Genomic DNA, 144179 nt, shown 5'->3' on the forward strand with positions numbered 1-144179 from the left:
CAGCTGTGACTTCCTGCAGCGTGTCTAAAACCAGCAAATTCAGACAGAGACCCCAGCAGTCCACACCTCCAACCTTCCACCTGCCCTGGGCTGCCCTCACAGCCACTGGGTCCTCTGCCAGGTCCACTTCTAGGCCCAGGGCAGCTACTCCCAGGAGACACTGGGCTCCCAGGAGACCAGAAAAGCACAGTGGGCACAGTGGCAGCCTCTGCAGAGCCCTGACCCCAGGACCACTACACCCTCCCAGCCACAAGAACCAATGCCTCTCTGGACCCTGGCACCATCAAAAGTGAAAGCTGCCCCAGCAGGGCAAGGAGTTCCCACCCTGTGGACCTTGCTCCCTTCTCTCAGCATAAACAGTAACATGGACAGCCATATAGCTGCCCGGGGAGTGGCAGCAGCACAGCCCTCACAGCTCCAGCACTCCTCAGCCCCTCCTCTCAGTAACCACCTGCACTGCCCATCAGGGGGTTGCCCAAAGCCTAGAGATGCTAAAGGAGCAGTTAAATTTTACTCAGTATGGATTAGCTGTCAGGATCTAAGCTACACACATTAGCTGCCTGCCACCTTCTTGTCACACCTGTAAGCAGACAGACTAGAACATGCTCCTGTCATGTCCAGATCCAGGAACTTCCCAGAGGAAACAGGAAGGTAGAGCTACAGGGAGACTGAACCCTCCAGTGTCCCCAGCTCTCCCTCCCAGCCCAGCCCCAGTTCCAAACATTCCAGCAACAAAAAGTGAGGAAGAGCTGCAAAAGGGACCCAGATTCCAAGGGCCTCCAGTTGATATACCACCTGGAAGCTTCTCTCACCCTGCAGCCCAGCCCAGACCTTTGCCCTGCTTATCAGAGGAAGGAGCATCCAGCACAGGGCAGTTTGTGTAAGACACACCCAGAGAGTCCTGTGAGCTGCAGAATGTAGGCAGTAAAAAACAATAACACCTCCCAGTTCCCCAGGACCCTGGCCCAGCAGCTCAAACATGACTACATGCACTAAGGCACCAATGATTTCCCTCTGAAATATAAATGATACTAATAGTGTTGAGTTTAATGTTTTACTTCCATGTTAAGTAAGCAGATCATACCTCTTAGTATTTCTAGTACTCTCAACTTAGATTTGAGTAAGAGTCTCAGCCATAAAATGACAGACAACACAAAGTATATTAAACATGTTACTATTTTAAAATGCAACAGATGGGGCTGTTGCTGTGACATACTGGATTAAGCTGCAGCCTGAGACACCTTCATCCGATAAGGATGGTTACTGAAGTCCCAACTGCTCCAATTCTGAGCTAGCTCCCAGGTAATGCACCTGAAAAAGCAGAAGATGATGTCCGCTGGAGACGTGGAGGAAGCGCCTGGCTCCTGGCTTTAGATCAGCTCAGCACTGGCCATTGCAACCATTGGTAGAGTCAGTCAGTTGATGGAAGATCTTTCTCCCTGTTTCTCTTCTCTGTAAATCCATCTTTCTAGTAAAATTAAATCAACATTAAAAAAACAAAACTATTTTGATGTTGCTCATTTTCTGAAAACAAACAAAAATAAAAGACACATGTTCACATGTGAGCACACACACACACACTGAGTGGTATTTCTTTTTCTACTTTATAAAGTTTTTCATTCCGTCTGACAAAAACCTGGCTGGTGAGCAGAGCTATGGCCTGACAACCTGCTGAGTAGAGCCCTAGGGTACTCTTCCTCCCTCTGGGCCTATCAGTCTGCACCTCATGGGGAAGAGCCCTCCCAGGCCAGGCTGTCACCCCTATAATGATAAAACTCCAGCTCTGAATCAGCCTTCGGCTCCCTCTCCCTCCCAAGGACCAGGGTCTGCCCAGCCCCACCCAGACGTCAGCCACAGAGTCCTCCTGGCCTAGGACCCCTGCTGCCCAACCTTGCTCTGAATGGACCCCCACCCACTGCCAAGCCTGAGTCCAGAGGAGGTGAGGAGGTCTCGCTCTCCTCCAGCCCCTGAGATGCACAAGGGGCATCAGAACATTTGTGGAAATAGAATCAGAAGATGAGTTGACTTCGGTGCAAAAATGTTGTAATCTAATTTCATAGAATGCATTTATCATAAGTTATAGTATTGTACTAATACACAGAAAAAATTAGTTCTGATTTAAAAAGTCATAGAGAAATTTTAATAAATTTAGCCTAGCAAATAGGTAAAAATAAAAAATTAGAAAGGAGAGAAAGCAGACAGAAGGAGGAAATAAGAAAATAGAGAATGTAAAGGAAGGTAAAAGAGGAAAGCAGGGAGGAGAAAGAGAAACATATTCCCGACATACCTGGAATGGAGAGCCCCAGGAGACACACACTCCCCAGGCACCACCTGCCAACGGCTGAGTCCCAGAGGGCCAGTGCATGTCCTGCCCACGTGGGCAGCCCAGGAGGTGACCACAGAGGAATCCACTGGAGCCACAGCCTGCTGCCAGTGACCACCACCACATCCTGGGCCTCTGTTCCTCTGAATGAGGCAGACATCCTTCCTGCTTCACTCCACTGCCAGGTGCTTCTGGCTGTTCTCACCTCAGGGCTGAGACAGGGTTAGCAACAGGAGAAACATGCCCAGGTCAAACACCAACAGGAGCCACGCCTGACCCAAAGTTCCCCTGAGTGCCCAGTGAGGCCGCCATGTTGGAGCAGCGGCCCTAGGGTGCTCCAAGGATCTGAGGAGCATGAGGGAGCAGCAAATACATGGGAGGGTTCTTCCAGAAGTTCCTGAAAACAATTTCATGGGTTTAAAAAAAAAAAGGTTGCACAACACAATACAATGTGCCTTTTTCATTCTGCTTTTGCATAAACGTTTTAACATTTAAATGATTGCGTGTAAAAGAGAATGCAGAGATATTTGCTCCAAACTTCAGCTCTAAAATTCTCCAAAGCTGCAGGTAGCAGCGAAGACCCAGGAGTGTCTACCAGAAGGCCACCCCAAGGCCGCTCAGGTTTACCTAGGGCTCTGCTGCCCTCTGGTGGCCAGCACAGGGCAGGCCAAACACTCCCCAGCGGAAGATGCTGAGGGAGGGGTCAGAGCACCCTCTGCCAGAAACCTTGGAAAAGTGGGCGGGAACACTGGAAACCAGACAGGAAAGGCCCCGCCCACATGCTTCCAAACTCAGGGAGTGGGAAAATACATAGACCACGCACTGATGGAGATTCGGAAGTCCTTTATTGCTAACGGTGAAGAGGGTGGCTCATGCCCTAAGACTTCTCAATTCCCAATATTGAACAGCGGGGTCTGTAAAGGGAAACTACCGACCAGGAGGGGCTCAGGTGGACTGAGCAAACACACTGAGCTAATGCAGATCCTAGAGATGAAAAATCACTAATCGCTAATTTCCACAACTGCCAGAGCTGAGCTGAGCTGAAGCCAGGAACTTCTTCCAGGTGTCCTTCGCAGGTTCAGGGTCAGATAGCTTTGGGCCATGACCTAATGGTTTCCCATGCCACAAGCAGAGAGCAGGAAGGGAAGTGGAGTAGCTGGGACGCATACCGGTGCCTATAGATGGAGGGCAATAGTTCTTACTCCAGAGTAAGCAAATCTTAAAAAAAAAAAAAACTTCCCTGACATCTCCCTAGTATTGCCCTTTGTAGATTCTCCTTCCCGGCACACTGGGATCTGCACAGCGGGACCTCAGAGCACCACAGTGGGTTTCCCAGCCCCAACTCCCCGCAGTCCAGGCTACTGACTTTGGATTGGCTCAGCTCCAGCCATTATGGCTATTTGGGGAGTGAACCAGATCTCTCTATCTCTATATGTCTGACTTTTGAGTAACCTTTTTTTTTAAAATATGCAAAAGTGAACTCTTTTAAGATATATAGCATCCCGTTGTGTGTTAACTAAAATTGAAATGTCAATGAAGTAGTCATAGGAGGTGGTTAAGAACTTGCATTTTCTAACATATTGGTCACTCAATACCATGTCAATTAACTCCATAATGCTGTAAATTGTTGTCAATGTTATGCTGTAGCCTTTCATTGGACGGGATATCTTCTGCCAGCTCTACTTTCAGACCAGGGATGGTCTCCCAAGGAAACTGTTGAATTTATCTGGAGAATGAGATGCTGGACTCTGCACAGAACATGCTCGCAATGAAAGAATCATGACTGAATATGAACTGTCATACTGCAACAAGGTGAAGGAATCCACCATGGGAGGAGGGCATGCGGAGGGGCTAAGGGATCCCAGAACCTATGAAACAGTGTCATAAGATGAAATACAAACATATATATATACATATATATATAAAGGCAGAAGTGTGACTTAATCAGATTTCTATTGTTGTGTGGATTTGTTTTGTTTTACCTTTTCCTTCATGGCACAAGATTTTTGTGTTTTTTTATTTTTATTTTTATTGCAAAGTCAGATATACTTGCAATTAAAAAATGTCAGGACAGAAAGAGACCAGTCACTCCCCAAGTGTCTGTATCAATCTGAAGCCAGGAACCAGGAACATTCTCTGGGTCTCCAACAGGGTCCGAACCATTTGGGCCACCCTTGACTGCTTTCCCAGGCCACAAGCAGAAAGCTGGATGGAAAGCAGGGCTGCCGGGATTAGAACCAATGCCCATATGGGATCCTGGCTCGTTCAAGGCAAGGACTTTAGCCACTAGGTCACTTAGCCAGGCTCTGTGCTTTTTGTATGAAAGTACTCATAACAATATTTTAAGCATTTGCAGAAATGGACAGAAGAGCACAATGAATGCATACACACATACCAGTATTCCAGCTCAACTGCCCATCCCACGGGAGGGAAGCCAGGCATCTGACTGTCTCCCCAAAACGTGCCTGTGACCACAGTTCACACCTCAAGAAACAGCAACAGTGCTGCCACTCCAGTGCCATGGGTCCATCCTTCTGAGGAGCTGACTCAGAAGGTCAGAGCAGGGAGACAAGCAGGAAGGCAATTAGAGACCCCGAGGAGACTGGAAAGGGCCAGAGCTCCTGACTCCTGTCTGAGCCCACTGCTCACACCTGCAGCTGGCGTGTTCCAGGTGGGAGCCAAACGAGCCACTGGGGGCTTATTCAGAAGCCAAGTTAATGCCTTGACAGTGATTGGCTGTTAAGAACAGGAGAAAGAGGAGTTCCCAGGTGTCTGTCCTGCCTAGCCCACTTTGTGCTGCTGTAACAGAGCATCACACAGAATGCATCATTGATACAGAACACATTTTTTCTTTTGTATTAGTTATTATTTTATTTTGACACTCTTTGCAGAGTTGATTAGAGCACAAAGGGTCAAGGGCTACAGGAAAGGGGTAAGACCATTGTTTACCCATCTTATTTTTTTTTCTGTATCTGGGGTAAAGGAAGAGATAAAGGGTGAAGCCCCACCCAGCCTCCCACCCATCCCAAGTACCTGCTATGAGGTGTGCTCTGAGGTCCTGCTCAAGTGCTTCTGTTCAACAGTTCAGTTCAGCTGACAATCTCTCCATTCCAAGCATGATGAAACCTATCCAGAATCCACTGGCTGGCATAGTTAACTTTAGAGTCTCTGCTTGCCCAGGTTTTCATTGCCAACACATGGCTGGGGTAGATGATCAATTCGTTCAGTCCTCCATCCTCTGTTGTACTAGGTGTCCTCTGCAGGTTCTGATTAACTGCCATATCCTCCATGTGCACCTGGATATGCTGTCCACTGCTCTCTCAGCCTCTGAAGAGGCTCAGCTGTTTTTCTTCTTTTTCTTTTTAATTATATTTACCAGTATATAGTATTCAAGCAAGATTTTACAGAACTGCAAGTACTTTAGGATAATCAAAACAGACTTATAACTCCAACAAGTCATATATGAACAATTGAAGAGTAGAACAGTCTTAGGCAGGTGCACAGAGAAATCTCCAATAACTTAGCTAGTGAGGAATAACTGAATTCTGCATCCTACCTAGTGAATTCTAGGAAAAGCCAAGTCAGGAGCCTGACCAAAAAGGCAAAGGCTGAGCAATTATAGGCCAGCTGACTTTTACATGTCTGTACAAAGCTTTCTATATTGGTTTCTCTCTGTCTATAGGTGCTAATTTGGGGGCTCCTGAGTGACCTTGACAGTCAGTGCAAGAGGGGATGGAGAGTCAAAGCTGGAACTAAGTAAGGACCGGTGAAAGCTGCTCTCCTGATTCCAGAAGGAAATTAACAGTTCTATCTCTGAGGACCACTTGGGGCTCCTGGCTATTGTTCTGATGTCACCACACCCTATGAGGAGGGTTCTGGGCTACTTCAATCCCATGTGGGAGATCCGATAGCAACTGGCTGACCTGAGAGTCTTGGCCTATAAGGGCACGCAAATTCCCTGTGATCTCCTTGAAAGTCAGGATTTAGTTATATTATCTACATGGGAGTTTGTAAGGTCCCCTCTTAGAATGCAGAAAAGTGTTTATCAGCAGGAGTATTAAAGTCTCCTTGAGGCCAATTTTAAAACTTAAGTGTTAATGGCAAATTTTTAACAGTGTTATCAGATGAAATCCATCTCTCATTGATTATTGATTCATTGGGTACATCACGATATCTTATTGCATGCAGTACGGACAGTTTGAAGGTATAACAATATCACAATTGACAGGTACTGTTATCACATTTGGCATCATTTTATCTTATATTAAGGCAAACATGCGATATCTGACCTTTTGGAATTGGCTCATTTCCCTTAGCATGATACTTTCCTTTGGGCACATTTGGCCACAAAGAAATGCATTTCATTTTTTTTTTTTAAATAGCTGAGTAGTATTCCATAGAGTAGATGAAACACAGTTGCCTTATCCAGTCTTCTTTTGATGGGCATTATGGTTGCTTCCAAGTTTTTGCAATTATTGATTGTGCCTCTATGAATGTAGAGGTGCATATTGGTTTCTTGTGTAACAGGTGTTTTGGATATATTGCTAGGAGTGCTATTGCTGGGTCATATGGTATGCAGATTTTCAGTTGTTTGAGTGTTCTCCATACTGATTTGCATAGCGGCTGCACCAGCCTGCATACACACCAGCCTGCATACACACCAGCAGTGGAGCAGGGTTCCCTTTTCCCCACATGCTCAACAGCAAATGTTGTTGGTGTTTATCCATCTGTGAGCCATTCTTACCGACATTAGGTGGGACCTCAGTGATGTTTTTATATGGTTTTCCCATATTACCAGAGAGCTTAAGCATTTTTTCATATGTTTGTTTGCCACTTTGTAAAGTGTCTGCCCACTTCCCGTGCCCATTTCTTGACTGGTTTATTTTGTTGTTTTGGTTGTTATCAGGGGTCCTCCCGTCCCGCGGAAGAAATCACCCGACACTTGAGAGAGTCTCCAAGGCGCTTTATTCTGATCTTCCGTTGTGTCCGTTAACTCCGTTGTGTCCATTATGCCCGTTACACTCCAGCCCCTCCCCCGCCAAGCCCCCCCGCTTATCTGTCAAACCTGACCAATCAACTTAAAGATAACCAAGGCACACCAATCAGGGCAAAGGCCCGATCACAGGGCAGGAAATGGTCAGTGCCCCCAACAGCTCCCCCTTCTTGTTTTATTAAGCAAGGGACCGTGCCTGTCTTAGGTGTTCCGAGTTTGGGCTCCCCTTACCTGTCATGGGCTAACCACGTGGCTAGGAATGTGGCACCTGTCTTAGGTTGGTGAAGCCATATCGGACTCTTACCCGTCTCTGGCTACCGGTCCAGCATGCCTAGCCGGACTTCTGGGGATTCTCTGTTGTGAAGGGCAAGCACAGCTTGCACTAGCAGCTGCTGTTACGCTGTGCTCAAGGATGAAGCATCCACAGACCCCAAAGAATGATAATTAATAAGATAAGGCCCAGGGCTATATACCGGCCCATTGGTGTGCAAAGGAAAGATCCTTTAGTATCCAATTTATCCATTGCTTTACTGTGGCAATCTCTACTTTTGTGCTATTTATGGCTATAATTCGGGATCTTAGTTCCTAAGTCAAATTATCAAATCGTATGGACCAGCTTCCACTAAGGGATAGCATAGCGGATAACTCTGCACAAATTCAATGCTCAGTAACCATTGGTGACAATAGAGTGAGCGACACACATTCCAGGTAGACTAAGCACACAGGAGGTCCCCATATGATGGAAATAAGTGTGGAATGTGTACCAGCACCGCAGTGCCAGAGCCATTCCAACACTGGGTAAGGGCTCACTTAACTACAGAGCAATTCAAAAGGGTAACATTAGCACTCATGGAAACAATAAACATAAATGGAGCTTGTACACATACATAAATAGCATTATAGATAACATCACAACTGCAATTAACTTTAACATTTTCTTCCCATATTCTAGAACTATTACTATTATAATTACAATTTCTTATCACTACCTTATCAATAAATGCAAAAGCTGATATATCTGTACCCCCACCCCTACTAGTGCAAAGTACCCAGACATTCCAAGACTGAGCAGAAACAGATTGAACAAGGTTACCATGTGTATAGTTATACCCCACAAAGGCAGAATTTGAGCAGGTAGGAAATAAATTGGTCACAGCAAGATCAGGTGCTACTCTTCTAGGAGTCACAGTACTTTGACAGCAGTCCATTCTGGGGGCCATTTCCAAGGCCCTAGACAGCGAGTCAATATTTGCTGCACCCCTTTTATGGTGCAGTTTTAGCTGGAGATTCTGGCTGTCTCTTCTCGGTATCTGAATGCACATCAGGCTGGTCAGCATCCACCACAACCACAGGTTCATCTTGCTCCGGCTTTCTTATCACTCGTGTCAAACGTTCTGACACCCACACCGGTCCATCAGAATCCTGCGGAAAAACACAAATCGCTCCTCGTGTCCATCGTAAGACAGGATGCGGGCCCATCCATTGTTTTGTTAAAATATCCTTCCACATCACCCAATCTTTGCAGGGGCCTGCGCCAACAGTGTGGCGTTCTGCAGCAGAATGGCCATCCAAATCCAGAATCAAAAAGTTTAAAAATAGAATCAAAAAGTTTAAAAAGCCAATTGATGTTTAGGACTTTTGGGATATAGGGTGGCTCCTACTCCCCCTTTTTGTTTTATTAATAATGCTTTGAGAGTTGCATGAGCACGCTCTACCACAGCCTGGCCCGTGGGATTATATGGGATGCCAGTGGAGTGCTTAATCGCAAATTCAGAACAAAATTTATCAAATGCTTTGGCTGTATAGGCAGGTCCATTATCAGTCTTATAACACCCGGGGACTCCCCAGGCTGCAAAAGCCTGAAGGCAATGAGATACACAAAAATATGGTCGGATCCAATTAATATACCCCAATACCTGTTGGAAATCATTAAGGGTCTTTAAACTATCCATTCTGATTTTTTTTTTTTTTTTTTTTGCGTTTCCATAAGACTTTCTCACCTTCCTGTATACGTCCTCTGAATTTATCAGTGCCATCTGTCAGGCAAGACTTAATCAATGTCCAGAACCTGACCATTCCTGGAGGGATGGGTTCCTGCTGTTCTGCCCTAGCTAAGTCTCTGCCTAAGTGTTCCCATTGTGGCAGGATCAAAAGACCCTTCTCCAGAAACCACAGCACAATCCTCTGCACAGTTTGCAAAAACAATAGCACTGTCAGCAGTTTCTGCAATAAAGGTTGCATGTGCACTGAAAAAGTTAAATTGCACATATTTTTAACGTCTCTGATCGCCACTAACCTGCAAACTTGACCGATTGTCAAATTGAGAAATTGATTGTTAACTGTGAACTTGAATGGGCGCTAGATCACAAACCTGAATGGGCGGTAAACCGCGATCCTGAATGGTGGTAAACCGCGACCCTGAATGGCGGCAAACCGCGATCGTGAATGGCGGTAAACTGTGACCCTGAATGGCGGCAAACCGCGATCGTGAATGGGCCGTAAACGCAATTGTAAATGGGCAGTAAATACAATCGTGAGTGAACCTGAATGAATCTGAATAGTCGCTAGACCCCAGCGTTAATGGTCGCTACCCCGTGTACTTGACTAACTTGACTCGTTGCTACTCCGCGAACTTGACTAACTTGACTCGTCGCTACCCTGTGAACTTGATGTGCACGTCCCCGCTGCTATCAGCAGCTCCCTGAGGTAACCTGAAACCTCAGCTTAAATGGGCCCCCCGCTGCTGCGGCTTCCTGAGCAAAAAGCTCAGTTGTAAACTAATTCCCCGCTCTAAGCGGCTCCCTGAGCAATCTGCTCAGCTTACCTTCCTGGCGTTCACCAGCTGACTTCTATCGATTCACAGCGCCAGTTATCTTCTATCCGAGTCACAGCACTAGATATCTTCTGTCCGAGTCACAGCACCAGATATATTCTATCCGAGTCATGGTACCAAATATCGGGGGTCCTCCCGTCCCGCGGAAGAAATCACCCGACACTTGAGAGAGTCTCCAAGGCGCTTTATTCTGATCTTCCATTGTGTCCGTTAACTCCGTTGTGTCCATTATGCCCGTTACACTCCAGCCCATCCCCCGCCAAGCCCCCCGCTTATCTGTCAAACCTGACCAATCAACTTAAAGATAACCAAGGCACACCAATCAGGGCAAAGGGCCAATCACAGGGCAGGAAATGGTCAGTGCCCCCAACAGGTTGTTTTGGAGATCTTTGTCTATTCTGGAGATTAACCTCTTCTCCTATTCTGTGGATTGTTTTTTAATTTTGTTGATTGTTTCTTTTGCTGTGCATAAGCTTCTTAGTTTAATGTAGTCCCATTTGTTTATTTTGCTCTTGGTTGCTATTGCTTTTGGTGATTTTTTTTAGGAAGTCATGGCCTACACCTAAATCTTGCAAAGTGTTTCCAAAATTTTCTTCCAAACGTTTGAAGGTTTCTGGATGTAGATTTAGATCTTATATCCATTTAGGTTTGATCTTTGTATGTTTCATCTTTGTATGATGAAAGGTGTTTGTCTAGTTTCTTATTTCTGCCAATTATTTCAACCAATTATTCCAGCAGCATTTATTGAAGAGACCTTCCTTTTTCCCTGAATTGTCATCAGTTTTCTTGTCAAAGGTTATCAGCCTGTACCTGTATGGGTTCCCTTCTGCAGCTTCTATTTTACTCCATTGATCTTCCTCTCTGTCTTTGTGCCAACACCAGGCTGTTCTAATAACCAACACCCCCTGTACTATGTCCAAAGCTCTGGGATTGTGATCCCGACCACTACATTCCTATTATTCAGAACGGTTCTGGTTATTCATACTTTTGTGTGTGTTTGTGTGTGTTTCCAGAAGAACCCTTGTATCATTTTTTCTAGCTCTATGAAGAATGTTCTTGGTAATTTGATTGGGATTGCATTGAATGTTTATATTGCTTTTGGTAGTGTGGACATTTTGATGATATTGATTTTTACCTATCCAAGACCAGGAACATGGTATATTTCTCCACTTTTTGAAGTCTTCTTCTATTTCTTTTTTTTTTTTTTTAAGCTTTTTGTAGTTTTCTACATAGAGGTATTCTACATTTCACTTAGGTTTATTCCCAGATATTTCATTTACTTCTCTGTTAATTTGAACGGTACCACACTGGTTAGTTCTTCTTCCATCTTGGGGCTGTTGGCACACACTATGGCTGTTGATTTTTATTCATTTATTTTGCACCCTGCCACTCTAACAAACTCTCATATACATTCTCCCACTCTCTTTATTGAATCTCTTGGTTCCTCTATGTATAAGATCATGTCATCCGTGAATAGTGAAAGCTTGACTTCTTCAATTCCCATTTGAATTCCTTTGATTTATATTTCTTCTCTCATAACTTTTGTGAGTACCTCCAGTGCTATGTTGAATGGCAGTGGTGGTAGCGGACATCCTTGACTTGTTCCAGATCTCAGTTGGAAGGCTTCCAGGTTTTCTCCATTCAGTATGATGCTGGCATTGGGATTTCATATATTGCTTTGATTATGTTCTGGATTTCCCTCAATGACTACCTTATTTACCATTTTTAGCATGAAGAGATGTAGGTTTTTGTTGAAAGCTTTTTCTGTGTCTATTGAAACTATCATTATTTTTTTCTTCAGTTTTTGGATATGGTGTATTGTATTTATGGCTGTACAAATGTTGAACCATCCCTGCATGCCTGGGATGAATCCTCCTTAATCCAGATGAATGATCTGTCTGATGTATTTTTTAATTCTATCATTGGCTAGGATTTTGTTGAGAATCTTAGCATGTATGTTCCTCAGGGAAATGGGCCTGCAATTTTCCTTCTGAGTTAATTCTCTATCCAATTTTGGAATTAAGGTGATGTTGGCTTTGTTGAATGTGTTTGGAAGGTTGCTTCCTTTTCTATTGTTTTGAAGAGTCTGTAGAGGATTGGGGTCAGCTCTGCTTGAAATGCTTTGTAGAACTCAGCAATGAAATCATCTGGGCCGGGGCTTTTCTTTGTTGGGACAGCTTAAATCACTGACTCAGTCTCTGCCTCAGTTATGGGTTTATTCAGGTGTTCTGTTGCCTCATGAATACATTTTGGTAGGTGACATGAGTCCAAGAACCTTTCCATTTCCTGGAGGTCTTCTGATTTATTGGAGTTCAGTTGTCTGTAGTAATTTCTAATTATTCTTTTTATGGCTGTGGTATCTGGTGTTATGTTGCCTTTTTCATCTTTGATGCTATTAAGTTTTGTTTTCTCCTACTTTTTCTTTATCAGTCGGGCCAGTGGGGTGTCTATTTTGCTTATCTTCTCAAAGAACCAGCAATTTGAATCCTTGAATTTGTGGGGTTTTTTTCATCTCTATTTGGTTTATGTCTTCCCTTATTTTGATGATTTCTTGTTTCCTATTGCTTTTAGGGTCATTTTGCTGCTGCTTTTCCAATTTCTGCAGTGTGTGCTTACTTCGTTTATTTGGTGTCTTTCTTGATCCTTCACATAAGCACCAATTACAATGAACTTATCAGGTAGCACTGCCTTGGCAGTGTCCCACAAGTTTTGGTATGATCTATTTGAGTTTCCCTTGGTTTCCAGAAAAATTTTTTATCTCATCTTTAATTTGCCATCTTTGATTATCATTTGCATCCTTTTCTTTCTAGCTTTAGCACTTTTCTAAGGAGAATTTAGAGCTGGTTTAGTCTTGGCACATTCTTCTAATTTGTCTTGATTATGGAAGTATTTAACTTCATTCTATAATACAGTTGAGATCTTCGCTGGATACCTTATGCTTGGTTGACATTTGTTTTGTTTCAGAGTCTGAAAGATTTCCTCCATTCTCTCCTTGCTTGGAGAGTCTCTTCTGAGAAGTCAGCAGTGATTCTGATTGCTTTTTCTCTAAATATAATCTTGACTTTTCTTCATGCTTGTCTCAGATTCTTTGCTTGTATTCATTAGAGCGGAGCTTGAGAACAAAGTGTCTGGGTGAAGTCCTCTTTGGTCATATGTGAGAACAGCCAGGCCTACTGAGGTCTTGGCCACACCTTTGGGTGGGTGGCACCAGCATTGTCCGCCCATTTCTTCACTGATTAAGAGACCACCAATGAAAAACCTCAACTGATTTTGAACTGTGGTAACATGGGGAGAGGGTTCAGGGAGTGGTGGGGGAAATCCCAGTGCCCATAACACTGTGTCACATAATGCAAGGTAATTAATATAAATAAATAAATAAATAAGAGACCACCAATGGTGAACTTCTTACCTATAGGTTCCCACACAACAAGGAGGGGTCAGGGAATGCTTAAAATCCCAAGACCCTTCCTCAAACCTTTGGTGTCTCTCTCTCCCTCCCCTTTCCAGAAGCACCCCATCTCCTGGCTTTCTCTCTGAGGTGCTTTCCCTTCCCTCTCCCTTCCCTGCTCACCTGGTGCCTTCGCAAATAAACTTTTCTGTCTGCAACAGATTCCCACCTTTTTATTTCTATACTAAACTGTGGAAAGAAGCCACAGGGCATTTCTGGTAACAATATCTGTTTGGGGTTCTCTGTCCATCCTGGATTTGGGTTGGTCTTATGATCCCAGTATTTTAGAAGTTCTCCTGTATAGTTTCATTGAGTGCCTCGTGCAATCCTCTCTTTCCACTCATTCCAGAAGGCCTATAATTCTGACAAAGCTTCCCGTAGGTGGGGTCCCACTTTCCTCCAGTTCAAATCCAAAATTAGCAGCTTGACTTTGTACTTCAGATTTCAAATCTCTAAAAGTCCTTCGTCTCATGGCCACAACAACAAACAACACATTTACTAACGAACAGTTCCTGTACTAGGAGCACTGCAAAAAAAAAAAAAAAAAAAAAAAAAAAAAGCAAATATCATCTAACATCCAGACCAAGCCAAAGAGTGAAAATCTCAGAGTACAGAGGCTGCCCACCACCCGGCAGAATCTAAGCCCACACACCGGGGCTTGGGCCTCACCCAAATTTTAACTGATGTCTTGAAGCACTGAAGTATTGAAATATTGAAATCTTGAAATCTTGATGTTCTGAAATCCTGAACTCCTGAAGTCTCTGTTCATGGAGCCAGCCCGGCCCTGAGGTCACAGAGGGTGAGGCAAATGGTATCCATCAGCCTCAGGAAGTACCAAGGACAAGCTGGTAAGGAATGTATGTTTATTCAGAACAAATTCCAGGATTGTAAAGTTTCAGGAAGGGGAGGGCAGGAGGGCATCTTCCAGCAGACCCCAGCCCACCAAAGACACCGTAATTGGCTAGCTGACACATCTATTTCCCTTGGTGCCAGCGGGGCTGGGCTAGGCTGTAACCCTCACCAGTGTGTGCCAGAATTGGGCTGGGCCATGCTGGGCCAGGCTATAGTACCCACTGGCAAAAGTCTAGGTGAGGGAGGCCATGCCAGACTGGGTTGCAGTGTCCAGCCACCACACATGAGAACCAGGGAGGAGGGGACAAAGCCAGTACACAGAATGTGGATGGCCCCCCTGCTGCACACCACTCCCACTGGAGAGCACGAATTGTGATGGGGGCAGACCAGACCGGGCTGGACTTATAACACCTGTGGGCCTCATGTGAGACAAATCAGAAAAAGTCAGGCTGGGCTAATTGTTCCTACTGGTACAAGAATAAATCAGAGGGCAAGGGTGGTGGGGCTTTACCACAGTATCAGCTGGCAGAGACTGGCACTGGGAGCTAATTCTGTCAAGTTAAACTGCAGAACCTCCTGGAGAGTACATGTTCAGGGAGTGGGAGTGGCCCAGTTGAGAAACAGTGGGCACCTCCCTCTTGGCTTACCACTCCCACTGGAGAACATGAAAGCCAGGACTGGGACGGGAGTGGTTAGACAGATCAGCACCTGCCAGCATGTGTGCTGGCTAGATATTAGAGCTGGTTGGGTTGAACTAAACTTCAAAGTGCAGTGACATATATAACAGCTAAATGGGATGTGGGACAGAATGAACAAGTCTGCTTTATACAGAAGCAAGCATGGGGACCAGGGCAGGCGTCAAGCCTGGTGGGGGTCATTAGAGTCACTCTGACTAGGCCACAGCTCCCACTGGTTTGCATGAGGGCTGAGTGTGAAGTGGGCAGAATCAGGCTTGACTGCAACACCCATTGGTTTGTGTGGAAGACAAGGCTAGAAACAGAACTGACCCAGCAATTGCAATCACCAGCATATGCATAAGCTGATTGGGGCAACGGACTGTGCTGGACCCGGTCCTGGAAAGCACACACAAGATCATGCCTGGGATTGCCGGAATCCAGCTCCTGCCAAGTTCAGAGCTTGAGAAGGGTGTGTGCAGTAGGTGTTGGGACAAAAGAAATGAATCATTACAATTATTACAATTTCATGATTGATCATAACGGACAATGCAAGAAAGCTGCCCCCTTTTTTTATACAGAAGCAGTCACAGCTCCGGCACAGACATTTACATCATGGTCAAGTGAGTGTTTCCAAGGATAATTCTGCCATTTGCTTCACTTTACACCAGGATGTTATCCATCCTAACCTTGTGGTCAGCAAATTATCAGTACACGGTGCATATCAATCAGTAACATTCCTACTACAATCCTCATTCTATGACTTAAACTTGAATCAGTTCAGAGAGGAAATGCATCACAGAAGGAGGGACCTAAAGATCAAGAAAAGAAGGAAAGAACCCTAAACATAGATTCCCACTACATCCAGGGACTTAACATTACTAGCATATCGTCAATGGGGACAGCCAGACAGCATGAATTGTAAAAGGTCCTTTTGCAAGGTGTTATCAGCAACATCAACTTCCATGCCCACGTTGATAGTAAAAACCAACTCCACAGAAGCAAACAATGCCTGAGGAGATTACAGAATTCTTAGTGAGGTGCTAATTCATGCACAGGGAGGTGGAACCGCCTTCAGGTGGTTACAGACATCCGCCCGGCCCTGCCAAAAAGCAAGAAATCCCTTGAGGCCTTGACTACAATGGAACAGTTCTCTTCCCACCTTCATGTCCTCCACACCCACTGCACAGACCCAGCATGGGATCATTCTAGATGAAGTTTCTTTGGGGATCCCGCCAACTGAACTACTGGTCTCAGAACCTCAACCATGAAAAGACTATGTCAGCCAGTGAAATCTGAAGAGATTTCATCGTGCTTGGAATGGCAAGACTGGCAGCAATTTAGAACTATTGAACTATCAAAACTGATTTAGCAGAACCTACAGAACATGCCTCACATTGGGGATCTGGGACGTGTAGGAGGCGGGGAGGGGCTTCTCCTTTTATCTCTCCCCTTGCCACCAGACACTGAAACAATCATAATATTAATGTGAAAACAATGGTCTTACTCGCTTTCCTGTAGACCTTAACCTCTATGTAAAGATTATTAAAATAAAAGAATTTTTTTGAAAAACAGTGAATCAGGGGATCCAAAACAGTAGTCTAGTGGCTAAAGTCCTCACCTTGCATGCACCAGGATTCCATACGGGCACTGGTTCTAATCACAGCTGCTCTACTTCCCATCCATCTCCCTGCTTGTGGTCTGGGAAAGCGATCGAAGACGGCCGAAACCTTTGGACCCTGCACCTGACTGGAAGACTTGAAAAAAGCCCCTAGCTCCTGGCCCCTGGTTTCAGACTGGCTCAGCTCCAGCCATTGTGGCTGCTTAGGGAGTGAACCAGCAGACGGCAGATCTTTCTCTCTGTATTTCCTTCTCTTTGTATATCTGCCTTTCCAATAAAAATAAATAAACCTTTAAAAAATAATAAGTGAATTGGGACATACTATGACAGAAGAACTTTCTCTCTCTATCTCTCTCTCTGAATCTCTGACTATCAGTTAAGTAAAATAATATATTAAAACAGCAACAAAAAGAATGGGCATGCTTTAAGATAATCTTGTGAAACCTGCCATGCAAGGTAAGTTTTTAAGAAGGAAAGGAAGACAGGAGAATAGTAAAATTCATTACCTTGAAAGGGTGATGCGAAAACTCTTGCTGGATGTTCACCCTTCAGGGAATCCCTGTGCACACTGAGCTCTCTCTCCTGTAGGCAGAACTCCCAGCTGTGCTCAACTCCTTTGGGTGTTGTCCTCCCCAGTCTCCCCAGTGCCTCTTCACTCTGCCTCCCTCAATGCTCCCCCACATCCGTGTCCCCTCAGTGCCTCCCTCTGTCCCTCTCTTGACACAGTATCGCCTGTTTCTATTCAACCTCCTATTCCTGTCATCCTGCCTCCATCATCATGCTCCTCACACTCTCATTTCCCTTTTCCTCATCTATGCATTTTATTTTGTTTTAAAACATTTATTTTTTTGAAGGCAGAGTTGCACAGAGAGAGAGAGAGAGAGATCTTCCATTCACTGTTTAAGTCCCTCTACAACTGCAACAGCAAGAGCTAGGCCAGTCCAAAGCAGGAGCCAGGAGCTTCCTCCAGGACTCCCACATGGGTACAAAGGCCGAAGCACTTGGGCCATCTTCCACTGCTTTCCCAGGTCATAAGCAGAGAGCTGGAGCAGCATCCAGCACTCAAACTGGCACCCAAACATGGTGACACAGGCAGCAACTTTACCTGCCACACCCAAACACTGGCTCATCACATATACTTCTTAAATGTAAGAAAATACGGTTCAATTTTCATAAAATCACAATTGACTCCCTCACAAAGAAAAACATACATCATCAGTCAGTGATGCTGTAGAACTGTCCCAGAGTACATTTGACAGTGTAAGATAGTCATTCTTCATCAGGACAGATAGTCAAAAATAAATACACTGAGTAAGAGGGGAAATGTGGTTAACATCTTATGGGGTGATAAAACGTTAGGCTTTGGAACACTCTAAAAACACTTGGCACATCAACCAATATAACTCCAAGAATAAACCCATTCAAAATGCAACTTACAACCATCTGACAAAGTACTGCAATAATGATGCTTTAATCCTTGTTTTAGGAGCTAATGAGGTAATTGGTACACTTAGATGTACGGATAACTTTGAGCAAAAAAAAATCATCTGCATGCCTTCCTTTACATTATATCCGGTGTCCATAAGTCATATAGTGTTATAAAGATACAGTGCTAAATACTAAAATGAAAATAGACATGAGACAGCTGAATAGTACCCTATAGCCATTTTAAGGCATATAGCAGCAAGATCTGTATATAAACTAAAATTCAAATGTCAATGAAGTAGTCACAGGATGTGGTTAAGAACTTGCATTTTTTTTAGCATATTGGCTACTCAATACCATGTCAATTAATTCCATAATGTTGTAAATTGTTGTTGATGTTATGTTGTGGCTTTCAATTGATCAGAATGATATTCTGCCAGCTCTGCCTTCAGACCAGAGACGGTCTCCCCAAGAAAATGCTGAAATATACTGGACAATAAGATGCTGGACTCTATGCTCAGTATACTCTTGCAATGAAAGAATCTTGACTGAATTTGAAATATGATACAACAACAAGGTGGAGGAATCCACCATGGGAGAAAGGTACAGACAGGGGTTGGAGAAATCCCACAGCCTATGAAACTGTGTCACATAATGCAATGTAATTAATATTTTAAAAAGAGAATGGGGGATAGTATGACAGCTAATACATAAACATGGAGAGAATACTTAAAACCCAAGCAAGGACCCTGAAGAGTATTGTGTAACATTATTGTTGGCTGAGACATTTTAGTAAATGTGTAAATGGCTTCTTTGTTCTTTCCCTCGCACTGTGGGCCATTCAAAGCCACCTCTTGGCTACACTATAGCTTAGAGGACTGCTCAGTCAGAGTCTAGTCCGAAGACAGAAGCCATTCCAGTCACTTCAGCAGGGAAAATTTTACAAGGAAAATGTGCTAGTTGTCACAAGAAGAAGAAGAAAAAACTCTAAATTATACAGAAGAGTTATATTATGTCTATCAGATTAAGCCACCACTAGGACAACACCAATCTTTACCAGTGTCTGGTTCAGTAACTGGCTACTCTGTTCTGAACCAGCTTCAAGTGGGAACAAATGATAGCACATGATAGCTCAAGTGCTCAGCTCCCTGCCATGCAATGGGAGGTCAAGATGGAGTGACTCACTGCTGGCTTCAGCTCTGACCTAGCCCCACACGTTGCAGTCACTGAGGAATGACCTAGCAGACAAAAATCTCTTTCTCTCTCTCTCTCTTGCTCTATTTCTCACTCCATTTTAAATTTAAAAAGGACAATGAGAACAAATAAATACATATATTTTAAAGGAGTATAATATAAACTCAATCTTTAACAACTTACGTGTAACACCACATAAGTAGGGAGACAGAAATAAAATGATTAACGCAGACATATGTAAAACAGGCAAAAGTAAAATACTCAAACCACGGTGTTAACCAGATGTTGAACCCAAGATGAAATGCATCCATTTGTCCTTGCCCAGATGGCGGCAGCAGGGCTGGATCTGGGCTGGGCCAGTCCGGGGGCATCTAGAAAGGTTATGCTCCACAGGAGCCACAGGCAGCCTCAGGGTCCAACTAAGGTTGTTTTTTTTTTTTTTTTGCCCCCACCCAGATGTCAGGAGCAGTGCTGGCTCTAGGCTGGGTGGCACAGCTAGCAACAGCCCTGGGTACAACCCTCAGGCTGCCCAGGAAGCATGCTCCAGGAACTTGTGCTGAAGCATTTGCAGGGAGATTGAGGAATCACACAGGTAAGGGAGAACAATGATCTGTACATTCATGCCCAGGTGAGAAACAACTTCTGAGAGACATCCCTGGAAGAAAAGCACTGTAATGAAAGTGAGGAATGACTCCTGAAGAACTCCAAACAACACTGTTCTTGCAAGATACTGGACTCTATGCAAGGCATATGCTTGCATTGAAAGATATAAGACTAGATTTGATCTGTAATACTGCAATAAGGTGGAGCAATCCACCATGGGGGGAGGGCAAGAGGAGGGGACGGGGAAACAACAGACCCTATGAAACATTGTTATAAAATTAACTGCAATGTAAAAAAAAAAAAAAAATACTGTTGTTGCAAGTACGAGAGGATTGAGACCTGATGGTTTGAAAGGGAGAGACCAGAAGACCTTTACGGGTCAGAACAATGCCTCAGCCCACAATGAGTTCTGAGCTGGACATGTTAGCATGGAACATTGAAGACCAACACACACCAGCCCACATGTAACCTAGGGCTGGGGGCCTGTCTGGCAGGGCTAGATCCCAGTACAAAAGAGTGAGTGTCAGAACAGTAGATGTGTCACATTGTGCTGGCCCATGACAACTAACAGCACACCGGAAAATCAGGTCCAGGGGCAGACTCTGTAGGGGATATGTGGGCCTAACCCTGTGGAAATACAAGTCCCAATGGGTAGCTTAAGAGCTGGGGAGCTTAAGAGTTGGGGAGCTGAACTAAATACAACCATGGAGTCTGCCAACACTCACGGGTGCTGGGGTTGGGAAAAGGCTTGCAGGTCGAGGCCACAGCACCCACAAGTGCATCCCTGCCGGGGTGTAGGACAGGCTGGATTGCATCATCTACCAGCTCATACATAGGCTGGGACAGAGGGGGCAGGCCATGCCAGGTGGGGGCCTGGCACTCACTGGCATGTATGAGATCTGGGTCTATGGCTTGGCTAAAACATACAACAGCAAGAACCAAATTGGGTTGAAGGCCAGTCAGGAAAAGCCACTGTTCCTGCTAGGACAGGAGGTGAACTGAGTAGGGCTGGCTCATGGACCCACTGGTAAGCATGAAACCTGGCATTGGGAGAGGTTCTGATGGAGGAGCCTGGGCAACTCCTCTGGCAGGACACAGACCCGGCAGGTAAGTGCAAGAAACATGATAGGAAAACAGCCCAGAACAGGCCATGGGAAGCTATCCACTGGCATACAATTGGCAGGGGTCAGGGGAAGACCAGGCTGAATCTGTCCACGTCATCCACTGGCAAATCCAAGCACCAGAACAGAGTGTGGGTCGAGCCAGGTTCGGTCACAACAAAGACTAGTGCACAATACGGAATGCCAAGGTGAGGTTGCCTGTACCGGAAGGGACAGCAGCGCCCAACCAGCCTGAGAACAAGGAAGGAACGGGGCAGAGCTGGCAGGGGAATAAGGGGTAGTTCCTTTGCTGGACAGCTACTCCCACAGAAGAGCATAGGTTAGGATGGGGGTAGACCAGACTAGGCAGAGCTATCACACCTGTGTGCCTCATGTGGACTAGATCAGGGAAAAGCCAGGCTGGGATGATTATTCCTAGCGGTGCAAACAAAATTAAAGCAGGCGAGGGTTGTTTGGGCTTAGCCACAGCATCAGTTGGAATCTGGGAGTGGGAGAGGCCTGGGAGAGAAACCGTGGGCTCATCTCTCTCTTAGGATACCGCTTCCATGGGAGGACATAAAAGTAAGACAGCTGGGGTGGAATGGGGTGTGGGACAAACTGGACTACTGCTACACATACTGGCAAACCAGGGTAGGGGGTTGGCCTGGTGGGGGTTATTGCGGGTCGCTCCAACTAGGCTGCAGCTCCCACTGGTTTATGTGAGAGCCAAGTATGTGCTGGGCAGAACCAGGCTGGACTGCAACACCCATTGGTTCCAGTGGAAGTGAGGGCTGAAAACAGAACCAACCCAGCAATTGCAACCACCAGCTCATCAGGGCGATGGATTATGCCAGGCCCAGTACTTGTTAGCACATACAAGAAGTTTCTTTGGAGATCTTCCTAATCTAAATGCTGGACTCAGAACCCTAACGAAGAAAAGAGAGAAGACAGAACAGGTCAACCAACCATCTCAGCTATGATGGACTATGTCAATCAGTGGATTTTTCAAAGCCCTCATAGTGCTTGGAGTGGCAAGATGGGCAGCGATTCATAACTGTTGCAATATCAAAACCACTTGAGCAAGAACCTCAGAGCATGCCCTACATCCGGGACCTGGGGAGGGTGGGAAATTGGGTGGGCCTTCTCCCTTAACACCCCCCTTTAAACATGAAGGAAACAATATGGAAAACATACTAGCATTATCCACTTTCCTGTAGCCTTTGAAACTTCTTACCCTAATTAACTATGTAAAGATTGTCAAAATAAAAAAAAAAAAAAGGAAAATCCTCCATTTATCAAGAAAAAAAAAAGAGAGAGAGAGATCTGGGTCTGAGAGTGAGCCAATTGGGGGAACCTTGGTAACTCCCCCATTAGGTCATAGCTTCTGCTTGGAGCACATGCTCCAGGAATATGAGTTGGGCAGGAAAGGCAAGGAAGCTTCATCCATTGGCAAGTATGCGGGCTGGTTTTGGAAGGTGGCAGACCAGGCATGGCCAAGAAGATCTTAGACCACTGGCAAGTGCAGAAAGCTGGTGGGAGTGCAGAACACTCTGGGCTAGGCTATCATAGTTACCAGTTTGCAAGAGCCAGAAATGGCAGCAGATTGAATAGGTCCAGGTTGCAGCACCCACCAGCGAGAGTTGGGACTGGGGGTCCAGGCCAGGCTACACATCTAAGACAATGGCCAAGATAGGTGAGGCGCTACCCAATGCTGGGTTAGAGAAACCACTGGCACATGCAAGATCTGTGGCAGGGAACAGGCCTGGTTGGGGAGCTAAGGGAATGCCCTGGCTGGGGTGTGGTTTCCATTGGTGAGCATGAAAGCCAGATGGGAGCTGCTGTCTAGTCTGGACATGGCTGCAGTCTCCCTCGACTGGGTCTGGTATGTACCAGACTGGGATAGAATCCAGCACCCACTGGGGCTCATGAAAATCAGGACAGATGTAGGATGGGCCAGGATAGGTCTAGGTCCCTCCTGAGCCATATGTGAGCTGTGTCTGGGTGTGGACCAGGCTTGGCTGGGATGTAGCACCAAACACTAAAAACCAGGAAAGCTTAAGGGCCAATCAGGAAATGCCACTCTTCCTGCTCAAATGGAAGGTGGACTAAGTAGGGCTGGCCCAAGGAACCACCAGTGTGAGTGAGATTTGCCCTTAGTAGAGGTTCTGATGGATGAGCTTGGCAACTCCTCTATCTGGACACAGTACATGCAGGTAGGGAAAGAACTAACAAAGGGAGCAGCACAGAACAGGCCAGGGAATGGTACCCACCAGCATACATTTGCATCAGATCTGGAGCTAGCCAGGCTAAGCCAATTCAAATCACCCACTTGCAAATCCAAGAACCAGAATGACATATTTGTCAGGCTAGTTAGGCCAAAATACCAGCAAGTTTTACATTAGTGGGGCTGCCTAGGCTGGAGGCTGCCTAGGACTTAGGGCTGCCTGGGCTGCATTAGGCTAGGATACAATAGGCTAGGATACAGCTCTACCAGTGTGAGCTGGAATTTGTGGGCGTGCCTGGCCCAGTCACACAGCAGCACCCATTGGCAAATGCTGAGGTGAGTCAGGCCATGCCTGAATAGGCAGCAGCACTCAACCAGCACACATGAGAACCGGGGGTAGGAAATGAACACAGAATGGAGAATGTGTGGGGCTCCCCTGTTGCACCAGTACTTCAACTGATAAGCATGAGAGCTGCAATTGGGGGCAGACCAGGCTGGGCAGGGCTACAACACCTGTTGCCCTCATGTAAGCTGGATCAGGGGAAGACCAGGCTAGGCTGACTGTTCCTACTGGAGCATGCACAAGCAAAATCGATGTGGATTGGTTGGGCTTTGCCACAACATCAGCTGGCAGATGCTACTATGGTGGTTAAATTCTGTCAAGCCAAACTGCAGAACCACCTGAAGAGTGCATGATCTGGGAGTGGGATTGGCACAGTAAGGAAACAGTGGACACCTCCCTCCTGGTTGCCACTTCAAATGGTGGACATTAGAACCATGACTGGGGCAGGAATGGCGAGACAGAGTGGCACCCACCAGCAGGTATGCTGGATGGTGAGACTGGTTGATGGTACAAGGCTTCAATGCCCATTGACATACATGAGAGCTGAAGGGGATGTGGGAAAGACTAGAGCAGTCTGCTGTATGTATTGGCAAGCACAGGAACCAGGGCTGGGGCTGGCCGGGAGGGGGGATGTCATTTTGTGTCACCCTAACTAAGCTGCATCTACCACTTGTTTACATGGCCAAGTTTGTGGTGCACAGGACTGAGCTGGAGTGCAAAACCCTTTGGGTTAACATAGAAGGCATGGCAGGAGAGAGAACTGACCAAACAATTGCAATCCTCACTCTGCATGTAAGCTGATTTGGGCAACAGACAGTGCAGGGCCCAATAATGGCAAGCACACACAAGAATCAGGTCTGGGATCACCTCAGAAGAGGTTTCTTTGGGGATCCCCCAACTGAACCTCTGGACTCAGAACTTCAATCATGAGGAAAACTGTAGAGTTCATGGTCTAATCATGGAGTGTTTATGTTCTGAGCTGGATCTCCTCAGCAGCTTAGATGAAACAAGGGGAAACATGGTCTGTTGCATATGGAGGATAGAGCAGTACATTAGAACCCACAGAGGACACCTGGTAACAGAGCAGAGGTAAGAACAAATTGATCATCTACCCCATCCAAGTGTTGGCAGTGAAAATCTAGGCAAACGAGACTCCAAGGTAGACTATGTCAGCCAGTGTATTCTAGAGAGACTTCATCCAGCTTGAAGTAGCAATCCAGCAGCAATACAGAACTGCTAAACTCTCAAAAGCACTTGAGCAGGGCCCAGCCAATAGTGCCCAGGTTAAGGTCCTCATCCTTGCACGCCCGGGATTCCATATGGGTGCTGGTTGTAATTCTGGCAGCTCTGCTTCCCAACCAGCTCCCTGATTGTGGCCTGGGAAACAGTCGAAGACGGCCCAAAGCCTTGAAACCCTGCTCCTACATGGGAGACCCAGCACAAGCTCCTTGTTCCTGGCTTTGGACTGGCTCAGCACCAGCCGTTGAGACAACTTGGGAAGTGAATCATTAATGGAACATTTTCCTATCTCTCCTCCTGTGTCTATCTGGATAAAAATAAATTTTAAAAAAGGAACAGCATTTAAGCAGTGCCCTCAGAGCAGTGCCCAAACTGGGGAGGCTGTGATGGTTGGGAGGCTGGGTGTGGCTTTTCCTCTTATCTCTACCCTTCCTCAAGAAACAGAAAGGAAAAACAAGAATCTGAAAAGAACTGATCTTATCCACTTTCTAGCCCTTGGCCCTAATCAACTATGTAAAACATTAAAATAAATTTTAAAAAAAAGAATGAAATGCATGAGGCAGAGTGACTTCAAGGGACAAGAGGCCAATTCTGGCTCATGGTTATGGAGATTCAAACAGCACGTTCACAAGGGCCCACTCTGTTCCACAGGAGCAGCTCCCATGTCCCACTCTACTCGTAAATCTGCCGAGATTCAGCCATGGGGCTACACCCTCACAGTCTGCCTGTATGAAGACACTTCACAAAGGCCTCACTTATAACACAATGCTTTGGTTAACTTTCAACCACCATTGTGCCTTAATGTGAACATTTGGGGGACTGAATGTCTGCCTCCGGAAGCACAAATTTTGAAACTATGGCAGCCACTCTAACTGCTCACAAGGCCAGAATCAATACTATGATTTGTTCTCCCACTCCCAATCATACCTTCTTACCTTCACCCAGAATGATAATACTCCAGAGATCATTTTTCACTTTTTATTTGGTATTAAGACAAAGCTCTCATTCATACACTGGTTCACTCTCTACATGCATGATGCAACAGCAGCTGGACAAGGCTGAAGCCTGGGAGTTGGAACTCAGTCCAGGTCTCACACATGGGAGACAGGAGCCCAACAATTAAGCCATGTGCTTTAGTTGCATCCAGCCTGAGTCTCTCCCAAAAACGTACATCCAAGACAACTCCTCAGTGCAGCAAAGTTTATTGAGCAGGCAGGTAAACACACAAACTGGCAAGGGTCAGCCGTGCTCTCCTTCAGAAAGTGATCCAGGAAGCAAGTTACAAGGGTCTTTGTAGAATGGATGAGTTAGGAGGCATGGGAATCAGGGTAGTTAGGCAGCCAAGGGAACCAGGATGTGGAAAAGCATACAATACCAGTACCTAGAGCCAAGGGCACTGGCAGGGTGTGTTGCAACTTGGACTTTGGCCCAAAAACCAGGACGCAAGCAAAACATTTTATACAGAAGCATAAACAGCAGGTTAGCAAACGTGTGCAGGCATGAGCCAAAGTAACTCCATTGTGTGACTGGATTCCACACGTTAACAGGCATCAGTCTGAGTGGGAACTGCTAAGAAGTGAGAGAGAGGAATAAAAGTTCCTCCAGGGATGTGAAAAATGTTCTCAACCTCACTGGGATACCAGCCTGAGCAAGGAAATACGGCTGGAGCAAATGAACCTGATACCATGATATGATGTGTGGAACTTCATCAATAAGGAAAACAAGGTCTCATGCTAAGCTTGATATAAGTGGCCCCCTGTCAGTAATGATGACCGTATATCAAACCCAGATCTGACAATGTGATAGAGACAAACACACCTCCTGAAAAGACCTAAGGTAAAGTACTTTTTAATTCTACAGAAATTTTATATGATGTTTTATGTATATATAAACCCCAAGAAAATGTTCCCCTCCTGAGTAGCTGGAGTGTCTAACATTTACTCTTCCAGTAACACTATGATAAAATTGCCCTCTTGTTGTCCATCAGCTTCATGCTTCATCACCAATAGAACAAATTCCATGGATTCCCATCTCAGCTGAATCACTTCCACAGTGTGGATTAGCAGGAAGCTAGAATCACAAGTGGAGGCAGGACCCAAACCCTGAACCACGTGTCCTCTCCTGATCAGAGCTCTTCATGTCACGAAGCAATCACATCTCCATGCTTAAAAATCAGAGTCCTTCACACTCCTGCTGCTTTGGCTTGGCTATGGTGTTCCTGTCATTGAGACAAATGGATCTGGAAGTACTAGGAGCTGATGCGTTTGACCATCATCATGATCAAACTTTCAGCACTTGAGCTTGTAATTGAATATTCTCTCTTCCTTTTCATCTGAGCACTACTCACTGCCTATTCTGATAACAGTTCTCTTCTTCCCTCGGTTACCGTGTTGACACAAAGGGAGAATCCAAACCCTCATCCTCAGATTCCCTGTATTAACACACCACAGTGTGTTCATGGGTCATAGGAATATACTGAGGAGTGGAAAAGCAGCCATGTTTCTTCCATTCCAGAAAGGGAGGTACACAATGTAAACCCTAGATTCCTTCATATTACAATCCATCGTCATTCATTTCCAATGCAATATTTGTATGGCAAACTTTTGTCAACCAGTGAGGCAAATGCTCCCAGAATAGATGTGGGAACACTGTCATTCTCTTAGTCCCTCTGCTCAGACGCAACCTGAATATTTAAAATTCTTTTCTTCTGCAAAAAAACACAGATTTCATGCCCAGTGCAATAGCCTAGCCATTAATGTCCTTATATCGCACACACAGGGATCCCATATGGGTGCTGGTTCTAATCCAGGCAGCCCTGCTTCCCATCCAGCTTCCCATCCAGTGCTCTGATTGTGGTCTGGGAAAGCATTGCCCAAAGCCATAGGACCCTGTATCGTGTCGGAGACCAGGAAGAGGCTCCAGGTTCCTGGCTTCAGATTGGCTCAGCTCAAACCATTGTCGTCACTTGGGGAGTGGCTCAGCAGATGGAAGATCTTCAACTCTGTTTCTCTTCCTCTGTATATCTGACTTTGCGATAAAAATAAATCTTAAAGAAAAATCTTATATCTCAGCTCCCTTCATGTCAAAAGTGAATTTTAAACCTATTAGACCTGTGAAATAATTTTCATACCAAAAATAACTATTTCATATTATAATATGGCCTATCCTAAACTACTTCAAACAAGAGTCAACGTTCATCTTCCTCTGTCTGACACACCAACCCTCACAGCTACAGGAGCAGAAAGACCAGTGACCATCAGGGATTCATCTGAGGGCCTTGAATCACAGGGAGCCTGAAGCAACAGGAGTGTCAAACTGAGGAGTCAGAACAGGAAGGACCCTATGGGGAGCATGGAAGTAATGGAGACTCAGCCCCTGGGGGAGCACCCTCAGCATCAGAGCCTGAACTCTTCCCCACCCCTTGGGGCCTCACAGTCTCCTCCAAAGAAGGAGAATCACTCACGGTCCCAGGGAGCCCCTCAGACCCACCCAATGGGGAGCAGATGCTCAGGGTCAGATCTCCTGAAATAAGCCAGAATAATGGGAAGAGGGGTCCAGAAAACACAGCTGGGGGGAAGGAGAATATGTGGGACCCATCAGTCATGTTATAGAAGGAGATATCACCCTCACTGTAGTCCAGGAAGATCCCAACCCTGCGGGGATCTTTTCTAAGGGATAGAGAGATTAATTTATTAATTCTGGTATAATATGCATTGTCTTTACGAAACACGATCCAACCATCCTGTGATGGTTTTCTAGTTTCAACTGACCTTTTCTGATTCATCTGATAAACCCCCAGACCCCACTCGTTTCTCATGTCACCCTTGATCTCCACCTCCCAGTAGCATCTTCCTGAAGTGATGCGCTCTAGACCACGCACAGCAGTATACTTCCAGGAATGGTTGAAATCACAAAAATTTTTGTCCCTAAAGGTCACAGAAGTCCTTTCAGGAGAAATAAGAACGTTGTTGTGTATGACAGAACTTGAATCCAGAGTTGCAGACACTGCAGAGAGAATTCTCAATCAGCCAAGCCATCCCAGCCCTATAACCAGGAGGAAGAACCACAATGCTCTGAGAGTCAGATGTGTCCCAGAATCTAAGAAGCAGACCAAGCGTTCTTCCACATACTCTCCATCCCCCCACTGCTGATGCTGCCAGCATCTACATCACCACAACAAGTGAAGGAGAAGCTAGGGCCATGGGCACCACAGGAGGAGCACCCAGAAAAAACATGAAGGAACTCACAGGCCTGGAACTCTTCTTTCCGCCAATCTGTAAGAGAATACACATTTATATCACCGTCTGCACAAATTGTACATGTCAGTTCAGCACCTGCTCCTCTCAAACAGTGATGTGGGGAGTGAAGGAGAAATGTGCTGGGATACATTCAGCTGATACACAGCTTCCTACACACACACACGCACGCACACAGAGAGAGAGAGAGAGAGAGAGAGAGAGAGAGAGAGAGAGAGAGAGAGATGCACGGCATGCAGCAGCCTCCAGTGAAGGCCAAATATAATATAAATCTAACATCCAGGATTGACACACTGGACTCTGCCCTCAACAGATACGCCTTTACAGAAATTTCATTAACAACAGGTGCTACTCAATCTCCTAGCCACAAAAACATACTGAAAGCTAGATATCCCTGGAATATGTAGGGCATGCAAAATTCCAAGCCCTACATTCATTTGCAGAGCACTGTTTAAGTTAAACTTCTAGGTTGCTTCTAACACATTGTGGTGAGGGTACCACAAACTAAGTAGAACAGAGAGGCTGATTCCCAATGCTGTGTACCTACAACTCCTAAAACACATCATATGACAGGAAGAGGAAGCTTTGCAGGTGACATAAAGTTCAAGAATTTGATGTTTTGAGAGCTCATGCATTATCCAATATGCTAAACCTAATCAAATGAACCCTGAAATCATTACCAGTCTGTGTTGCTGAGAAAGTTAAACTGTGATACAAACGGGGTCAGGAAGATGTAAGCAATGCTAGATTTGCACACATAATACTGGGGCCTTGAGTCAAGCCAAGCAAGTCACCTCAGAGGCTGGAAGAGGCAGGAGTCACCGAAAGAATGGAGACCTGCAAGCCATTATCCCACTGAGATTTGTTCAGATTTCTAGCCTAAAGAGCTTCAGTCAACAGATTTGTGTTAGTTTAAAAGTGACCAAGAACAAGCTCATTGTTACGCAGCAAACAGAAACCTCCCACAATCACATGCAGTTGGATGCTATACACAACGTGCAGTAGAACTACCAGGAGAAGGTGTCTGGAGAGAACACAAGGACACTTGCAACCTGCATATGGAAAACTGGACAGCCAAAAGTTCCCACACACTGTGGAGAGAGATGGAAGGGTCAGAGCTGTCCAGAAAACCAGTGGGCAAGGGAAGGTCTGAGAAAGAGGAAGAAAAACTCAACATAGAACATCAATTTCCCATTCAAAGCCAAGTCACCCAGAACATGAACTCCAAAGTCATGCAGTATAGTCAACAACAGTGACCCTAAATGACCAGACCTGTCCTTCCCCTTATCCAGCTGACAACAGGATAGCTGCTTAAGGACCAGCTAAGCCCCACATCTCCAGCATGAGCACCTGAAGGATGAAAGGAGAGCACAGGAAGACTCTCCCACACCTCCCAAGGACACTGCATCTCTTCCCTCTCCATGCTCCTCCTTGGGGAGGAGAAGCGCAGCTACTGACCAAAGCAAAGACTCTACTCATGCTCAGACACTAAGGACTCTACAGTGAGAGAGCATTATCTGCCCAGCCCAGGGGAAGGCAGGCTGCGACGTAAGCACAGCAACAAGATTAGAACTTTGGAGTAAAAAGTAAACTTGTCTTTCTGATGGACAGGCCATGGGTAAGATTATAAATAGTACAAACACTCATATACATTTTTTCAGACAAATTAAGATTTCCATGTGTGTTAATTTGCTTGATGGGAACAAAATCACATGTAATGTGGGCCTGGGTCATGTGATCTCCGGAAGAAAAATAAATGTTTCACTTGCATTCGTTATCAACTAACTGGGAAGTTCTGTGCCATGACTGTCACACCTGACCAAAATAAGAGAAAGAGAAGAAAGAAAAGGAGCTTGAAATAGGATCAGCACTTACCTTTTAAAACCACAAAATGTGAAGTAGTGTTTCATAAACATCATAACACATTTCATTTAATTTTCATAGCAAATTTTCGCCAGAAACTCAAGAGATGGAAACAGCCATAGAACTCCCTGTTCTGCTGATATGTTTCATCCGACTGTGAGCAGAAGCAGAGTGGCAGAACCCAGGAAATCAGGTGCAGGAACAGGGTGGACTTCATGGCTCTGACCTCCACACATCAGGTGCCATTTTGTGTTCTGAGGCAAAGTTTGTGGCAACAATGAAATGTACATGTGCTAAGCCAGAAGAGAACTCACTTTTGCCTCAATGCATCCCACTGGTCCCACTGGGGAAACAATACTGACTCAGCATGCCATGGGTTCCATCAAAAATAGGTCCATGTTGCCCCATAGACCTAATCACCTGCATGTTCTAACAAAAAGAAGAAAGAAAAATCTGTGCAATGTTGACACTGACAACCCTGTGATTCAGGACAGGGGATGTCTCCGTAATCACAGGCACTGCTGAAACCAAGAGCAGAAAACAGGCTGAGCAAGCAATGGTGCAGCCACAGCATGGGATCACAATGGGTGGAGAGTGATGAGCCAGGAGCCAGGGCTAGAGAGACAATGGTGGAAGCACATCATGAGAGCCTGGGACTGAAAGTCTCTGGAAGGAGTGGTATGAGTGATGGCAAACTGAGCATGACCAATAAAGTTGACTATACACCTGTGAACAACACAGCTTAAAAGTGAGCTCATGGCCCATGCCATGGCCTAGCAGCTTAAGTTCTTGCCTTGAACGAATCAGGATCCCATATGGGCACTGGTTCTACTCACAGCTGCCCTGCTTCCCATCTAAATCCCTGCTTGTGGCCTGGGAAGGCAGTCAAGGACTGCCCAAACCCTAGGACCCTGTACCTGCATGTGAGACCTGGAGGAGGTTCCTGGCTCCTGGCTTTGGGTCAGCGAAGTTTCAGTCATTGCGGTCATTACGGGAGTGAATCAGCAGACAGAAGATCTTCCCGTCTGTTTGTCTTCCTCTCTGTATATTTGACTTTGCAATAAAATTAAATAAATCTTTTTTTTTTAATGTGAGCTGCAAGAGGGGAAATTCTGAAGTCAATGGAACTGTGTCATAAAATTAATCAATTTGAAATAAATAAAAAGGAATTTTTTAAAAGCCCCAAAGGGAAGAATCTGGTATCCGATAATAACGACCAAGAGCAAAAAAAAAAAACAGATAGAGGCACAAAGAATAAGAATTTTGGTTCCAACTCCACAAGAAAAAGCAAAAAATCAATGTCAACCTCAGATGTAACAAAGGTGGCATTGAGGAACTGGGAGATACACAATTTTAAAAAATTATTCTACACTTCATTAAAAACAGACACAATACACAAACAAGAATAAAGAATCTAAAGAATACATTACATAAGTAATAGCAACATTAAAACAAAATCAAGCAGAATTTTTAGGAATGAAGAATATAGCAAATAACAATTTAGTAAAAAGCCTTAATAATCCAGTGAGTGAGGAAAAAGAAAGAATGCCAAAATTATAGGATGCCTGTTATTATGATAAAATGCTATAAAACTGGACGATAAGCTGAGTCAAGCTAAGAAAAATATTCCAGAAATTTAGGGACACAAAAGGTTAAACAAATGAGCTATAGGAGTTTCAGAAGAGAAAGAGAAGCTGGATTCAAAACATATTCAATTAAAAAATAATTGAGAATTTCACTAATATTGAGAAAGAATAAAGAAAAAGACCACAGGAGGGGCATAGGACTCCAAATAGAGATAACTGAAAGTAAACATCACCACATCACAATCTCTCTTTTGTTAAACTTAAGGAAAACATAATCTCTCTTTTATTGAACTTAAGGAAAACATATTTAAATATGTAGTTGAGGGCATGATGGCTCAGTAGCTAAATTCCTCCCTTGCACGCACAGGAATCCCATGCAGACAGATCCCACTCAGTTTGTGTGTCTGCTCCACACCCCATCCAACTCCTTGCTTGTGGCCTGGAAAAGTAATAGAGGACAGGCCAATGCCTTGGGACCCTGCAACCTGAGTGGCACACCTGGAAGAAGTTCTAGAACCTTGGTTCAGATCAGCACAACTCCAAACACTGCAGCCACTGGGGAAGCGAACAAGTCGATCGAAGATCTTTAACTGCCTCTCATTCTCTCTGTAAATCTGACTTTTTAATAATAATAAAATAGATCTTTTTTTAAATGCACATAAAAGTCTATTAATTTATAGAGAAATCACAATCAGACTCACAACTGACAGAGGAAACTCTATAGGCCACAAGAGAATGGAGTGACATATTCCATACCCCAGGAGGAAAAAATGCCAGCCCAGAACAACTTACCCAGTAGAGCTTTCCTTGACTTTGACAATGGAAAAAAAGACTTCCACAACAAACAAAATATTAAAGATTTTACCTCTACCAGACCTGGCCTAGAAATGTCACCAAAAGATGTCCCACTGACAGAGAAAAGGCATGCCACCTATCAACACCAAAGGCAAACATGGTGAACGTCCCAAAAATGACAAAAGAAGACTAAGTCAATAAAAACCTAGTGCCAAAATAACAAAACCAAATCACTACCTATTCATATTAACCCTGAAGGCAAATGATTAAACTCATCAAACATCATAGATTGGCACACTGAATCAAAAAACAACTCATCTAATTATCATCTATAATAAACACATCTCACCAACAAGGTTAAGCAGAAACTGAAAGGGAAAGGGAAAAAAGGATATTCCAGGCAAATGAAAAAGAAAAATGAGCTGGTATAACCATTCTAATATCACATAATATAGACTTTGATATGAAAAGTATTTTTAAAAGGTAAAGAAGGACATGTAATACTTCAGGGATCCATCCAGCAAGAAGAAATAATCATAATAAATATATATGCACCAAACTCCAATGCACCTATCTACATGAAACAAATATTAATGCATTTAAAGGGAAAAATAGACTCCACTATAATAATAGTGGGGGACCTTAATACCACACTAACCTCAATTACAGATATACAAGACAGAAACTCAGCAAGAAACAACAGGACCCACCCAGACAATAGAACAAATGGACCTAATTCACACCTTCACAATCTTTCATCCTACAGATGCAGAATATACTTTTCTTCAATACTACATAGAACCTTCTCCAGAAACACACTTACTAAAAGTAACAAAACAAACTTCACAAATCTTAAAAATTCAAACATCCCATGCACCGTCTCAGACCATCATGGAGTAAAACTGGAGGCTAACAAGTCAAAATACCCCAGAAGATATGCAAATACTTGGAGACTGAACAATATGCTATCAAAACTATGGGACACAATCAAAGCAGTGTTAGGAGGAAAGCCCATTTCAATCAACACTCACGTCAAAAAATGAGAAAAAACACAAAGTAAACAGGATATCCATATATTTTAACAGCAAAAACACACAAGATTAGTACGAAAAAAGGAATGATCAAACTAAGGGGAAAAACCAAACCAAATAGAGAACAAAATATCATTACGTAAGATCAATAAATCAAGGAGTTATATTTTTGAGAAAATCAACAAAATACATTACCCACCAGCCCAACTAATCAAAAAAAGAGGAAGAAATGTAAATCAATAGAATCATAGGCACAAAAAAGCAGATATAACAATAGACACCCCACACATATATAGACTAATCAAAAACAATTACAAACAATTATATGTCAACAAAAAAGACCTAGAAAACAGAATTTTTGGACACATACATCTGTAAGAATTGAATCATGAGGTAATTAATCATCTAAATAGACAATTAATAAGCTAAAGGACTGAGATTGAATCAGCAATTAAATACCCACCAATAAAGAAAATCCTAGGACCAGATGGCTTCGTTACTAAATTCTACCAAATGGCTCACGAAGAACTGACACCAACTCTCCCCAACCACTCCAAACAACAGAAAGGGAGGCCGTCCCGCAAACTCTTTCTGTGAAGCCAATATTACCTTAACACCAAAACCAGACAGAGACACCACAGAGAAAGAGAATTACAGTCCAACACCTCTGATGAACATAAATGCCAAAATCTTCAACAAAATACAACAGAAGCCAACAGTACATCGGACAGATCATTCACTCAGACCAGGTAGGATTTATCACTGGCATGCAGGGATGGATTAATATATGAAAATCAATGAATCTGATACAAACATGAGCAAATTAAAGAATAAGAATCATTGCATCATCTAAAAAGATACATAGAAGACATGTGACAAAATATAACACCCTTTCATGCTAAAATCCCCATGAAAAATAGGCATAGAAGGAACATTGTAGAACAGAATCAATGCAATATCCAAAAAACATCACACGGAATGGGGAAAGAATGGAAGCTTTTCCGCTAAGAACTACAACTACACAAGGATGTCCACTTTCACTTTCACCATTGCTATTAAACATAGCATTGGAAATCCTAGCTAGAGCTAATAGGCAAAAAGAAACTAAAGGAATACAAATCAGTAATGAGGAATTAAAGTTATCACTGCTCACAGATGACATGATTCAAGAGGACCAAAAGAGCCAATCAAGAGAATACTGGAACTCATAAGTAGTTTGGCAAGGTACAAGAATACAAAATTAATGAACATAAATCAATTGCCTTAGTATACACAAATAACTCCATGGCAGAGAAAGAGCTTGTAAATAGAGTCTCCTATAAAACAGCAGAGAGGGGCCCAGTGCAATAGCCTAATGGCTAAAGTCCTAGCCTTGGAAATGCCGGGATCCCATGTAGGCAACGGTTCTAATCCGGGCTGCTCCAATTCCCTTCCAGCTTTTTGCTTCTGGCCTGGGAAAGCAGTCAAGCATCATCCAAAACTTGGAACCCTGGACACCTGTGGGAGACCTGGAACAAGCTGCTAGATCCTTACTTCGGATCTGCTCAGCTCTAGCTGTTGCAACCACGTGGGGAGTCAATCAGTGGATGGAAGATCTTCTGTCCATCTTGCCTCCTCTCTGCATCTAACTTTCCAAAAAATATATAAATAAATAAATCTTTTAAAATAGCAGACAGCTGAATAGTACCCTAAACATTTTAAGGTGTATAGCAGCCGGTTCTGTGCATAAACTAAAATTCAAATATCAATGAAGTAGTCACAGGATATGGTTAAGAACTTGCATTTTATTAATATATTGATTACTCAATACCATGTCAATTAATTCCATAATGTTGTAATTTGTTGTTGATGTTGTATTGGGGCTTTCAATTGAGCGGGATGATAGTCTGCCAGCTCTGCCTTCAGTCCAGAGATATTCTCCCCAAGAAACCATTGGATTTATCTGGACAATAAGATGCTGGACTCTATGCTCAATATATGTATGCAAAGAAAGAATCTTGACTTAAGTTGAACTGTAATACAGCAACAAGGTGGAGGAATCCACCAGGGAGGAAGGGAACTGGGAAGGGTTGGGGGAATCCCAGAGCCTATGAAACTGTGTCACATAATGCAACGTAATTAAAAGAAAGAAAAAACAAGTCAAAAAAAACAGCAGAGAGGAACCTTAAATACCTTGGAATTAACCTAACAAAAGACATGGAAGACCTCGATGATGAAAATTGCAAAGCACTGAAAAATGAAAGGGAAGGAAACCATAAGACGGAGAAATTTACCATGTTCCTAGATTTAAGTCCTCATCTCAAACACATCTCGATCTCATATGGGTGCCGGACTATCCCGACAATCTGGCTTCCCATCCAGATCCCTGCCTGTGACTTAGGAATGCAATCAAGGACAGCCCAAAGCCTTGGGTTCCTGTACCCACATAAGAGGCCTGGAGGAAGTTCTGGCTCCTGGCTTAGATCGGCCCAGCACCAGCCATAGTGGTCACTTGGGGAGTGATTCATTGGATGCAGCATCTTCCTCTCTGTCTCTCCTCCTCTCTGTACACATGAATTTGCAATAAAAATAAATAAATATTTTTAAAAAGAGGTCAGAATAAGCAGCTGGCATTTAGTCCAGCCACTGAGATACCCACATCAACCTCTTGGTGCCTGGTCCAATTCCCGGTGTCAGCCCCTGACTCTGACTTCCTCTGTTGAAGATCCTGGGAGGCAGCAATGATGGTTCACGTAACTGGATTCCTACCACTCAGGAGGGAGACCTGGAATGAGTTCTTATCCTGGCTCTGTCCTCGGCACACAATCACAGAAATTCAAGGAGTCAAACAGGGAATAAAGCAAATGCATGCTCTCCCTCTGTCCAAAGAAACTTTTATTTTAATTTCAGGTTTTTACCTAAATTTGTCAAGGAGATGTCATGGAGACAATCATATTTCCAACCTACGCCCTCAGACTTCTGTTCCCTTCCTAGATTACAACACCATGCTGTGACCCTCAGCCCACATCAGTCCCTCTGAACCACCCAGAACCTCTGCACAGCATCACTCCCAGGTGTTTGTTTGCTGCCTAACTCATCTCCTCCTCGCCGCCGGACAGAACCTGTTCCTCAGGGGTTGTTTTGTTTTGTTTTGATTTGCTTTGTTTTGTTTTACTAATCTTTCTCTGGTAAGTAATTTCAATATCTAGCTTTCTCTTTTTCCAGTCTTCCTATATTACCCCTAAACAAAACTGAGAAAGTGCATGAATTCTTACACAAACAGAATTCTCCATAACTATGACAAAGTGATGTGAAAAATCTCACACTGAAATTTTGTTCTTGTTTTTTTAAAAAGCACCTATTTGTGGACAGGTACTTGCCCTCATAGCTCACAATAAAGTCACAGGGTAACAGGACACATTCCAAATCTGAGTGCTTGGGTTTGATGACCAGATCCAACTCCAACTCCCAATTACATCTTCTTGTCAGTGAACACCATGGGAGGGAACAAGTGACAGATCAAGTAAATGGATCCCTGACACCCATATTGAGACCAAGAATGAGCTGCACACTCGTAGATTTGATCCCAGCACAGCCCTGAAACTACCCTGGCCATTGCAGACATTCAAGGAATGGAACAATAAATAAGTAAGAGTGTGTGTTACTTCCCACTTTCTCTTCCTTCCAAACAAGTATTATTTTCATTCACAGGGGCCAGTACTCAGCCTAATGGTTAAGACACTCACTACTGCCACTGAAATGTTTGGTTCAGTTCCCAACTCCAACACATGACTCCTACTTGTGTTGACTAAAGACACTCTTGAGAGGCAGCACTGAGCAGGGGAGATGCTGACATCACATGGGAGACCTGAAGGAGTGCCCAACCAGCAGCTTTGATCTGGCCAAGCACTGGCTGTTGATGGCAGATGGGGAGAAAACTAGCCATGGAATCTCTTGTCTTTCTCCTTCTCTGCCTCTCATTCTCACTCTCCCCATCTCCCTATCGAGCAATACTCAGAATGATGCAATAATTTCAGATGTTTCATACACACCAACACAGAAATCCATCCACTAATATCCTGGAGGGTTTCCAGGATTAGGAACATGTACTCAGAGTAACTCATTCCTCAGCAACCAAGGATGTGTTGAGGAAGACACGCAGCTTGGACAGTGGTCAGAGCACATAACAAAGAGAACAGCGTCCCAGAGGACCAGGAAGACATGGGGGGCGGGGGGAAATTAGTACTTACAGTGTAGGTATTTGGGGATAAGAAGGTCATAGAACTAACAACCCTCTTACTGACATCTGAGATCCAAACAGCTGGGTGTGGTTTCCAGCGTCTTCTAGAGTCCAGCAATTCTTGATCTGAACAGGGTCACCCTGCTACTCTCTAACCATGGTCACCACCCCAATGAGAAATACCAGCTGAACAAGGTCCTGCAGAGGGTGGCCCTAACAGTGACCTTCAGGAGAGGGAGAGCCCAAAATGGAAGAAGAGCTGTGCTCCTAAGGAGGAGTCCCTGCTTGGGGGCCACAACATGGACAGGGAAAGCAGGGATGTCCCTCCCATGCTGGGGAAATCCACACACAGAGGAGGGGAAAGGCAGGGCAGGGCAGAGGGAGGGGAGGCAGAGGAACCATCAGCTCACTTACCAGCATACAGCTGCGCCTTCCTCCAGGCTGAAAGGAAACACACCTGTGAGACTACAGCCACCACCTGCTTAGCCCCCACCTGCCCTCTGTGCTGAGGGGAGAGACAGCAGGAGGAGGGGGGCTGCAGAGGAGTGGCCTCCTGTAGGTTAAGACATCCAGCAGAGGACTGTGGGAAGTTCCTGGGCCACACATCGGGAAGCCTGCTCTGACCCACTGCTGTGGGACTTTTACTATAAAATTCGCTGCCTGAGCCTCAGGACACAGAGACTCCTGTGTCATGTGTCCCTCGGTGTTCCTTGTCAGATAGAAGAGTACATCACCAAATATTTAGTGAAAATTATAATTGACTCTATATGTATGACAATTAGTTATTGTGTATCATTTCTAGAAAGCAAAAATTGGAATAATTAAAACCAAAAAAGTAAAATGAATTTCCAGTGTGGTATATCAGGCTAAGCCATCACCCACAGCATGACATTTCAATATGGGTTCAAATTCAAACCTCAGCAGAGCCACTTCTGATCCAGATCCCTGCTACTCCAACTTGGAAGGCAGAAAAGAAAGGCCAAAGTACTTGGGCCCTGCAACCACATAGGAGATCAGGAAGAAGCTCCTGGTCCCTGGCTTTAGCATCAACCAGAACTAGGAAATGAAGTAACACATGGAAGACCTGTGTCTGTGAATTGAACACTGCCCATTGTAAATAACAAAATAGGAAATAAATCTTAAACATCTTTATACCAATAAACATGGAATAATCGAGAGAGAGAAGCACAATTACTCTCTAAAAAAAATCATAACCTCCATGACTCGCTACAACTGGTCAGCAGCCCTGTCCTCTACCCATCCATTCACACCTGCACCTGTGCAGAACAGGACTAATTGCCTCACCCTGCTGACACATTGAGAAGGAAGCAGGTCACACTCCCAAGCCCAGTGTGACATTTACTCATATCCCACCTCCCATAAAACCTAGAACACCTGCTTTGGGATTCCTGATGCACACACAAGCTTGGTACATTGCAGGCTAAGACAGTAGCAATACTCATGTGAGGAACATACGTCAGAGTTGGAATTAAACTCAGGTGGCAGGACGAAATCCTTGGCCTAGGTTTGCACCCTGGGCTTAAAGCAGAGATGAGAAACAGTTGCATGGATGGTAAAACACACTGATCCAGGATTAGCCAACCACCAATGCCCCTGCTACTGCCCCCAAGGAAGGGGTCCATATCTCTGTGCCAGGACAGAAACAAGGAGAGGGGACAGCCAGGCAGGGCTGGGACAGGAAACCACAGAACATCTGCAGAGTCACTCACCAGCCCGGAATGCTGCCTTCCTCCGACCTGAAAAGCAGCACACAGGGAACAGGTGAGCTGAGAGCCACAGGATTCTCTCCAGCAAACACAGAGCTCAGGAGGGAGAGCAGAGCTTACCGAGTTCTGCCTGGAGCTTATCTGAAAGAGAGTGGAAACACCGTGAACTCCACGCCAGGGAGAGGAGAGACCATGTGCTGAAGACCCCACAGGAAAGCCCTCTGCTCTGTGCTATACACAGCTCTCACTCCAGACCCACCACACCTCCACATCCCCCCTGCTCTGCTCTGAGTCTCCACAACCACCTGCTCTGGCCTGCGGTCCTGGATGTCCTCTGAGAACTGCACCCATGGACTCCAGTCATGTCAGGCTGTCCCCTCTATGCACCAAGTACTGCCCCTGCCCTTCTGAAACCTTCCTCCCTACCTCCGGACTTCAGCACCTCCTCCTTTGCCTGCTGGTATTCCTCCTTAGCCTGGCACAGATCCTTCTGTCTCTGCCTCTCCCGCACCTTTGCAGAATGCTCTCTCTTGGTGACCCAGCCAGCGCCAACAAGTAGCAGCCCCAGCACAGTCAGGCACACAGTGAAAGCTGCCTTCCAGGGAGAGGTCTGAAGGAAGAAGGACTCTGTGCCCAGCAGGACACACAGTCAGGGGTGTACCTCCAGGCCCACCAGCACACCCAGGGACATCACCCTCTTCAACCATGCTGGGAAGGACAGACAGCACTGACCTGGGATGGGAATGGTCATGACCTTCTCCTGGCCCAGGATGGGATTGAGGATGGAGCAGGTCACATCCTCTGCAGAGCTGTCTCTCACCACCAGAGCAGCCTCCACGCTGAACAGACCTGCGGCGTCTTGGGTGTGGGCCTCAGAGAACTCCAGGAACTTCTCTCCACGGGCGTCTCTCCACTGCACCTGGGGCTCGGGGAACCACCCTGAGGCCTTGCACACCACATGAACTCCATCCTTCTCTGGCCCTTCAATGTGCACTTGTGGGGCAGAGCCCAGTCCTGCAAGAGGGGAGCTATGGAAGTCTTGTGGAAAATGTGACACCCCCGGTCTCAGCAAGGTTCTAGTGTTGCTGACATTCAGGGAGAGCCATTGATCCATTCATGTTGCATTCTGGGGAGCCTATAAGAAGAGCATGCCCTGAAGGAGACGATCACAGGCTGTGGGGGCATTTATGACTCAGGGTCCTATATAACGGAAGCTATTTGTCCCAGGACTCTTCATTTAATCTCTAAACTTCTCACTTTTCATTGTGTCAAACAAAGACCCAGCTACAGAAAACCAAATAAAAGCTGAAATAAGGTATGGAATGCATATTGGACCTGCTTGTCTACAACAAAAAGAAAGCTTTCTTTCTGTCTTCACAAGTAGTGAAGTTCAGTTCCTATGTTGTGCAATGTGTTCAGGTGTGATTCTCAGCAAAGTGTTGCCTTCCTCTAGTACCTCTGCTGGCAGGATATTTCCTGGAAACAACGATAGTTTTGATATCACTTCCACAACCGGAACAACAATGTGTGAGTTACACAAATGAGATTAGCCAAGCCCAACTCTGGTTAGTTTAAATCCCTCAGTGCCTATATTTAATTCTGCAATATTCCACTGAGATTTCCTGGCTGTTCCTTACACAGTATTATCGTGGGAATCTTCCTTGACACATAATCACCAATATTCCCACCACAAAGAACAAGCAGCCAAGGTAAACCCTCACAGTCCCTGCAGTCCCCACCTCCCCCTCTGAACTCTGTCTACAGTGAACTCATGAATTAGATCAGGCTATTAAACATCCCCCATGGCTGACACCTGCTCTAGCAGCACATGCTGCTGCCTGAGGTCACACACTGATCCTCTCCACCCCAGACTGCCCTCCATGGCCCCTCACTCACTTTCCATTCCACATCCTCACACCCACCAAAGAGAATCCTTCACCACTGCTGTCCAAATTTCCCTATTCTTCATCCACAATCCCAGCACAGCACACACAGCTGAAGCCATCTGATATCTGTCTCACATTCAAAACCCCTTCCCTCTGCCTCTAGCTCAGACCCCACAATCTGCTCCACAGGACCCACACACACTGTCACAAGGATTCTTGGGACTACTGTGGAGGGCTATGGTCATGTGTCTTACAATTGCCATCCTTCTCACATTCAATCCATAGAGGATCTTGGGATTTTTACTGCAGTACCCGTGTATAAGTAGAAGTGCCTCTGCCAAATGATCTTTTTCCCTGGTCAGTGGGCACTGCTACTCCAGGAATATCTAGCTCCTTGTTGCAGTATTGTCCTTGCACATTGTCACATTGCCATCCCCCATCATCCCTTCTACCCACACAACACAATGGCCTCCCTGTATGCCCAGAGCATGCTAGACATCTCCTGTACCAAAGATTTCACACTGCATACCTCCCTACTTTGAAGCTTGTTCTGCCCCCCTCACCCAAATATCCAATTAGAGAGCCACTTCCTTTGAGTCATGCTGAGATCAACACTGAGGCCTCATCTGAACCCACAGGATGCCCTCGCTCCACTGCCCACAGCCAGATTCCCTCCACTTGATGTTCCTGGTCAGTTATTACATTCTAACATCATCAAACTACTCATTTATTTTCCTTGCTTCTGTCTCAGCCTCTGGATCATAAACTACACAGGGTCCTTGGTATCCAAAACAAAGCATGGCACAACCTAGGATCTTCTCAAACAAAGTTTATATTTAGAGAGTGTATCAGTGAATGAATGAGCTGCCTTTCCCTCATATGCGAAATGAGATGCTGAATTACATGAGTTTCCTCCCAAATCCAGTATTACCAAGGCTTCTAGAATACAAATCAAGTTACCAACCTGCCACCTGCAGTTCTAAAATGGCTTCATCAGATAGTATTCCTTGCTTGAAGAGGCAAGTGTACTTGCCATTGTCTGAAACCTGTATGTTCTGGATGTACACAGCAGCCTGACCCCGAGAGAGGAAATCCCTCACCAGTGAGGTCCGCCCTGCATACTGGGGCAGCTGCTCCTTGTCCAGCTCCTGACCATTCTGATAGACGAGCACTGCTTTTGTGAATGTGGAACGGACCCACCGCAGTTCCATGTCTTCTGCATTCATGGGTGGCCACAGGGAGCAGGGCAGAATGGCATCACCACCCAACACTGCCACTATGGGCTTGGAGGGACCAATCACCTGGAACATAGCTGTGGACAGAGACACAGGACTGAGAACACTGGGAGCCACAGGCTGAGCCCATAAAGATCCTTGAACGCTTGAAAACATCCCTCACACTCCCCTGATGGTCAGTGTCTCTTCTTAAATGAGAAAGGACAATCAGGGTGGGGAGCGCCATCCTCTTTCCAGAATTGAGCCACACACCTCACTCCATCCTGGCACAGAGCACCAAGGACTCCTCCCACCCCAGGGAGATCGGGAGGAAAGATGGGAACACACTCACCTGCAGAGCCCCATGTGGGCAGCTGCACCAGGAGAAGCAGGGAGGGAAGACTGCAGAGCAGAGAGGGGCAGCTGCCACATTCCATGTTGTCAGAGGACAGTGAAGGACAAAGCACTGGGCAGGAAGGAGGCAGGTCCAGCACAGAGGGAAGGTCCTAGATGTTAACAGCAAGGCCAGTGTCACCCATCAGCCCTCATAGATTAAAACATGCCCTACACGATCCACATGCCAGCCATGTGGGGCCAAAAGACCCTGACAGCAGAGGACAGCAGAGGAGCATCAGAGATAGTCCCATCCTCATGGAGCCTGTGTGCTCATCACAGGCGCACAACAACCTGTCTGGCTTGTGGGCTCTAACATCACCTCAAATGGAATCCCATCCAGGCTCCTTCCTCCATTTCCTCAGGATATGCCCTGCAGTGAACAGGTAACCAGGCAATTCCCACTGACAGGAGAATCCTCACTCTCTACACAGGGAGATTTCTCCAGGAGCATCAAAGGACCCAGTGATGAGGCCACAGAGACAAGCACATGAGCCTTGGTCAGAACAAGATGCCACCTACTCTTTGTAGGAGAAAGGGAGAGAGGGCAGCCTTGGTCCTTGGAGGACAGATTCAAGGGCCCCTCTGCTAGGCTCCATGCAGCTCAACCACTTTCAGTGTCGCCACTTCAGCCATGGTCCTTGGCATTCCAGGACTTAGTTCCTCCTTCTGCCAACGAGGAGGTAGCAGCGTCACCCACCATGCAGTGAGAGCTGCACGACTTTGTATCAGTACAGTCATTATGAGAGGTTAGAACCTGACCTTGTCTTAGTACCTGAGAAATATAATGAAAAGTAATGACATAAGGCACTATGATCAGCAACGCTGTCCTGGTCTTCGTTGAGCAACACTTATCCAGCCACCCCCTCCAGCCACCCTCTGCCTCACACTCTGAGCCTCCTCCCAGCCAGCTTCTCCCTGCCTTCCTCCTCCTCCCCCACAGGTGTCCTCAGCCCAGCTTACCTGCTTTTCTTTGTCCTCAGTGTGAACAGCTGTGACTTCCTGCAGGCTCTCTAAAGTCAACAAATTCACAGAGACCCCAGCAGTCCACACCTCCAAGCTTGCACCTGCCCTGGACTGCACTCAGATCCACTGAATCCTCTGCCTGGTGCACTTCTGGGCCCAGGGCAGCTACTCCCAGGAGACATTGGGCTCCCAGGAGACCAGAACAGCAGAGTGGGCACAGCTGCAGCAGCTTCTGCAGAGCCCTGACCCCAGGACCACTATGCCATCCCAGCCACAAGCGTCAGCTCGTCTCTAGTCCCTGGCACCATTTAAAGTGAAAGCTGCCCCAGCAGGAAGTACCCACCCTGTGGACCTTGCTCCCTGCTCTCAGCATGAACAAGGAAATGGACATCCCTATAGCTGCCCGGGGAGTGGCAGCAGCACAGCCCTCACAGCTCCAGCCACTCCTCAGCCCCTCCTCTCAGTCACCACCTGCACTGCCCGTCAGGGGGGTTTCCCAAGGCCCAGAGATGCTAAAGAAACAGCTACATTTTACTCAGTGTGGATTAGCTGTCAGGATCTAAGCTACACACATTAGCTGCCTGCCACCTTCTTGCCACACCTGTAAACAGGCAGAGTAGAACATGAGCCCTGTCATGTCCAGATCCAGGAACTTCCCAGAGGAAGCAGAAGGTAGAGCTGCAGGGAGACTGCACCTTCCAGTGTCCCCACTCTCCCTCCCAGCCCAGCCCCAGTTCCAAACGACCCAAAGTGAGGAAGAGCTGGCAAAGGAACACAGACTATCAGAGCCTCCACTTGATATACTGCCTGAAGCTCCTCTCATCTTGTAGCCCAGAACTTGCCCTGCTTATCAGGCAGAGGTAGGGGTACCCAGCCCAGGGCAGTTTCTGTGAAACACACCCACAGAGCCCTGTGAGGTTGGAAAGGAGGGCAGCAAGCAGCAATCCTTCTCCCAGAACCCAGAACCCTGCAGCTCTAACATGAGTGTGTTCACTGAGACACCAATGATTTCCCCCTGAAATAAATGATCCTAATAGTGTTGAGTTTAACATTTCACTTCCGTGTTAGCAAGTAGGTCATAACTCTTAGTAGTTCTAGTACTTTCAACTTAGTTTTGAATAAGAGTTTCAGCCATAAGATGACAGGCAACGCAAAGTAAATTAAACGTGTTACTATTTTAAAATACGACAGCTGGGGCAGCTGCTATGACATACTGGATTAAGCTGCAACCCGAGACACCTTCATCCTATCAGGGTGAAGAATCTATATATTTTTGACTTTGGTGATTTCTGCCTTAATGGCTTGGCTGAGGGCTGTGTGAACTCCAGGCCTGACAGTCCACATGACACCTGGCAGGCTACCTAACAGGTCACGTAGGCAGACCACTCCTCAGGAAGGAGGTCCCTGGTGTTAGATAAGACCCACTACCCTATAGCTCATCAGTTTGTACTTTTTGGAAGTTGCTTTCTTCAAACCCACCAATAGAAGCCTGCTAAATCATGACTGTATAATTAATAGCCTGAAATTTATAAGAACCCTGGGCTGCTCAACTGGCCGGGGGTGAGGGCTCTCTCTCTTTCTCTTTCTCTCTCTCTCTCTCTCTCTCTCTCTCTCTCTCTCTCTTTTTCCTGTCCTGCTGCTCCTTCAGCAGCCTCGGCTACAGTGGCCCTTCCCCCTCCAGCCCAGCTGGACTGGGTCGGGGGTGGCTGGGAGACCTAGGTTCCCCTGAATAAACCACCTTTATTCCTTAGCACCGACATCAGACTTGATTTTCTGGAGATTTCGAAATCTGACACAACAAGGGCACTTATTTAAGTCCCAATTCTGAACCAGCTCCCTGCTATTGCACCTGAAAAAACAGAAGACAGCCCCCATTGGAGACCTGGAGGAAGCTCCTGGCTCCATGCTATAGATCAGCTCAGACCTGGCCAATGCAACCATTTTTAGAGCGAACCAGCTAATGGAAGATCTCTCTCTCTCTCTCTCTCTCTCTCTCTCTCTCTCTCTGTTTCTCTTCTCTGTAAATCTGTCCAGTAAAAATAAATAAACCTTTTTTTAAAAAACTATTTTCTAGTTGCTCACTTTCTGGATACAAAAGAAAAATAAAAGACACATTCTCAGGCCCTGCACAATGGCCTAGCAGCTCACCTAGCACACGCAGGGATGCCATATGGAGACTGGTTCCAATACTAGCAGGCCTGCTTCCCATCCAACATCCTGTTTGTGGCCTGGGAAAGGAGTCGAGGATGGCCCAAAGCATTGGGACTCTGCACCTGCTTGGGAAACCTAGAGGAGGCTCCTGACTCCTGGCTTCAGAACAACTCAGCTCCAGTTGTTGCAGTCACTTGGGGAGTGAATCAAAGGATGGAAGATCTTCCTCTCTGTATATCCGCCTTTCCAATATAAATAAATAAATAAATCTTTTTTTTAAAAAAGACACTCATATGTAAGCACACATACACAAACACATGGTGGTATGATTTTTTCTACTTTATAACATTTTCTCTTCCATCGGTCATGAACCTGGCTCGTAAGCTGAGCTGTGGCCTGACAACCTGCTCAGCAGAGCCCCAGGGTACTCTTTCTCCTTCTGGGCCTGTCAGTCTATACCTCTTGGGGAAGAGCCCTCCCAGGCCAGGCTGTCACCCCTATAATGATACAACCTCAACTCAGATTCAACCTTCTGCCCTACTCCCTCCCAAGGACCAGGGTCTGCCCAGCCCCAACCAGACGTCAGCCACAGAGTCCTCCTGGCCTAGGACCCCTGCTGCCCAACCTTGCTCTGAATGGACCCGCACTCACTGCCAAACCTGAGTCCAGAGGAGGTGAGGAGGTCTCACTCTCCTCCAACCCCTGAGATGCACAAGGGGTGTCAGGACATTCATGGAAATAGAATCAGAACATGAGCTGACTTTGGTGCAAAAATATTGTAATTTAATTTCTTTTTTCTTTTAAGTTTTTTTTTTTTAGATGATTTTAGCATAGCTGATCAGAGTGGGATAGATCAAGGGTTAGGGAAAAGTGGATGTGATCATTGTTTTCATATTTCTGTTTTTCTTTCTTGTTTTGAGGGGCAGAGGTTGAGTGGCAGACAAAGGGAGAAGCCATATCCAGCCTCCTGACTGCTCCAGTACCCAAGGATTGAGAATGTCCACCCCATATCAAGCCAGTGTCGCAATGTGGTACATACTTCCTGGGTTCTGCCCAGGTGGTTTTGATAGTTCTGAAATGTTGTCAATCGTGCCAATCCCATGATGAGGGACCCCTGTCAATGTCCATTTGCTGACTTAGTTGGCCTCAGAGTCCATTCGCCCACATACTTTCTGTCATCCTTTGCCTGGGGTTGTAATCTAATTTCATAGTACACATTTCTCACAAGTTTTGGAAGTGTCCTAATACACAGGAAAAAATTAGCTCTGACAGAAAAAGATATTCATAGAGAAAATTTAACAAATTTTATTAGCCTAATAAATAAGCAAAAAAAATTAGAAAGAAAAGAAAGCAGACAAAAAGAGGAAATGAGAAAATAAAGAGTATAAGGCAAGGAAAAAGAGGAAAGCAGGGAGGGGAAGGAAAAAAATATTCCCAACATACCTGGAATGGAGAGACCCAGAAGATACACACTCCCCAGGCACCCAGGCACCACCTGCCAGTGGCTGAGTCCCAAAGGGCCAGCGCCTATCCTGCCCAGATGGGCAGGCCTGTAGGTGACCACAGAGGAATCTGTTGGAGGGTGCGAGCGAGATCACGCCAGACAAGGTTTATTAAAGAGTCTTTATTGGGCCCGGCGCGGTGGCGCAAGTGGTTAAAGGTCCTCGCCTTGCATGCCCGGGATCCCATATGGGCACCGGTTCTAATCCCGACAGCCCCGCTTCCCTTCCAGCTCCCTGCTTGTGGCCTGGGAAAGCAGTCGAGGATGGCCCAAAGCTTTGGGACCCTGCACCCGCGTGGGAGACCCGGAAGAGGCTCCTGGCTTCGGATCAGCATAGTATCGGCCCGTTGCGCTCACTTGGGGAGTGAATCATCGGACGGAAGATCTTCCTCTCTGTCTCTCCTCTCTGTATATCCGCCTTTCCAATGAAAAAATAATAAAAATAAATCTTTAAAAAAAAAAAAAGAGTCTTTATTAATCAAGTTTGGTGACAATAGAGCACAACGGCAAATCACAAGTCCATATAGCAATGCAACCAATCATAATCCCAAAAGGAACAAATGAACATTATCCCTAAGTCTATCCATTAAGCTGAAAAGCTATGTCCCAGCTTCCCCAACAATATGTTATTCTAAGAAACATGCAATGAATCACTTGGACAAACACACACAAAGGTGAAGACATTCACCTTTCCCTGACTTCTCTGCCCACATTCCACTACTGCTAGACCTTACCCCTCCTGGAACTCCTGACAGCACACAAACCAGAAACAACATTATTATAACCATTGCCCCATCTAAGCAGTACACAGGGACCATGCTCAGGGGGTTAGCTGTCCTGGGTCAGCCAAGAGTTGAAGTGCCAGAGTAATGTAAGCACTTGGCCAGAAAGAGAATGAGAGCCCCTGCTTCCTGGGCCTTTTAAAGGGGTTTGTGAGGGTAGAGGTTACCACAATGCACTACCGTCCCTTCTCAGTTGATAGGTAAGTCACAGGAGGGCAGGATTGAATACCTAAGTATTGTGGGCTAAGGAGTTGATTAGTGCTCATTGGGATGGGCAGGAACTGGGCTTGTAGCTAAAAACAGACTATTTGGACCTATCTGCATCCAATATCCTGGCTAAATTAGAATGGGGAGGTGGTGATTAAGGATGGACAGAGGGTAGGGGACACAACCAAATTTCATTTGCCCACTGTATCACTGGCTGCACTCTATAACAAATCCACCCACAAACACTCACACACACACACACACACACACAGATCCTGATAGGTCAAAATGATTCTTGGCAAGTTGACTTTTTCCTAGAGAAAAGAGGGAGAAGCCTGAGACAGCAGAGACAGAGTGGGGTAAAGCCTGGGGCAGCAGAAACCTGAGGGCGCAGTCCTACCCAGGAGATGATCCTGACGGCGTGGGGATGCACCCCTGCACCTCTCCCGGCAGAGTTATGGACCACCACCACATCCTGGGCTTCTGTTAATCTGAGTGTGGCATCTTTCCTGCTTCATCTTTCCTGCTTCACTCCACTGTCAGGTGCTTCTGGCTGTTCTCACCTCAGGGCTGAGACAGGGTTAGCAACAGGAGGAGACATGCCCAGGTCAACCCCAACAAGGGCCACGCCTGACCCAAAGTTCCCCTGAGTGCCCAGTGAGGCCGCCATGTTGGAGCAGCAGCCCAGGGGTGCTCCAGGGATCTGAGGAGCATGAGGGAGCAGCAAATACATGGGAGGGTTCTTCCAAAAGTTCCTGGAAACACATTTCTGAGGGGAGGAAAAAAAGGTTGTACAACACAACACAATGTGCCTTTTTCATTCTGCTTTTGATTAACTTCTTAATATTTAAACAACTGTGTGTACAAAGGAATGCGGAGAGCTTTGCTCCAAGCCTCGGCTCCAGAACTCTCCAAAGCTGCAGGTAGCAGAGGAATTGGAAGGGTCTACCAGAAGGCCTCCCTGAGGTGGTCAGGTCTACCTAGGGCTCTGCAGTCCTCTTGTGGCCAGTACAGGGCAGGCCAAACACTCCCCTGCAGGAAGATGCTGAGGGAGGGGTCAGAGCACCCTCTTCCAGAAACCTTGGAAAAGTGGGTGGGAACACTGGAAACCAGACAGGAAAGGCCCCGCCCACACGCTTCCAAACGCAGAGAGTGGGAAAATACATAGACCACGCATTGATGGAGATTCGGAAGTCCTTTATTGCTAGCGGTGAAGAGGGGGCTCATGCCCTAAGACCTCTCAATTCCCAACTACAGAACAGCGGGGTCTGTAAAGGGAAACTACCGACCAGGAGGGGCTCAGGTGGACTGAGCAAACACACTGAGCTAATGCAGATCCTAGAGATGAAAAATCTCTAATCACTAATTTGCAAGCTTCTGTTGCTGTACCCTTTGTATTTATATTTACATTTATATTTGTATTATATTGGATAGGCAGATTTACAGAGAGAAAAAAGAGAGAAACGCTCTTCCTATACACTGATTCACTCCACCAAATGACCCCAACTGCCAGAGTTGAGCTGAGCTGAAGCCAGGAACTTCTTCAAGGTCTCCCATGTAGGTTCAAGGTCAGAAACCTTTGGGCCGTCCTCCACCGCTTTCCCCGGCCACAAGCGGAAAGCGAGAAGGAGAATTAGAGCAGCCAGGACGCATACTGTTGTCCATAGGTGGAGGGCAATAGTTCTGGCTAAAGAGTAAGCAAAACTTAAAAAGAAAAAACAAAAGAAAGAAAGAAAAAGAAAAGAAAAAAGAAAAAGTTCCCTGACATCTCCCTAGGTACACCCTGTGCAGCTTCTCCTTCCCGGCACACTGGGATCTGCACAGTGGGGCCTCAGAGCACCACAGTCGGGTTCTCTTTCCCCACTCCCCCAATCCAGGCTACTGGCCTTGGATCAAATCAGGTCCAGCCATTATGGTCATTTGGGGAGTGAACCAGATCTCTCTATCTCTGTATCTCTCTGACTTTTGAGTAACATATTTAAAAAATAATAAGCAGAAGTGTGACTTGATCAGATTTCTATCATTGTGTAGATTTGTTTTGCTCTACCCTCATGCAAAAGATTTTTGTGCTTTTTATTTTTATTTTTATTGCAAACTCAGATATACTGTACAATAAAAGTTGTCAGGAGCACAGAAAGAGAGAACAATCTTTCATCCAAACATTACCTCACCGAGTGACCACAATGGCCAGGGCTATGCCGATCCGCAGCTAGGAACTAGGAACTTCCTACTGGTCTCCAACACAGGTGCAGGATCCGAACCATTTGGGCCACATTGACTGCTCTTCCAGGCCACAGGTGGGGAACTGGATGGGAAGCAGGGTTGCCGGGATTAGAACCAATGCCCATATGGGATCCCAATGCATCGAAGACAAGGGCTTTAGCCGCTACATCACCACACCAGGCCCTGTGCATTTTGTATGAAAGTACTCATAACAATATTTTAAACATTTGCAGAAGTGGACAGAAGAGCATAATAAATGCATACCCACATACAAGTATTCCAGCTCAACTTCCCCTCCCACGGGAGGGAAGCCAGGCATCTGACCGTCTCCCCGAAAACGTGCCTGTGACCACAGTTCACACCTCAAGAAACAGCAACAGTGCTGCCACTACAATGCCACGGGTCCATCCTTCTGAGAAGCTGACTCAGAAGGTAGGAAGCAGGGAGACAAGCAGGAAGGCAATTCGAGACCCCGAAGAAACTGGAAAGGGCCAGAGCTACTGAATCTTGTCTGGGCCCACTACTCACACCTGCAGCTGGGGTGTTCCAGGTGGGAGTCAAACGGGCTACTGGGGCTTATCTCAAAGCCAAGTTAATCCAAACAGTGATTGGCTGTTAAGAACAGGAGAAAGAGGAGTTCCCAGGTGTCTGTCCTGTCTGACCCACTTTGTGCTGCTGTAACAGAGCATCACACAGAATACATCATTGATACAGAACATGTGTTTTTTACTTTGTCTTAATTATTATCTTATTTTGATAATCTTAAATAGTTGATTAGGACACAAAGGGTCAAGGGCTACAGCAAAGTGAGTAAGATCATTGTCTCCACATTAATACTGTTTTTTTTTTTTTTTTCTGTGTCTGGGTTAAGGGAAGAGATAAAGGGAAAAGCCCTACCCAGCCTCCTACCCATCCCAGGGTCCCAAAGTGGAGTATACTCCAAAATTCAGCTCAAGTGCTTTTGAGAGTTCAACAATTCTGAATTGCTGACAATCTCTCCATTCCAAGCACGATAAAATCTCTCCAGAATCCACTGGCTCACATAGTTCACTTTAAAGTCTCTGTTTGTCCAGGTTTTCACTGCCAACACATGGCTGGGGTAGATGATCAATTCGTTCAGTCCTCCATCCTCTGTTGTGGTACTCAGTGTCCTCTGCAGGTCCCGATGATGTCATGTCCTCCATGTGCACCTAGATATGCTGTCCACTGCTCTGTCAGCCTCTGAACAGGCTCAGCTGTTTTTCTTCTTCTTTTTCTTTTTAATTATATTTACCAGTATATAGTATTCAAGCAAGATTTTACAGAATTTCATGCATTTTAGGAAAATCAAAACAGACTTCTAACTCCAACAAGTCATATATGAACAATTGAAGAGTAGAACAGTCTTAGGCAGGTGCACAGAGAAATCCCTAATAACTTAGCTAGTGAGGAATAACTGAATTCTGCATCCTACCTAGTGAATTCTAGGAAAAGCCAAGTCAGGAGCCTGACCAAAAAGGCAAAGGCTGAGCAATTATAGGCCAGCTGACTTTTACATGTCTGTACAAAGCTTTCTACATTGGTTTCTCTCTGTCTATAGGTGCTAATTTGGGGGCTCCTGAGTGACCTTGACAGTCAGTGCAAGAGGGGATGGAGAGTCAAAGCTGGAACTAAGTAAGGACCGGTGAAAGCTGCTCTCCTGATTCCAGAAGGAAATTAACAGTTCTATCTCTGAGGACCACTTGGGGCTCCTGGCTATTGTTCTGATGTCACCACACCCTATGAGGAGGGTTCTGGGCTACTTCAATCCCATGTGGGAGATCCGATAGCAACTGGCTGACCTGAGAGTCTTGGCCTATAAGGGCACGCAAATTCCCTGTGATCTCCTTGAAAGTCAGGATTTAGTTATATTATCTACATGGGAGTTTGTAAGGTCCCCTCTTAGAATGCAGAAAAGTGTTTATCAGCAGGAGTATTAAAGTCTCCTTGAGGCCAATTTTAAAACTTAAGTGTTAATGGCAAATTTTTAACAGTGTTATCAGATGAAATCCATCTCTCATTGATTATTGATTCATTGGGTACATCACGATATCTTATTGCATGCAGTACGGACAGTTTGAAGGTATAACAATATCACAATTGACAGGTACTGTTATCACATTTGGCATCATTTTATCTTATATTAAGGCAAACATGCGATATCTGACCTTTTGGAATTGGCTCATTTCCCTTAGCATGATACTTTCCTTTGGGCACATTTGGCCACAAAGAAATGCATTTCATTTTTTTTTTTAAATAGCTGAGTAGTATTCCATAGAGTAGATGAAACACAGTTGCCTTATCCAGTCTTCTTTTGATGGGCATTATGGTTGCTTCCAAGTTTTTGCAATTATTGATTGTGCCTCTATGAATGTAGAGGTGCATATTGGTTTCTTGTGTAACAGGTGTTTTGGATATATTGCTAGGAGTGCTATTGCTGGGTCATATGGTATGCAGATTTTCAGTTGTTTGAGTGTTCTCCATACTGATTTGCATAGCGGCTGCACCAGCCTGCATACACACCAGCCTGCATACACACCAGCAGTGGAGCAGGGTTCCCTTTTCCCCACATGCTCAACAGCAAATGTTGTTGGTGTTTATCCATCTGTGAGCCATTCTTACCGACATTAGGTCGGACCTCAGTGATGTTTTTATATGGATTTCCCATATTACCAGAGAGCTTAAGCATTTTTTCATATGTTTGTTTGCCATTTGGATTTGTTCCCTTGTAAAGTGTCTGCCCACTTCCCGTGCCCATTTCTTGACTGGTTTATTTTGTTGTTTTGGTTGTTCTGGAGATCTTTGTCTATTCTGGAGATTAACCTCTTCTCCCATTCTGTGGATTGTTTTTTAATTTTGTTTTGCTTGTTTCTTTTGCTGTGCATAAGCTTCTTAGTTTGATGTAGTCCCATTTGTTTATTTTGCTCTTGGTTGCTATTGCTTTTGGTGATTTTTTTTTAGGAAGTCATGGCCTACACCTAAATCTTGCAAAGTGTTTCCAAAATTTTCTTCCAAACGTTTGGAGGTTTCTGGATGTAGATTTAGGTCTTGTATCCATTTGGATTTGCTCTTTGTATATGATGAAAGGTGTTTGTCTAGTTTCTTATTTCTGCCAATTATTTCAACCAATTATTCCAGCAGCATTTATTGAAGAGACCTTCCTTTTTCCCTGAATTGTCATCTGTTTTCTTGTCAAAGATTATTTAATTTCCTTTTACTCCACTGATCCTCCTCTCTGTCTTTGTGCCAACACCAGGCTGTTCTAATAACCACCCTGTACTATGTCCAAAGCTCTGGGATTGTGATACCCCTACTAGATTTCTATTGTTCAGGATGGTTCTGGATACTTTTGGCTTTTTTGTTTCCAGATGAGCCCTTGTATCATTTTTTCCAGCTCTATGAAGAATGTTCTTGGTAATTTGATTGGGATTGCATTGAATGTTTATATTGCTTTTGGTAGTGTGGACATTTTGATGATAATGATTTTTACCTATCCAAGAACCAGGTGTGTGTATGTGTGTGTGTGGGTTGGGGGAAAAGGGGTTCTGGAGCAACCTAGTTGGTCATTATAGAGACTGGAGGCCCAGAGCTGGAACTAGATAAGGACTGGAGAAGGCTCCTCTCCCATTGTCCCGCAGGAAGTTTATTGTTCTTCTGGTTCTGATGACCGATCGTAGTTCCTGGCTGTTGTTCTGATGTCGTTAGTTCCTATGTGGAAGGACTCGGGCTTCTTCCGTCTCATGTAGCTTGTTGAAAGAGGGGGGATATCTGTCCTCTGGGTTCTCAGCAGCCGGAGGCATTCCAGTTCCCCGTGTTCTCTTTGGCAGTTGTGATGACGTTCTTGGTGTCCGTTCTGATAGACCTTGGTGGGAGTCCAGGAGTCCTTATGGGTTGGATATACACCTCCTCCTGTCCCGCTGTTCCGCTCTGGGGTTCTCCCTTATTCTGTGCATATGACCACCTGTTAATAGATTGTTTGGGTCGTTCCTGATTCCCCCTGTGTGTCATTGTAATTTATGCTATTGTCTAGTGCTGATCTGAATCTATCAACTTTAAATTTACTGTCTTTGGAAATCTTTAGATTGCTTGGTGTCTCCAAAACACTGCAGTTTTGGCAGGGAGCTGTCTGAGAAGCTTTCAGAGAACCAAATAACCCAGGGCTCCCTGGCCGGGTGGCAAGCAGGCAAAGCCTGGTGCCAACTGGCATACTGGCCGCCCGTAGCAGTCCCCTGAGTGACCGTGGGGCTGCTTTGTTTCTTACTGGGTTTAGAAGCAGCTGGGCCTGGGGACCCTGGTGGCCGCATGACGGCAAGCCGTGGAACAACCCCCCCCCCAGGCCTCGATGATGGATTTTATTGAAAGCTTTTTCTGTGTCTCTTGAGACAATCATATGAATTTTGTCCTTCAGTTTTTGGGTGTGGTTTAATGGATTTATGGATTAATGGATCCATGGATTAATGAATTTAAAAATGTTGAACCATCCCTGCATGCCTGGAATGAGTCCTCCTTAATCCAGATGAATGATCTGTCTCATATATTTTTGAATTCTATCATTGGCTAGGATTTTGTTGAGAATCTTAGCATGTATGTTCCTCAGGGAAATGGGCCTGTAATTTTCTTTCTTGGTTAATTCTCTATCCAGTTTTGGAATTAAGGTGGTGTTTGCTTTCTTGAATGTATTTGGAAGGTTGCTTCCTTTTCTATTGTTTTGAAGAGTCTGTAGAGGATTGGGGTCAGATCTGCTTGAAATGCTTTTTATGGCTGTGGTATCTGGTGTTATGTTGCCTTTTTCATCTTTGATGCTATTAAGTTTTGTTTTCTCCTACTTTTTCTTTATCAGTCGGGCCAGTGGGGTGTCTATTTTGCTTATCTTCTCAAAGAACCAGCAATTTGAATCCTTGAATTTGTGGGGTTTTTTTCATCTCTATTTGGTTTATGTCTTCCCTTATTTTGATGATTTCTTGTTTCCTATTGCTTTTAGGGTCATTTTGCTGCTGCTTTTCCAATTTCTGCAGTGTGTGCTTACTTCGTTTATTTGGTGTCTTTCTTGATCCTTGGCATAAGCACCAATTACAATGAACTTACCATGTAGCACTGCCTTGGCAGTGTCCCACAAGTTTTGGTATGTTCTATTTGAGATTTCCATGCTTTCCAGAAAAAATTTTTATCTCATCTTTAATTTGCCATCTTTGATTATCATTTGCATCCTTTTCTTTCTAGCTTTAGCACTCTTCTAAGGAGAAATTAGAGCTTGGTTTAGGCTTGGCATATTCTTCTAATTTGTCTTTGCTATGGAAGTGTTTAACTTCATCCTAGAATACAATGAAGATCTTCGCTGGGTACATTATGCTTGGTTGACATTTGTTTTGTCTCAGAGTCTGAAAGATTTCCTCCATTCTCTCCTTGCTTGGAGAGTCTCTTCTGAGAAGTCAGCAGTGATTATAACTTTTTCTCTAAATGTAATCCTGAATTTTCTTTGTGCTTGTCTCAGAATTCTTTCCTTGTATTCATTGGAGCAGAGCTTGAGAACAAAATGTCTGGGTGCAGTCCTCTTTGGTCATATGTGAGAACAGCCAGGCCTACTGAGGTCTTGGCCACACCTTTGGGTGGGTGGCACCAGCATTGCCCACCCATTTCTTCATTGATTAAGAGACCACCAATGGTGAACTTCTTACCTATAAGTTCCCACACAACAAGGAGGGGTCAGGGAATGCTTAAAATCCCAAGACCCTTCCTCAAACCTTTGGTGTCTCTCTCTCCCCTTTCCAGAAGCACCCCAACCCCTGGCTTTCTCTCCAGAGGTGCTTTCCCTTCCCTCTCCCCTGCTCACCTGGTGCCTTCGCAAATAAACTTTTCTGTCTGCAACAGATTCCCACCTTTTTATTTCTATACTAAGATGAGGGAAGAACCCACTGGGTATTTCTGCTAATAATATCTGTTTGGGGTTCTCTGTCCTTCCTGGATTTGGGTTGGTCTTATGATCCCAGTATTTTGGAGGTTCTCCTGTATAATTTCATTGAGTGCCTCGTGCAATCCTGTCTCTCTTTCCACTCCTTCCAGAAAGCCTATAATTCTGATATTCAACTTTCTCATGATGTCGTTCATCTCTTGCATATTTTTCTTGGCTCTGTTCAGGTTTTCTTCCAGCTGCTGAATGATCTGCATGCTTTCATTTTGGTTGTCTTCTTTTTCTGAATTTTTCTTTGCTGCAGCTTTCATTCTGTTGGTCAGGCTTTGAGCTTTGCATTGTAAGCCAAGAATTTCATTTGAACTCTTTTATTTCTGTGATGATGTGATTTTTGAATTCCTTAAGCTCCTCCCATTGTTCTTCATTGTCTTGGAAGAGTTTCATTGTCGCTGTCCCGCAGTGACGGACTTGGTGCACGGAGCCGATAATAACACGCGTGGACCCTGACTGATGGTCAAAGCCAAAGTTTATTAGGGCATCAGACTTTATACTCTGAAAGTCCGTATTGGGTAAGGGAGGAAATATCGAGCTCATAAACAAAACCATCAACTGTTTTCGCACTCTAGATTGGAATTCCTTTTGTCTTATATATCGCGCTAGGTGTTCTCATTTACATGCTGTTTATACCAAAGGTAGCCATTTGGTTATTGCCATGCAAATACTGTCCAATGAACTGCAAACCTGTGCTCGCTGGCCTTCCAGGCTCACAATGTCCTCCTACATTTCATAATTATTTTTCTTGGTGTTCCCTGTCTGGTAGTTCATCTATATCTTCATCTTGCATCTCTGAAAAGTTTGGTCTTTTGGTCATTTGGAGGGAAGCACTGGCTCCTTCATCTCAGTCATTTCTTCTCCTGTTGCCTCTTCCCCTACCTGTGTGTTGTCTTGTTTCCTTGTGGTATTGGTCTCTGATGCATTATTGGGGTTTTCGGGGTCACTTGTGGCTGATCGATGACCTGGGAGTTGCAAGGGTAAAGTTACTCACACTGTGACCCTCTTAGTGGGTGTATGTGAGAGTTTTTTATTTGTTTATTATTATTTATATATTATTTTTTCAAATTTAGGTGTGAGTTGTAACCTGAAGAGATGTGTTTCTTTTTTTCTTATTTCAAGAGGAAGAGAGACAGAGAGGAAGATCTTTCTCTTTTTAAAAAAATATTTATTTGATTTTTAATTGGAGAGTCAGATATACAAAGAGCAGCAGAGACAGAGAGGGAGATTTCCTGTCTGCTGTTTCATTCCCCAAGGGACTGCAATGGCCAGTGCTGCCCTGATCCAAAGTCAGGAGCCAGGAACTTCCTCCAGGTCTCCCACATGGGTGCAGGGCCCCAAAGGCTTGGGTCTTCCTCGACTGCCTTCCCAGGTCACAAGCAGGGAGCTAGATGGGAAACAGGGCTGATGGGACCAGAACTGGCACCCACACATGATCCTGGAGTTCAAGGCAAAGACTTTAGCCCCTAGACCATTGCACCAGGTCCAAAGAAATATTTTTCTCTCTCTCTAACTGCTGGTCCACTGCTGCCACCTTGTGGGTGACATGAGTTATTGCTCTCCCTGACGTTCTAATACCCTCCCAGATCTAGGAGGATCTGAGAAGCAGGTTTTATAACTTCAGCCTGCCAGTGTCTTGTGTCCCATCCCTCCAGCCAGTAGAGTGCAGCTGGTAGAGTGCAGTCCCACAGACTCACTCACTCCCCTTTTTCCTCACTCTCACAATCTGGGAACCAGGAGATATTGTGTCTCCCTTTCATTTAGTTCCTGTGGTCCACAGAGTTTCACAGATGTGAGATCATTTGGCTGCTGGAGGGTTTCAATTTCGTCCCTAGATTCTCTGACTCCTTTGTTTTACCCTGGGTGCCCACTCGTCGATGGCAGTCCCTCCTCCAACAGTTTTCCCCAGCTCCACCCCTGCAGCACTATGCTCAGTTCAGCCTCCCTTTGCCCCTGTTTTGCCCTGAGGATCTTCTTGCCTTTCTCCCCCTGCAGTGAACAGAAGCCTTTGGGTTTTCCATGTGTCAGAGACTCACAAATTTTGCTCCAGTCTCTGGTTGCCCTGCATGGAACCTGTCTTGACCCTCTCGGATTGCAATTGCAGTCACAGTCTTTCATGTCTGTTTCACAGCTGTGTTCTGCCTGCCTCAGTCCTAGCAACACCCTGGCATTTCTCACAGACTTCCCCGTGATTCTCCTCTATTTGCCCTCTCTCCTGCTGAATCCCATTCCATTTTTTCCACACCCTTTAGATACTTCAGCCTATTGCAGTCAGCCATCTTGTCCATAATCACATCACTGCTTCATTCTCTGAATCTTTCTATCTCTCTCTGAATCTCTGACTATCAGTTAAGTAAAATAATATATTAAAACAGCAACAAAAAGAATGGGCATGCTTTAAGATAATCTTGTGAAACCTGCCATGCAAGGTAAGTTTTTAAGAAGGAAAGGAAGACAGGAGAATAGTAAAATTCATTACCTTGAAAGGGTGATGCGAAAACTCTTGCTGGATGTTCACCCTTCAGGGAATCCCTGTGCACACTGAGCTCTCTCTCCTGTAGGCAGAACTCCCAGCTGTGCTCAACTCCTTTGGGTGTTGTCCTCCCCAGTCTCCCCAGTGCCTCTTCACTCTGCCTCCCTCAATGCTCCCCCACATCCGTGTCCCCTCAGTGCCTCCCTCTGTCCCTCTCTTGACACAGTATCGCCTGTTTCTATTCAACCTCCTATTCCTGTCATCCTGCCTCCATCATCATGCTCCTCACACTCTCATTTCCCTTTTCCTCATCTATGCATTTTATTTTGTTTTAAAACATTTATTTTTTTGAAGGCAGAGTTGCACAGAGAGAGAGAGAGAGAGATTTCCATTCACTGTTTAAGTCCCTCTACAACTGCAACAGCAAGAGCTAGGCCAGTCCAAAGCAGGAGCCAGGAGCTTCCTCCAGGACTCCCACATGGGTACAAAGGCCGAAGCACTTGGGCCATCTTCCACTGCTTTCCCAGGTCATAAGCAGAGAGCTGGAGCAGCATCCAGCACTCAAACTGGCACCCAAACATGGTGACACAGGCAGCAACTTTACCTGCCACACCCAAACACATATACTTCTTAAATGTAAGAAAATACGGTTCAATTTTCATAAAATCACAATTGACTCCCTCACAAAGAAAAACATACATCATCAGTCAGTGATGCTGTAGAACTGTCCCAGAGTACATTTGACAGTGTAAGATAGTCATTCTTCATCAGGACAGATAGTCAAAAATAAATACACTGAGTAAGAGGGGAAATGTGGTTAACATCTTATGGGGTGATAAAACGTTAGGCTTTGGAACACTCTAAAAACACTTGGCACATCAACCAATATAACTCCAAGAATAAACCCATTCAAAATGCAACTTACAACCATCTGACAAAGTACTGCAATAATGATGCTTTAATCCTTGTTTTAGGAGCTAATGAGGTAATTGGTACACTTAGATGTACGGATAACTTTGAGCAAAAAAAAATCATCTGCATGCCTTCCTTTACATTATATCCGGTGTCCATAAGTCATATAGTGTTATAAAGATACAGTGCTAAATACTAAAATGAAAATAGACATGAGACAGCTGAATAGTACCCTATAGCCATTTTAAGGCATATAGCAGCAAGATCTGTATATAAACTAAAATTCAAATGTCAATGAAGTAGTCACAGGATGTGGTTAAGAACTTGCATTTTTTTTAGCATATTGGCTACTCAATACCATGTCAATTAATTCCATAATGTTGTAAATTGTTGTTGATGTTATGTTGTGGCTTTCAATTGATCAGAATGATATTCTGCCAGCTCTGCCTTCAGACCAGAGACGGTCTCCCCAAGAAAATGCTGAAATATACTGGACAATAAGATGCTGGACTCTATGCTCAGTATACTCTTGCAATGAAAGAATCTTGACTGAATTTGAAATATGATACAACAACAAGGTGGAGGAATCCACCATGGGAGAAAGGTACAGACAAGGGTTGGAGAAATCCCACAGCCTATGAAACTGTGTCACATAATGCAATGTAATTAATATTTTAAAAAGAGAATGGGGGATAGTATGACAGCTAATACATAAACATGGAGAGAATACTTAAAACCCAAGCAAGGACCCTGAAGAGTATTGTGTAACATTATTGTTGGCTGAGACATTTTAGTAAATGTGTAAATGGCTTCTTTGTTCTTTCCCTCGCACTGTGGGCCATTCAAAGCCACCTCTTGGCTACACTATAGCTTAGAGGACTGCTCAGTCAGAGTCTAGTCCGAAGACAGAAGCCATTCCAGTCACTTCAGCAGGGAAAATTTTACAAGGAAAATGTGCTAGTTGTCACAAGAAGAAGAAGAAAAAACTCTAAATTATACAGAAGAGTTATATTATGTCTATCAGATTAAGCCACCACTAGGACAACACCAATCTTTACCAGTGTCTGGTTCAGTAACTGGCTACTCTGTTCTGAACCAGCTTCAAGTGGGAACAAATGATAGACAGCACATGATGGCTCAAGTGCTCAGCTCCCTGCCATGCAATGGGAGGTCAAGATGGAGTGACTCACTGCTGGCTTCAGCTCTGACCTAGCCCCACACGTTGCAGTCACTGAGGAATGACCTAGCAGACAAAAATCTCTTTCTCTCTCTCTCTCTTGCTCTATTTCTCACTCCATTTTAAATTTAAAGAGGACAATGAGAACAAATAAATACATATATTTTAAAGGAGTATAATATAAACTCAATCTTTAACAACTTACGTGTAACACCACATAAGTAGGGAGACAGAAATAAAATGATTAACGCAGACATATGTAAAACAGGCAAAAGTAAAATACTCAAACCACTGTGTTAACCAGATGTTGAACCCAAGATGAAATGCATCCATTTGTCCTTGCCCAGATGGCGGCAGCAGGGCTGGATCTGGGCTGGGCCAGTCCGGGGGCATCTAGAAAGGTTGTGCTCCACAGGAGCCACAGGCAGCCTCAGGGTCCAACTAAGGTTGTTTTTTTTTTTTTTTTTTTTTTTTGCCCCCACCCAGATGTCAGGAGCAGTGCTGGCTCTAGGCTGGGTGGCACAGCTAGCAACAGCCCTGGGTACAACCCTCAGGCTGCCCAGGAAGCATGCTCCAGGAACTTGTGCTGAAGCATTTGCAGGGAGATTGAGGAATCACACAGGTAAGGGAGAACAATGATCTGTACATTCATGCCCAGGTGAGAAACAACTTCTGAGAGACATCCCTGGAAGAAAAGCACTGTAATGAAAGTGAGGAATGACTCCTGAAGAACTCCAAACAACACTGTTCTTGCAAGATACTGGACTCTATGCAAGGCACATGCTTGCATTGAAAGATATAAGACTAGATTTGATCTGTAATACTGCAATAAGGTGGAGCAATCCACCATGGGGGGAGGGCAAGAGGAGGGGAAGGAGAAACAACAGACCCTATGAAACATTGTTATAAAATTAACTGCAATATAAAAAAAAAAAAAAACAGTTGTTGCAAGTATGCGAGGGGATTGAGACCTGATGGTTTGAAAGGGAGAGACTAGAAGACCTTTACGGGTCAGCCCACAATGAGTTCTGAGCTGGATATGTTAGCATGGAGCATTGAAGACCAACACACACACCAGCCCACATGTAACCTAGGGCTGGGGGCCTGTCTGGCAGGGCTAGATCCCAGTACAAAAGAGTGAGTGTCAGAACAGTGGATGTGTCACATTGTGCTGGCCCATGACAACTAACAGCACACCGGAAAATCAGGTCCAGGGGCAGACTCTGTAGGGGATATGTGGGCCTAACCCTGTGGAAATACAAGTCCTAATGGGTAGCTTAAGAGTTGGGGAGGTAGGAGCTGAACTAAGTACAACCATGGAGTCTGCCAACACTCACGGGTGCTGGGGCTGGGAAAAGGCTTGCAGGTCGAGGCCACAGCACCCACAAGTGCATCCCTGCCGGGGTGTAGGATAGGCTGGATTGCATCATCTATCAGCTCATACAAAGGCTGGGACAGAGGGGGAAGGCCATGCCAGGTGGGGGCCTGGCACTCACTGGCATGTATGAGATCTGGATCTGAGAGTGAGCCAATTGGGGGAACCTTGGTAACTCCCCCATTAGGTCATAGCTTCTGCTTGGAGCACATGCTCCAGGAATATGAGTTGGGCAGGAAAGGCAAGGAAGCTTCATCCATTGGCAAGTATGCAGGCTGGTTTTGGAAGGTGGCAGACCAGGCATGGCCAAGAAGATCTTAGACCACTGGCAAGTGCAGAAAGCTGGTGGGAGTGCAGAACACTCTGGGCTAGGCTATCATAGTTACCAGTTTGCAAGAGCCAGAAATGGCAGCAGATTGAATAGGTCCAGGTTGCAGCACCCACCAGCGAGAGTTGGGACTGGGGGTCCAGGCCAGGCTACACATCTAAGGCAAAGGCCAAGATAGGTGAAGGAATATGCCATGCTGGGTGAGAGAAACCACTGGCACATGCAAGATCTGTGGCTGGGAACAGGCCTGGTTGGGGAGATAAAGGGAATGCCCTGGCTGGGTTATGGTTTCTACTGGTGAACATGAGGGCCAGATGGGAGCTGCTGTCTAGTCTGGACATGGCTGCAGTCTCCCTCGACTGGGTCTGGTGTGTGCCAGACTGGGATAGAATCCACACACACTGGGGCTCATGAGAATCAGGACAGATGTAGGATGGGCCAGGATAGGTCTAGGTCCCTCCTGAGCCATATGTGAGTTGTGTCTGGGTGTGGACCAGGCTTTGCTGGGATGTATCACACAACACTAAAAATCTGGTGGGGCGCTACCTTGGGTCTGGGAGTTTAAACTTTCAGCAGCCTCCCAGCTGCTGGTGGGTCTCAGGACTGGGCATCTCATACCTGGATCCCAGACGACAGCCACCATGTGCATGTGGTGAGCTGTCCCTGGGCTTGTCTGGGCTCCGGGGGCTGCTCCCTTCGGGGTGAGTACACCAAGCGGGGAGGTCTCCGTGACTGGGCAGGTCCAGGACCCACCCTCCACCTTCATTGTGTGGTGAATGGGATTGGGGAGGTGCACGACCTAGGGCCTTGGAATTTAAACTTCCAGCAGCTTCCTGGCTGCTGGTTGATCTCAGGATGGGGCGTCTCATGCCTGCATCCCAGACGACAGCCACCATGTGCACGTGGTGAGCTGTCCCTGAGAGGCCAGTGCGCCATTTGATGCCAGGCTCTGCCTGCTGGCCGCCCGACTGGAAAGCTCTGGGGTTTTGCTTCTATGAGTCACTGCTTAGTTAGCTCCAGGTTGAACCCATTGTTCTAGGACATGAAGCATTGGTAAAGATTCCCAATGACAGTAACTCTTCCTTTGTAAAACTTGTAATCACTGAACAATGCTGACAACCAAGTACCAGTGCATGCAAAAGCTGTGGCTTGGGGCTTGTCCTCCAGAATTATATCATGTTACCTGACATGATATTGGAACAGGAGAAAGGTCACATTAAGCAGACCATTACATTAACTAGCACTCGAGAACCAAATCTGGGGGTAGATTCTGTGGGGGATGTGTCGGCCACACCCTGTGGAAATTCTAGTCCCACTGGTTAGCTCAAGAGTTGGGGTGGTGATGGACTAACCTAGGTGTGACCAAGGAGCCTGCCATCAATCACAGGTAAGGAACCCACAACAGTCTGGACTGGTCAAGGCAGCAGCACCCAAATGTGCATTAAGAATAGGGTGTGAGGTGGGCCGTGCTGCAATGATCACCAGCTCATACAAGGCCAAATGGAAGGCCAGACTGTGTCGGGAACTAGCCTAAACCCAATGGCATGTATGAGAACTGGGTCTGGGAGTGGATTAACTTGGGAAACTCCTTTGGCAAGTCATAGCTCCCGCTGGTGAACATGTGGTCCAGACCTGGGAGTCAGACAAGCTGGTCCAAGTAGCTCCAACAGCTGGGTAATGTGTGAATTAGTAATGGAACAGGGTAGATCAGGCAGGACTGAGCAAACCTTAGCCCACAAGCAAAACTAGAGACCAGGACAGAACACATGTCATGCTGAGCTAGGCTCCTGCACCTACTGGTCTGCGTGAGCCAAGGACACCAAGCCACAGTGTCTAAGGCAGAGGTCGGGAGAGGTGAGGGACTGTGCCAAGCTGAGTCAGAATAACCACTGGCATGCATGTGATCTATGGCTGGGAACAGGCCCGGTTGGGGAGCTAAGGGGACAATCCTAGTTGGGTTGAGGTTCCCACCAAGGGTGCATGGCCTGGAATGGGGGCTGCGTTCTGAATGGGAAACAATTGTAGTCTCCCTGGGCACAGGTGAGCACTGGGATTGGATGCACTGAGCCGGGCCAGACTCCAACACCCTCTGGTGTCCTGGAGGACCAGGGTAGATGTGGGATGGACTAGGCAGAGTCTAAACCCCCTACTGAGCCATGTGTGAGCCATATGTGGGCCATATGTGGGTATTGACGAGCCATGGTGGAGCTGAAACATTCTACAGCAAGGACCATCTTGGATTAAAGGCCAGTCAGGAAAAGCCACTGTTCCTGCTAGGACAGGAGGTGAACTGAGTAAGGCTGGCTCATGGACCCACTGGTAAGCATGAAACCTGGCATTGGGAGAGGTTCTGATGGAGGAGCCTGGGCAACTCCTCTGGCAGGACACAGACCCGGCAGGTAAGCACAAGAAACATGATAGGAAACAGCCGAGAAGGGGCCAAGAAAGTTTCCATTCTCATACATTTGGCATGGGTCGGCGGAAGACCAGGCTGAATCTGTACACATCATCCACTGGCAAATCCAAGCACCAGAGCAACTGTGGGTCATGACAGGTTCAGTCGCAACAAAGACTTGTACACAATATGGAATGCCATGTTGAGGCAGCCTTTACCAGAAGTGACCGCAGCCCCCAATTAGAAAGCATGAGAACAAGGGGGCAGTGCCAGCAGGGGAATAAGGGGTGGTTCCTTTGCTGGACAGCTACTCCCGCAGGAGAGCATGGGCTGGGATGGGGGAAGAACAGACTAAGCAGGGCTACAACACCTGTGTGCCTCATGTGGACTAGATCAGGGAAAAGCCAGGCTGGGCTTGTTATTCCTACTGGTGCAAGCATAAATTAGAGTGAGTGAGTGTTGTTTGGGCTTAGCCACAGCATCAGCTGGCAGAAGCTAGCACTGGGGTCTAATTCTGTCAAGTCAAACCATAGAACTACCTGGAGAGTGCGTAATCTGGGGTTGGAAGAGGCCTGGGAGAGAAACAGTGGCCTCCTCCCTCTTGGGTTACCACTTCCACAGGAGGGCATAAAACTAGGACAGCAGCTGGGGTGGAATGGGGTGTGGGACAAACTGGATTACTGCTACACATACTGGCAAACCAGGGGAGGGGGTGGGCCTGGTGGGGGTTATTGCGGGCTGCAGCTCCCACTGGTTTATGCGAGGGCCAAGTATGTGCTGGGCAGAACCAGGCTGGACTGCAACACCCATTGGTTCCAGTGGAAGTCAGGGCTGAAAACAGAACCAACCCAGAAATTGCAAACACCAGCTCATCAGGGCGATGGACTGTGCCAGGCCCTGTACTTGCTAGCACATACAAGAATCTGGTTTGAGCACACCTCAGACAAAGTTTCTTTGGAGATCTTCCTAATCTAAATGCTGGACTCAGAACCCTAACCAAGAAAAGAGAGAAGACAGAACAGGTCAACCAACCATCTCAGCTATATCTTGGCAGCGAAATACAGGGCAAACAGAGACTCTATGATGGACTAAGTCAAATAGTGGATTCTTCAATGGCCTCATAGTGCTTGGAGGGACAAGACTGGCAACGATTCATCACTGTTGTAATTTCAAAACCACTTGAGCAAGAACCTCGGAGCATGCCCTACATCCGGGACCTGGGGAGGGTGGGAAATTGGGTGGGCCTTCTCCCTTAATAACCCCCTTTAAACATGAAGGAAACAAAATGGAAAAAATAATAGTCTTACCCACTTTCCTTTGCCCTTGATACTTTTTACCCTAATTAACTTTCTAAAGATTGTCAAAATATACTAAAAAAAATATTAAAAAAAAAAACCAGGAAAGCATAAGGGCCGATCAAATCAGGCCACTATTCCTGCTCAAATGGAAGGTGGACTAAGTAGGGCTGGCCAAGGAACCAACATTGTGAATGAGATTTGTCATTAGTAGAGGTTTCGATGGAAGAACTTGGCAACTCCTCTATCTAACACAGTACATGCGGGTAGGTACAAGAACCAACAAAGGGAGCTGCCCAGACCAGACCTGGGAATGGTACCTAGCAGCATACATTTGGATTAGATCTGGAGCGAGCCAGGCTAAGGCAATTCAAATCACCCACTGGCAAATCCAAAAACCTGAATGACATATTTGTCAGGCATGTTGGGCCACAATACCAGCCAGCTTTACATTAGGGCCAGGGCCAGGGCTGCCTGGCGTGGGCTGCACTAGGTTATAGTTCACCCAGTGTGAGCTGGAAATTGGGGAGGCATCAGGCTCGGTCAGAATACAGCACCCACTGGCAAATGCTGAGGTGAGGCAGGCCATGCCAGAATGGCCTCAACCAGCACTCAACCAGCACACGTGAGAACCGGGGGGTAGGAAACGAACACAGAAGGGGCACTGTGTGGGGCTCCCCTGTTGCACCACTACTTCAACTAGTAAGCATGAGAGCTGGAATTGGGGGCAGACCAGGCTGGGCAGGACTACAACACCTGTTGGTCTCATGTGAGCTGAATAGGGGAAAAGTCAGGCTAGGCTGACTGTTCCTAATGGTGCATGCACTAGCAAAACTGATGTAGATTGGCTGGGTTTTGCCAAAGTGTTAGCTGGCAGATGCTGATGCTGTCAAGTTAAACTGCAGAACCACCTGGAGTGTGCAAGAACCAAGAGCGAAAGGGGCCCAGTAGGAAAACAGTGGGCATGTCCCTTTTGGGTTGCCACTCCAACTGGAAAGCATGAGAACCCAGGACTGGGGCAGGTATGGCTAGACAAAACAGCAACTTCTGGCAGGTATGCTGGATGGTGAAGCTGGTTGGTGGAACTAGGCTTCAATGCCCATTGACATACATGAGTGCTGATAGGATGTGTGACAGAAGGACCGATCTGCTATACATATTGGCAAGCACAGAAATCAGGGCAGTGGCTGGCCTGGGGGTGTTGTTATTAACTGTCACCCCAACTAGCCTTCAGTTCCACTACCTTACATGGGCAAATGTGTGGTGCGTATGACCGTGCTGGGCAGGAACACCCATTGGGTTTACAGAGAGGGCAAAGCAGGAGAGAGAACTGACCAAACAATTGCAATCCTCACTCTGCATGTAAGCTGATTTGGGCAACAGACAGTGCAGGGCCCAATAATGGCAAGCACACACAAGAATCAGGTCTGGGATCACCTCAGAAGAGGTTTCTTTGGGGATCCCCCAACTGAACCTCTGGACTCAGAACTTCAATCATGAGGAAAACTGTAGAGTTCATGGTCTAACCATGGAGTGTTTATGTTCTGAGCTGGATCTCCTCAGCAGCTTAGATGAAACAAGGGGAAACATGGTCTGTTGCATATGGAGGATAGAGCAGTACATTAGAACCCACAGAGGACACCTGGTAACAGAGCAGAGGTAAGAACAAATTGATCATCTACCCCATCCAAGTGTTGGCAGTGAAAATCTAGGCAAACGAGACTCCAAGGTAGACTATGTCAGCCAGTGGATTCTGGAGAGATTTCATCCAACTTGGAGTAGCAATCCAGCAGCAATACAGAACTGCTAAACTCTCAAAAGAACTTGAGCAGTGCCCTCAGAGAAGGCTCCAAACTGGGGAGGTTATGATAATTGGGAGGCTGGGTGTGGCTTTTCCTCTTATCTCTACCCTTCCTCAAGAAACAGAAAGGAAAAACAAGAATCTGAAAAGAACTGATCTTATCCACTTTCTAGCCCTTGGCCCTAATCAACTATGTAAAACATTAAAATAAATTTAAAAAAAAAGAATGAAATGCATGAGGCAGAGTGACTTCAAGGGACAAGAGGCCAATTCTGGCTCATGGTTATGGAGATTCAAACAGCACGTTCACAAGGGCCCACTCTGTTCCACAGGAGCAGCTCCCATGTCCCACTCTACTCGTAAATCTGCCGAGATTCAGCCATGGGGCTACACCCTCACAGTCTGCCTGTATGAAGACACTTCACAAAGGCCTCACTTATAACACAATGCTTTGGTTAACTTTCAACCACCATTGTGCCTTAATGTGAACATTTGGGGGACTGAATGTCTGCCTCCGGAAGCACAAATTTTGAAACTATGGCAGCCACTCTAACTGCTCACAAGGCCAGAATCAATACTATGATTTGTTCTCCCACTCCCAATCATACCTTCTTACCTTCACCCAGAATGATAATACTCCAGAGATCATTTTTCACTTTTTATTTGGTATTAAGACAAAGCTCTCATTCATACACTGGTTCACTCTCTACATGCATGATGCAACAGCAGCTGGACAAGGCTGAAGCCTGGGAGTTGGAACTCAGTCCAGGTCTCACACATGGGAGACAGGAGCCCAACAATTAAGCCATGTGCTTTAGTTGCATCCAGCCTGAGTCTCTCCCAAAAACGTACATCCAAGACAACTCCTCAGTGCAGCAAAGTTTATTGAGCAGGCAGGTAAACACACAAACTGGCAAGGGTCAGCCGTGCTCTCCTTCAGAAAGTGATCCAGGAAGCAAGTTACAAGGGTCTTTGTAGAATGGATGAGTTAGGAGGCATGGGAATCAGGGTAGTTAGGCAGCCAAGGGAACCAGGATGTGGAAAAGCATACAATACCAGTACCTAGAGCCAAGGGCACTGGCAGGGTGTGTTGCAACTTGGACTTTGGCCCAAAAACCAGGACGCAAGCAAAACATTTTATACAGAAGCATAAACAGCAGGTTAGCAAACGTGTGCAGGCATGAGCCAAAGTAACTCCATTGTGTGACTGGATTCCACACGTTAACAGGCATCAGTCTGAGTGGGAACTGCTAAGAAGTGAGAGAGAGGAATAAAAGTTCCTCCAGGGATGTGAAAAATGTTCTCAACCTCACTGGGATACCAGCCTGAGCAAGGAAATACGGCTGGAGCAAATGAACCTGATACCATGATATGATGTGTGGAACTTCATCAATAAGGAAAACAAGGTCTCATGCTAAGCTTGATATAAGTGGCCCCCTGTCAGTAATGATGACCGTATATCAAACCCAGATCTGACAATGTGATAGAGACAAACACACCTCCTGAAAAGACCTAAGGTAAAGTACTTTTTAATTCTACAGAAATTTTATATGATGTTTTATGTATATATAAACCCCAAGAAAATGTTCCCCTCCTGAGTAGCTGGAGTGTCTAACATTTACTCTTCCAGTAACACTATGATAAAATTGCCCTCTTGTTGTCCATCAGCTTCATGCTTCATCATCAATAGAACAAATTCCATGGATTCCCATCTCAGCTGAATCACTTCCACAGTGTGGATTAGCAGGAAGCTAGAATCACAAGTGGAGGCAGGACCCAAACCCTGAACCACGTGTCCTCTCCTGATCAGAGCTCTTCATGTCACGAAGCAATCACATCTCCATGCTTAAAAATCAGAGTCCTTCACACTCCTGCTGCTTTGGCTTGGCTATGGTGTTCCTGTCATTGAGACAAATGGATCTGGAAGTACTAGGAGCTGATGCGTTTGACCATCATCATGATCAAACTTTCAGCACTTGAGCTTGTAATTGAATATTCTCTCTTCCTTTTCATCTGAGCACTACTCACTGCCTATTCTGATAACAGTTCTCTTCTTCCCTCGGTTACCGTGTTGACACAAAGGGAGAATCCAAACCCTCATCCTCAGATTCCCTGTATTAACATACCACAGTGTGTTCATGGGTCATAGGAATATACTGAGGAGTGGAAAAGCAGCCATGTTTCTTCCATTCCAGAAAGGGAGGTACACAATGTAAACCCTAGATTCCTTCATATTACAATCCATCGTCATTCATTTCCAATGCAATATTTGTATGGCAAACTTTTGTCAACCAGTGAGGCAAATGCTCCCAGAATAGATGTGGGAACACTGTCATTCTCTTAGTCCCTCTGCTCAGACGCAACCTGAATATTTAAAATTCTTTTCTTCTGCAAAAAAACACAGATTTCATGCCCAGTGCAATAGCCTAGCCATTAATGTCCTTATATCGCACACACAGGGATCCCATATGGGTGCTGGTTCTAATCCAGGCAGCCCTGCTTCCCATCCAGCTTCCCATCCAGTGCCCTGATTGTGGTCTGGGAAAGCATTGCCCAAAGTCTTAGGACCCTGTATCGTGTCGGAGACCAGGAAGAGGCTCCAGGTTCCTGGCTTCAGATTGGCTCAGCTCAAACCATTGTGGTCAGTTGGGGAGTGGCTCAGCAGGTGGAAGATCTTCCTCTCTGTTTCTCTTCCTCTGTATATCTGACTTTGCAATAAAAATAAATCTTAAAGAAAAATCTTATATCTCAGCTCCCTTCATGTCAAAAGTGAATTTTAAACCTATTAGACCTGTGAAATAATTTTCATACCAAAAATGACAATTTCATATTATAATATGGCCTATCCTAAACTACTTCAAACAAGAGTCAACATTCATCTTCCTCTGTCTGACACACCAACCCTCACAGCTACAGGAGCAGAAAGACCAGTGACCATCAGGGATTCATCTGAGGGCCATTAGTCACAGGGAGCCTGAAGCAACAGGAGTGTCATACTGAGGAGTCAGAACAGGAAGGACCCTATGGGGAGCATGGAAGTAATGGAGACTCAGCCCCTGGGGGAGCACCCTTAGCATCAGAGCCTGAACTCATCCCCACCCCTTGGGGCCTCACAGTCTCCTCCAAAGAAGGAGAATCACTCACGGTCCCAGGGAGCCCCTCAGACCCACCCAATGGGGAGCAGATGCTCAGGGTCACATCTCCTGAAAGAAGCTTGAAGGATGGGTACAAGGGTCCAGAGAACACAGCTGGGGGGAAGGAGACTATGTGGGACCCATCAGTCATGTTATAGAAGGAGATATCACCCTCACTGTAGTCCAGGAAGATCCCAACCTTGCGGGGCTCCTGCCTGACTGATATAAACCTTGCTTCATTCATAGAAAAGGCAAAATATCGAGATTTCCTACGACCTACAATCCATGATGTCCTACCTGGTGGTGCGCTAATATCAACTGACCTTTCCACATATGACCCAGTAACCCCCACCAACCACCAGCTTCTCATGTCATCCTTGATCTCCACCTCCCAGTAACATCTTCCTGAAGTGATGCCCTCAAGGCCAAACACAGAGCCCGATTTCTTTGAGTTCGTCATATCAGCAAATTTTTTGTTCCTCCAGGTCACAGAGGTCCTTCCTGGAGAAACAGTAACATTGTCCTTGGCAGAGCCTGGATTCAGAATTGCAGACCCTGCAGAGAGAATTCTCAATCAGCCAAGCCATCCCAGCCCTATAACCAGGAGGAAGAACCACAATGCTCTGAGAGTCAGATGTGTCCCAGAATCTAAGAAGCAGACCAAGCGTTCTTCCACATACTCTCCATCCCCCCACTGCTGATGCTGCCAGCATCTACATCACCACAACAAGTGAAGGAGAAGCTAGGGCCATGGGCACCACAGGAGGAGCACCCAGAAAAAACATGAAGGAACTCACAGGCCTGGAACTCTTCTTTCCGCCAATCTGTAAGAGAATACACATTTATATCACCGTCTGCACAAATTGTACATGTCAGTTCAGCACCTGCTCCTCTCAAACAGTGATGTGGGGAGTGAAGGAGAAATGTGCTGGGATACATTCAGCTGATACACAGCTTCCTACACACACACACGCACGCACACACAGAGAGAGAGAGAGAGAGAGAGATGCACGGCATGCAGCAGCCTCCGGTGAAGGCCAAATATAATATAAATCTAACATCCAGGATTGACACACTGGACTCTGCCCTCAACAGATACGCCTTTACAGAAATTTCATTAACAACAGGTGCTACTCAATCTCCTAGCCACAAAAACATACTGAAAGCTAGATATCCCTGGAATATGTAGGGCATGCAAAATTCCAAGCCCTACATTCATTTGCAGAGCACTGTTTAAGTTAAACTTCTAGGTTGCTTCTAACACATTGTGGTGAGGGTACCACAAACTAAGTAGAACAGAGAGGCTGATTCCCAATGCTGTGTACCTACAACTCCTAAAACACATCATATGACAGGAAGAGGAAGCTTTGCAGGTGACATAAAGTTCAAGAATTTGATGTTTTGAGAGCTCATGCATTATCCAATATGCTAAACCTAATCAAATGAACCCTGAAATCATTACCAGTCTGTGTTGCTGAGAAAGTTAAACTGTGATACAAACGGGGTCAGGAAGATGTAAGCAATGCTAGATTTGCACACATAATACTGGGGCCTTGAGTCAAGCCAAGCAAGTCACCTCAGAGGCTGGAAGAGGCAGGAGTCACCGAAAGAATGGAGACCTGCAAGCCATTATCCCACTGAGATTTGTTCAGATTTCTAGCCTAAAGAGCTTCAGTCAACAGATTTGTGTTAGTTTAAAAGTGACCAAGAACAAGCTCATTGTTACGCAGCAAACAGAAACCTCCCACAATCACATGCAGTTGGATGCTATACACAACGTGCAGTAGAACTACCAGGAGAAGGTGTCTGGAGAGAACACAAGGACACTTGCAACCTGCATATGGAAAACTGGACAGCCAAAAGTTCCCACACACTGTGGAGAGAGATGGAAGGGTCAGAGCTGTCCAGAAAACCAGTGGGCAAGGGAAGGTCTGAGAAAGAGGAAGAAAAACTCAACATAGAACATCAATTTCCCATTCAAAGCCAAGTCACCCAGAACATGAACTCCAAAGTCATGCAGTATAGTCAACAACAGTGACCCTAAATGACCAGACCTGTCCTTCCCCTTATCCAGCTGACAACAGGATAGCTGCTTAAGGACCAGCTAAGCCCCACATCTCCAGCATGAGCACCTGAAGGATGAAAGGAGAGCACAGGAAGACTCTCCCACACCTCCCAAGGACACTGCATCTCTTCCCTCTCCATGCTCCTCCTTGGGGAGGAGAAGCGCAGCTACTGACCAAAGCAAAGACTCTACTCATGCTCAGACACTAAGGACTCTACAGTGAGAGAGCATTATCTGCCCAGCCCAGGGGAAGGCAGGCTGCGACGTAAGCACAGCAACAAGATTAGAACTTTGGAGTAAAAAGTAAACTTGTCTTTCTGATGGACAGGCCATGGGTAAGATTATAAATAGTACAAACACTCATATACATTTTTTCAGACAAATTAAGATTTCCATGTGTGTTAATTTGCTTGATGGGAACAAAATCACATGTAATGTGGGCCTGGGTCATGTGATCTCCGGAAGAAAAATAAATGTTTCACTTGCATTCGTTATCAACTAACTGGGAAGTTCTGTGCCATGACTGTCACACCTGACCAAAATAAGAGAAAGAGAAGAAAGAAAAGGAGCTTGAAATAGGATCAGCACTTACCTTTTAAAACCACAAAATGTGAAGTAGTGTTTCATAAACATCATAACACATTTCATTTAATTTTCATAGCAAATTTTTGCCAGAAACTCAAGAGATGGAAACAGCCATAGAACTCCCTGTTCTGCTGATATGTTTCATCCGACTGTGAGCAGAAGCAGAGTGGCAGAACCCAGGAAATCAGGTGCAGGAACAGGGTGGACTTCATGGCTCTGACCTCCACACATCAGGTGCCATTTTGTGTTCTGAGGCAAAGTTTGTGGCAACAATGAAATGTACATGTGCTAAGCCAGAAGAGAACTCACTTTTGCCTCAATGCATCCCACTGGTCCCACTGGGGAAACAATACTGACTCAGCATGCCATGGGTTCCATCAAAAATAGGTCCATGTTGCCCCATAGACCTAATCACCTGCATGTTCTAACAAAAAGAAGAAAGAAAAATCTGTGCAATGTTGACACTGACAACCCTGTGATTCAGGACAGGGGATGTCTCCGTAATCACAGGCACTGCTGAAACCAAGAGCAGAAAACAGGCTGAGCAAGCAATGGTGCAGCCACAGCATGGGATCACAATGGGTGGAGAGTGATGAGCCAGGAGCCAGGGCTAGAGAGACAATGGTGGAAGCACATCATGAGAGCCTGGGACTGAAAGTCTCTGGAAGGAGTGGTATGAGTGATGGCAAACTGAGCATGACCAATAAAGTTGACTATACACCTGTGAACAACACAGCTTAAAAGTGAGCTCATGGCCCATGCCATGGCCTAGCAGCTTAAGTTCTTGCCTTGAACGAATCAGGATCCCATATGGGCACTGGTTCTACTCACAGCTGCCCTGCTTCCCATCTAAATCCCTGCTTGTGGCCTGGGAAGGCAGTCAAGGACTGCCCAAACCCTAGGACCCTGTACCTGCATGTGAGACCTGGAGGAGGTTCCTGGCTCCTGGCTTTGGGTCAGCGAAGTTTCAGTCATTGCGGTCATTACGGGAGTGAATCAGCAGACAGAAGATCTTCCTGTCTGTTTGTCTTCCTCTCTGTATATTTGACTTTGCAATAAAATTAAATAAATCTTTTTTTTTTTAATGTGAGCTACAAGAGGGGAAATTCTGAAGTCAATGGAACTGTGTCATAAAATTAATCAATTTGAAATAAATAAAAAGGAATTTTTTAAAAGCCCCAAAGGGAAGAATCTGGTATCCGATAATAACGACCAAGAGCAAAAAAAAAAAACAGATAGAGGCACAAAGAATAAGAATTTTGGTTCCAACTCCACAAGAAAAAGCAAAAAATCAATGTCAACCTCAGATGTAACAAAGGTGGCATTGAGGAACTGGGAGATACACAATTTTAAAAAATTATTCTACACTTCATTAAAAACAGACACAATACACAAACAAGAATAAAGAATCTAAAGAATACATTACATAAGTAATAGCAACATTAAAACAAAATCAAGCAGAATTTTTAGGAATGAAGAATATAGCAAATAACAATTTAGTAAAAAGCCTTAATAATCCAGTGAGTGAGGAAAAAGAAAGAATGCCAAAATTATAGGATGCCTGTTATTATGATAAAATGCTATAAAACTGGACGATAAGCTGAGTCAAGCTAAGAAAAATATTCCAGAAATTTAGGGACACAAAAGGTTAAACAAATGAGCTATAGGAGTTTCAGAAGAGAAAGAGAAGCTGGATTCAAAACATATTCAATTAAAAAATAATTGAGAATTTCACTAATATTGAGAAAGAATAAAGAAAAAGACCACAGGAGGGGCATAGGACTCCAAATAGAGATAACTGAAAGTAAACATCACCACATCACAATCTCTCTTTTGTTAAACTTAAGGAAAACATAATCTCTCTTTTATTGAACTTAAGGAAAACATATTTAAATATGTAGTTGAGGGCATGATGGCTCAGTAGCTAAATTCCTCCCTTGCACGCACAGGAATCCCATGCAGACAGATCCCACTCAGTTTGTGTGTCTGCTCCACACCCCATCCAACTCCTTGCTTGTGGCCTGGAAAAGTAATAGAGGACAGGCCAATGCCTTGGGACCCTGCAACCTGAGTGGCACACCTGGAAGAAGTTCTAGAACCTTGGTTCAGATCAGCACAACTCCAAACACTGCAGCCACTGGGGAAGCGAACAAGTCGATCGAAGATCTTTAACTGCCTCTCATTCTCTCTGTAAATCTGACTTTTTAATAATAATAAAATAGATCTTTTTTTAAATGCACATAAAAGTCTATTAATTTATAGAGAAATCACAATCAGACTCACAACTGACAGAGGAAACTCTATAGGCCACAAGAGAATGGAGTGACATATTCCATACCCCAGGAGGAAAAAATGCCAGCCCAGAACAACTTACCCAGTAGAGCTTTCCTTGACTTTGACAATGGAAAAAAAGACTTCCACAACAAACAAAATATTAAAGATTTTACCTCTACCAGACCTGGCCTAGAAATGTCACCAAAAGATGTCCCACTGACAGAGAAAAGGCATGCCACCTATCAACACCAAAGGCAAACATGGTGAACGTCCCAAAAATGACAAAAGAAGACTAAGTCAATAAAAACCTAGTGCCAAAATAACAAAACCAAATCACTACCTATTCATATTAACCCTGAAGGCAAATGATTAAACTCATCAAACATCATAGATTGGCACACTGAATCAAAAAACAACTCATCTAATTATCATCTATAATAAACACATCTCACCAACAAGGTTAAGCAGAAACTGAAAGGGAAAGGGAAAAAAAGGATATTCCAGGCAAATGAAAAAGAAAAATGAGCTGGTATAACCATTCTAATATCACATAATATAGACTTTGATATGAAAAGTATTTTTAAAAGGTAAAGAAGGACATGTAATACTTCAGGGATCCATCCAGCAAGAAGAAATAATCATAATAAATATATATGCACCAAACTCCAATGCACCTATCTACATGAAACAAATATTAATGCATTTAAAGGGAAAAATAGACTCCACTATAATAATAGTGGGGGACCTTAATACCACACTAACCTCAATTACAGATATACAAGACAGAAACTCAGCAAGAAACAACAGGACCCACCCAGACAATAGAACAAATGGACCTAATTCACACCTTCACAATCTTTCATCCTACAGATGCAGAATATACTTTTCTTCAATACTACATAGAACCTTCTCCAGAAACACACTTACTAAAAGTAACAAAACAAACTTCACAAATCTTAAAAAATTCAAACATCCCATGCACCGTCTCAGACCATCATGGAGTAAAACTGGAGGCTAACAAGTCAAAATACCCCAGAAGATATGCAAATACTTGGAGACTGAACAATATGCTATCAAAACTATGGGACACAATCAAAGCAGTGTTAGGAGGAAAGCCCATTTCAATCAACACTCATGTCAAAAAATGAGAGAAGCACAAAGTAAACAGGATAACCATACATTTTAAGAAATGATAAAACAACAGCAAAAATATTCAAGATTAGTACGAAAAAAGGAATGATCAAACTAAGGGAAAAACTAAACCAAATGGAGAACAAAACCCCAATACATAAGATCAATACATCAAGGAGATTTTTTTTATAAAAACAACAAAATAGGGCCCGGCTCGGTGGCACAAGTGGTTAACGTCCTCGCCTTGCATGCCCGGGATCCCATATGGGCGCCAGTTCTATCCCGGCAGCCCCGCTTCCCTTCCAGCTCCCTGCCTGTGGCCCGGGAAAGCAGTCGAGGACGGCCCAAAGCTTTGGGAACCTGCACCCACGTGGGAAACCCGGAATTGGCTCCCGGCTTCAGATCGGCATAGCATCGGCCCGTTGCGCTCACTTGGGGAGTGAATCATCGGACGGAAGATCTTTCTCTCTGTCTCTCCTCTCTGTATATCCATCTTTCCAATAAAAAAATAGTAATAATAATAAAAATAAATCTTTTAAAAAAATAAAAATAAAAATAAACAACAAAATATATTACACATTAGCCCAACTAATCAGTGCAATATCCAAAAAACATCACACGGAATGGGGAAAGAATGGAAGCTTTTCCGCTAAGACCTACAACTTCGGGCCCGGCGCGGTGGCGCAAGTGGTTAAAGGTCCTCGCCTTGCATGCCCGGGATCCCATATGGGTGCCGGTTCTAATCCCGGCAGCCCCGCTTCCCTTCCAGCTCCCTGCTTGTGGCCTGGGAAAGCAGTCGAGGACGGCCCAAAGCTTTGGGACCCTGCACCCGCGTGGGAGACCCGGAAGAGGCTCCTGGCTTCGGATCAGCATAGTATCGGCCCGTTGCGCTCACTTGGGGAGTGAATCATCGGACGGAAGATCTTCCTCTCTGTCTCTCCTCTTTGTATATCCGCCTTTCCAATGAAAAAATAATAAAAATAAATCTTTAAAAAAAAAAAAAGACCTACAACTTCACAAGGATGTCCACTTTCACTTTCACCATTGCTATTAAACATAGTATTGGGAAATCCTAGCTAGAGCTAATAGACAAAAGGAAACTAAAGCAATACAAATCAGAACTGAGAACTTAAAGTTATCACTGCTCACAGATGACATGATTCTATATACAAGAGGACCAAAAGACCCAATCAAGAGAATACTGGAACTCATAAGTAGTTAAGAATACAAAATTAATGAACATAAATTGATTGCCTTAAAATACACAAATAACTCCATGGCAGAGAAAGAACTTGTAAATAGAGTTTCCTATAAAATAGCAGAGAAGGCCCACATACCAGTCCTCACCAAAGCTATGGATGGGGCCCTGTTTGGCAGGGTTAGGTACCATTACCCGACTGGGTGGTGTAGTGGTAGAGTGGTCAAATTTGGGAAGGTCAAGACACTATCCAACATGTGAAAGAACTTGGTCTGGGGGTAGATCTGTGGGGTTGTGTGGGCCCAACCCTTTGGAAATACAAGTTCCCCTGGTTAGCTCGCAAACTGGGATTGCAATGCACTAAGCTAGATATGACCGTGCCACCTGCCATCACTCACGAGTAAGGGAACCCACAACAGTCAGGGCAGGTCAAGGCAGCAGCACCCAAATGTACATCCTAAAACAGGATGTGGGGTGGGCAAGGCTACAACTGGAAGAGGACAGAATGGGCCGGGCCGAACAAACCTTAACTCACAAGAAACAACAGAAATAAGGCTGAAGCACAGCTCATACCAAGTAGGCCCTGTACCTACTGGTCCACATCAGCCAGAGACGCTAAGCCACAGTGTATAAGACAGATTAGGGACAGGTGAGGGGCTGTGCCAAGCTGAGTCAGAGTAACCACTGGCATGCACATGATCTAAGCTTGGGAATAGACCCGGTTGGGGAGCTAAGGGGACAACCCTAGTTGGGTTGAGGTTCCCACCAAGGAGCACATGGGCTGGAATGGGGGCTGCATTCTGATCAGGAAACAGTTGTAGTCTCCCTGGGCACAAATGTGGACTGTGAATGGATGCACTAACCTGGGCCAGACTCCAACACCCTCTGGTGTCCTGGAGGACCAGGGTAGATGTGGGATGGACTAGGCAGAGTCTCAACACCTACTGAGCCATGTGTGAGCCATATGTCGGTATTGACAAACCATGGCTGGGCTGAAACATCCTACAGCAAGGACCAATTTGGGTTGAAGACCAGTCAGGAAAAGCCACTGTTCCTGCTAGGACAGGAGGTGAACTGAGTAGGGCTGGCTCATGGACCCACTGGTAAGCGTGAAAATCTGGCATTGGGAGAGGTTCTGATGGAGGAGCCTGGGCAACTCCTCTGGCAGGACACAGTCCCTGCAGGTAAGTGCAAGAAATATGATAGGAAACAGCCCAGAACAGGCCATGGAAATTATCCCACTGGTATACATTTGGCATAGTTTGGGGAAAGACCAGGCTGACTCCGTACACATCAACCACTGGCAAATCCAAGCACCAGAACAGAGTGGGGGTCGAGCCAGGTTCAGTTGCGATAAAAACCAGTCCACAATACGGAATGCCAAAGTGAGGTTGCCTGTACCAGATGTGACTGCAGCACCCAAACAGCACATGTGAAAACCAGAGGGAGGAGGGAAAGTGGACAGGGAAATGTGGCTCCCCTGCTGGACAACTACTTCCACTGGAAAGCATGAGTCGGGATGGAGACAGATCAGACTAGGCAGGGCTACAACACCTGTGAGCTAGATAGCAGGGCCTCATGTGAGCTAGATAAGGGAAGGGCCAGGGTGGGCTGACTGTTCCGACTGGTGCAAGCAAAAATTAAGAGTGGGTGAGGGATGGTTGGGCTTTATCACAGCATCAGCTGGCAGATGCTGGCACTGGGAGCTAATTCCGTCAAGTCAAATGCCAGAACCACCTGGAGAGTGCATAATCTGGGAGTGGGAGTGGCCTGGGAGGGAGATAGTGCTCACCTCCCTCGAGGTTACCACACCCACTGGACAGCATGAAAACCAGGACAGGGGCAGGGATGGCTAGACAGTGTTGCAGGGTGCAAGCAAGATCACACCAGACATGTCTAAGGCTTATTAAAGAGTCTTTATTAACCAAGCTTGGTGACAATAGAGCACAATGGCAAATCACAAGTCCATACAGCAAGCTAACCAATTATAATCCCAAAAGGAACAAATGGACATTAAGTCCATCCATTAAGCTGAAAACCTATGTCCCAGCTTCCCCAGCAATATAGGTTACCCTAAGAGACATGCAACGAATAACCAGGACACACTCACAAAGACCCTGGACACACTTACAAAGGTGCAGGCATTGACCTTTCCCTGACTTCTCTGCCCACATTCCACTACTGCTAGGCCTCACCTCTCCTGGAACTCCTGAGAGCACACAAAACAGAAACAACATTATTACAACCATTATTCTATCTAAGCAGTACACAAGGACCATGCTCAGGGGATCACCTGTCCTGGGTCAGCCAAGAGTCGAGGTGCTAGCGTAATGTAAGCAGCTGGCCAGAAAGAAAGAGAAAGAGAGAGAGAGAGAGAGAGAGCCCCTGCTTCCTGGGCTTTTTAAAGGGGCTTGTGAGGGGAGTGGTTACACAACAATGCAATACCACCCCCTCTCAGTTGATAGGTATTTGCTCCTGCCCACCTGTGACTCACCTAAGTGTTGTGAGTTAAGAAGTTAATTGGTGCTCATTGGGAGGGGCAGGAACAGGAACTGGGCTTGTAGCTGAAAATGCCTAGACTAATTGGACTTGTCTGTATCCAAAATCTTGGCTAAATTAGGATGTGGGGGAAGTGGATGAGGATGGAATTATTCCATTGCTGTTAGGACCCACCTTCAGGACAGAGGTTGAGGAGCACAGCCAAATTTCATTTGCCCACTATCTCTGGCTGCACCACATAACAACAGTAAGGCACCTGCCAGTAGGTGTGTGGGCTGGATAGTAGGTTGGTTGGGTTGAACTAGGCTTCAATGCCCATTGACATGTACGAGAGCTAAATGGGATGTGGAACAGACTGCACAGGCCTGCGGTACATACTGGCAAGCATGGGAACCAGGGCAGGGGGCAGAACTGGTAGGAGTTATGGGAAGTCACTCCAGTTAGGCTGCAGCTCCTACTGGTTTGCATGAGTACCGAGTATGAAGTGGGTAGGATCGAGCTGGACTACAACAACTGTTGGTTCATGAGGAAGACAGGGCTGGAAACAGAACTGACCCAGCAATAGCAACGACCAGCATGTGCTTAAAGTGGTTGGCGCAACCAACAGTGTACAACCCTGTACTAGCAAACTCCCACAAGAATCAGATCTGGGATCATCTCAAATGAAGTTTCTTTGGAGATTCCTCCGACTGAACTGCTGAGCTCAGAACCCCACAAAAAAAAAGACTATGTCAACCAGTGGACTCTGAATAGGTTTCATTGCAATTGGAATGGCAAGATTGGCAGAAATCCAGAACTGTTGAACTATCAAAACTCCTTGAGAGGGAACCTCAGAGCATGCTTCACGTTGGGGATCTGGGAAGGGTGTGAGGCTCGGTGGATCTTTTCACTTTGTTTCTCCCCTGACCCCAGATACAGGGAAAAAATGACAATATTAGTGGGAAAACAATGCTATTATCCACTTTCATCCTGTAGCTCTTGACGCTTTCTAATCTAATCAAATAAGTAAGATTATTTAAAAAAAAAAAAAACAACCTACAGGGAGAAACCATTAAAAAAATTTTTTTAAAAAGCACCTATTTGTGGACAGGTACTTGCCCTCATAGCTCACAATAAAGTCACAGGGTAACAGGACACATTCCAAATCTGAGTGCTTGGGTTTGATGACCAGATCCAACTCCAACTCCCAATTACATCTTCTTGTCAGTGAACACCATGGGAGGGAACAAGTGACAGATCAAGTAAATGGATCCCTGACACCCATATTGAGACCAAGAATGAGCTGCACACTCGTAGATTTGATCCCAGCACAGCCCTGACACTACCCTGGCCACTGCAGACATTCAAGGAATGGAACAATAAATAAGTAAGAGTGTGTGTCCCTTCTCACTTTCTCTTCCTCCCAAACAAGTATTATTTTCATTCACAGGGGCCAGTACTCAACCTAATGGTTAAGACACTCACTACTGCCACTGAAATGTTTGGTTCAGTTCCCAACTCCAACACATGACTCCTACTTGTGTTGACTAAAGACACTCTTGAGAGGCAGCACTGAGCAGGGGAGATGCTGACATCACATGGGAGACCTGAAGGAGTGCCCAACCAGCAGCTTTGATCTGGCCAAGCACTGGCTGTTGATGGCAGATGGGGAGAAAACTAGCCATGGAATCTCTTGTCTTTCTCCTTCTCTGCCTCTCATTCTCACTCTCCCCATCTCCCTATCGAGCAATACTCAGAATGATGCAATAATTTCAGATGTTTCATACACACCAACACAGAAATCCATCCACTAATATCCTGGAGGGTTTCCAGGATTAGGAACATGTACTCAGAGTAACTCATTCCTCAGCAACCAAGGATGTGTTGAGGAAGACACACAGCTTGGACAGTGGTCAGAGCACATAACAAAGAGAACAGCGTCCCAGAGGACCAGGAAGACATGGGGGGCGGGGGGAAATTAGTACTTACAGTGTAGGTATTTGGGGATAAGAAGGTCATAGAACTAACAACCCTCTTACTGACATCTGAGATCCAAACAGCTGGGTGTGGTTTCCAGCGTCTTCTAGAGTCCAGCAATTCTTGATCTGAACAGGGTCACCCTGCTACTCTCTAACCATGGTCACCACCCCAATGAGAAATACCAGCTGAACAAGGTCCTGCAGAGGGTGGCCCTAACAGTGACCTTCAGGAGAGGGAGAGCCCAAAATGGAAGAAGAGCTGTGCTCCTAAGGAGGAGTCCCTGCTTGGGGGCCACAACATGGACAGGGAAAGCAGGGATGTCCCTCCCATGCTGGGGAAATCCACACACAGAGGAGGGGAAAGGCAGGGCAGGGCAGAGGGAGGGGAGGCAGAGGAACCATCAGCTCACTTACCAGCATACAGCTGCGCCTTCCTCCAGGCTGAAAGGAAACACACCTGTGAGACTACAGCCACCACCTGCTCAGCCCCCACCTGCCCTCTGTGCTGAGGGGAGAGACAGCAGGAGGAGGGGGGCTGCAGAGGAGTGGCCTCCTGTAGGTTAAGACATCCAGCAGAGGACTGTGGGAAGTTCCTGGGCCACACATCGGGAAGCCTGCTCTGACCCACTGCTGTGGGACTTTTACTATAAAATTCGCTGCCTGAGCCTCAGGACACAGAGACTCCTGTGTCATGTGTCCCTCGGTGTTCCTTGTCAGATAGAAGAGTACATCACCAAATATTTAGTGAAAATTATAATTGACTCTATATGTATGACAATTAGTTATTGTGTATCATTTCTAGAAAGTAAAAATTGGAATAATTAAAACCAAAAAAGTAAAATGAATTTCCAGTGTGGTATATCAGGCTAAGCCATCACCCACAGCATGACATTTCAATATGGGTTCAAATTCAAACCTCAGCAGAGCCACTTCTGATCCAGATCCCTGCTACTCCAACTTGGAAGGCAGAAAAGAAAGGCCAAAGTACTTGGGCCCCTGCAACCACATAGGAGATCAGGAAGAAGCTCCTGGTCCCTGGCTTTAGCATCAACCAGAACTGGCTATTGTGGCTATCGGGGAAGTGAACTAGCAAGTGGAAAACTTCTGTCTTCACATGTGAAATTCACATCCCCAAGTAAAAATTAGAAAAATATGAAGTAAATCTTAAACATGTATAAACATAAATATGGAGACAGACAGAGAGAGAGAGAGAGAGAGAGGGAGGGAGAGAGGGAGGGAGAGAGGGAGGGAGGAAGGGAGGGAAAGAGGGAGACACCAGACACCAATAGTCTCACAAAAATTCATAACCTCCATGACTCGCTAGAACTGGTCAGCAGCCCTGTCCTCTACCCATCCATTCACACCTGCACCTGTGCAGAACAGGACTAATTGCCTCACCCTGCTGACACATTGAGAAGGAAGCAGGTCACACTCCCAAGCCCAGTGTGACATTTACTCATATCCCACCTCCCATAAAACCTAGAACACCTGCTTTGGGATTCCTGATGCACACACAAGCTTGGTACATTGCAGGCTAAGACAGTAGCAATACTCATGTGAGGGACACATGTCAGAGTTGGAATAAAACTCAGGTGGCAGGACGAAATCCTTGGCCTAGGTTTGCACCCTGGGCTTAGAGCAGAGATGAGAAACAGTTGCATGGATGGTAAAACACACTGATCCAGGATTAGCCAACCACCAATGCCCCTGCTGCCCCCCCAAGAAGGGGTCCATATCTCTGTGCCAGGACAAAAACAAGGAGAGGGGACAGCCAGGCAGGGCTGGGACAGGAAACCACAAATCATTTGCAAAGTCACTCACCAGCCCGGAATGCTGCCTTCCTCCGACCTGAAAAGCACCACACAGGGAACAGGTGAGCTGACAGCCACAGGATTCTCTCCAGCAAACACAGAGCTCAGGAGAGAGAGCAGAGCTTACCGAGTTCTGCCTGGAGCTCATCTGAAAGAGAGTGGAAACACCATGAACTCCACATCAGGAAGAGGAGAGACCATGTGCTGAAGACCCCACAGGAAAGCCCTCTGCTCTGTGCTATACACAGCTCTCACTCCAGACCCACCACACCTCATACCCTGGATGTCCTCTGAGAGCTGCCCCATGGACTCCAGTCATGTCAGGCTGTCCCCTCTATGCACCAACTGCCACCCCTGCCCTTCTGAAACCTTCCTCCCTACCTCCAGACTTCAGCACCTCCTCCTTTGCCTGCTGGTCTTCCTCCTTAGCCCGGCACAGATCCTTCTGTCTCTGCCTTTCCCGCACCTTTGCAGAATGCTCTCTCTTGGTGACCCAGCCAGCTCCAACAAGTAGCAGCCCCAGCACAGTCAGGCTCACAGCGAAAGCTGCCTTCCAGGAAAAGGCCTGAGGAAAGAAGGGCTCTGTGCCCAGGAGATACAGTTAGGGGAGGACCCAAGCCCAACCAGCACACCCAGGGACACCACCTCTCCAACCATGCTGGGAAAGACAGATAGCACTGACCTGGGATGGGAATGGCCATGACCTTCTCCTGACCCAGGATGGGATTGAGGATGGAGCAGGTCACATCCCCTGCAGAGCTGTCTCTCACCACCAGAGCAGCCTCCACGCTGAACAGACCTGCTGCATCTTGGGTGTGGGCCTCAGAGAACTCCAGGAACTTCTTTCCACGGACATCTCTCCACTGCACCTGGGGCTTCGGGAACCACCCTGAAGCCTTGCACACCACACGAACTCCATCCGTCTCTGGCCCTTCGATGTGCACTTGTGGGGCAGAGCCCAGGCCTGCAGGAGGAGAGCTGAGGAGGTCTTTGGGAACCATAGGGAACCCACAGTTTCAGCAAGGTTCTAGTGTTGACCAACTTCAGGTAGAGTCATGCATGCTGCATTCTGGAGACCCCATAAGAAGAGCATGCCCTGAAGGAGGCCAAGAGCCCTGGGACCTTTAGGAGGAACAAGCTGAGGGGGCATTTATGACTCAGGGTCCTACATAACAGAAGCTATTGGGTCCCAGGACTCTTCCTTGATGCTCTACCCTTCTCACCTCACTGCCTTTGACATCTGCTTCTACACATACTGCCTCTCTGGAAATCACTTGCAAAACCACACCAATCAACAACTCTGTCTCCCCAGCTCCCTTCCTTATATCCATGTATCTGTGTGTTATCTCAACCAATTGCCTTACAAACATTTGAAACTCAAATGTTGAGCACTGAATTCACAATTTTGACATCCTAGAGATCAATTGATCATAAAGTACCTCTTAAACTTTATCCTTCTTTATACTGAGCTAGTTCTTTGCCATGTGCTTTGTAATTGATTAACACTCAGAAATTCATCATGTGACTCAATTTGACCAATGAAAAACTGAATAATGTGGCTTAAGCACAGGCTGGGAATGTTCTTGTGTTATTGGTTTACTCTCAGCCATTTCCACAAGAACAAAGTGCCTGGGGTAGGCCCTGGAGGACAGGACTGTTGGGATGTCACTGGTCACCCAGGCGCTCTGGTTGAGGATGCCCTAGGAGAGCCAACAGTCATCTGACCAACAGAAACGTGAGCACACTCAGCTTATGGTCTCACAGTGACCTCTTCAGCTGATGGAAAGGACAAACAGCAATTAGAATAAGATTTCATTTTCCCTGTTGTAAATAAGATGAGAAATTCCCTCATCTTCTTTTTTTCTGCAACTGTTTACTTTAGATCACCTCTCCTTGTATTGAATATGACGTTATCATTTTACAAACTAGAGAGACCGGGTCTCAGTACGGGGCGTCTCATGCCTGGAGTCTAGACAACAGCCAAAACATGCACATGGTGAGCTGTCCCTGGTAGACATACGCCATTTGGCACCAGGCTCTGCCTGATGGTCGCCCAGCATGGACCTCTGGGGTTTTGGTTGTTTGAATCGTTGCTAAGATAACTCCAGGTTGAACTCACTGTGGTTCTAGGATGTGAATCAATCCTAAAGACAGTAACTCTTCCTTTGTAGAACTTGTAATCACTGAACAACACTGACCACCAAATACCAGTCATGCAAAAGCTATTGCTCGGGGCTTGTCCAGTAGAATTATATCCTGTCCTGACATAATATTGGATCAGGAGAAGGGTCACATTAAGCAGACCATTACATTAACTAGCACTCGAGAAACAAATCTGGGGGTAGATTCTGTGGGGGATGTGTCGGCCACACCCTGTGGAAATTCTAGTCCCACTGGTTAGCTCAAGAGTTGGGGTGGTGATGGACTAACCTAGGTGTGACCAAGGAGCCTGCCATCAATCACAGGTAAGGAATCCACAACAGTCTGGACTGGTCAAGGCAGCAGCACCCAAATGTGCATCAAGAATAGGGTGTGAGGTGGGCCGTGCTGCAATGATCACCAGCTCATACAAGGCCAAATGGAAGGCCAGACTGTGTCGGGAACTAGCCTAAACCCAATGGCATGTATGAGGACTGGATTGCAGAGTGGATTAAGTGGAGGAAGCGGGAAACTCCCCTGGCAACTCCCACTGGTGAACATGTGGTCCAGACCTGGGGGTCAGATGAGCTGGTCCAAGTAGCTCCAACAGCTGGGTAATGTGTGAATTAGTAATGGAATAGGGTGGACCAGGCAGGACTGGGCAAACCTCAGCCCAAAGGAAACTAGAGACCAGGACGGAGCACATGTCATGCTGAGCTAAGCTTCTGTACCTACTGGTCCACATCAGCCAGAGACGCTAAGCCACAGTGTATAAGACAGATTCGGGACAGGTGAGGGGCTGTGCCAAGCTGAGTCAGAGTAACCACTGGCATGCACATGATCTATGGCTGGGAGCAGGCGCGGCTAGGGAGCTAAGGGGACAACCCTAGTTGGGTTGAGGTTCCCACCAAGGAGCACATGGGCTGGAATGGGGGCTGCATTCTGATCAGGAAACAGTTGTAGTCTCCCTGGGCACAAATGTGGACTGTGAATGGATGCACTAACCTGGGCCAGACTCCAACACCCTCTGGTGTCCTGGAGGACCAGGGTAGATGTGGGATGGACTAGGCAGAGTCTCAACACCTACTGAGCCATGTGTGAGCCATATGTCGGTATTGACAAACCATGGCTGGGCTGAAACATCCTACAGCAAGGACCTTAATACCCACCATTAAACATGAAGGAAACAAAATGGAAAAAATACTAGTCTTATCCACATTCATGTAGCGCTTGAACCTTTTTGCCCTAAGTAACTATGTAATGATTGTCAAAAATATAATAAAAATTTTTTTAAAAATCATACTAGACAGGCCTTTTGATGGCTAAATGACCCAGGAATGTCTTTCACTGCCCAGGAGACAGCAGGCTGAAATGGCACAATCAAAGGATTCAACTCTCCTCTCCCTCTTTCTGTGCAAGCATCAGGGCCTCACCATGTGGAGTAACCACTTTCTAATATAAACTAGAAGAAGTAGAGATTTCCTCCAGATAAAAGCAACTAACCATTAAAATTACCAGGTAAATTGTAAGTGAATTACATGTGAAATTCAGTGCTTCAAGCCTTGTTATTGGAGGATTAATCTGAGTGCTAGGTTCGAGTTCCCACTGTGTCCAATCCAGCTCCCTCCTGATGAGCACATTCTAAGCCATTCATTCAACAATTGATACTTCTGACTGCTCTGGACCCATGCATAAGGCCCTCATTGCTTCAGAAACAGAAACAAGATAGCCTGATAAGAGCCACTAAGGGCCCAGCAGCCTGTGGCCGCATCAGTGGCTACAATCATTTTATTTATCACAGATTTGATGGCATTGCAAGTTTTCATTAAGCTTTAGTGCTAGGGTATCCCTGTCAGCCAGGAACCGGGGACCCAGCACATTCACCCACAGGAGGTAAAGGGGCCAAACTCCAGACAGACCTGGCGTAGAGGAACAGGCAGCTGAGCATCTACATGATGGCTCTCAGTGGGTTCCATCTGGGACCAGGCAGAGGCTCACATCACCACACATCAAGGACACATACTCAGAGAAGGTCACTGGTCCTTGTGAGATCACAGAGTGCTGACTGGCAATGAATTCCGCCAGACTGAAGCTCAGGACCCTCCAGGCCCAAAATGAGACAGAAAAGGAAAAGAAAACCAAGGTCACAAGACAAAAACCAGAGTTTGCACCCAGCATGACGGGCTGCTACACTCCAGGGTCTCTCTATTCCTTTAATATATCTGTTTCTTCCCTCTCATGCCCAATTTGCCCTTGGGTGCCACTGTGTCAAAGACCCAGTGGAAAAAATGAAAATGTAACGTCTTTAAAGGTATGGAATGCATATTGGACCTGCTTGTCTACAACAAAAAGAAAGCTTTCTTTCTGTCTTCACAAGCAGTGAAGTTCAGTTCCTATATCGTGCAATGTGTTCAGGTGTGATTCTCAGCAAAGTGTTGTCTTCCTCTAGTACCTCTGCTGGCAGGATATTTCCTGGAAACAACGATAATTTTGATATCACTTCCACAACCGGAACAACAATGTGTGAGTTACACAAATGAGATTAGCCAAGCCCAACTCTGGTTAGTTTAAATCCCTCAGTGCCTATATTTAATTCTGCAATATTCCACTGAGATTTCCTGGCTGTTCCTTACACAGTATTATCGTGGGAATCTTCCTTGACACATAATCACCAATATTCCCACCACAAAGAACAAGCAGCCAAGGTAAACCCTCACAGTCCCTGCAGTCCCCACCTCCCCCTCTGAACTCTCTGTCTACAGTGAACTCATGAATTAGATCAGGCTATTAAACATCCCCCATGGCTGACACCTGCTCTAGCAGCACATGCTGCTGCCTGAGGTCACACACTGATCCTCTCCACCCCAGACTGCCCTCCATGGCCCCTCACTCACTTTCCATTCCACATCCTCACACCCACCAAAGAGAATCCTTCACCACTGCTGTCCAAATTTCCCTATTCTTCATCCACAATCCCAGCACAGCACACACAGCTGAAGCCATCTGATATCTGTCTCACATTCAAAACCCCTTCCCTCTGCCTCTAGCTCAAACCCCACAATCTGCTCCACAGGACCCACACACACTGTCACAAGGATTCTTGGGACTACTGTGGAGGGCTATGGTCATGTGTCTTACAATTGCCATCCTTCTCACATTCAATCCACAGAGGATCCAGGGATTTTTACCGCAGTGCCTGTGTATAAGTAGAAGTGCCTCTGCCAAATGATCTTTTTCCCTGGTCAGTGGGCACTGCTACTCCAGGAATATCTAGCTCCTTGTTGCAGTATTGTCCTTGCACATTGTCACATTGCCATCCCCCATCATCCCTTCTACCCACACAACACAATGGCCTCCCTGTATGCCCAGAGCATGCTAGACATCTCCTGTACCAAAGATTTCACACTGCATACCTCCCTACTTTGAAGCTTGTTCTGCCCCCCTCACCCAAATATCCAATTAGAGAGCCACTTCCTTTGAGTCATGCTGAGATCAACACTGAGGCCTCATCTGAACCCACAGGATGCCCTCGCTCCACTGCCCACAGCCAGATTCCCTCCACTTGATGTTCCTGGTCAGTTATTACATTCTAACATCATCAAACTACTCATTTATTTTCCTTGCTTCTGTCTCAGCCTCTGGATCATAAACTACACAGGGTCCTTGGTATCCAAAACAAAGCATGGCACAACCTAGGATCTTCTCAAACAAAGTTTATATTTAGAGAGTGTATCAGTGAATGAATGAGCTGCCTTTCCCTCATATGCGAAATGAGATGCTGAATTACATGAGTTTCCTCCCAAATCCAGTATTACCAAGGCTTCTAGAATACAAATCAAGTTACCAACCTGCCACCTGAAGGTCTAAAATGGCCACTTTAGAGAGTCTTCCTTGCTTGAAGAGGCAAGTGTACTTGCCATTGTCTGAAACCTGTATGTTCTGGATGTACACAGCAGCCTCACCCCGAGAGAGGAAATCCCTCACCAGTGAGGTCCGCCCTGCATACTGGGGCAGCTGCTCCTTGTCCAGCTCCTGACCATTCTGATAGACGAGCACTGCTTCTGTGAATGTGGAACGGAACCACCACAGTTCCATGTCTTCTGCATTCATGGGTGGCCACAGGGAGCAGGGCAGAATGGCATCACCACCCAACACTGCCACTATGGGCTTGGAGGGACCAATCACCTGGAACATAGCTGTGGACAGAGACACAGGACTGAGAACACTGGGAGCCACAGGCTGAGCCCATAAAGATCCTTGAACGCTTGAAAACATCCCTCACACTCCCCTGATGGTCAGTGTCTCTTCTTAAATGAGAAAGGACAATCAGGGTGGGGAGCGCCATCCTCTTTCCAAAATTGAGCCACACACCTCACTCCATCCTGGCACAGAGCACCAAGGACTCCTCCCACCCCAGGGAGATCGGGAGGAAAGATGGGAACACACTCACCTGCAGAGCCCCATGTGGGCAGCTGCACCAGGAGAAGCAGGGAGGGAAGACTGCAGAGCAGAGAGGGGCAGCTGCCACATTCCATGTTGTCAGAGGACAGTGAAGGACAAAGCACTGGGCAGGAAGGAGGCAGGTCCAGCACAGAGGGAAGGTCCTAGATGTTAACAGCAAGGCCAGTGTCACCCATCAGCCCTCATAGATTAAAACATGCCCTACACGATCCACATGCCAGCCATGTGGGGCCAAAAGACCCTGACAGCAGAGGACAGCAGAGGAGCATCAGAGATAGTCCCATCCTCATGGAGCCTGTGTGCTCATCACAGGCGCACAACAACCTGTCTGGCTTGTGGGCTCTAACATCACCTCAAATGGAATCCCATCCAGGCTCCTTCCTCCATTTCCTCAGGATATGCCCTGCAGTGAACAGGTAACCAGGCAATTCCCACTGACAGGAGAATCCTCACTCTCTACACAGGGAGATTTCTCCAGGAGCATCAAAGGACCCAGTGATGAGGCCACAGAGACAAGCACATGAGCCTTGGTCAGAACAAGATGCCACCTACTCTTTGTAGGAGAAAGGGAGAGAGGGCAGCCTTGGTCCTTGGAGGACAGATTCAAGGGCCCCTCTGCTAGGCTCCATGCAGCTCAACCACTTTCAGTGTCGCCACTTCAGCCATGGTCCTTGGCATTCCAGGACTTAGTTCCTCCTTCTGCCAACGAGGAGGTAGCAGCGTCACCCACCATGCAGTGAGAGCTGCACGACTTTGTATCAGTACAGTCATTATGAGAGGTTAGAACCTGACCTTGTCTTAGTACCTGAGAAATATAATGAAAAGTAATGACATAAGGCACTATGATCAGCAACGCTGTCCTGGTCTTCGTTGAGCAACACTTATCCAGCCACCCCCTCCAGCCACCCTCTGCCTCACACTCTGAGCCTCCTCCCAGCCAGCTTCTCCCTGCCTTCCTCCTCCTCCCCCACAGGTGTCCTCAGCCCAGCTTACCTGCTTTTCTTTGTCCTCAGTGTGAACAGCTGTGACTTCCTGCAGGCTCTCTAAAGTCAACAAATTCACAGAGACCCCAGCAGTCCACACCTCCAAGCTTGCACCTGCCCTGGACTGCACTCAGATCCACTGAATCCTCTGCCTGGTGCACTTCTGGGCCCAGGGCAGCTACTCCCAGGAGACATTGGGCTCCCAGGAGACCAGAACAGCAGAGTGGGCACAGCTGCAGCAGCTTCTGCAGAGCCCTGACCCCAGGACCACTATGCCATCCCAGCCACAAGCGTCAGCTCGTCTCTAGTCCCTGGCACCATTTAAAGTGAAAGCTGCCCCAGCAGGAAGTACCCACCCTGTGGACCTTGCTCCCTGCTCTCAGCATGAACAAGGAAATGGACATCCCTATAGCTGCCCGGGGAGTGGCAGCAGCACAGCCCTCACAGCTCCAGCCACTCCTCAGCCCCTCCTCTCAGTCACCACCTGCACTGCCCGTCAGGGGGGGTTTCCCAAGGCCCAGAGATGCTAAAGAAACAGCTACATTTTACTCAGTGTGGATTAGCTGTCAGGATCTAAGCTACACACATTAGCTGCCTGCCACCTTCTTGCCACACCTGTAAACAGGCAGAGTAGAACATGAGCCCTGTCATGTCCAGATCCAGGAACTTCCCAGAGGAAGCAGAAGGTAGAGCTGCAGGGAGACTGCACCTTCCAGTGTCCCCACTCTCCCTCCCAGCCCAGCCCCAGTTCCAAACGACCCAAAGTGAGGAAGAGCTGGCAAAGGAACACAGACTATCAGAGCCTCCACTTGATATACTGCCTGAAGCTCCTCTCATCTTGTAGCCCAGAACTTGCCCTGCTTATCAGGCAGAGGTAGGGGTACCCAGCCCAGGGCAGTTTCTGTGAAACACACCCACAGAGCCCTGTGAGGTTGGAAAGGAGGGCAGCAAGCAGCAATCCTTCTCCCAGAACCCAGAACCCTGCAGCTCTAACATGAGTGTGTTCACTGAGACACCAATGATTTCCCCCTGAAATAAATGATCCTAATAGTGTTGAGTTTAACATTTCACTTCCGTGTTAGCAAGTAGGTCATAACTCTTAGTAGTTCTAGTACTTTCAACTTAGTTTTGAATAAGAGTTTCAGCCATAAGATGACAGGCAACGCAAAGTAAATTAAACGCGTTACTATTTTAAAATACGACAGCTGGGGCAGCTGCTATGACATACTGGATTAAGCTGCAACCCGAGACACCTTCATCCTATCAGGGTGAAGAATCTATATATTTTTGACTTTGGTGATTTCTGCCTTAATGGCTTGGCTGAGGGCTGTGTGAACTCCAGGCCTGACAGTCCACATGACACCTGGCAGGCTACCTAACAGGTCACGTAGGCAGACCACTCCTCAGGAAGGAGGTCCCTGGTGTTAGATAAGACCCACTACCCTATAGCTCATCAGTTTGTACTTTTTGGAAGTTGCTTTCTTCAAACCCACCAATAGAAGCCTGCTAAATCATGACTGTATAATTAATAGCCTGAAATTTATAAGAACCCTGGGCTGCTCAACTGGCCGGGGGTGAGGGCTCTCTCTCTTTCTCTTTCTCTCTCTCTCTCTCTCTCTCTCTCTCTCTCTCTCTCTTTTTCCTGTCCTGCTGCTCCTTCAGCAGCCTCGGCTACAGTGGCCCTTCCCCCTCCAGCCCAGCTGGACTGGGTCGGGGGTGGCTGGGAGACCTAGGTTCCCCTGAATAAACCACCTTTATTCCTTAGCACCGACATCAGACTTGATTTTCTGGAGATTTCGAAATCTGACACAACAAGGGCACTTATTTAAGTCCCAATTCTGAACCAGCTCCCTGCTATTGCACCTGAAAAAACAGAAGACAGCCCCCATTGGAGACCTGGAGGAAGCTCCTGGCTCCATGCTATAGATCAGCTCAGACCTGGCCAATGCAACCATTTTTAGAGCGAACCAGCTAATGGAAGATCTCTCTCTCTCTCTCTCTCTCTCTCTCTCTCTGTTTCTCTTCTCTGTAAATCTGTCCAGTAAAAATAAATAAACCTTTTTTTAAAAAACTATTTTCTAGTTGCTCACTTTCTGGATACAAAAGAAAAATAAAAGACACATTCTCAGGCCCTGCACAATGGCCTAGCAGCTCACCTAGCACACGCAGGGATGCCATATGGAGACTGGTTCCAATACTAGCAGGCCTGCTTCCCATCCAACATCCTGTTTGTGGCCTGGGAAAGGAGTCGAGGATGGCCCAAAGCATTGGGACTCTGCACCTGCTTGGGAAACCTAGAGGAGGCTCCTGACTCCTGGCTTCAGAACAACTCAGCTCCAGTTGTTGCAGTCACTTGGGGAGTGAATCAAAGGATGGAAGATCTTCCTCTCTGTATATCCGCCTTTCCAATATAAATAAATAAATAAATCTTTTTTTTAAAAAAAGACACTCATATGTAAGCACACATACACAAACACATGGTGGTATGATTTTTTCTACTTTATAACATTTTCTCTTCCATCGGTCATGAACCTGGCTCGTAAGCTGAGCTGTGGCCTGACAACCTGCTCAGCAGAGCCCCAGGGTACTCTTTCTCCTTCTGGGCCTGTCAGTCTATACCTCTTGGGGAAGAGCCCTCCCAGGCCAGGCTGTCACCCCTATAATGATACAACCTCAACTCAGATTCAACCTTCTGCCCTACTCCCTCCCAAGGACCAGGGTCTGCCCAGCCCCAACCAGACGTCAGCCACAGAGTCCTCCTGGCCTAGGACCCCTGCTGCCCAACCTTGCTCTGAATGGACCCGCACTCACTGCCAAACCTGAGTCCAGAGGAGGTGAGGAGGTCTCACTCTCCTCCAACCCCTGAGATGCACAAGGGGTGTCAGGACATTCATGGAAATAGAATCAGAACATGAGCTGACTTTGGTGCAAAAATGTTGCAATCTAATTTCTTTTTTTTTTTTTAGACTTTTTTTTAGATGATGTTAACAGCTGATCAGAGTGGGATGGATCAAGGGTTAGAGAGAAGTGGATGTGATCATTGTTTCCATATTTTCTGTTTTCTTTCTTGTTCTGAGGGGCAGAGGTTGAGTGGCAGACAAAGGGAGAAGCCATATCCAGCCTCCTGACTGCTCTAGTACCCAGGGATTGAGAATGTCCACTCAATATCAAGCCAGGGTCACAATGCAGTGCATACTTCCTGGGTTCTGCCCAGCTTGCTTTGATAGTTCTGGAATATTTCAGTCTTGCCATTCCTGGGATGAGTGACGCAATCAATGCCCATTTGCTGAAATACTTGCCCGGAGTCTCCATTTGCGCAGATACTTTCTATCATCCTTTGCCCGGGGTTGTAATCTAATTTCATAGTACACATTTCTCACAAGTTATGGAAGTGTCCTAAAACAAAGGGAAAAAATTCGGTCTGACAGAAAAAGATATTCACAGAGAAAATTTAATAAATTTTATTAGCATAATAAATAAGCAAAAAAATTTTAGAAAGAAAAGAAAGCAGACAAAAAGAGGAAATGAGAAAATAAAGGGTGTAAAGGAAGGAAAAAGAGAAAGGCAATTACGGGAATGAGAAAAATAGTCCCGACATGCCTGGGGTGGAGAGCCATAAGAGACACACTCCCCAGGCACCAACTGCCAGTGGCTCAGTCCCAGAGGGCCAGCGTGTATCCTGCCCAGATGGGCAGCCTAGGAGGTGACCACAGAGGAATCCACTCACACACATTCTCACATACACACAGGTACACACACACACATCCCCAGGTCCTGGTGGTAAAAGGATTCTTGGCAAGTTGACCCTTCCCCAGAGAAAGGGGGAGAAGCCTGAGAAGGCAGAGAGAGAGTGGGGGAGAAGCCTGGGGCAGCAGAAACCTGAGGGCGCAGTCCTACCCAGGAGATGATCCTGACGGCGTGGGGATGCACCCCTGCACCTCTTCCAGGCAGAGTTGTGGACCACCACCACATCCTGGGCTTCTGTTAATCTGAGTGTGGCATCTTTCCTGCTTCATCTTTCCTGCTTCACTCCACTGTCAGGTGCTTCTGGCTGTTCTCACCTCAGGGCTGAGACAGGGTTAGCAACAGGAGGAGACATGCCCAGGTCAAACCCTGACAGGGGCCACATCTGCCACAAAGTTCCCCTGAGTGCCCAGTGAGGCAATGTTGGAGCAGCGGCCCTGGGGTGCTTCAGGAATCTGAGGAGCATGAGGGAGCAGCAAAGAACATGGGAGGGTTCTTCCAGAAGTTCCTGGAAACACATTTCTGGGGGCGGGGGGGGGGTGGGAAATGAGATTGTACAACACAACACAATGTGCCTTTTTCATTCTGCTTTTGAATAAATTGTTTAACATTTAAACGACTGGATCCCAGAAGACAGCCACCATGTGCATGTGGTGAGCTGTCCCCGGGCCTGCCTGGGTTCCAGGGGCTGCTCTCTTCGGGCTGAGTACACTGAGGAGGGATGTCTCCGTGACTGGGCAGGTCTGGGGCCCACCCACCTCCCTCATTGGGCAGTGAATGGGATTGGGGAGGGGCGCAACCTTGGACCTGGGAGTTTAAACTTCCAGCAGCCTCCCGGCTACTGGTGGGTCTCAGGACAGGGTGTCTCATGCCTGGATCCCAGACGACAGCCACCATGTACACGTGCTGAGCTGTCCCCGGGGGCCAGTGTGCCATTTGGTGCCAGGCTCTGCCTGCTGGCCACCCAGCCTGGGAGCTCTAGGGTTTTGGTCCTTTCCATCACTGCTTAGTTAGCTCCAGGTTCAATCCACTGTGCTTCTAGGATGTGAAGCAATCGTAAAGATCCCCAATGATAGTAACTCTTCCTTTGTAAAACTTGTAATCACTGAACAATGCTGAGCACCAAGCATCAGTCCATGCAAAAACTAAGGCTCGGGGCTTGTCCAGCAGAATAATATCCTGTTACATGACATCATGATGGACCAGAAGAAGGGTCACATTAGGCAGGGACATGACATTAACTAACATTTGAGAACCATATCTGGGAGGCAGATTCTGTGAGGGATGTGTGGGCCAAACCCTGTGGAAATTCTAGCCCCACTGGTTAGATGGGATAGACTAAGCTAGGTGTGACCAAGGAGCCTGCCATCAATCACAGGTAAGGAACCCACAACAGTCTGGACTGGTCAAGGCAGCAACACCCGAATGTGCATCCTGAATAGGATGTGGGGTGGACCAGGCTGCAACGTTCACCAGCTCATACAAGGCCAAATGGAAGGCCAGACTGCGCCAGGCACTGGCCTAAACCCAATTGCGTGTATGAGAACTGGGTCTGGGAGTGGATTAAGTGGAAGAACTTGAGATACTCCCTTGGCGAGTCATAGCTCCCGCTGGTGAACATGTGGTCCAGACCTGGGAGTCGGACAAGCTGGTCCAAGTAGCTCCAACAGCAGGCACATGTGTCAATTGGTAATGGAACAGGGTAGATCAGGCAGGACTGAGCAAACCTTAGCCCACAAGCAAAACTAGAGACCAGGACAGAGCACACAGGTCATGCCTGCTAGGCTCTAGTACCTACTGGTCTGCAGGAGCCAGGAACACTAAGCCACAGTGTCTAAGGCAGAGGTTGGGATAGATGAGGGGCTGTGCCAAGCTGAGTCAGAGTAACCACTGGCATGTGTGTAATCTATGGCTGGGAACAGGCCTGGTTGGGGAACTAAGATATCATACTACCTGGGTTGAGGTTCCCACCAAGGGGCGTGTGGCCTGGAAAGGGGGCTGCGTTCTGAAAGGGAAATGGTTGTAGTCTCCCTGGGCACAAATGTGGACTGGGACTGGATGCACTGAGCCGGGCCAGACTCCAACACCTTCTAGTGTTCTGGAGGACCAGGGTAGTTGTGGGATGGACTAGATAAGGTCTGACACACCGACTGAGCCATGTGTAAGCCATATGTGGGTATGGACAAACCATGGCGGGGCTGAAACATACAACAGCAAGGACAAGATTGGGTTGAAGGCCAGTCAGGAAAAGCCACTGTTCCTCTAGGACAGGAGGTGAACTGAGTAAGGCTGGCTCATGGACCCACTGGTAAGCATGAAACCTGGCATTGGGAGAGGTTCTGATGGAGGAGCCTGGGCAACTCCTCTGGCAGGACACAGACCCGGCAGGTAAGCACAAGAAACATGATTTAAAACAGCCCAGAACACGCCATGGAAAGTTACTCACAGGCATACAATTAGCAGGGGTCAGGGGAAGACCAGGCTGAATCTGTCCACGTCATCCACTTGCAAATCCAAGCACCAGAACAGAGTGTGGGTAGAGCCAGGTTCGGTCACAACAAAGACTAGTGCACATTATGGAATGCCAAGGTGAGGTTGCCTGTACCGGAAGGGACCGCAGCGCCCAACCAGCCTGAGAACAAGAAAGGAAGGGAGCAGAGCTGGCAGGGGAATAAGGGGTGGTTCCTTTGCTGGACAGCTACTCCCGCTGGAGAGTGTGGGCTGGGATGGAGGCAGACCAGACTAGGCAGGACTACAACACCTGTGTGCCTCATGTGGACTAGATCAGGGAAAAGCCAGGCTGGGCTGATTATTCTACTGGTGCAAGCATAAGTTAGAGTGGGTGAGGGTTGTTTGGGCTTAGCCACAGCATCAGCTGGAATCTGGGACTGGGAGAGGCCTGGGAGGGAAATAGTGGGCTCATCCCTCTTGGATTACCATTTCCACTGGAGGACATAAAACTAGGACAGCAGCTGGGGTGGAATGGGGTGTGGGACAAACTGGATTACTGCTACACATACTGGCAAACCAGGGGAGGGGGTGGGCCTGGTGGGGGTTATTGCAGGTCGCTCCATCTAGGCTACAGCTCCCACTGGTTTATGCGAGGGCCAAGTATGTGCTGGGCAGAACCAGGCTGGACTGCAACACCCATTGGTTCCAGTGGAAGTCAGGGCTGAAAACAGAACCAACCCAGAAATTGCAAACACCAGCTCATCAGGGCGATGGACTGTGCCAGGCCCTGTACTTGCTAGCACATACAAGAATCTGGTTTGAGAACACCTCAAAGTTTCTTTGGAGATTTTCCCAATCAAAATGCTGGACTCAGAACCCTAACCAAGAAAAGAGAAAAAACAGAACAGGTCAACCAACTATCTCAGCTATATCTTGGAAGCGAAATACCGGGCAAACGGAGACTCTATGATGGACTATGTCAACCAGTGGATTCTTCAGCGACCTCATCGTGCTTGGAGTGGCAAGATTGGCAGCGATTAATAACTGTTGAAATATCAAAACCACTTGAGCAAGAACCTCAGAGTATACCCTACATCGGGGACCTGGGGATGGTGGGAAATTGGGTGGGACTTCTCCCTTAATACCCCCCTTTAAACATGAAGGAAACAATATGGGAAAAAAAAGAAAAAAAAGCATGGAAGCAGGGAGACAAGCAGGAAGGCAATTAGAGACCCCAAGGAGACTGGAAAGGGCCAGAGCTCCTGACTCCTGTCTGGGCCACTGCTCTCACCTGCTGCTGGCATGTTCCAGGTGGGAGCCAAACGGGACACTGGGGGCTTTACTCAGAAGCCAAGTTAATTCAAATAGTGATTAGCTCTTAAGAATAAAAGAAAGAGGAGTTCCCAGGTGTCTGTCCTGTCTAGCCCTCTTAGTACTGCTGTGACAGAGCATCACACAGAATGGATCGTTGATAAAGAACACATATTTTTTACTTTTTTAATTATTATTTTATTTTGATAATCTTTGCATAGTTAATTAGAGCACAAAGAGTCAAGGGCTACAGGAAAGTGGGTAAGACCATTGTCTCCACATTAATACTGGTTTTTTTTTTCTGTGTCTGGATAAAAGGAAGAGATAAAGGGAAAAGTCCATCCCAGCCTCCCACCCATCCCAGGTCCCCAATGTAGAGGATGGTCAAAGGGTCCTGCTCAAGTGCTTCTGTTCAACAATTCTGAATTGCTGACAATCTCTCCAGAATCCACTGGCTGGCATAGTTCACTTTAGAGTCTCTGCTTGCCCAGGTTTTCACTGCCAACACATGGCTGGGGTAGATGATCAATTCGTTCAGTCCTCCATCCTCTGTTGTGGTACTCAGTGTCCTCTGCAGGTCCCGATGGACTGTCATATCCTCCATGTGCACCTGGATATGCTGTCCACTGCTCTCTCAGCCTCTGAACAGGCTCAGCTTTTTTTCTTTTTCTTTTTAATTATATTTATCAGTATATAGTATTCAAGCAAGATTTTACAGAACTTCATGCACTTTAGGAGAATCAAAACAGACTTCTAACTCTAACAAGTCATATATGAACAATTGAAGAGTAGAACAGTCTTAGGCAGGTGCACAGAGAAATCTCCAATAACTTAGCTAGTGAGGAATAACTGAATTCTGCATCCTACCTAGTGAGTTCTAGGAAAAGCCAAGTCAGGAGCCTGACCAAAAAGGCAAAGGCTGAGCAATTATAGGCCAGCTGACTTTTACATGTCTGTACAAAGCTTTCTATATTGGTTTCTCTCTGTCTATAGGTGCTAATTTGGGGGCTCCTGAGTGACCTTGACAGTCAGTGCAAGAGGGGATGGAGAGTCAAAGCTGGAACTAAGTAAGGACCGGTGAAAGCTGCTCTCCTGATTCCAGAAGGAAGTTTATAATTCTTCTATCTCTGAGGACCACCTGGCACTCCTGGCTATTGTTCCAATGTCACCAGACCCTATGAGGAGGGTTCTGGGCTACTTCAATCCCATGTGGGAGATCCAATAGCAACTGGCTGACCTCAGAGTTCTTGGCCTACAAGGGCACGCAAACTCCCTGTGATCTCCGTGGCAGTCGGGATATGGCCTTGGGGCCCATACTGACCATCTTTGATGAAGTATCCACTGCTGATGTGGCAAAAGGCTTGGGAGGCCTCCAGGGGTTTCTGGGACTGGGATACAGACCTCCTCCTATCCTCCTAAACCTCCTTGATGCCCTTACTGCTCTGTGCATCTGACCTCCTGTCAAGAGGCTCTTGGATCCCACTATATGCCTCTATAGTTTTTGCTAATGTCTAATGTGGTTTAGAATCTGTGATCTATAAGTCACCTGTTACAATCTTGATAGATTATGCTTAACATCATCTTCCCATACTCTAAGAAGGTGGAAGATTTCTCTGCCCTCCTGACCTATTGTGGAATAAAAAGGATATTAAAAGCATATCAGGGGCTCGGCATGATAGCATACTGCTTAAAGTCCTTGCCTTGCCCTTACCAGTATCCCATGTGGTCGCCAGTTCTATCCCAGCGGCCCTGGTTCCCCTCCAACTGCCTGCTTATGGTCTGGGACAGCATGTGGAGATGGCCCAAATCCTTGGGCCCCTGCACCCATATGGGAAACCAGAAGAACTCCTGGCTCCTGGCTTCAGAGGGCTCAGCTCCAGCACTTACGGTCACTTGGGGAGTGAACCATCGGAAGGAAGATTTTCCACTGTCTCTCCTCCTCTCTGTATATCTGCCTTAACATTAAAAATAAATACTTTTATAAATGCATATCAGGATTTTCAGTTCTTTGATGCAATTCCTCTGGGGATTTTATCTTCTTCAGGAACAGCATTGTATTTGAGGGAGTGGTTGCACCTCTGGAGTCACAGGAGCCATAACGAAACCCACAGTTTTTCAAGGGAATCCCTCAGGAAAGTCTAGAGATAAGAACATAACCTTTACCATGGGTTATTAGTGTTCCAGGATACCAGTCATTTAGTTATATTAGCTACATGGGAATTCGTAAGATCTCCCCTTAGAATGCAGAAAAGTGTTTATCAGCAGGAGTATTAAAGACTCCTTGAGGCCAATTTTAAAAACTTAAGTGTTAAAAGGCAAATTTTTAACAGTGTTATCATATGCAATCCATCCCTCATTGATTATTGATTCATAGGTCACATCACAATATCTTATTGCGTGTGGCACACACAGTTTGAGGATATAACAATGTTACAACTTACAGGTACTATTATTATATTTGACATCATTTTATCTTATATTAAGGCGAACATGTGATATCCGACCTTTTGGGATTGGCTCATTTCCCTTAGCATAATACTTTCCTTTGGGCTCATTTGGGCACAAAGAAATGCATTTCATTTTTTTTTAATAGCTGAGTAGTATTCCATAGAATAGATGAACCACAGTTGCCTTATCCAGTCTTCTGTTGATGGACATTTTGGTTGCTTCCAAGTTTTTGCAACTATTGATTACTCTGCTATGAACATTTAGGGGTGCATGTTGGTTTCTCGTGTAACAGGTATTTTGGATATATTGCTAGGAGTGCTATTGCTGGGTCATATGGTATGCAGATTTTCAGTTGTTTGAGTATTCTCCATACTGATTTCCATAGAGGCTGCATCAGCCTGCAGTCTCACCAGCAGTGGAGTAGGGTTCCCTTTTCCCCACTACCTCGCCAGCAAGTGTTGGTGTTTTTCCGTATGTGAGCCATTCTTGCCAGCGTTAGATGGGACCTCAGTGATAGTTTTATTTGGATTTCCCTTATTACCAGAGAGCTTGAGCATTTTTTCATATGTTTGTTTGCCATTTGGATTTGTTCCTTTGAAAAGTGTTTGCCCACTTCCTGTGCCCATTTCTTGACTGGTTTATTTTGTTGTTTTGGTTGTTCTGGAGATCTTTGTATATTCTATGTTAATATATATATTAACCCCTTGTCTCCTGTGTAGTGCACGAAGATCTTCTCCCATTCTGTGGGTTGCTTTTTGACTTTGTTGATTGTTTCTTTTTTTTTTTTTTTACACTTTAGTTCCCATCATTTATTTGCTACAAAAAGCACATTGTAGCCATCATTCTGCACATTGCTGTGTTCATCTAATGATGTATTTCTTTTTTTTTTCTGTTTTTACCAAAAAATTTTTTTATTTTGACAATCTTTACATAGTTAATTTGGGGGGAAAGGGTCAAGGGCTACAGGAAAGTGGGTAAGACTATTATTTCCATATTGTTTCCTTCATATATCTGAGGTAGAGGGGGATATTGAGGGAGAAGCCCCACCCAGTTTCCCACCCACCCCAAGTCCCGCATGTGGGTCATGCTCCGAGATACTCGTTGAAGTGGTTTCAATAGGTCACCAGTTTTGAAATTGCTGCCAATCTCACCTCTCCAAACACAATGAGGTTGTTGAAAAATCCATTAATTGACATTGTCCATCATAGCGTCTCTATTTGCCCGGTATTTTGTTGCCAACCTATAGCTGAGGTGGTTAATTAACCTGTTCCATCTTCTGTCCCTTCATGGTTAGGGTTCTGAGTCTGGCATTTCAATTGAGGGGGATCACCAAAGAAACTTCGTCTGAGGTGTTCCCAGGCCAGATACTTGTATGCACCAGCAAGCACAGGGCCCAGCACAGCCCATCACCCGGTCAGCTGGTAGTTGCAATTGCTGGGTTGGTTCTGTTTTCAGCCCCGCCTTCTACTGGAACCAATGGGTGTTGCAGTCCAGCCTGGTTCTGCACAGCACATACTCAGTCCTTACCTAAACCATTGGGAGCTGCATCCTGATGAGAGCGGCCCACAATAACCCCCACCAGGCCCACCCCCTACCCTGGTTTACCAATATGTGTGGCAGACCAGTCCAATCTGTCCCACATCCCCCCTGGCTCTCGTACATGGCAAATGGCATTGAAGCTTGGATCCATCTAACCAGCTCATTTGTTGATTGTTTCTTTTGCTGTACAGAAGCTTCTTAGTTTCCTGACTTCCCATTTGTTTATTTCGTTCTTGGTTGCGATTGCTTTTGGTGATTCCTTTTTTTTAGGAAGTCATGGTCTGCACCTAAATCTTGCAAAGTATTTCCAAAAATTCTTCCAAAAGTTTGAAAGTTTCTAGATGTAGTTTTAGGGCTTTTATCCATTTAGATTTGATCTTTATATATGATGAAAGCTGTAGGTCTAGTTTCTTATTTCTGCAGGCTATCAACCAATTGTCCCAGCAGCATTTATTGAAGAGATCTTCCTTTTTCCTGGATTGTCACCTGGTTTTTTTTTTTTCCAAAGATTATTTGGCTTCTATTTTACTCTACGCGTCTTCCTCTCTGTGCTAATACTGTTGTAATAACCAACACCCTATACTATGTCCAAAGGTCTGGGATTGTGATCACCCCCGCAATAAGATTTCTATTGTTCAGGATGGTTCTAGCTATTTGTGGGGGGTTTTTGTTTCCAGATGAACCCTTGTATCATTTTTTTCCAACTCTTAGAAGAATGTTTAGCAGAATTTTATTGGGATTGCATTGAATGTATATATTGTTTTTGGTGGTATAAACATATCAATTATATTGATTTTGCACATCCAGGAACGTAGTATATTTCTCCACTTTTTGAAGTCTTCTTCTATTTATTTTTTAGCTTTTTGTAGTTTTCTTCATAGAGGTCTTCTACATTTTTAGTTAGGTTTATTCCCAGATATTTCATTTTCTTCTCTGTAATTTTGAACATTTTGTTCATTTATTTGTACCCTACCACTCTACCAAATGCTCATAAGTTCTAGCAGTCTCTGCATTGAGTTTCTTGGTTCCTCTATGTAGAGGATCATGTCATCTGTGAATAGTGAAAGGTTGACTTCTTCGTTTCCCTTTTGAATTCATTTGATTTTTTTCCCTGTTTTATAGCCTCTGCAAGTACCTCTAAGAATATGTTGAATAGCAGTACTGATAGTGAATACCTTGTCTTGTTCCAGATCTCAGTGGGAAGGCTTCCAGTTTTTTTTTATTCAGGATGATGCTGCCATTGGGTTTTCCATATATTGCTTTGATTATGTTGTGGATTGCTCCTTCTATGACTACCTTCTTTAGCGTTTTTAGCATGAAGTGATGTTGGATTTTGTTGAAAGCCTTTTCTGTCTCTATTGAGACTATCAGATGAATTTTGTCGTTTAGGTTTTTTTTAAAAAGATTTATTTATTTATTGGAAAGTCAGATATACAGAGAGGAGGGGAGACAGAGAGGAAGATCTTCCGTCCGATGATTTACTCCCCAAGTGAGCGCAACAGCCGGTACTTCGCTGATCTGAAGCAGGGAACCAGGAACTTCTTTCAGGTCTCCCATGCGGGTGCAGGGTCCCAAAGCCTTGGGCCACCCCTGACTGCTTTCCCAGGCCACAAGCAGGGAGCTGGTTGGGAAGTGGAGCTGCCAGGATTAGAACCGGCGCCCGTATGGGATCCTGGCGTGTTCAAGGAGAGGACTTTAGCCACTAGGCCACACGGCCGGGCCCGTCCTTCAGTTTTGGGGTGTGGTGTATGCATTTATGCATTTACGAATGTTGAACCATCCCTGCATGCCTGGGATGAATCCTTCTTAATCCGGATGAATGATCTGTCTGATGTGTTTTTGAATTCTATCATTGGCTATGATTTTGTTGAGGACATTAGCATCAATGTTCATCAGGGAAATAGGTCTGTAATTTTCCTTCTCTGTTAATTCTCTATCTGGTTTTGGAATTTAGGTGATGTTGGCTTCATGGAATGAGTTCAGAAGGCTTGCTTTCTTTTCTATTGTTTTGGTCAGCTCTGCTTGGAATGCTTTGTAGAACTCAGCAGTGAAACCATCTGGGCCGGGGCTTTTCTTTGTTGGGAGTGCTTTAATCTTTACCTCAATTATAGGTTTATTCAGGTGTTCTGTTGCCTCATGAATACATTTTGGTAGGTGACAGGAGTCCAGGAACCTTTCCATTACCTGGAGGTCTTCTGCTTTTTTGGAGTTCAGTTGTTTGTAGTAATTTCTAATTATTCTCTTTGTGGTTGTGTTATCTGTTGTTATGTTGCCTTTTTCATCTTTGATGCTATTAAGTCTTGGTTTGTCCTGCTTTTTCGCTATCAGTTGGACCAGTGAGGTGTCTATTTTGCTTATCTTCTCAAAAAAACAACTTTTTCAGTCATTTAATTTGTGGGGTTTTTTTCATCCCTTTTTGGCTTATCTCTTCCCTTATTTTGATTATTTATTGTTTCCTATTGCTTTTAGGGTCATTTTGCTGCTGCTTTTCCAATTTCTGGGTGTGTGTGCTTACTTCATTTATTTGATGTCTTTTTTTTTTAAGATTTATTTTATTTTTATTGCAAAGGCAGATATACAGAAAGGAGGAGAGACAGAGAGGAAGATCCGTCCAATGATTCACTCCCCAAGTGAGCGCAACGGCCGATGCTATGCCAATCTGAAGCCAGGAGCCTCTTCCAGGTCTCCCACGCGGGTGCAGGGTCCCAAAGCTTTGGGCCGTCCTGGACTGCTTTCCCGGGCCACAGGCAGGGAGTTGGATGGGAAGCGGGGCTGCCAGGATTAGAACCGGCGCCCATATGCGATCCTGGGTGTGCAAGGCAAGGACCTTAACCACTGCGACACCAAGCCGGGCCCTTGATGTCTTTCTTGATCCTTGACATAAGCACCAATTGCAATGAACTTATCACGTAGCACTGCCCCACAAGTTTAGGTATGCTGTATTTGAGTTTTCCTTGGCTTCCAGAAATTTTTTTAATCTCATCATTTATTTTTCATCTTTGATTATGATTTGCATTCTTTCTTTCTAGCTTTAGCACTTTTCTAAGGAGAATTTTTAGAGCTGCTTTAGTCTTGGCACATTCTTCTAATTTGTCTTTGCTATGGAAGTGTTTAACTCATTCTCGAACACAATTGAGATCTTCAATGGATACCTTATGCTTGGTTGACATTTGTTTTGCTTCAGGGTCTGAAAGATTACTTCCATTCTCTCCTTGCTTGGAGCGACTCTTCTGAGAAGTCAGCAGTGATTCTGATTGCTTTTTCTCTCAATGTAGTCTTGTATTTTCTTTGTGCTTGTATTCTTTCCTTGTGTTCATTGGAGTGGAGCTTGAGAACAACATGTCTGGGTGAGGACTTCTTAGGGTCATATGGGAGACCATCCAGGCCTGCTGAGGTCTTGGCCACACCTTCAGGTGGGCGACACCAGCATTGCCCACCCATTTCTTCATTGATTAAGACACCACCAACAGGGAACATCTTACCTATAGGTTCCCGCCCAACAAGGAGGGGTCAGGGAATGCTTAAAATCCCAAGACCCTTCCTCAAACCTTTGGTGTCTCTTTTTCTCCCCTTTCGAGAGGCGCCCCAACCCCTGGCTCTCTCTCTGAGGTGCTTCCCCTTCCCTCTCCCTTCCATGCTCACCTGGTAGCTTCGCAAATACACCTTTCTGTCTGCAACAGATTCCCGCCTTTTATTTCTGTACTAAGCTAAGGAAAGAAGCCACCGGGCATTTCTGGTGACAATGTTTGTTTGGGGTTCTCTGTCCTTCCTGGATTTGGGTTGGTCTTATGATCCCAGTATTTTGGAGGTTCTCCTGTATAATTTCATTGAGTGCCTCGTGCAATCCTGTCTCTCTTTCCACTCCTTCCAGAAAGCCTATAATTCTGATATTCAGCTTTCTGATGGTGTCAAACATTTCTTGTATAGATTTCCTGGCTCGGTTCAGGTTTTTTCCAGCTGCTTAATGAATTGCATGCTTTCATTTTGGTTGTCTTCTTTTTCTGAATTTTTCTCTGCTGCAACATTCATTCTGTTGGTCAGGCTTTGAGCTTTGCATTGTAAGCCAAGGATTTCATTTTGAACTTATTTTATTTCTGTGATGATGTGATTTTTGAATTCCTTAAGTTCCTCCCATTGTTCTTCATTGTCTTGGAAGAGTTTCATAATTGTTTTTCTTGGTATTCCCTGTCAAGTCATTCATCTATATCTTCATCTTGCATCTCTGAGATTGTCCTGGTCTTTTGGTCATTTGGGGGGAAGCACTGGCTCCTTCATCTGAGTCATTTCTTTTCCTGTTGCCTCTCCCCAGACCTGTGCGTTGTCCTGTTTCCTTGTGGTATTGGTCTCTGATGCGTTGTTTGGGTTTTTGGTTACTTGTGGCTAATCAATGACTTGGGAGGTGCTAGGGTAGAGTTACACTTGACCCTCTTATTGGGTGTATGTGAGAGTTTTCTTTTTGTTTATTTTTCTTTATTGATTGATTATTTTTTCAAATTTAGATGTCAGTTGTAGCCTGGGGAAATGTATTTCTTTGTTCCTTTTTTTAAGAGGAAGAGAGACAGAGAGGAACATCTTTCTTTTTTCTTTTTTTTTTTTATTTTAAAGATTTGTTTATTTGTTGGAAAGTCAGATATACAGAGAGCAGGAGAGACAGAGAGGAAGATCTTCTGTATGCTGATTCACTCCCCAAGTGACCACAACAGCTGGTGCTGCGGCGATCCAATGACAGGAGCCAGGAACTTCTTCTGGGTAACCCACACAGGGTCCCAAGGCTTTGGGCCATCCTTGACTGCCTTCCCAGGCCACAAGCAGGGAGCTGTATGGGAAGTGGAGCTGCCGGGACCAGAAACAGCACCCACAAGATCCTGGAGTGTTCAAGAGGAGGACTTTAGCCGCTAGGCCATTGCACCAGGTCCACAGAAATATTTTTCTCTCAAACTGCTTGTCCGCTGCTGCCACCTTGTGGGTGACAGGAGTTATCGCTCTCCCTTACGTTCTATTGCCCTCCCAGATCTAGGAGGATCTGAGAAGCAGGTTTTATAACTTCAGCCTGCCAGTGTCTTGTGTCCCATCCCTCCAGCCAGTAGAGTGCAGCTGGTAGAGTGTAGTCCCAGAGACCCACTCACTCCCCCCTGTTCCTCACTCCCGCAATCTGGGAACCAGGGGGACCTCTGTCCCAGGAGATATTGGGTCTCCCTTTCATGCTGTTCCTGTGGCCCACGGAGTAGCACAGGTATGAGATCATTCCACTGCTGGAGGGTTTCAATCTCGTCCCTAGATTCTCCTGCTCCTTTGTTTCACTCTGGGTGCCCTCTCGCCAGTGGCAGTCCCTGCTCCAGTAGGGTCGCCCAGCTCTGCGCCTAAAGCACTCTGCTTAGTTCAGTCTCCATTTGCCTGTGTTTTTTCTCGAGGGTCCTCTTGCCTTTCTCCCCATACTGTGGGCAGGAATCCCACGAGTTTTCCCTGTGTCAGCAACTCACCAAATTTTGCTGCAGTCTCTGGTTGCCCTGCGTGGAGCCCGTCTTTACCCTCTCGGGATGTAGTTGCAGTTCAGTCTCTCATGTCTGTTTCACAGTTCTGTGCCAGCTGCCTCAGTCCTGGCTACACCCAGACATTCCTCACAGACTTCCCATGATTCTCCTCTTCTTGCCCTCTCCTCTGCTGAATCCCATCCCCTTCTTTCTACACCCTCGGTGACTTCACCCTACCACAGTCAACCATCTTGTCCATAATCCCCTCACTCAAATACTTTCAAATACAAAACCTTTGTCATTGCAAAGTAAAAGGCCCTTTTGCAAGGCATTATCAGCAACATCAACTTCCACGCTCACATTGATAGTAAAAACCAACTCCACAACAAATAATGCCTCAATAGATTTACAAAATTCTTGGGGGAGGGTGGTCCAGTGTCCATGCACAGGGGGGTGGAACTGCCTTCAGGTGGTTGCAGAGACATCCGCCCGGCCCTGCCATGCAGCGGGAAGTCCCTTGCAGCCTTGCCTGCAATAGAACAGTTCTCTTCACATCTCCATGTCCTTCATGCCCGGACCCCAGCATGGGATCACTCCAGATGAAGTTTCTTGGGGGATCCCTCCAACTGAACTGCTGATCTCAGAACCCCAACCATGAAGAGACTGTGTCAGCCAGTGAATTATGAAGATTTCATCGTGCGTGGAAAGGTGAGATTGGCAGCAATTCAGAACTGTTGAACTATCAAAACTGCTTTAGCAGAACTGAACTTATGGAACATGCCTCACATTGGGGACCTGGGATGGGTAGGAGGCTGCATGAGGCTTCTCCCTTTATCTCTCCCCTAACCCCAGATACAGAAAAAAATAACATTAATGTGAAAGCAATGGTCTTACTCGCTTTCCTGTAGGTCTTGACCTTTTGTGCCCTAATCAACTATTTAAGATTATCAAAATGGAAAAAAAAATTTTTTTAAAAGAGGAGAATCAGGGGACCCAGCAGTATAGCAGATAAAGTTCTCACCTTGCATACACCAGGATCCCATATGGGCACTGGTTCTAACCACGGCTACTCTACTTCCCATCCAGCGCCCTGCTTGTGGTCTGGGAAAACAACTGAGAACAGCTCCATCCTTGGGACCCTGCACATGTGTCAGAGACCTGAAAAAGTTCCTGGCTCCTGGCCCAGGGCTTCAGATTGGCTTAACTCCAGCCATTGTGGCTGCTTAGGGAGTAAACCAGCAGACGGAAGATCTTTCTCTCTGTATTTCCTTCTCTCTGTATATCTGCTTTTCCAATAAAAATAAATAAACTTAAAAAAAATAATAAGTGAATTGGGACATGCTATAACAGAATATCTCTCTCTCTCTCTGAATCTCTCTCTCTCTGAATCTCTTTCTCTGAATCTCTGCCTTTCAGATAACTAAAATAATATATTGAAACGGCAACAAAAAGAATGGGCATGCTTTAAGATAATCTTTGGAAACCTGCCATGCAAGGTAAGTTTTTAAGAAGGGAAGAAAGACAGGAGAATAGTAAAATTCATTACCTTGAAAGAGTGCTGTGAAAACTCTTGCTGGATGTTCACCTTTCAGGAAATCCCTGTGCACACTGAGTTCTCTCTCCAGTGGACAGAACTTCCAGCTGTGCTACCTCCTTTGGGTGTTGTCCTCCCCAGTCTCCACAGTGCCCCACCACTCTGCCTCCCTCAATGCTCCCCCACATCCGTGTCCCCTCAGTGCCTCCCTCTGTCCCTCTCTTGACACAGTATCCCCTGTTTCTATTCAACCTCCTATTCCTGTCATCCTGCCTCCATCATCACACTGTCGCGAACACCGAGCCCGGTCACCAGAACAAATGCCAAGAGTCGAGAGTGGATGCTTTGCAATCAAGCATTCAAGCATTTATTCAGGCAAGCACACACCAAACAGGATGGGGGAAGCCACCGAGAGTGCCTCTTGACTTCAGCCTCATGGAAGTCTGCTGGGCCTTTGGCTCCGGCCTCGTGGGAGCCTGCAAGTTCGAGTGGAAGCCCAAACCTTGGCTCCGGTCTCGTGGGAGCCTACTGGCTTCTCTGGCTCCGGCCTCGTGGGAGCCTGCAAGTTCGAGTGGAAGCCCAGGGGCTTTTGGCTCCGGTCTAGTGGGAGCCTGCTGGCTTCAGTGACTGGGACAAATGCATGGGTTTATATACAAATTCAGGGGCAAAACAGGCAGTTGTTTACAATATTTTGATTGGTTATTACATATTATCTATCAATAACACTTGCTTTTCTTAATTCTAAAAAACATGCATATTCATTCTCAAAACATACTTATTTATTAATATACAATTATTTCTTCTTTTATCATTCCTACCATGACATGCTTACGTACATTGTGGCTTCTTGACAAAGGTGATAAGGGGAGGGCTTGTGCGCCTAGGAGTCTCTTGACAGGAGCGATAAGAGAGGAGGCCCCATTTCACCAGTAGTTTAGGAGGATGGAGTCACCTTTGTTAAAAGACTCTAACATACACACTATATCCATTATTAAGTCACAGCATAACTTACAAAAGAAATCTATTATTGCAGCTATTTCTGGATCATCAATTTCTGATAAAACTATAACAATATTGAGGATACAATTAAGATTATTAATAATATTCCAACCCATATTTCCCAAAGCTCCATTTTTATTTATGGTCATGTTTTGCTGGAGCAATGTAAATGTAAAGTACTTATAGTCAGACTGTTCCTATCACACACTCATCACACTCCCATTTCCCTCTTCCTCATCTATGCATTTTATTTTGTTTTAAAACATTTATTTTTTTGAAGGCAGAGTTGCACAGAGAGAGAGAGAGAGAGATCTTCCATTCACTGTTTAAGTCCCTCTACAACTGCAACAGCAAGAGCTAGGCCAGTCCAAAGCAGGAGCCAGGAGCTTCCTCCAGGACTCCCACATGGGTACAAAGGCCGAAGCACTTGGGCCATCTTCCACTGCTTTCCCAGGTCATAAGCAGAGAGCTGGAGCAGCATCCAGCACTCAAACTGGCACCCAAACATGGTGACACAGGCAGCAACTTTACCTGCCACACCCAAACACTGGCTCATCACATATACTTCTTAAATGTAAGAAAATGTGGTTTGATTTTCATAAAGTTACAATTGATTCCCTCACAAACATAAAAATATATCATCAGTCACTGGTTCTGTAGAACTGTCCCAGAGTACATTTGACAGATAGGATAGTCATTCCTCATCAGGAAAGGCAATTGAAAATAAATACACTGAGTAAGAGGGGAAATGTGGTTAACATCTTATGGGGTGATAAAACATTAGGCTTTGGAACACTCTGAAAACACTTTGCATGTTGACCACGATAGCTCCCAGAATAAACCCAATGAAAAATGTAACTTACAACCATCTGACAAAGTACTACTGTTGCAGGAATTTTGACTCCGAGTATGGCAGCAACCTCAAATTCTTGTCTCGCAGGAAAGAAGAATTTTCATGCGGACACAGTTTAGTTTTAAAGCAAGATTTATTAGAGAGGCTGAGAAAAGAAGACTCCCGTCCTAGCGACGGGAGGGGGTTTTGAGATAGAAAACCAGAGTGGCAGGAAGAAAAGTAAATGAGAACCCTAGTGCTCTGCCATGTGGCAGGAGGAAAAAGGAGAACCCTAGTCCTCTGCCATAGTGGCAGGAGGCAAAGAAGTAAAACCCGTATCAATGGTGGGGAATGCACCTTTTAAAGGTTTCCCTCAAAGATGTTTCTCCATGAACAAAGAAAATTCCTAGTTTCCATGGTACCTGGCCTTGGGACAAAAGGCCACAGAGGTGCCAGACATAGGACATTCCAGGCCTTGGGCAGATGTGTATTACTTCTTCCTGCTCTCCTTTCAATGATAAAGGGATCGGCCTGAGGCCTTCCCACAGTGGTCGGAGGTAATGGCCGATACTTCTGGTGGGGAATTGATATGCTAATAGCACCACTGTTCCTGGGAGAGACGTGCTCTGGTGAGTTCAAGACATGGTGGGGAAATTCTCTTTTACTCAGGGACCCAGAATACCCTAACTGCCTACTACCCACTCTAACTCCTCTCTCATTCCGCCCCCCAGAAGAAGTGACCCTAACTGCTGTTAGGGGACTAGGACGACGACCGCTCTGGCTGCTTCCTGCTGACATGGGACGAAGTTCAAAGGCAGCAGTTGGGTATTCCTCTGGGGGTCGGTCTAAGGGTCCCCGGTAGAATGCAGAAGTCATCAGAGACGCCTGGCAGAAGTCATCAGAGGTGCCTGGCAGGTTGTTTGAACTCTGGGTGTTCCTTCTTGTTGAAGTCTAGATGACAAAACAAAGACAATTATAATCTCTCCCAACCTAATATGTAATGGGCTTGGTGGAAGCACCAGTTTGAATACTTGAGATTTAGAATTTAGATGAGAAACACAGTCAGAGTAAACATTGACTTGAGCAGTTTGACTATAAACTAGATTCATGGGTTTAAATTAATTCATTTAAAGCTCAAGTGTTGAAACAGTTAAACTCAATGAACATTATAGGACACATGAAACTTTCTGAGCTACATGAAATTGTTGTCTAGGTCCATTAGAAGGCACAGAACCAATGAAAGTTAACATGTGGCTTTAGGACTTGAACCCATATAGGGCATGTAAACATTAAGTTTCCATGGAGTTACAATTTCGTCTAGCATTGATTATTCTGAATTAAGATTTAAACTTACTTGACTTTTGAAAATACTACAGTTGCTTTGTATACAAATGGTGGATTTTTAAAATAACAATTGTACTTTACCAGTTGCTGGAAAACCTAAGAGTGTCAGAAGACATTGAGCCTAGAACATAAAGCACAACGCTGAAAACATTTCATTGCAAGACTTATCTGGATCATAGCATAGATGGCAAAAGATTTAACTGGTTGTGAGTTATAATAACCCAGCAGCTTATGGCATTCTAGTAAGAATTCACAAAACTTCACACATTAGGGCAAAGGCAATGGACTAGTCCTGTAGTTGTAACAAGCCATACATTGACAGTTGGAGAACAGAAGAGTCTTAAATATATGAACAGAGAGATCCCCAATAATTTAGTAGATGAGAAAGACATGAACCCTGCCTCAGAATGGTGAGGGTGTCCTATCCAGTGATGTCTAGTACAAACTGAAGAGCGATGGCAAACATGCCCTGTCAGGAGCCTGGTCAGCGATACAGGCTGACAGTTACAAGCTAACTTTTCCCTAGGAAAGCTTCTTTTCTGAGCTTCTAGATTAATCTGTCTGTCACCTAAGCTAATTTAGAGCTCCTGAGAGACCCTGATGATCACCCTAAGAGAGGGAAGAAGCCAAAGCTAGCTAGGACAGAGAAGGCAGTGTCCAGACAAAATTACAGTTTTCTCTTCTACTATGAGAACCACCCGGGGCTCCTCGATGCTGTTCCGAGGTGTCACCGAAGTCCGTAGATGGCCTTGAGCCTGTGCAGGTTCCAGGGCTGCTTCCGTCCCATATGGGAGATCCAATGGGAGATGGCTGACCTGAAGTACTTGGCCTTCGAGGACAGTCAGATCTCCAATGACCTCCTTGGCAGTTGGGACATGGCCCTGGGTGTCCTTTCTGACGAAGTGTCCATTGCTTCTGCAATGAAGAGCACTTGGGAGGCCTCAGGGGGTCTCACTGGAACCAGGAGCACACACTTCTCTCATCCTGCTTTGCCATGGGATCCCCTCCTGGTCTCTGAGATAAAAGACCATGGTGACCCCTTTAAGAGGATATCAGAGAACTTTCAGGTCCCATTTGTAAGTCTCTAAAGTTCTATCCTAATGTCCAGGGCAGTTAAGAATCTGTTATCTATATCACCTATTCTTCTCTACGTAGAATCTAACAGAATATACTTAAAGTCATTCCTCAAGCATTTTAAGAAGCTGGGGGATTTCTCTGTGGCTCTTAATCTCAGATTTGTTTAAATCAAAATAAGATTCAGTTTAGCAATTCTCATTTATAAACATTTGCCCACAGGTCAATTGAAATAGACTACATAGCTTGCCACGTATACCAGATAACATACATTATAAAACAAAACTTTTGTAACAGCTTTTGAAAAATCTCTAAGTGTTTTAAAGTTACCACATCTTGCTCTTAGTAACACTAGTTGAAGGTGCTTTTAGTTGGAACCTGTAGCTTACTGCTTAGCTTTAGTTCTATCTGCAATGGATGCAATAGTATCTGTTGGAACTAGAAGATGAAGCATTCATTGTCAGAATTATCATAACAAATATAAACATCTATTTACACAGCACACTGTGGAACCACCTGTAGGACTTATACACACATTTGTACTGTTTAGGCCTTGTTCATTAGGATAACAGCTGTAAATAATAAAGCAATAAGATTATTAGACTTTAGTGATGTTTTCACATTTGTACCAATAGCAGTCTGTTATGTTAATATTTCATTATTATACTAGAGCTAGCTAGCAGATCTAGTCACTAATAAGTAAGACAAGATTAATTTAAGAGAAGTAAAAAAAAACCTGTTGCTTTGACAAAGAATCAGATTTCAATTCCATTGCCCCAAAGAAACATTTAGAATATTGTACACAATATGTTCAATTGTACCATACATTCTTTAAGAACTTGTTATCTTCCTGTAAGACAAAAATCTCACAAATGATGCTTTTTGCAAGTTAGAACATAAATAATTAACAATGCAAGAACACAAATAATCCCACAACTTGATACAGCTGCACAATTAAAAGACAGTTTGACCAATAAACATAACCACCAGTTTATGCATTAGCAGCTTTTGGACCTTTATCAAGAATCTTTATAATTATGCAAATATTCATTCACTTTAATAGAACATACAAGCTCACACGCAGAATCTGCTCCTCCTTATAGCAAGCACCACTCTGGGTGTAAACACTGTAGGCCGGATCTGGTCAGAGATAGGATGGCACTATAAATCAGTAGATAGTTAAACTTCAAGACCAAACAACAACAAAAGCAGCAGAAAACATTGCAAAAATACTGAGAACTCATCGCTGAAGCCAGTTGCAATGACACAGAAAAACTTTGATTTAGCGTATGAACACAGCATTAACAGTGAGATACACCATGAAGCAAAAGGCACATAGAATGCAATACTAGTCGGGGGCAGAGGGAACTGCAAAGGGAAGGAATCTCTCAGGCTACAAAGAGTTAATGAATTTTAAGTTCTTCCTGGGGGTGCAGGAGTCTGGCCCATTGTTAACTAGCAATATTCCCGTTGGTTCCCGAGATCAGTGACCAAGGAGAGACAAAATGAACTTCTACCTCCTGTTAGATATCTCTAAGAATTAAGCCTAAAACTAGACAATTAAAGCAAAAAACAGAACAGGGAAGGACCAAGGTAAAAGCCAGTTGTGTGCTCCACGTGGCGGTGGAGCCAGCACAGCACAGCAGCATAGTTATGCAAAGAGACCCATCCAGACTAACTCTCTCCACTCTAAAGCTCAAACCTAGCAGCTAAGGCTTGGATGCAGAAAAAGATCAGGCCCTTTTCTTTAGATTCTGGGGATCAAAGGAATCCCAATGCTTGAGGATAAACCCCAAGGGGGGTTGTGGTGGCTGGCTCGTTTCCCATCTGAAGAGAGGATAAGAAAACAGAAGCGTCCCTCAGTTTCTATCTCTCCTGAGTTTAAGACGTCTCTTAAGACTCCTATTGCTAGCCCGTGGTGTCCAGGTGTACTCTGAAGACCACAGAAGTAGGGAGGGAGGTGGGAGTGAAGTCAGTACACTTGACTCACGTCGCTTGACCTCCCACGCCTTATGGGATGCGTCTCAGTTAGAACAGCATGTGCCAGGAGTGAAAAATCCGCTCCTGTTTCCTGCACCATGCTAGACCTAGGCCTCTGCCTGGTGCAATACTCTGATGTCCTGGAGAACATATAAGTCAGAAGCAGCATGTGCCAAAAAATATCCCCTGCACCCTGCTGCGTCTGGGACTTCTGCCGGACAAAATAGGCTCTCCTTTTGAAATTTGTTCTAACCTCGAGCTGACAAGCCTGACCTCAAACTTTGGCCTGATTCTATAAGCCTGTGTAACAATGTCCTTAACTAGAGCTGGAGGAGTACATGTGTTGACTCTGGTTTTCTGCTCACATTAGCGACTACACTCGTTAAGAGCTGACCTGGAGGAACTGTCTCTGCTGACTGCCTTGTGAAGGAGTTAAAGCACTTTTCTCCATATCTCTGTTGCTTGGATCTCATCTATAGATGGCCTAGAAACTGCCTGCCTTTTCCTTTTCCCCATTACAGACCAGCTGATATTTAGCACATACTGACCAGTAAAAGAAAGCCCAAAAACTGAATTCATACAGAATGAGGAGACTTAGTGAGAAAAAGCCTTTGGAGAAGATATCAGAAAGGTAACGGAGGACTCGTCTGTGTCTGAGGCTGTCTGGGAATTGAGGCACGCAGCCCAGGGCTCGTGGCCTCACCGTGGTGATGACTGAGTCCCCGTAGAAGGAAGAAAAGAGTGCAGATTTCAGCCCGACACCCTGACGGGCTGTCGGAGTCTGGGGTGCAGTCCAGAGGCCTTTCGAAAAGCATCAGGGAGTGGCCCTGACCAGAATTTTTGAGGCGCCCTTAGACTTCTCCCAGTCTCACGCGATGGGCTTAGTCCGCGAAAGGAAACTGAGTCTGGACAAAACTGACATTCCTGGAGCCGAGGAGAGAAGAGAAAGGTAGAACCCCCACTTCCGTAGACTGAACACCCAGGTGCCTTTCCCAGGAGAAGCGCTTCACGGTCCTCTGCTCGCTTGAGGCCCAGGGTGAGGCTGATGGGCTTTCAGGGAACGCCAGGGAGTGCCCTGACCAGATCTCCTACTCGCCCAAGCCTTCTCTCACATCCTCCACGAGAGGCCAGTCTGCCAGAGCAGTGTTTCACGGCGCCTTGCCCACTGGGCTTTTTGGGGACTGAGGTCAGCCGACGGGCTTTCAGGGAACATCAGGGGGTGCCCTGACCAGATCCCCTACTCGTCCAGGCCTATCCCCAACGTCCTTCCTTTGGCGCCGATCCACAGAAGCGAGAGGAGCCGTTTCCCAGCGCCTTGCCCACCGGGCATTTCTGGGAACCAGGGTCAGCCAATGGGCTTTCTGAGAACACCAGAGAGTGCCCTGGTCAGATCCCCTATTTACCCAGGCTTTCCCTATCGTTCTTGCGGCACTGATCTACGGGAAGTGGGAAGCAAGGAGAGATCAGAAAAGTGTCCCAGCTCCAAGGGATCAATTTAGCCAAACTCAGCAAGCCTCGCCCCTGAGTCTTAAGACCGGCAGCCGCGCTAGACGCATTTAACTGGCTGACAGGGACCCGGTGTTTCTTTTTCCGAGAGTTACTAATTGTGGAGAGCTAGTGTCTCCGAAAAACAGGATAGAGAGTCCGCTTTGCTCACCGTCTGACGAGATGGATGTCTGGAGGCTGGCTGGAGATGAACTCAAGTCTCGCTGGTAGAATCCGAGTCACACGGCACCAAAACTGTTGCAGGAATTTTGACTCCGAGTATGGCAGCAACCTCAAATTCTTGTCTCACAGGAAAGAAGAATTTTCATGCGGACACAGTTTAGTTTTAAAGCAAGATTTATTAGAGAGGCTGAGAAAAGAAGACTCCCGTCCTAGCGACGGGAGGGGGTTTTGAGATAGAAAAGACCCTTACCTCCTGCCATAGTGGCAGGAAGAAAAGTAAATGAGAACCCTAGTGCTCTGCCATGTGGCAGGAGGAAAAAGGAGAACCCTAGTCCTCTGCCATAGTGGCAGGAGGCAAAGAAGTAAAACCCGTATCAATGGTGGGGAATGCACCTTTTAAAGGTTTCCCTCAAAGATGTTTCTCCATGAACAAAGAAAATTCCTAGTTTCCATGGTACCTGGCCTTGGGACAAAAGGCCACAGAGGTGCCAGACATAGGACATTCCAGGCCTTGGGCAGATGTGTATTACTTCTTCCTGCTCTCCTTTCAATGATAAAGGGATCGGCCTGAGGCCTTCCCACAGTGGTCGGAGGTAATGGCCGATACTTCTGGTGGGGAATTGATATGCTAATAGCACCACTGTTCCTGGGAGAGACGTGCTCTGGTGAGTTCAAGACATGGTGGGGAAATTCTCTTTTACTCAGGGACCCAGAATACCCTAACTGCCTACTACCCACTCTAACTCCTCTCTCACTACAATAATGATGCTTTAACCCTGGTTTGGGGAGCTACTGAGGCATTTGGTGCTCTTAGCTGAAGGGATAACTCTGTTTGAGGTTTAAAAAAATGCATCATCTGCATGCCTTCCTTTACATTAAGTCAGGAATGCCTACAGAGAGTCAGTAAGTAATATACTGTTATCAAGATACAGATAAAAGGGATGGTGCATAGTATGACAGCTCATACATAAACATGGAGAGAATACTTAAAACCCAAGCAAGGACCCTGAAGAGTATTGTATAACATTATTGCTGGGAGAGACATTTTAGTAAATGTGTGAATGGCTTGGTTGTCCTTTCCCTCGCACTGTGGGCAGTTCAAAGCCACCTCTTGGCTACACTACAGCTTGGAGGCCTGCATCAGTCAGAGTCTAGTCAGAAGACAGAAGCCATTCCAGTCACTTCAGCAGGGAAAATTTTACAAGGAAAATGTGCTAGTTGTCACAAGAAGAAGAAGAAAAAACTCTAAATTATACAGAAGAGTTATATTATGTCTATCAGATTAAGCCACCACTAGGACAACACCAATCTTTACCAGTGTCTGGTTCAGTAACTGGCTACTCTGTTCTGAACCAGCTTCAAGTGGGAACAAATGATAGACAGCACATGATGGCTCAAGTGCTCAGTTCCCTGCCATGCAATGGGAGGTCAAAATGGAGTAACTCACTGCTGGCTTCAGCTCTGACCTAGCCCCACACGTTGCAGTCACTGAGGAATGACCTAGAGGACAAAAATCTCTTCCTCTCTCTCTCTCTTGCTCGATTTCTCACTCCATTTTAAATTTAAAAAGGACAATGGGAACAAATAAATACATATATTTTAAAGGAGTATAATATAAACTCAATCTTTAAGAACTTACGTGTAACACCACATAAGTAAGAAGACAGAAAGAAAATTATTAACTGCTGGGGTCCGTGTGATGGGTGTGGAAGACAGGAAGGTGTGAAGAGTATAGTTCCTTTGCAGGCAAGGTCGCAAGGAACTTCCCGCTGTGTGGCAAGGCCCGGTGGATGTCTCTACAACACCTGAATGCAGCTCTGCCTCCCTTTGCATGGACACCGGACAACCCCGCTGAGTATTCTGTAATCTATTTAGGCATTGTCTGCCTCTGCGGAGTTACTGTTAAATATCAATAGGAACTTAGAAGCTAATGTTGCTGGTGCCGTTTTTAGCCAAAGAGCTATTATCGCTGTTAGGGCTGCATCCTGTGGCAATATGCTAATCAAGGGTGCTAACTCCCCTTTTGATCCTATGCTAATCAAAGGTGTGCTGTCTTCAGGTGTAGTGGGAATCTATTCTTTCCCTCTTTCTTTGATCTTTTAGTCCCTTCCTTCCTTGACTATCTCAAGACCAAGCTGTAAAGTAATTGTGGTAGGAATGTGTTAGTGACTGATATGCACCATCTATTGAGAACCTTTTCCTAGCCAGGCGCCAGGTGCCAGGCACCAGGTGGTTAACATTCTAGCCTTAGGTGAAACAAATGGCAGAGTTATCTTTGGAAACACCCACTTGACCATGACGTAAAAAGTCTGAGCCAGAGTTTGACTGATTTTGTATAAATAAAGCGTACAGCTTTTGTGCGTAGTCCATTATGATGATGAAGAGTTACTAGTGGTCCGTCTCTTTCTTTCTCTCTTTCTTTGCGCCTCATCCACGCACCCTTCGCGAGTTCCGAACTCAGCTGGAGCTGGACTCCGGCAATTAACGCAGACATATGTAAGACAGGCAAAGGTAAAATATTCAAAACCACTGTGTTAACCAGATGTTGAACCCAAGAATGAAATGCATCCATTTGTCCCCACCCAGCTGGCAGCAGCAGGGCCAGTCTGGGGGCACCTAGACCCCACGTGCTCCACAGGAGCCACAGGCAGCCTCACTGGTCCAGCTAAGGGTTTTGTTTATTTGTTTCTTTCTTTGTTTGTCTGTTTGTTTTTTGCCCCCACCCAGATTGCAGTGGCTGCGCTGGCTCTAGGCTGGGTAACACAAGTACCAACGGCCCTGGGTGCAACCCTCAGGCTGCCCGGACAGCATGCTCCAGGAACTTGTGCTTCAGCTTTTTCAGGGAGATTGGGGAATTGCACAGGTGAGGGAGAGCAATGACCTGTAGATTCATGCCCAGGTGAGAAATTACTTCTGAGAGACATACCTGGAAAAAACACCACAAATAAAGGTGAGGAATGACTTCAAAACAGCTCCAAACAACAAGTTCATTGTTCTTGCAGGTATGCGAGGGGATTGAGACATCATGGTTTGAAAGGGAGAGACTAGAAGACCTTTACGGGTCAGACCAATGCTTCAGCCCACAATGAGTTCTGAGCTGGGCATGTTAGCATGGAACACTGCTGATCACCACATGCCAGCTCACACAAAAGCTAGGGCTGAGGGCCTGTCTGGCAGGGCTAGATCCCAGTACAAAAGAGTGAGTGTCAGAACAGTGGATGTGTCACATTATGCTAGGCCATGTCAACAATCAGCACACAGGAAAACCAGGCCCAGGGGAAGACTCTGTAGGGGATATGTGGGCCTAACCCTGTGGAAATACAAGTCCCACTGGGTAGCTTGAGAGTTGCTGAAGAAAGGGCTGAACTAAGCACAACCATGGCGTCTGCCAACACTCATGGGTACCTAGGCTGGGAAAAGACTAGCAGATGCAGACCACAACTTCGCAAATAACCCCTGCCAGAGAGTAGGGCAGGCTGGATTGCATCATCTACCAGCTCATGCAAAGGCTGGGACAGAGGGGGCAGGCCATGCCAGGTGGGGGCCTGGCACCCACTGCATGTATGAGATCTGGGTCTGGGAATGAACCAATTGGGGGAACCTGAGTAACTCCCCTGTTAGATCATACCTTCTGCTTGGAGCACATAGTCCAGGAATATGAGTTGGGCGGGGTGGGATTGGAAGCTTCATCCGTTGACAACTATGTGGGCTGGTTTTGCAAGGTGGCAGACCAGGCATGGCCAAGAAGATCTTAGCCCACTGGCAAGTGCAGAAAGCAGGTGGGAATGCAAAACATTCTGGGCTAGGCTATCATAGTTGCCAGTTTTCAAGAGCCAGGGATGGGAGCAGATTGAGTAGGTCCAGGTTGCAGCACCCACCAGTGAGAGTTGGGACTGGGGGCAGGGCAGCCTACAGCATCTAAGTAAAGGCCAAGATAGGTGAAGGGGTATACCACGCTGGGTGAGAGAAACCACTGGCACATGCAAGATCTGTGGCTGGGAACAGGCCTGGTTGGGGAGATAAAGGGATGCCCTGGCTGGGTTGTGGTTTCCACTGGTGAGCACGAGGGCCAGATGGGAGCTGCTGTCTAGTCTGGACATGGCTGCAGTCTCCCTCGACTGGGTCTGGTGTGTGCCAGACTGGGATAGAATCCACACCCACTGGGGCTCATGAAAATCAGGACAGATGTAGGATGGGCCAGAATAGGTCTAGGTCCCTACTGAGCCATATGTGAGCTGTGTCTGGTGTGGACCAGGCTTGGCTGGGATGTAGCACCCAACACTAAAAACCAAGAAAGCATAAGGGCCGATCAAAAAAGGCCACTGCTGCCAATCAAAAAAGGCCGATTCCTGCTCAAATGGAAGGTGGACTAAGTAGGGCTGGCCCAAAGAACCACCAGTGTGTGCAAGATTTGCCATTGCTAGAGATTCTGATGGAGGAGCTTGGCAACTCCTCTATCTGGACACAGCACATGCAGCTAGGTGCAAGAACCAACAAAGGGAGCAGCACAGACCAGGCCAGGGGATAGCACCCACCAGCATACATTTGCATCAGTTCTTAAGCTAGCCAGGCTAATCAATTCAAATCACCCACTGATAAATCCAAGAACCTGAATGACATATTGGTCAGGCCAGTTGGAGCACAATACCAGCCAGCTTTACATTAGGGCCAGGACTGGGGGCTGCCTGGGCTGGGCTGGAGTAGGCTAAAGTTCTGACCAGTGTGAGCTAAAATTTGGGGAGGCATCAGGCCCAGTCAGAATACAGCACCCACTGGCAAATGCTGAGGTGAGGCAGGCCATGCCAGAATGGGCAGCAGCACGCAAACAACACATGAGAACCAGTGGGTAGGAAACAAAAACAGAAGGGGCACTGTGTGGGGCTCCCCTGTTGCACCACTACTTCAACTATTAAGTATGAGAGCTGGAATTGGGGGCAGACCAGGCTGGGCAGGACTACAACACCTGTTGGTCTCATGTGAGCTGAATAGGGGAAAAGTCAGGCTAGGCTGACTGTTCCTAATGGTGCATGCACAAGCAAAATCAATGTGGATTGGCTGGGCTTTGCCAAAGCGTCAGCTGGCAGATGCTGATGCTGTCAAGTTAAACTGCAGAACCACCTGGAGTGTACAAGACCCAGGAGCTAGAGGAGCCCAGTAGCCCAACTGGTGAGCATGAGAACCAGGAGTGGAGCTGGTATGGCTAGACAGAAAAGTAGCAGCCTGCGGCAGGTATGCTGGATGGTGAGGCTGGTTGGTGGAACTAGGTTTCAATGCCCATTGACATACATGAGAGCTGAATGGGAAGTGGGACAGACTGGACCGGTCTGCTGTACATACTGGCAAGCACAGGAACCAGAGCAGGGACTGGCCTGGGGAGTTATTAAGTGTCACCCCAACTAGGTTTCAGCTCCCACTAGCTTACATGGTCAAGGGTATGGGGTGTATGACCGTGCTGGACTGTAACACCCATTGGCTTTACATAGAGGAGAGGGCAGGAGAGAGAACTTACCCAACAACTACCCAACAATCACCACTGTGCTTGTAAGCTAATTGGTGTGACAGACTGTGCGGGCCCTTGGCAAGCACACACAAGAATCAGGTCAGGGATTGCTCCAGCCAGCAGAACCAGTACCATGGACACGGAGAGGGTCTGGGGATGAAGCACCAACAGAACGGTGATGGTGGAAGTCTGTCTGAAGTCTCCCTTTATAACTCCTTCTATATTCTTTCCCCCAAGCCTTTTAACCAAACAATAGGATGCCAGTGAGTCTGAGTACACCAGGTGCTTTTAGCCATAAGCCCATTTCCTGTTACTGCTCATCTTAATGGGTGCTTATTAACTCCTTAGCTCACAACATGTGATCACCTCAGATGAGGTTTCTCTGGACTCAGACTTCAATCAGGAGGAAAACTTCTGTTCATGGTCTAACCATGGAGTGTTTATGTTCAGAGCTAGACCTCCTCAGCAGCTTAGATGAACAGTGGTCAACATGGCCTCTTGCACATGAGGGTATAGCAGTACATTAGAAACCACAGAGGACGCCTGGTACCAGAACAGAGGTCAGAACAAATTGATCACCTTCCCATCCAAGTGCTGGCAGTGAAAATCTAGGCAAATGGAGACCCTAAGGTAGACTATGTCAGCCAGTGTATTCTAGAGAGACTTCATCCTTCTTGGAGTGGCGAGATCAGCAGCAATACAGTACTGTTGAACTCTCAAACCCACTTGAACAGTGCCCTCGGAGCAGGCCCCAAACTGGGGTCCTTAGGATAGTTGGGAAGCTGGTGTGGCTTTCCCTCTTATCTCTCCCTTCCTCAAGAACCAGAAAGGAAAAACAAGAATGTGAAAAAAATGGTGTTACCCACTTTCTAGCCCTTGACCCTAATCAACTATGTAAAACATTAAAATAAATTAAAAAAAAAAAAAAGAATGAAATGCATGAGGCAGAGTGACTTCACAGGGACAAGAGGCCAATTCTGGCTCATGGTTATGGAGATCCAAACAGCACGTTCACAAGGGCCCACTCTGTTCCACAGCAGCAGCTCCCATGTCCCACTCTACTCGTGAACCTGCCGAGACTAAACCATGGGACTACACACTCAAAGTCAGCCTGTATGAAGACACTTCACAAAGGCCTCACTTATAACACAATGTTTTGGTTAACTTTCAACCACCATTGTGCCTTAATGTGAACATTTGGGGAACTGAATGTCTGCCTTTGGAAGCACAAATTTTGAAACTATGGCAGCCACTCTAACTGCTCACAAGGCCAGAATCAATACTATGATTTATTCTCCCACTCCCAATCACATCTTCTCACCTACAGCCAGAATGATAATACTCCAGAGATCATTTTTCACTTTTTATTTGGTATGAAGACAGAGCTATCTCTCACCCACTGGTTCACTCTCCACATGTATAATGCAACAGCAGCTGTACAAGGCTGAAGACTGGAACCAGGAACTTAGTCCAGGTCTTGCACATGGGAGACTGGAACCTAACAGTTTAAGCAATCATGATGTAGTTGCATCCAGCCTGAGTCTCTTCCCCAAAAGTACATCCCAGACAACTTTTCAGAGCAGCAACATTTATTGAGGAGGCAGGTAAACACACAAACTGGTAAGGGTCAGCCGTGCTCTCCTTCAGAAAGTGACCCAGGAAGCAGGTTACAAGGGTATTTAGAGAACAAGTGAGTTAGGAGACATGGGAATCAGAGCAGTTAGGCAGCCAAGGGAACCAGGATGTGGAAAAGCATACAATACCAATTCCTGACACAAGGGCACTGGCAGGCTGTATTGCAACTTGTGCTTTGGCACAAAAACCAGGAAGCAAGCAAAACATTTTACACAGAAGCATAAAAAGCAAGTTAGTACACATGTGCAGGCCTGAGCCAAAGTGACTTCATTGTGTGACTGGATTCCACACTTTAACAGGCATCAATCTGAGTGGGAACTCTAAGAAGTAAGAGAAAACACATGGCTTCTCGCTCATGGTAATGTATAGTGATAGAGTACTGGGGTCTATCATACACAGACATGGGTGTACAATGGAACATGCATTCCTGCACCCAGACGAAACATGGATCCCAATGAAACTGTTGGACATGTGTACACAATGGGATACTGGACTGTCTGACACTGCCTGTACCAACAATGTCGAGGTACACTTAAATAAGAGACTGATAGAATTATGATTCGTTATGAAGAATTACACTATTGTAACAAAATAGGAAAAACCTGATGGGGAAGGGAAGTTGGAAGGGAATCCCAGCCTATATAAAAATGTACCACATAATTCAAAATAAAACTATTTAAAAAGAAATTTAAAAAATAAATCTACTATTTATAGGTTACATAAATAAAAACTTTGTGGTTAAAAATTTTTTTTTTAATTTAAAAAAAGAAGTAAGAGAAAAATAAAGGTTCTCAAAATGTTCTCAATCTCACTGGGGACACCAGCCTGAGCAAGGAAATACAGCTGGAGCAAATGAACCTGATAACATTATATGATGGGTAGAACTTCATCAATAAGGAAAACAAGGTCTCATGCTAAGCTTGATACAAGTGGCCACTGGTCAGTAACGATGACCGTAAATCCAACCCAGATCTGACAATGTGACATAGGCAAGCAGACCTCCTGAAAAGACCTAAGGTAAAGTACTTTTCTTTAATTCTACAGAAAATTTATATGATGTTGTATGTATATATAAACCCCAAGAAAATGTTCCCCTCCTGAGTAGTTGGAGTATCTAACATTTACTCTTCCAGTAACACTATGATAAAATTGCCCTCTTGTTGTCCATCAGCTTCATGCTTCATCATCAATAGAACAAATTCCATGGATTCCCATCTCAGCTGAATCACTTCCACAGTGTGGGTTAGCAGGAAGCTAGAATCACAAGTGGAGGCAGGACCCAAACCCTGAACCATGTGTCCTCTCCTGCTCAGAGATCTTCATGTCACGAAGCAATCACATCTCCATGCTTAAAATCAGAGTCCTTCACACTCCTGCTGCTTTGGCTTGGCTATGGTGTTCCTGTCATTGTAACCGTGGGATTTAGAACTACTAGGAGGTGATGCGTTTGACCATCATCATGATCAAACTTTCAGCACTTGAACTTGCAATTGAAAATTCTCTCTTCCTTTTCATCTGAGCTCTTTACTGCTTATTCTGATAACAGCTCTCTTCTTCCCTCAGTTACCATGTTGACACAAAGGGGGGATCCAAACCCTCATCCTCAGATTCCCTGTATTAACATACCACAGTGTGTTCATGGGCGATAGGAATATACTGAGGAGTGGAAAAGCAGCCATGTTTCCTCCATTCCAGAAAGGGAGGTACACAAAGTAGACCATTAGATTCCTTTATATTACAATCCATCAGTCATTCATTTCCATGGCAATATTTGTATGGCAAACTTTTGTCATCCAGTGAGGCAAATGTTTCCTTATAGACCTGGGAACACTATCATTCTCTTGGTCCCTCTGCTCAGACACAACCTGAATATTTAAACTCCTTTTCTTCAGAAAAAAAAAAAAAAAAATTTCAGACCCTGTACAATATCCTAGCCATTAAAATCCTTACATCTCACACATAGGGATCCCATATGGGTGCCAGTTCTAATCCACGTATCCCTGCTTCCCATCCAGTGCCCTGTTTGTGGTGTGGAAAAGCAAATGAGGACGGCCAAATGCCTTGGGACTTGCACCCATGCGGGAGACCAGGAAGAGGCTCCAGGCTCCAGGCTCCTGACTTTGAATTGGATCAGCTCCAAGCATTGTGGTCACTTGGGGAGTGAATCAGCGGATGGAAGATCTTCCGCTCTGTCTCTCTTCCTCTGTATATCTGACTTTGCAATAAAAGTAAATCTTAAAAAAAAAAATTTCATACCTTAGCTCCTTTCCTATGCAAAGTGAATTTTAAACCTATTAAATATGTGAAATAATTTTCATACCAAAAATAATTATTTCATATTACAATATGGCCTATTTAAACCAGGTCAAACAAGAGTCAATGTTCATCTTCCTCTGTCTGACACACCAACCCTCACAGCCACAGGAGCAGAAAGTCCCAGGACCATCAGGGACTCGTTTGAGTGCTTTTAGTCACAGGGAACCTGAATCCCCAGGAGTGTCACACTGAGGAATCAGAGCAGGAAGGAACCTATGGGGAGCAGGGAAGTAATGGAGACTCAGACGCTGGGGGAGCACCCTCAGCATCAGAACGCATGCTGAGCCCCACCCCTTGGGGCCTCACAGTCTCCTCCAAAGAAGGAGAATCAGCCACGGTCCCAGGGAGCCCCTCAGACCCACCCATTGGGGAGCAGATGCTCAGGGTCAGATATCCAGAATTAAGCCTGAAGTATGGGTAGAGGGGTCCAGAGAACAAAGCTTGGGGGAAGGAGAATATGTGGGATCCATCTGTCATGTTATAGAAGGAGACATCACCCTCACTGTAGTCCAGGAAGATCCCAACTCTGTGGGGCTCCCGCCTAACGGATAGAATACTTTCTTCATTAGAATAGGAATAATATCCATAGTGTCTATGCCCAACAACCCAAAATTTCTTATGTCGTGGTCTACTAATATCAACTGACCTTTCCACATTCATCTGACAGACCCCCAGAGCCCACTGACTTCTCCTGTCACCCTTGATCTCCACCTCCCAGTAACATCTTCCTGATGTGATACTCTCAAGGCCAAATACCCTGGAGTACTTCAAATCACCAAAATTTTTGTTCTTCCAGGTCACAGAGGTCCTTTCAGGAGAAACGGCAAGATTGGTAGTGGCAGAGGCTGGATCCAGAGTGACAGACCCTGCAGAGAGAATTCTCAATCAGCCAAGCCATCCCCAGCCCCATAACCAGGAGGAGGAACCACAGTGCTCTGAGAGTCAGATGTGTCCCAGAGACCTAAGAAGCTGACCAAGCTTTCTTCCACACACTCTTCATCCCCCCAATGCTGATGCTGCCAGCATCTACATCACCACAGACAAGTGAAGGAGAAGCCAGGGCCATGGGCACCACAGGAGGAGCACCCAGGGAAAACATGAAGGAACTCACAGGCCTGGAACAATTCTTTCTGCCAATCTGTAAGAGAAAACACATTTATATCACCGTCTGCACAGACTGTACATGTCAGCTCAGCACCTGCTCCTCTCAAACAGTGATGTGGGGAGAGAAGGAGAAACGTGCTGGGATACATTCAGTTCATAAACAGCTTCATACACACACACGTACATACACACAAGGCATGCCACAGCATCCTGTGAAGGACAAATATAAATCCAACATCCAGGATTGATACACTGGACTCTGCCCTCAACAGATATGCCATTACAGAAATTTCACTAACAACAGGTGCTAACAATTTCCTAGCCACAAAACCATACTGAAAGCAGATATTCATGGAATAAGTTGGAGATGTAAAATTTCAAAAACCTGCATTCATTTGCAGAACACTGTTTACGTTAAACTTCTAACTTGCGTCTAACACTTTATGATGAAGGTACCACAGATTAGGTATAACATAGAGGCTGACACTGAATGCTGTATATCTATAAACTCATCTTTCTGATGGACAGGCCATGGGTAAGATTATAAATAGTACAAACACTCATATACATTTTTTCAGAGAAATTCAGATTTTTATGTTTGTTAATTTGCCTGATTGGAACAAAATCACATGTAATGTGGGCCTGGGCCATGTGATCTCTGGAAGAAAAATGAATGCTTCACTTGCATTCGTTATCAACTTAATTGGAAGTTCTATGCCATGACTGTCACAACTGTCCAAAATAAGAGGAAGAGAAGAAAGAAAAGGAGCTTGAAATAGAATCAGGATTTACCTTTTAAAAGCATAAAATGTGAAGTAGTGTCTAATAAACATCATAATACATTTCATTTAATTTTCATAGCAAATTTTCACCAGGAACTCAGGAGGTGGAAACAGCCATCTGTCCATCTGACATATTTTATCTGACTGTGAGCAGAAGCAGAGAAGCAGAGCCCAAGAAGTCAGGTGCAAGAACAGGGTGGATTTCATGGCTCAGACTCCCACCAATGACACATCAGGTGCCATTTTGTGTTCTGAGGCCAAGTCTGTGGCAAGTGGAGGGACAACAATGAAATGTGCATGTGCTAAGCCAGAAGAGAACTCTCTTCTGCCTCAATGCATCACACTGGCCTCACTGGGAAAACAATACTGACTCAGCATGCCATGGGTTCCATCTAAAATGGGTTACAGCTTGCCCCATAGACCTAATCACCTGCATATTCTAACAAAAAGAAGAAAGAAAAAAAAAAAAAATCTCTGCAATGGCGACACTGACAACCCTGTGATCCAGGACAGGGGTTGTCTCCATAATCACATGTACAGATGAAACCAAGAGCAGAAAACAGGCTGAGCAAGCAATGGTGCAGCCACAGCATGGGATCACAATGGGTGGAGTGATGAGCCAGGAGCCAGGGCTAGAGAGACAATGGAGGAAGCACACCATGAGAGCCTGGGACTGAAACTCACTGGAAGGGGTGGTATGAGTGATTAAAAATGGAGCACGGGCCCAGCGGTGTGGCCTAGCAGCTAAAGTCCTCGCCTTGAACGCCCCAGGATAGGATATGGGCACCGGTTCTAATCCCGACAGCTCCACTTCCCATCCAGCTCCCTGTTTGCAGCCTGGGAAAGCAGTCGAGGACGGCCCAAAGCTTTGGGACCCTGCACCAGCGTGGGAGACCTGGAAGAGATTCCTGGTTTCAGGCTTCAGATCGGCGCAGCACCGGCTGTTGCGGCTCATCGGATGGAAGATCTTCCTCTCTGTCTCTCCTCCTCTCTGTATATCTGACTTTGTAATAAAAATGAATACATTTAAAAAAAAAAAAAAAGAAAAAAAACTGAGCAGGACCAGTAAAGTTGACCTATACAACAAATCTTAAAAGTGAGATCCAGGCCTGGCTTAGCAGCTAAAGTCCTAACCTTGAGTGTGTTGGGATCCCATATGGGCACTGGTTCTAATCCTGGCTGCCCTGCTTCCCATCTAAATCCCTGCTTGTGGCCTGGGAAAGCAGTTGAGGACTCCCCAAAACCCTAGGACCCTGTACCTGCATGGGAGACCTGGAGGAGGTTACAGGCCCCTGGCTTTGGATCAGCAAAGTTCTGGTCATTGCGGTCATTAGAGGAGTGAATCAACAGACAGATATTGCTCGCTATTTCTCCTCCTCTCTGTATATTTGACTTTGCAATTAAAAATAAATAAATCTTTTTTTTTTAAAGTGAGCTGCAAGAGGGGAAATACCAAAGTCTATGGAACGGTGTCATAAAATTAATTAATTAGTTTTTAAAAATACATAAAAATAAATTTTTAATGGTCCCAAAGGAAAGAATCTGTTAATCAGATTGTCATGACCAAGAGCAAAACAACAGATACAGGCACAAAGAATAAGATTTCTAGTTCCTACCCCAGAAAATAAAAAACCAAAAAATCTATGTCATCCTCAGATCTAACCAACGTGGCATTGAGGAACGGGAGATATGCAATTTTCTTAAATTATTCTACACTTCATTAAAAACATATACAAGTACACAAAGGAGACTAAGGAATTCAAAGAATGCATTACATAAGAAATAGAAACATCAATACAAACTCAAACAGAAATATTAGACCTTCAGTAGAGGGAGAGCCCAGAATGAAAGCAGAGCTGTGCTCCTGAGGAGGAGTCCCTGCTTGGGGGCCACAACATGGACAGGGAAAGCAGGGATGTGTGGTGAGCCGCTGTGAGCCTTGTACTTGACCTGTACTTGACCTGCCTTTGGCTCAAGTCCAGCGAGGCCTTAAGATGGCGCCTGGTGGAAGAGAGCACGTCAGCAGTGGTGACGTTAGTCACGCACCTCTGGCTGAATTGCGCAGACGCCTGCGCAAGCGCAGTAATACAGCGCATGGGCAGGCCCGTGATCGGCGCGTGGACTAAGCCCTTGCCCTATCCACAAGTCTCTCCAGAGGCATGATCAATACATCATCAGAAGGCTGGCCTATGAACAGCCGGTAGGGCGGAGCTGCCTTCTATAATAGTGAGAGCAAAAGGTGGGTCGGGGCCTTCCTCTTCATCATCTTGGTGTGCACAATAAAGACTACCGCGGAAGACTTCACTCGCGTCTGCCTCTTATTGCGGGTCGATAGGAGCGTGGGCGTGACAACTGGTGCCGAAACCCGGGAAATTTCGGGACCTAGAGGAAGGCCCCCCGTGCCATACGGGGAGAAGTCAGAACCGCGGCCATAAATAGGTAAGGAGCTCTGAGAGGGAGGCGTTACTGGGCTTGAGGAATTTAACCCTGAGACATGGGTGCGCAGACTTCCTTGATTAAGCCTTTACAGGCAGTTTTGAAGGCGCGCAACTTAAAGATTAATGAGCGCACACTGGAAGGCTTTATCAAAGAAGTAGACCGTCATGCGCCCTGGTATGTGGTTTCCGGATCATTGACTCCGCGGTCCTGGGAGAAACTCGGTAAAGATTTACAGAGAGCTAAGGAGCGTGACCGTTTGAGTCCGGGAGTTATGCCACTATGGAGATTGATTCGTGCATGTTTAGAAGACGACCGGTGCAAAGAAGCTGTGACTCAGGGTCGAGATTGCCTTCAATTAGCCCAAGATAGCCTCTCAGAAACAGAGCGGGAGGAGAGAGTTGGTACCAAGCTTAAACAAGAAAAGGGAGTCAAGAAAAATGAGAAAAACAATAAAAATGGCCATAGTCAAGAGAAAAAATCTTCCCTTTACCCGATATCGGAGTTAGAGAAGTTAAAAGTAGCTCCCTCTTCCTCAGATACAGAATCTTTAGACTCAGAGGAAGAGCGTAGATCAAGAAAAGATTATAATAGAAAAAGGAGAGGTGAGAAAGACTCCAGGGAACGCGAGGGCCAGGAGGGACGTTGTGGCCCCTCCTCCCGCAATGGGCGGAGCCAAGAGGCACCCGCAACTCCGGCGCCTTCAGCACCCCCCTGGGTTTTTAATAGCAGCCATTGGTATGCAGCTGCCCCTACCTTGGAAAACAGCCGAACCGGTTTGGGTTCCCCAATGGCCGCTATCCTCTGAGAAATGCCAAGCTGCTCAACAATTAGTTCAGGAACAATTACATTTGGGACATTTAGAGCCCTCTGTTTCTCCTTGGAATACTCCTATTTTTGTTATTAAAAAGAAATCAGGAAAGTGGCGTCTTTTGCATGATTTAAGAGCTGTAAATGCACAGATGCAATGTTTTGGTCCCGTTCAAAGGGGCCTCCCAGTTTTGTCATCCCTCCCTAAACACTGGCCGTTATTAGTGATTGATTTAAAGGATTGCTTTTTTTCTATACCATTAGCATTACAAGATAGGGAGAGGTTTGCTTTTACTATTCCCTCTGTTAATCATGAAGAGCCGGATAAGCGTTATCAATGGAAAGTATTGCCTCAGGGAATGGCTAATAGCCCCACCATGTGTCAGCTTTATGTTGCCCAAGTGTTACAGCCGGTACGAGACCGGTTTCCAACAGCTCGTATTGTCCATTATATGGACGATATTCTAATTTGTGCCCAAAAACAAGACCAGTTATTACAGATTTATGTTGATTTGAAGCGGGCTCTACAGAATTATGGCCTTATAGTTTCAGCCGAGAAGGTTCAAATGCAGCAGGTAAAAGCCTTTTTAGGATCTTTAATCACAGAAACATATGTTAGGCCTCAAAAGATAAGTCTTAAAATGTCTCATTTGCGAACACTGAATGATTTTCAAAAATTAGCGGGGGATATTAATTGGTTACGACCCTTCCTCAAGATCTCTTCTCAGGAGTTAAAGCCCCTGTTCGCCCTACTTGAAGGCGATTCTGATCTTGCCTCCCGACGAACACTCACACCTGAGGCACAACAGGTCTTAGTGAAAGTTCAAGAGGCCATAGAGAAGGCTCAATTAGTTCGCCTAGATCAAGATCAGCCTTTTGAACTATGTGTGTTAGCTACAGAGATTTTCCCCACTGCTGTGTTATGGCAACAAGGCCCATTGCTTTGGATTCATTCTCAGATTTCTCAGATTAAGTCTATTCAATGGTATCCATCTGCGGTCGCGTCCATAGTACTTAAGGGGTTAAAATTAGCTTTGTGTCATTTTGGGCGCTATCCAGACCGCATAATAGTCCCCTATACTGTCCAGCAATTACAAGTTTTGAGTGGATGCAGCAATGAGTGGTCCATCTTAATGTTTACCTATCAAGGAGTTTTTGATAATCATCTTCCAAAACACCCATTATTACAATTTTTACAGCGACATCCTGTGGTTTTTCCAGAGAAAACCAGCTCTCATCCTCTTACTGGTGCTTTGACAGTTTTCACTGACGGCTCCTCGACAGGAGCTGGAGCCCTGGTTGCTGAAGAGAGGATAATAACCAAGTCCTTTTCAACAGTCTCTCCTCAGAGAGTGGAATGTCATATGGTGCTTTTTGCCTTACAAACCTTTTCAGAGCCCTTGAATATTGTTTCTGATTCCCTATATGTGGTGAATGCGGTGAATGTTTTAGAGGCCGCTGGCTTTATTTCAGAGTCCGGCCCGGTGGCAGATCTTTTTAAACAAATTCAACAGGCCATTTGGCATAGAAACCACCCCTTTTATATAACCCATATTCGAGCCCATTCAGGTTTACCGGGACCACTAACTAGAGGAAATGCTCTTGCAGACGCCGCCACCAGGACTCAGGTTCTGATGATGCTTGTGTCTCCACCTTCCTCAGAGGAGAAGGCCCGCCAATTCCATTCACAGTTTCATGTTTCAGCCCAGACCCTTAGACTTCGATTTGGGATTACTAGAAAAGAGGCACGCCAGATTGTTCTTGATTGTCCTGCCTGCTGCGAATTTAGGCCTGTTCCGCATGAAGGGGTTAACCCCAGAGGATTGAGGCCTAATCAACTATGGCAGATGGACGTGACACACGTCCCCTCCTTTGGGAAAAATCAATTTGTACATGTATCTGTTGATTCCTTTTCAGGCATACTTTTTGCATCAGTACTAACTGGGGAAAAGGCTGTTCATGTAATCCAACATTGCCTAGAAGCATGGGCCGCGTGGGGTAAACCTGAATGTCTCAAAACTGATAATGGCCCTGCCTATACCTCGGTGAAATTTCATGCCTTTTGCAAACAGATGGGTGTGAAATTAATTACTGGTATCCCATATAACCCACAAGGACAAGGAATAATTGAACGCGCTCATCGCACCATTAAAGAATACATACAAAAACAGAGAACCGCCTGGGACTCATTTGGCCTCACTAGCCATAGCCCTCGGGCCACTTTGGCCCTGGCCCTTTTTACCATTAATTTTTTACAACTAGATGAGAAAGGCCTGAGCGCCGCCGATCGGCATTCCCTTCCTTCTACTAAAGAACAGTCATGGGTCAAATGGAAGGATGTATTAGAAACTAAATGGAAAGGTCCAGACCCGGTAATAAGACAAGCTCGAGGAGCTATTTGTGTGTTTCCACAGGATGCTCCAGTCCCGATTTGGGTTCCGTCACGATTGACCCGCAGCTGTCCAGGCCCGATTGAAGCAGCGCCTTCGCAAGAGGACGAAGAGGACGCCGCTGAGAATGAGAATCGTGACTCCCTTTCGGGGTAATACCCTGTTAGTGCTAGTTGGGGTGCTGCTTCTATCCAGCTTAGCCATGACTGAGCATCGTTGGGGCATTCTAACTGCCTTTCCACGGCCCCTGCCGGTCACCCATACAGCGGCTGTGTTTCCTCGCTTTTTTACCACAAATGAGACCCTTGACTTGCCATATTTGCCTATGGATATGGAAGAGGCCAATGTTACAAGCTATAATTTGGATCTGAGTGGCTCCCTATGTTTTCAGTTTTGGAGTGGCTCTGCCAGCGAGGATTATTCTTGTGTTACTTTTTCTCCACAGGCAGCTGCGTGGGTAGATCAGCCAGAGCTAACCTGGACACAGAAGCTAGATCAATGGCTTAGGCAAACTTTGTTGTCCACACAGTCGCCATCTACTGAGGCCGCTCCTTTTGCCAATGCCACCATAATTTTCGGGGCTATGCCACTCCGCCATCTTAATAGAAATCTGACGATTCCATCACAGCCAAAATGGATGCCCCGTTGTTCCACGCCCTATTCATCAAAACTTTTGAAACCATGGACCTCCTGTCAGTCCCCCATGGTTATGTGGGCCAGACGAGGCCAATATACCTTTTCTCCTGCTATGGGTACCTGGCGCAATAACTCCTATAGTGGCCTTAATTATACATATCAAAATCCAGTACAATCTATTTTTGTGAATCCCTGGCATCAGTGGCTTCTTTGTGGAATTAATGGATCCTGTACAGATTTGCAACCATTTTCAATGTTGAGAGGAGGCAAGATAATGCTTGCCAATGTTACCTGGAATTTTACGGAACCTTTTGAGACCTCGTTAAATGTTACCAAAGAATTTAGGACAGAGAGTTTTGTTTCCACTCCAGTTTGTGTGATTCCTCCGTTTTTGTTCCTGCTGTTTAAATCTACAGGCCAACCAGTGTCATCTTTGAATTGTTCTGAGAAATGGTGCAAATTGGCACAATGCTGGAATGCCACTGATGGCTGGGATGGAGCTGTTGTGATGCACATCCCGAGATGGCTTCCCTGGCCCGTGGACACCCCCACTGCTCTGACCCTATATCGCCAGAAGAGGGATTTTGGGATAACGGCTGCTCTGATAGCCGCTATTACCGTAGCTCTTGCAGCCTCCGCCACGGCGGCCGTGGCCCTTTCCACCACTGTACAGACGGCCACTGCCTTAAATAACATTTCTGCTGCTACAGCCCAAGCCTTACAAAATCAGGCCCACATTAATAGCCACCTAAAAGGGGGCCTGATGGTCTTGAATCAGAGTCGATCTGGTTCAAGACCAGGTCGACACCCTGTGGGAAGTAGCACAATTAGGCTGTCAATGGCGTCTTCCTGGCCTATGTGTGACATCGGTTCCTTTTGTTAATGGCTCACATGCTGCTAATTTGTCCAGACAACTGTCTAGTTATCTTTTAGGAAATTGGACCAAAGAGTTTGATGAACTTCAACAAGATCTGAGGATTGCGATTGTCCAGATCAATTCCACTAGAATTGACCCTTCCATAGCGGCCTCCATGACAGATTGGATCAAGACCATCGCAGCCTCTGTGAAGGAATGGGCGGGAGTGGGGGTTTTGCTCTCACTGTTGTGTGGAGGATTAGCTCTAGCCCCTTTTTGCCTTGGTGTATGAGAAAGAGGGCTGCGCGAGATCGAGTCATCATCCACCAGGCACTATTAGCCTTACAAGAGGGCGCGTCTCCTATGGCATGGTTGACCATGCTTTCGAAGGAAGACTAGCACTCAGCTTTAGCACCTCGAGCCCTTGCGGCATTGCACCGAGTTAAGTGGGTGTATTATGTCTCCTTCGAGGCCGGCCCTTGCACACTGTCGGGGTCTCTCCCATTGCACACAGTAGGGCGGCCAGCTGGTTAAACCAATGCTTATGCCTTTATAATTGACAGCCAATGACGGGTAAGGGGACAGACAATCATCCGGCCTAAGACAGGAGGTCATTGGTGCGCAACAATGATCCTTCCGGACGGGCTTCGGAGTTGTCCTGTCACAACCTAAGACAGGCGTCTCTTATAAAGAAGAAAGGGGGAGATGTGGTGAGCCGCTGTGAGCCTTGTACTTGACCTGTACTTGACCTGCCTTTGGCTCAAGTCCAGCGAGGCCTTAAGATGGCGCCTGGTGGAAGAGAGCACGTCAGCAGTGGTGACGTTAGTCACGCACCTCTGGCTGAATTGCGCAGACGCCTGCGCAAGCGCAGTAATACAGCGCATGGGCAGGCCCGTGATCGGCGCGTGGACTAAGCCCTTGCCCTATCCACAAGTCTCTCCAGAGGCATGATCAATACATCATCAGAAGGCTGGCCTATGAACAGCCGGTAGGGCGGAGCTGCCTTCTATAATAGTGAGAGCAAAAGGTGGGTCGGGGCCTTCCTCTTCATCATCTTGGTGTGCACAATAAAGACTACCGCGGAAGACTTCACTCGCGTCTGCCTCTTATTGCGGGTCGATAGGAGCGTGGGCGTGACAGGGATGCCCCTCCCATGCTGGGGAAATCCACACACAGAGGAGGGGCAGGGAAGGGCAGAGGGAGGGGAGGCAGAGGAACCATCAGCTCACTTACCAGCATACAGCTGCGCCTTCCTCCAGCCTGAAAGGAAATACATCTGTGAGACCACAGCCACCACCTGCTCAGCCCCCACCTGCCCTCTGTGCTGAGGGGAGAGACAGCAGGAGGAGGGGGGCTGCAGAGGAGTGGCCTCCTGTAGGTTAAGACATCCAGCAGAGGACTGTGGGAAGTTCCTGGGCCACAGATCAGGGAGCCTGCTCTGACCCACTGCTGTGTGACTTTTACTACAAAATTGCTGCCTGAGCCTCAGGACACAGAGACTCCTGTATTATATGTCCCTCTGTGTTGCTTGTGAGATAAAGCAGTACATGACCAGATATTTAGTGAAAATTACTATTGACTCTATATGTTCGACAATTAGTTATTACGTATCATTTCCAGAAAGTAAAAATTGAAAAAATTAAAACACAAAAAGAGAAAGTGTGCTTCCAGTGTGGTATATCAGGTTAAGCCATCACCTACAGCACGGCATTCCAATATGGGTGCAAATTCAAATCTCAGCAGAACCACTTCTGATCCAGATCCCTGCTACTCCAACTTGGAAGGCAGAAAAGAAAGGCCAAAGTGCCTGGGACCTGCAACCACATTGGAGACCAAGAAGAAGCTCCTGGTCCCTGGCTTTAGCATCAACCAGAACTAGGAAATGAACTAGCAGCTGGAAGACCTGTCTCTGTGAATTTCTTTTTTTTTTTTTTTCTATTGGAAAGGCGGATATACAAAGAGGAGAAAGAGAGAGGAAGATCTTCTGTCCGATGATTCACTCCCCAAGTGAGCACAACGGGCCGAAGCTATGCCGATCCGAAGCCAGGAGCCTCTTCCGGGTCTCCCACGCGGGTGCAGGGTCCCAAAGCCTTGGGCCGTCCTCGAGTGCCCTCCCAGGCCACAGGCAGGGAGCTGGATGGGAAGCGGGGCTGCCGGGATTAGAACCGGCACCCATATGGGATCCCGGGCGTGCAAGGCGAGGACCTTTAACCACTTGCGCCACCACGCCGGGCCCAGTCTCTGTGAATTTCACACCGCCCATTATAGCTTTCAAAATATGGAATAAATCTTAAACATACTTATAAACATGACCATGGAGAAAGAGAAAGAGGAAAGCACCACTACTTTTAACAAAGAATCATTTCCTCCAAACACTCGCTGCACCTGGTCAGCAGCCCTGTCCTCTGCCCATCCATTCACACCTGTACCTGTGCAGAACAGGACAAACTGCCTTCCCCTGGTGTTACATTGAGAAGGAAGCAGGTCACACTCCCAAGCCCAGTGTGCCATTTACTCATATCCCACCTCCCACGAAACCTAGAACATCTGTTCTTGGCTTCCTGATGCAGACCCAAGCTTGGTGCGTTGCAGGACAAGACAATAACAATACTCATATGAGGGAAAGGACAGAGTTGAAATAAAACCCTGGTGGCAGGACGAAATCTTTGGCCTAGGTTTGCACCCTGGGCTTAAAGAGAGATGGGAAACAGCTGAACAGATAGAAAAACACACTGATCCAGGATTAGCCACCCACCACTACTGCTACTGCCCCCAAGGAAGGGGTCCATATCTCTGTGCCAGGACAGAAACAAGGAGAGGGGACAGCTGGCCAGGCCTGGGACAGGAAACCACAGAACATCTGCAGAGTCACTCACCAGCCCGGAATGCTGCCTTCCTCCGATCTGAAAAGCAGCACACAGGGAACAGGTGAGCTGACAGCCACAGGATTCTCTCCAGCAAACACAGAGCTCAGGAGAGAGAGCAGAGCTTACCGAGTTCTGCCTGGAGCTCATCTGAAAGAGAGTGGAAATGCCATGAACGCCACACCAGGAAGAGCAGAGACCGTGTGCTTAAGACCCCACACAAAAGCCCTCTGCTCTGTGCTATACACAGCTCTCACTCCAGACCCACCACACCTCCACACGCCCCGCTCTGCTCTGAGTCTCCACAACCACCTGCTCTGGGCTGGGGTCCTGGATGTCCTCCGAGAGCTGCACCCATGGACTCCAGTCATGTCAGGCTGTCCCCTCTATGCACCAAGTGCTGCCCCTGCCCTTCTGAAACCTTCCTCCCTACCTCTGGATTTCAGCGCCTCCTCCTTCGCGTGCTGCTCCTCCTCCTTAGCCCGGCACAGACCCTTCTGTCTCTGCCTCTCCTGCACCTTTGCAGAATGTTCTCTCTTGGTGACCCAGCCAGCTCCAACAAGTAGCAGCCCCAGCACAGTCAGGCTCACAGCGAAAGCTGCCTTCCAGGAAAAGGCCTGAGGAAAGAAGGGCTCTGTGCCCAGTGGAAGAGCAAGTCAGGGGAGGACCCAAGCCCAACCAGCACACCCAGGGACACCACCCTCTCCAACCCTGCTCTAAAGAACAGACAGCACTGACCTGGGATGGGAATGGCCATGACCTTCTCCTGGCCCAGGATGGGATTGAGGATGCAGCAGGTCACGTCCCCTGCAGAGCTGTCTTTCACCACCAGAGCAGCCTCCACGCTGAACAGCCCTGCTGCATCTTTGGTGTGGGTCTCAGAGAACTCCAGAAACCTCTCCCCACGGACATCTCTCCACTGCACCTGGGGCTTCGGGAACCACCCTGAGGCCTTGCACACCACACGGACTCCATCCTTCTCTGGCCCTTCAATATGCACTTGTGGGGCAGAGCCTAGGCCTGTAAGAGGGGAGCTGTGGAGGTCTTGGGGAACCGTAGGGAACCCACAGTTTCAGCAAGGTTCTAGTGTTGCCCACATTCACAGAGAGCCATGCATTCTTGGACTCCATCAGAAGGGCATGCCCTGAAGGAGGCCAAGAGCCCTGGGATCATGGGAGGGACAGGCTGAGGGGGCATTTATGACTCAGGATCTTAATAATGAAGGTATTGGGTCCCAGGATTCTCCCTGATTCTATACTCTTCTCACCTGACACTCACCTAGGCATTTGCTTCTACACACACTGCCTCTTGGAAATCACCAATTAACTCCAGTCAAGTCAGGCTGTCCCCACTCCCCAGCTCCCTTCCTTATATCCATGCATCTGTGTGTTATCTCAACCAGATTGCCTTACAAACATTTGAAACTCAAACGTTGAGCACTGAATTCACAATTTTGACAGTTTGGGGATGAACTAATTATAAAGCACCACTTAAAGCTTATCCTTCTTTATGCTAAGCTAGTGCTTTGCCATGTGCTTTGTAATTCATTAACGCTCAGATATTCATCATGTCACTCATTTTGGCCAATAAAAAACTAGATAATATAGCTTAAGCAGAGGCTGGGAATGTTCTTGTGTTATTGGTTTACTCTCAGCCATTTCCACAAGAACGACATCCCTGGCAGAGGCCCTGGAGGACAAGATTGTTGGGATGTCACTGGTCACCCAGACGCTCTGGTTGAGGATGCCCTAGGAGAGCCAACAGTCATCTGACCAACAGAAATGTGAGCACACAGAGCCCATGGTCACCCTGTGACCTCTTCAGCTGATGGAAAGGACAAACAGCACTTAGAGTAAGATTTCAGTCTCCCTGTTGTAAATAAGATAAGAAATTCCCTATTTTCTTTTCTGGAACTGTTCAAGTTAGATCACTGGGAACTGTAAGCACCTCTCCTTGCATGGAATATGAAGGTATCTTTTTACAAACTAGACAGGCCTTTTGATGGCTAAATGACCCAGGAATGTCTTTCACTGCCCAGGAGACAGCATGCTGAAATGACACCATCAAAGGATTCAGCTTCCCTCTTCCCCTTTCTGTGCAAGCATCAGGGCCTCATTAAGTTGAAAAACCACCTTCTAGTATAGAATGGAAGAAGTTAAGATCTTCTCCAGATAAAAGCAATTAGCCATTACAATTACCAGGTAAATTTCAAGTGAGTTACATGTGAAATTTAGTGCTTCAAGTCTTGTTATTGGTGGATTAATTGTGGTTTGTTTCTAAAACTGTGTATGAGGTTGTTGCAGCAGGTAAAGTAATGCTGGGGATGGCCACATCCAAATCTAAGTGCTGGGTTCGAGTTCCACCTGTATTCAATAAGCTTCCTCCTGATGGGAACATTCTAAGCCATTGATTCAACAATCGATACTTCTGACTGCTCTGGACCCAAGCAATAGGCCCCATTGCTTCAGAAACAGAAGCAAGGTAGCCTAATGAGAACCACCAAGGGCCCAGCATCCTGCGGCCACATTAGTGGCTACAATCATTTTATCTGTCACAATTTTGATGGCACTGCAGGTTTTCATTGAGCTTTAGTGCTAGGATATCTCTGCAAGCCATGTACCAAGGACCCAGCACATTCACCTACAGGAGGTAAAGGGCCAGAGAGACCTGGTATAGAGGGAGAGGCAGCTGAGCATCCGCACAATGGCTGTCCGTTGGTTCCATGCTGGACCATGCAGAAGTCCACGCCACCACACATCAAGTACACATACTCAGAGAAGGTCACTGGTCCTTATGAAATCACAGAGAGCTA

The 144179-nt window shown here is 46.1% G+C and overlaps 2 protein-coding genes and 1 long non-coding RNA gene across 3 annotated transcripts in view; all 3 read right to left on the bottom strand.

Annotated features, from left to right (window-relative positions):
* Nucleotides 1-27254: 27254 nt before the first annotated feature.
* On the bottom strand, nt 27255-43626 carry LOC121150196 (butyrophilin subfamily 1 member A1-like). Its single transcript, XM_040970895.1, has 6 exons — nt 43200-43626; nt 41082-41363; nt 39037-39063; nt 29120-29146; nt 28643-28877; nt 27255-27303 (listed from the first exon to the last, which is right to left on the bottom strand). Exons 1-6 carry the CDS (start codon nt 43624-43626, stop codon nt 27255-27257), a joined length of 1047 nt encoding a protein of 348 aa, XP_040826829.1.
* A 13286-nt stretch (nt 43627-56912) lies between these two features.
* Nucleotides 56913-92393, bottom strand: LOC121150200 (butyrophilin subfamily 1 member A1-like). The gene is made up of 7 exons (XM_040970909.1): nt 92048-92393; nt 86743-87024; nt 84664-84690; nt 73337-73363; nt 72576-73094; nt 58532-58614; nt 56913-57002 (listed from the first exon to the last, which is right to left on the bottom strand). Exons 1-7 carry the CDS (start codon nt 92391-92393, stop codon nt 56913-56915), a joined length of 1374 nt encoding a protein of 457 aa, XP_040826843.1.
* Nucleotides 92394-130270: 37877 nt separating this feature from the next.
* LOC121150177 overlaps nt 130271-144179 on the bottom strand; it is a 15746-nt gene continuing 1837 nt past the window's right edge. The window contains exons 2-4 of the long non-coding RNA XR_005882941.1: nt 139737-139763; nt 130601-130627; nt 130271-130355 (exon numbers count right to left, since the gene is read on the bottom strand). This is a non-coding gene — a long non-coding RNA (uncharacterized LOC121150177). The remainder of the gene's footprint in view (nt 130356-130600; nt 130628-139736; nt 139764-144179) is intronic.

The sequence above is a fragment of the Ochotona curzoniae genome, unplaced genomic scaffold (assembly GCF_017591425.1).
Source record: "Ochotona curzoniae isolate NIBS_2020 unplaced genomic scaffold, NIBS_Ocur_1.0 contig_2071, whole genome shotgun sequence".
Lineage (NCBI taxonomy): Eukaryota > Metazoa > Chordata > Mammalia > Lagomorpha > Ochotonidae > Ochotona > Ochotona curzoniae.

Coding starts and splice junctions, on each gene's coding strand:
- LOC121150196 (XM_040970895.1), bottom strand. CDS start 43,626: ATGTTTTCAAGCGTTCAAGGATCTTTATGGGCTCAGCCTGTGGCTCCC. Junction 28,878..29,119: donor GAAAGAAGAGTTCCAGGCCT/GTGAGTTCCTTC, acceptor TTCTCTCTGCAG/TGTCTGCAACTCTGGATTCA. Junction 27,304..28,642: donor TATCAGATGAATCAGAAAAG/GTCAGTTGAAAC, acceptor GTGTTAATACAG/GGAATCTGAGGATGAGGGTT.
- LOC121150200 (XM_040970909.1), bottom strand. CDS start 92,393: ATGTTCCAGGTGATTGGTCCCTCCAAGCCCATAGTGGCAGTGTTGGGT. Junction 58,615..72,575: donor GAGCATCTGCTCCCCATTGG/GTGGGTCTGAGG, acceptor TGCAACTCCCAG/GTCATCGATCAGCCACAAGT. Junction 57,003..58,531: donor GGAAACAAGACAACACACAG/GTAGGGGAAGAG, acceptor ATTGTATTCTAG/GATGAAGTTAAACACTTCCA.